Source organism: Orcinus orca, chromosome 8 (assembly GCF_937001465.1).
Source record: "Orcinus orca chromosome 8, mOrcOrc1.1, whole genome shotgun sequence".
Lineage (NCBI taxonomy): Eukaryota > Metazoa > Chordata > Mammalia > Artiodactyla > Delphinidae > Orcinus > Orcinus orca.
The window spans coordinates 95,206,277-95,316,599 of NC_064566.1; the positions used below are offsets into that span (position 1 = coordinate 95,206,277).

Here is a 110,323-nt window from a genome sequence, read left to right on the forward strand (position 1 = left end):
GTATGAGGGTTCTAATTTCTCCACATTCTCATCAACACTTATTATTACAGCCATCCTAGTGGGTATGAAGCAGGGTTTTGATTTGCAGTTCCCTAAGGATTAAAGATGTTGAGCATCTTTTTATGTGCTTATTATTCATTTGTATATCTTCTTTAGAGAATGGCTATTTTGGCCATTTTAAAATTGGATTTTTTGTCTTTCCATTGTTGAATTTTAAGAGTTCTTTATATATTCTGGCTACTAGTCCCTTATGAACAACAGTTATTTTGTATATCAAATAATAGAGTGGCTGTGAGAGCTTTATAAACTGCAAGAGACGTCGCAAATTAAACGAAGGCACTGACGAACAGGGAAAGTACAGAAGCCACCGGTTCCACGCTGGTGGTCGAGTCCGGTGGCCTGCCAGACACAGCCAGCATCTCAGCCTGCGCGCACAGTCTTCCCACCCCACGGCGCCCCGCCCCCCGCCCTTTGACCCGTGCCGTTTCCGGTTGGAGACGTGGCTCGAGGCCGCCATCTTGGCAAGAGGCGAAGCGCCCAGTGCTCCTGACAGGGGGGCAGTAGGTCCGGAGCGGCCGGTGCTCCCCTTCCCCCGACCCCAGCCCTAGCTGCAGTGGCGCCGGAGCTCGGGTGCGACCCACCACCGCCGTCGCCATGGTAAGACCCGGGCCGGGCCCAACTCCCGGGTCCCGGCCTTGCTCGACCGCTCTCCCTGCTGCCGGCCTGTGCTGGGGCCAGAGGAGCCCCGCCCCGAGGGCCCGGAGCTGGGCGCTTCCCCCGGGCTCTGGGAGCAGGGTGGCCTTCCGCACCCTGTGCTCGACCTCCCGGGAGATCCGAGGGACCTGACTCCAGTCCCTCTGTGGTCGCGCCCACACCCCTCCCCCGCAACCAGCTGGGCACCCTCCTCTGCCGGGACCTGGGCCCGAAAACGGGCCCAGGGTTGTTGCTCTGCAAGAACCTCTTAGTGATGTCCCTTGGACCCCACGCTGTGGACGTGGGCGCTAGTGCCCAGCAGGTTCCGTGGGCACCTAGGCGCAGCAAGCTGGGCCTCTCGAGGGTTCTCTTCCTTTTGTAAAAAGCTCACCTCTCATCCCCGGTGTTCCGTAGGCCGTTGAAGTTTGAAATCTAAACCCATTAGCGTTCAGGACTTTTTCTTTAGTTTGTTTGAAAAGGACAAATAGAGGAAAGTTCGAAAGGAGGCATAGAACAGGAAGGAATAACTTCTGACACTAATTTGTCCCTAATTTGTAGGACCCAAGTGTCCCAGAAACCTGCCACCTACTTCTGTAGATCTTAGGTGGGTCCATTTGTCAGTGTGATTGAGTGTACACTGTGTATAAGAGCATTGGGAAAATGTGAGCCGAGTTATCGATATCACAGGCTTTCTGCCTTCAGGGAGCTTGTCGTTCTGGTGAAGTGAAATGTGAATGTGGCATATTGTAATCAGATATCTCACAGGAGGGAGGAGGAGTTTATACTCTGGGACCTGTCACTTGCCTTCAGTTGCATTATCTTTGTGTTCTCAGCTATTAAAATTAACGTGGGTGCGAGATGGGACACAACAGTGCTCACTCCACTGCCTCTTTCTTTCTCACGTCGATTTGTGGATATTTATGAAGTAGGAGAAATTTTTTGGTTCCAAACAAGCTAGTAATTTTTTTAAGTGCACTTTATGCCCTTCAGTCTTTTGAAGGACAGTCTTTTTTTAATTCTATTTTTGTCAATAGATTATTAATTTGATTTAAAGCATCTTCCTACACACTTCAGAGATGACAGTATAATTTGGTGCCAATCATTAAGTTCTGTTCACGACCTTTTTAGATGAGAACTTGGTTGGTGGGGGGGGGATTCATGCTTGGGCTTTAAACCACTGAAAGGTTTTCTTCAGCTTCAGGCATATAAATTGCATCAGGTAGGTTTACCTCATAAAACTTTTATGTTGGACGTAAAATTTCCCAAAACTCCTTTCTTCGTTTCCACTAGGAGGCTTAGTATTTGGGTAGTGATTTTTAAACTACTTCCTTTATACATCCTGGATGTACCTATAGTGCATTTCAGAGTATATTGTAATATTAAAAGCAAAATTAAAGTCTTGTATTATATAAACGAAATATAGATTAATCTTTACAAAAACCTTGTTTGTTGAAAAGTTCTTGGAACCTCATACTATTTTTTTTCCTAGTATGATTTTTAATTCATAGATAACCAGAGGGATGGTAGAGCCCTAGATGTTGAGTGGTAAATATAAAAATATAAATTTTCCATGTTATTTGGACATGTGTGCATATACTTACAGTTGTGTCATGTTTAAATATGTATGTGTTTCTGAATTACTTGGGACTTGGCATGATCCAGATACCTACAGATTTGTGTACTCTGGATAACAACTTATCTCAGTACATTCTGTAAGACATTATTAAGTATTTTTCTGTGTAATGTTTTCGGGTTCTATTCCTTTACAAAGAGATCCCTGGACAAAGAAAGGTCCAAATAGGGTAACATTTTGTAAGATTTCTTGGATCTAAAAGTTGTATCCAAACTTCTGAAAGTTGATTTTTCCTCAACATTTTATTATAAAATTTTCAAACATGTAGGAAAGTTGAAAGAGCTTTACAGTGAACACCCCATGTAACCACCAGCTAGATTCTGTAATTAACATTTCACTATTCTTGCTTTATCACGCATCTAATGATCCATTCATCCCTGTAGCCATCTTTTTTTTAAAATGCGCTTTAGGGTAAGTTGTAGATATCAGTATGTAAAAGTTGATTTTTGAAAAATAAATTTCCTTTAGCTTTAGTTACTGAAGTTGGTGCAAAATGTCCTACACTACAAAGTCCTTCTAGAGAAATAAATGAACAAATGGAAAAACAAATGGCCTATGATGGCTTTGTTATAAAATGAAGTACAAAAAAAGCATCTTTTGATTTGATCTTTTTTTCCAGCTTTCTGCAAATTAATGAGAACATGTTCTTATTTTCTTAACACTTGTCAGATATCATTATAGTCAGTTCTTTTTCTTAGTAAACTTATATTTGAATGAACTTGATATTAAGTCTCATGGTAGCCCTAATCTGTAAAATCTTTACTTATCTACAGAGTGCTGTTCTCTTCTTATTTACTAAGTATAGGCAATGAGTAAATTTACTGTAGTGATCACATTAAATATAAATGATCACAATATGTTCAGTTTCCAAGAGTCATTAGTTATTAGAAAGCTAGATTTGGGTTTGTATGGCTGGTCTACACATGATGGGGGCGGGGGGAGACTGAAATCCTACACAGTAATAACAGTTCCCAGTTAGGGAGTTATTATTGTTTTGGTTTTTCTTTTTTCTTTTTCTTTTTCATATACAATACAGCAGCTGCACAGCTATTGTATTCTTTATGTATTTTTTTGATTGTTGTTTGAGAGGAGAGTGAAGAATGAAAATGATTTTCTTGAGTTTCTTTTGATTTACCATCTTATTTATTCTCCAAATAGAAGGTACACTGCAGAAACTGAGAACAATGTCCTTTTATTTATTTATTTAAAAAAAATTTTTTTTTTTTTTTGCGGTACGCGGGCCTCTCACTGTTGTGGCCTCTCCCGTTGCGGAGCACAGGCTCTGGACGCTCAGGCTCAGTGGCCATGGCTCATGGGCCTAGCCGCTCCGCGGCATGTGGGATCTTCCCGGACCGGGGCACGAACCCGTGTCCCCTGCATCGACAGGCGGACTCTCATCCACTGCGCCACCAGGGAAGCCCTGTCCTTTTATTTTTATAATCTACAGGTTTTTGTTTTAGAACAGAAACTTGTGATGAGCTTAAAACTCTCACTGAGTAACTTCAGGTTTTGGTTTTGTATGTACTCTGTATTTTATTGTAATCTTCCCCCGATTTGATTTTATCTGTAATCACTTCATGCATACAAGAAAGATGAAATGGTCCTCTATGACAGTTGTAGAAGCTGGCCTTAATATGATCATGAATTATATATATATCATCATTACAGTGAATTACGAGGAACAAAGTGACTGGCTAATTCTGGAAGTGAGGAATACTGAAGCATTTAGAGGTTCAAGGAAGTCCTTGACTTTTTTTCTTTAGGGAATTATGCATATTTATGCTGAATTACTACCTGTTATGCTTGGACCTCTATCACTAGTGAGGATGAAGGGATGATATGGCAGCTATCTGACACACATATACTATACACACACATGATTTGTTTTGGTTAGGCAGTTTGCCTTCTGGCAGCTTAATATTAATGTAAAGTATGGTTCCAAAGTATTGATAGTGGGACTTCCTTGGTGGTCCAGTGGTAAGAATCCGCCTTCCAATGCAGGGGACGTGGGTTTGATCCCTGGTCAGGGAGCTAAGATCCCACATGCCACGGGGCAACTAAGCCCATGTGCCACAACTACTGACCTCATGCGCCTCAACTAGAGAGTCTGCGTGCCACAAATTACAGAGCCCATGAGCCGTGGAACCCATGGGCCACAAGTACAGAGCCCAGGCACACTGGAGCCCGTGCCACAACTAGAGAGAGAAAACCCACATGCCACAACTAGAGAGAAGCCCGCGCACCAATAAAAAAACCAAAAAACCCAAAGTATTGATAGTTACCACTGGAGCAGTGGGTGTGAAATGGAGGTATTGCACATTTTCTGTTGCTGTAAAGTTTTCAGATGCTTACACTTATAGAATCTTAAAGGTGCAAAGGCACTTTCACATAAACTAACCTCTATTTTCACATAAACTAACCTCTTTTTTAATTTATTTTTGAAATTAATTTATTAATTTATTTTTGGCTGCCTTGGGTCTTCGTTGCAGCACGCAGGCTTTCTCTAGTTGTGGTAGGCAGGGGCTACTCTTCATTGCAGTGCACGGGCTTCTCATTGCGGTGGCTTCTCTTGTTCTGGAGCGCAGGCTTTCGGGCACGCAGGCTCAGTAGTTGTGTCTTGCGGGCTGTAGAGCACAGGCTCAGTAGTTGTGGCGCACAGGCTTAGTTGCTCCACGGCATGTGGGATCTTCCCGGACCAGGGCTTGAACCTCTGTCCCCTGCATTGGCAGGCAGATTCTTAACCGCTGCACCACCAGGGAAGTCCCTAACCTCTATTTTAGGGATATTTCAAGAAACAATTAAGTGACATCCAAGGTAACAATTAGTGGCAGAGGCAGAACAGAAACCTAATTCTCTAGGTTTCTTTACTCAAGGAACTTTCTGATCCATGTAGTTAAAGCTGGGTAGCAGAGTGTTGTTATTTAATACAAAAACAAATGACAATATATTCAAAGCATTTTAAGTATTAGAGAAAAGTTGTCTGACAAAGTGTAACCTAATGGGAAATTTTATTTTGTTTTTTTAAACAGTCCTGAAGAGGTCATCTGCATAACTTCTGGACCCTCAGTTTTTGTATCTATAAAGCGATCAAGGGCTCTTGAAAGTTTGTTTTAGGTCTAAATGCTCTTTTCCAAAAATGTAAAAAACAAGTATAATAACTGTATAGAGAATCATACTTATTCACTCTTCCCCAAAGAAAATCAGATCAAATTACAGTAGGAAAAATTAACCTACCTTTTAGTATATACTATTTTTTAATAATTGGTAAACACTTATGTGAAGGGAAGCTTAATTATTTATTTATTTTTATTTTTATTTTTTTATTTTATTTTTATTTTTTTTTTATTGTTTTAAACATCTTTATTGGAGTATAATTGCTTTACAATGGTATGTTAGTTTCAGCTTCACAACAAAATGAATCAGTTATATATACACATATGTTCCCATATCTCTTCCCGCTTGCGTCTCCCTCCCTCCCACCCTCCCTATCCCACCCCTCCAGGTGGTCACAAAGCCCCGAGCTGATCTCCCTGTGCTATGCGGCTGCTTCCCACTAGCTATCTACCTTACGTTTGGTAGTGTATATATGTCCATGCCTCTTTATCGCTTTGTCACCGTTTACCCTTCCCCCTCCCCATAGCCTCAAGTCCATTCTCTAGTAAGTCTGTGTCTTTATTCCTGTTTCACCCCTAGGTTTTTCATGACATTTTTTTTTTTCTTAAATTCCATATATATGTGTTAGCATACGGTATTTGTCTCTCTCTTTCTGACTTACTTCACTCTGTATGACAGACTCTAGGTCTATCCACCTCATTACAAATAGCTCAATTTCGTCTCTTTTTATGGCTGAGTAATATTCCATTGTATATATGTACCACATCTTCTTTATCCATTCATCCGATGATGGACACTTAGGTTGTTTCCATCTCTGGGCTGAAGCTTAATTATTTAAAGGCATTTAAGATGAATGTTAATTTAGGGTAGGTTAAATTTATCTTGTTTCGAGCTAACCATACCTTCCAGCCATGTTAATAACTGTGTTATTAACATGGATAACAGTGAATAGAAACCTTTGTCAGCTTTGTGGATCCTGCGATTGTGGTGTCTTGAGGTTTAGAGTTATGCTTAGTGTTGGGCACTTTGGTCCTACTTTGGGAGCCTTATTCTGCTTATATCTGTATAGTGGAATGTCTCAAAGAGAGTCCCAGAGTTCTGCTTGGTACCTACTATTTTACCCTACTGTTTCTTCATCTTTACATACTCAAATTCCCTGATTCATCAAAGCATAATTTAAATGCTCTTTCTTCCATCAAGTCATCAGTGATCTTGTGAGCTAGAAGTAATTTCTTCCTCTGAATTCCTATAGTGCATTACTTAACATATTCTGCCTAGTATTACAGTTATTTATGTTTGTGTCTTATCCCTATTAGCCTGCTGCTGCCTTTTTTTTTGAGTTATAATCGACATGTAGCATATTACTTTCACGTGTACAACAATATCAGTAATTTGATATTTGTATGTATTGTGAAATGATCACTAAAATAAGTCCAGTTAACATTCATCACTATACATAATTACAAAAAAATTTAGTTTTTGGGGGATGCGAACTTTTGAGATCTTACTAGATTTCTTAAGAGAAGAATGCCAGTCTTACTGATTTCCTCATAGTATTCCCAGAGGGCATCTAGTGTGTGTAGTAGGTGTCCAATAAATAATTATTTAGTTAATTCTTATAGTAATACTGCTAAAATGGAGATTGCCACTGCCTAACATTAGCCTTTGACCATGCCCAATCAATAAAGCAAAGTGGGTGAATTGCCCCTCTACATTGCATACATCTTTCTGGTTCCAGGTTGCCTTTAATTTCCCTTTCATGTTGCCTTGATGTTAATTTTTACCTAAACTCTGTATGGTATGGAGGTGTTTTAAATTCCAGCTGCCTAAGAACTACCCTGAAACATACAAACATTGTTTCTAACAGGCTTATTATTATTATTAGATATGTTAGACATGGGCTTTGTATTAAATCAGCATATTTATATAGGTCTGAAGGTTTGGTCTGAGCAGTCCTTTCTCTGAGTAGACTTTTTTTTTATTTTTGCGATACGCAGGCCTCTCACTGTTGTGGCCTCTCCCGTTGTGGAGCACAGACTCCGGGCGCGCAGGCTCAGCAGCCATGGCTCATGGGCCCAGCCGCTCCGCGGCACGTGGGACCCTCCCGGACTGGGGCACGAACCCGCATCCCCTGCATCGGCAGGCGGACTCTCAACCACTGCGCCACCAGGGAAGCCCCCTCTGAGTAGACTTTTGACTTCAAATGTTTAAATTGTGCTGTGCTTAGTATCTTTACTGTGGCTTATTCTGTTCCTTCAAAACCTCATAAAATTCTAAGGTGGGGTACCATACTTCTTAGGACTGTGGTTCTCGGCCTTTTTTTTTTTTTTTTTTTTTTTTTTTTTTTTTTTTTTTAGTGAGCGCTCTATAAGTATTAAATTTATGATGTGCTCCTATTTATTAGTAATATTTCTCACTGCATAAAGTGATTCTCCATGGGTCATTTGAGAATTACTACTCTAAAGGATCTATGAATTCTCTGACATTATATGTAAAATTTTGTGGGGAGTCCATTTGCATTATTTGAGTATTAAAATACTGCCAAACCCATAAAAGTAAAAGTCCATTGCCTTGAAGTGACAAATTTTTTAATGACATGCATTTCTTGGCAAGTTTATTATTAATAATGGTGCTGTTTTACATTGTGTGTGTCTTTTACGTTTACATATTTTGTGGCATAAGTTGTATAGCTTTGGCTTACATTTTTATTACACTCATTTGATCCTCATAATAGCTTGTGAGGTAGTCAGATGATGCTCCATATTCTCAGGGAGGAAACTGAGGCTAAGAGAGGTTGAAACGTAACTTAAGTCAGACAGATAGTAAATAGAAGAACAAAAAGTAGGATCCAAATTGTCTCACTTCCAGTCATTTAATTTTCCTGGTATATTAACTTAGTTCTTCACAAATTTAGAACACTATTTCTAATTCACATAGTCTAATTCACATAGAAGGAGAAACCAATGTGAGGTGATCCCAAATATAAGGGAATTCCTCATTTACCTGATGAGAATATTAAGAAGAAAAGCTTTTCAGAATATAAAACTTTTAGGACTATAGCACAAATAGTTAAATATGTTCTTAAAGTATTTAATAATTTACTTATACATATTGTTAAAGTTACATAAATAAGATTTTTAATTGAGAAATAATTCCTTTTTTCTGTTCTTATATTCATGAAACAGTTTATCCAAATTCTTCACAAGCATCATCATCACTAGGTCTTCTTTTTGAATTACCAGTTTTTTAGAACTTTTATACGTTGAGTTTTTTGATATTTGACACTTTTTGAATTCATATATTATATTGATACTTTTGGAAATTTTAACCCATTGGTATAACATTATGACAGTTGATTTTAAAAGAAATATTTTTGGGGAATTCCCTGGTGGTCCAGTGGTTAGGACTCCATGCTTTCATTGTCGAGGGCCTGGGTTCAATCCCTGGTTGATGAACTAAGATCCCGCAAACCTTACTTTATTTGGATGTACATGTCATACAAAGCTTTAGTGAACCAATACAGAGACATACTTGCTTATCATTCATAAGCTAAAGCAGCAACTACCTTTTTCTTTCTTTTTTTGCAGTGGTTGAAGCATGGTTTGGTTGAAACATGAACATCATATGATAAAAATTAATGTGAAATCAAATTTCTTGAGTATATTTGGTTTTAGTCTTCAAAGAAGTCTCTAAGTCTCTTGCCTGGTGATAATTTTAGGTCAATTTCTTCTTTTTCGAGATTAAGGTATTATCATTATGTGTGTACCAAAAATTACAGGAGTCCTTGCCCTTATTTGAAGAAATCTTTCTTTATCTCACACTATTAATTTAAAGACATGGATGGGGGACAGTGTGGGGCATATAGTCTATATATAATATCTTTATATGGTAACAGATGGTAACTAGATTATCATGGTGATCATTTTGAAATGTATAGAAATATCAAATAACTATGTTGTATAGCAGAACTAACATTGTGTTGTAGGTCAGTCATACTTTAAAAATAAACAAACAAACAAACAGAAAAGAGATCAGATTTGTGGTTACCAGAGGCGGGGGTGGGGGGAGGGAGAACTGGATGAAGGTAGTCAAAAAGTGCTAACTTCCAGTCATAAGATAAATAAGTACTAGGCATGCATTGAACAGTATGATAAATATAGCTAATACTGCTGTATCTTGTATATGAAAGTTGTTAAGAGAGTAACGTCACAAGTTCTCATCAGAAGGAAAAAAAATTTTTTTTCTATTTCTTTTTGGCTGCACCGTGCGGCTTGCGGGATCTTAGTTCCCTGACCAGCGATCGAACCCAGGCCCTTGGCAGTGAAAGTATGGAGTCCTCTAACCACTGGACCGCCAGAGAGCTCCCTTTTTTCTATTTCTTTAATGTTGTATCTATATGAGATGATGGATGTTCACCAAACTTATGTGGTAATAATTTCATGATGTATGTAAGTCAAATCATTATGCTATACATGTTAAACTTTTACAGGGCTGTATGTCAATTACATTTCAATAAAACCAGAAGAAAAAAATGAAATTAAAGACATGGAATCACTGGGACTTCCCTGGCGGTCCAGTGGTTAAGACTTTGCTTTCCAATGCAGAAGGCGTGGGTTCAGTCCCTGGTTGGGGAACTAAGATCCCATATGCCGTGGGGTGTGGCCAAAAACTTAAAAAAAAAAAAGACATGGAATCACCATGATGTACACTTAAAATATCTCACATTTTTATATGTTAATTTTACCTCAGTAAAGCTGAAATAAATAAAATTCTGTGGCCAACAACAACAAAATAGTAAAGTTAAAGACATGAGGTGGGAGATTTCCTTTGAAAAGAACGGGTCATAACCTTGTTGCATTTTTATTCTTTTTCTGGGATCCTTTACTCCCCTCAGTATATCTTCTTGCCTCATGCCTGGGTGGTAGCAGAAACCTCCCAAGCAGCTGGTGATGGTGAAAGATACATTTCTTAAGTACAAAACTGTTCATTTTTAAAAAAAAAAAACCAAACTATTTATTTAAAAAATTATAAATATTTTGGGGAAAGTGACTGTTTTGGGACTTTTAAGCTAGCTTGTTTGCCACTCTTGAAGTAACCAACTAATTTTATACTCTATACCTCTCTGTATGTCTGAAGTATTTTATCTTTTTAAAAGGATATAACTTACAAAACAAGATTCTTCCTTAGAGTATTTATTTATGATGTAGAACTACTTTCTATTTTTAAACTTTTTAATTCTATACAACGTAACTTTATGCTGGAATAATTAAGGTAAGTTTCAATATAGAGTTGATAGACTCAGGAACATAAAATTGTATAACTCCCTTAAATGAGCTTCTTTCTAAACTTGCAGTTGTTATTTGGGAAATAGAGCAGTTGATAGCATTATTCTTGAGATTTCACATGAGAAAATTTGCCTGATGTTCATTGGAAGCAATTCAATCAGTAAAAATACAAATCTGTTTGGTAGAGGGAAATTATTTGTGCAGGATATAGATCAAACACTTTTTCGATATAAATTGTTTTTACCTAGCTGCTTGGAAATAAGCGTGATGGTGATTACCTCCCAAATACCCTAATGACCTATCCTTGATGAATAAGGACATTGTGTTCTCCTATAATTATTATAAAACTGTTTTGCTGTTTTGAAACTATGAGAATATTTATTCAAATTGACTAACTTGTTTTTTCTTCAAGCTGCTCACCTGTAGAGGACAGGTTTCTGTAAAGCTGAGAAGCCTGACCAGTAGGATGTTGATATTTCAGAGGTTGTATCCCAGGATTGAGGCTTCCAAAATGTGTAAATAGTCTTTTTGTTCCTTGTCCTTGTGAACTTTTGGGTTCCTGTACTGAAGAGACTATTAACACTGCACTTAATATTCTTACTACTCTGCTAATGGCATTTGGTCTTCTCTTCTTTGATGCTTTATTCATTTTGTTTAATGAAATGCCAGACTCTGAAAAAAAGACTGTTAGTCTTGATCATTGCCCAGTGTCAAAACCTGTATGAAACATTGAGTCATTTAGTTTTTCATTTTACAGATTGTTTGCATGTCTGGAGGTAAGATAGTGTGGGATGGGAAGGTTAATCAAAGAGCAGAAGATAAATTTAGACTCACTAGATTGGTTCCATATTCTAGGTAAAAATGAAATGAAAGGTCAGGGGCCTTGTATAAATCTTCAGTCTGCCTGATCAGACCTCTCTTTTGGCTGTGGAGATCTCTATTCTCCCTAGAAAAAGTTTAAGCTCTTCTTTATGGGTCTGCCAAAGCAGAGAGCAACCCAGTTTTGAGTCACAGGGGATCCATTCATAATGTATTTGTAGACCTAGAAAAAATTATTTCTTTACTAAGTTTTTCTCTAGGTATGTTATTGAAAAACAGGAGTAATAGCTTCATTTTCCTCTACTTTAGCTTTGTTTTATGAATGACATACTATAATTAAAAGAGCAATGAAGTAGAGTTTGAAAGTCAGCATTCTAATAGTAGTCACATCACTAAATAACTGAGTGTACCATTCTACAGAAGATGTGAGGATGCTGAGAAAACACATGTAAAGAAATAATTAATTAGTACTTATTTATATGTTCCCGGCAGGTGCTGTTGGCAGCAGCAGTCTGCACAAAAGCAGGAAAGGCTATTGTTTCTCGACAGTTTGTAGAGATGACCCGAACTCGGATTGAGGGCTTGTTAGCAGCTTTTCCAAAGCTCATGAACACTGGAAAACAACACACATTTGTTGAAACAGAGAGTGTCAGATATGTTTACCAGCCTATGGAGAAACTATACATGGTACTGATCACTACCAAAAACAGCAACATCTTAGAAGATCTGGAGACCCTAAGGCTCTTCTCAAGAGTGGTAAGAGTCCTGTAATATTGGGTTACAGTTTTTGTTTTTAAATTTTTTGTGTAAAACTGTTTTTCCCCCAAAGCAGCTGATGCTTATCAGTTTGCATGTTCTATGCCCCCAGCCCTCATCCCAGCATCTTATTGCTACAGCTCCTATTCATTCAGCAGACACTTACTGGGTATCCTAGACTGTAAGTATTACAAAGGAGAATATGAGAACTGCCCTTTTGTTTACCATTTCTCTAGCAGTTACTCTAACCTGCCTTTGTGGTTCTGACACTTGTTTGGCCATATTTTTAGATAATATTCTTCAGGTAAGATTTGTTGATGTAGCCACACACATAAAAGACTTTATGCCACAGACTTGCTTAAAATACAGAGTAGCAGAAGGAGCTAATAAAGGGATTTAGGCTTATTGAAATTTGTGTATTTTAAAGGATGATAACTGGAAAACAAAACTGCTGATAAATTCTAAATCTTTCTTTTCCATTGCTCTCCATGATTAGATTCCTGAATATTGCCGAGCCTTAGAAGAGAATGAAATATCTGAGCACTGTTTTGATTTGATTTTTGCATTTGATGAAATTGTTGCCCTGGGATACCGGGAGAATGTTAACCTGGCACAGATCAGAACCTTCACAGAAATGGATTCTCATGAGGAGAAGGTGTTCAGAGCAGTCAGAGAGGTAAATAGGGTCTTCTCTGGGACAGCTGGTTTGTATATCTTTCTTTTAGGCTTCATTATCTGATTTTCCCTTTTTTATTTGCTAGTCTAGTCTGTACTCAAAGCTACATCCAAGTATGTATCTTCTTGTAGACTCAAGAACGTGAAGCCAAGGCTGAGATGCGGCGTAAAGCAAAAGAATTACAGCAGGCCCGAAGAGATGCAGAGAGACAGGGCAAAAAAGCACCAGGATTTGGGGGATTTGGAAGCTCCACAGTGTCTGGAGGTAGCACAGCTGCTATGATCACAGAGACCATCATTGAAACTGATAAACCAAAAGTGGCACCTGCACCAGCCAGGTATAATCCAGTGTATCACCCAGAATGCAATCCTAGAATGGCAGATGAAGGCTGTATGTGTGTATCTCAGAGTGATATCTGATTTTTAGGCAAACTGTAAATAACAAGTGACTTGATGAAGTAAGATATAATATTAAATTTGGCTGCATAATATGGGGATAAAGAAGAAATCTGAATGTGGTGTTTTTTCCTTTTGTGTAAAAGAGAGTTCTTTTACAAATTATAACATGATCTCAATTTCCTATGAGAGTTGCCTTATTTTGGGAGAAGAGGGGATATTTAACTGTTTAAGGAACATGTATTTTTAATCTAGTGTTCATGAATGGATTTAAGGGAGAATCTGAACTACCTGAAATTATGTGAAAAAGTTCGTTTGTACACAGGTATATTTATCTGGATAGAAGGTACAAAGTTTTCATCAGATCACACATGCTTATGAAAGTATATACCTGTGGTCTTTGGGTACTTGAAGCTTATATGGGTTTTTTTGTTTTGTTCTGGCCGTGCCCCTGTGGCATACATGATCTTAGTCCCCAACCAGGGATGAACCTGTGGCCCCTGCAGTGGAAGCACAGAGTCCTAACTACTGGACCACCAGGGAATTCCTGAAGCTTATATGCTAATTGTGACCCAGCTGTCAGTTCGAGCAGGGAATAGTCCACTAAACACTAGGAAGCTTGTGTTTTTTCCTTGAGGTATTCACATTCCTCTTAAAGAACAGCTTCAAGGAAAGCTTCAGTGATAGAGAATTATTAATTAGTTTTTCACTTTTTAAATCATGTGTGTATTTTTGTGTGTATGTGTGTGTTCTTCCACTTAGGCCTTCAGGCCCTAGCAAGGCTTTGAAACTGGGAGCCAAAGGAAAGGAAGTAGATAACTTTGTTGACAAATTGAAATCTGAAGGTGAAACTATCATGTCCTCCAGTATGGGCAAGCGTACCTCTGAAGCAACCAAAGTGCACGCTCCACCCATTAATATGGAGAGGTAAGTAGTAACTCTTTCAGTAAGAACAGACCACATAGTGTTAAAAAAAAATTATCTCAATGCACTGTAAATTCTTTTTGTGTCTTAATTTTTCCAGATTTAAAACACTTCCTACTGTATAGCACAGAGAACTATAGTCAATATCCTGTGATAAACCATAATGGAAAAGAATATGAAAAAGAATATATATATGTATAACTGAGTCACTTTGCTGTACAGCAGTTAAGCACAACATTGTAAATCAGCTATACTTAAATAAAATTTTTTTTAAGAAAGTACATTCTAGGTATTAACATGAGGTCTTCCCCCCTCCCCCCTTTAAACATGATTGGGGGCTCTCAGCCACCTGTTTTCTATTAAGTTTAGAACTTACCTTTCTATCAACTCTGTGGTGGCTAAATTAAACAAAAATAACTTTTCTTTGTGCCTAGTGTGTACTTTGTCTCTTAAAATGGAGCGGAATTAGAGGGCTAGAGTTATGATTAGCACTATACTATATTTTTGCATGTCTTTTTCTAATTAATTTTTTTAATTTTAATTTTTTTTAAAGTGGTTACTTTTTTTTTTAATTAATTAATTTATTTTTGCTGTGTTGCATCTTCGTTTCTGTGCGCGGGCTTTCTCTAGTTGTGGCAAGCGGGGGCCACTCTTCATTGCAGTGCGCGGGCCTCTGACTATCGCGGCCTCTCTTGTTGCGGAGCACAGGCTCCAGACGCGCAGGCTCAGCAGTTGTGGCTCACGGGCTCAGTTGCTCCACGGCATGTGGGATCCTCCCAGACCAGGGCTCGAACCCGTGTCCCCTGCATTAGCAGGCAGATTCTCAACCACTGCGCCACCAGGGAAGCCCTTAATTTTAATTAGTTTATTTTTGGTTGCATTGGGTCTTCATTGCTGCGCGTGGGCTTCCTCTAATTGCGTTGAGCGGGGGCTACTCTTCGTTTGTGTGCACGGGCTTCTCATTGCGGAGGCTTCTCTTGTTGTGGAGCGTGAGCTCTAGGCGCCTGGACTTCAGTATTTGTGGCACACAGGCTCAGTAGTTGTGGCTTGCAGACTCTAGATCGCAGGCTCAGTAGTTGTGGCACATGGGCTTAGTTGCTCCGTGGCATGTGGGATCTTCCCGGACTAGGGCTTGAACCCGTGTCCCCTGCATTGGCAGGCGGATTCTCAACCACTGCGCCACCAGGGAAGTCCTTCTAATTAAGTTTTAAGGAGGACAAAATTTATAAATATCTTTAGTAGCAAATAATGTATTATCTTTTGCCTTTTAAGTATTTGAACCCAGTATAGAACATTTTGATTTGTCTCTTATCTTAGGACTGTGGTACTGTTTGGTAACATTTTTAAGTGGTAGTTATCAAGTTCACATATTCATGACTCAGATTTCTTGTTTTGAAGCCCAGACCTTCTACTGTTACTGATGGTTTTGAGGTCAAGTGAAAGATGAGTCTGGGAGGATACCTCTATCAGGTGTGCATAAAAGAGGAGTATGTTGTATGTCTTATTCTGTATGAAATGAACAGGGTTACGTCGGGATAAGTCTCTGAAATCACTAAAGCTCCTGTGCTATTCCTAGTAGTTGCTTTGAGGGAGACAGAGGCTTGACACTATTTTAATAAGATGGTGGAGACTGTCATGTACTAGAGAGGACTTGAGACTCTTTTCTGAATGATGAAATACTTCTTGAGCATGGAGCAAAGGCTTGTGAAGGTAAATGAGACCCTGCATTGTCTTAAGATACATTCCTCTGTGGTCTTGAGTCTCATGCCTTTGTTTCTGGGAAGTCTTAGAGGTTAGAACAGAACAAAGTAGGATGCCAGAATAGTCTTTTTAAGCCTCTGCAGTTCACCCAGCTAAAAATAGTTTTAGTAAGGAATATGGGTAGATTGTACTTAATAATTGCCCGTAGCAGTAGCACCTTTTATTTTACTTATTTTGAAAACTAGATTATACATTCATATAGTTCAAAATTCAAAAGGTTCAAAGGGTATTGAACTAAAACTTCTTCCTCCCCCCAAGCCACGCAGGTTTCTCTTTTTGGAGGCAACTAGTATTAACTAGTTTTTTTTTTTTTTTTAATTTTTAAAAAATTTTTTAAAATTTAAAATTTTTTGGCCACGCCTCATGGCATGCAGGATCTCAGCTCCCCAACCAGGGATTGAACTCGTACACCTGCGGTGGAAGTGCGGAGTCTTAACCACTTGGATGCCAGGGAAATCTCAGTATTAACTAGTTTTTGTGTGAATCTTCCAAGAGGGATAGTCTATGTATAGATGAATAAAAACATGGTACAATTTCTGTATTTCTCCTTTTTATACATTAGTGGTGGCATACTAGACACATTTCCAATTGCTTTTTTCACTTATTTCGAAGACAAGAATTTCCTTATTTGAAGCTATAGAGAAATGCAGTACCTTACCCTAGACTGGATCTTGTACTACTATAAGGGGCATTATTAGGTCAACTGACAAAATTGGCATATGAATGGTAGATTAAAGTATTGTGTCAATGTAAATTTACGACGTTAATAACAGTACTGTGGTTATGTGAAAGAATATCCTGTTCTTACAAAATACACTCTGAAAATGTTTAGGGATAAAGGGCCATGATGTATATATATTCTGCCTGTAAATGGTTCAAGGAAAAAAGTAAAATATATTTATATAGAGAGAGTGTGCAAATGATAAAACAAATGGGATAAAATGTTAACAGTAGATAAAAAGGGTATAAATGTATTTCTGTTATAATTTTAGAAATTTTTTTCAAATAAAAAGCTTTTTCAATTGTTCCTCTTTTTTTTCCTAATTGCCCAGTATTCATTTTTGTGGATATACTTTTATGTATTTAAGTAGTCCCCCTATTGACGGACATTTGTCTCTAAACTTTTGCTATTACAAACAATTCTTCAGTGAATAACTTACTACATTGTTTTGCACAGGTGAGAATTTATCTGTAGGATGAGGATTTGCTGAACCAAAGGGTGTCATGCTTTTATTTTATTTTATTTTATTTTTTAGGGATAAAGGTTGTTTTCCTTTTTTTAATTGAAGTATAGTTGATTTATAATGTTATGCTAATTTCTGCTGTACAGCAAAGTGACTCAGTTATGCATAATATATATAATATATACACATTCTTTTTAATTTTTGTTTATTTTAAATTTTATTTGTTTATTTTTGGCTGCATTGGGTCTTCATTGCTGCGCGTGGGCTTTCTCTAGCTGTGGCGAGCAGGGGCTACTCTTCGTTGTGGTGTGCGGGCTTCTCATTGCAGTGGCTTCTCTTGTTGCAGAGCACGGCTCTAGGCATGCAGGCTTCAGTAGTTGTGGCATGCAGGCTCAGTAGTTGTGGCTTGCGGGCTCTAGAGTGCAGGCTCAGTAGTTGTGGTGCACGGGCTTAGTTGCTCTGCGGCATGTGGGATCTTCCCAGACCAGGGCTCGAACACGTATCCCCTGCGTTGGCAGGTGGATTCTTAACCACTGCGCCACCAGGGAAGTCCCCACATTATTTTTTAATATTCTTTTCCATTATGGTTTATCCCAGGAGATTGGATATAGTTTCTTGTGCTATACAGTAGGACCTTGTTGTTTATCCATTCTAAATGTGATAGTTTATATAGTTTATATAATGCTTTAAATTTTGATACATATGGCTGCAGCACCTTTAAATAAGTTGCTTATGGCTAATCACCATTAAACCCCGGAGAAAGAGAGTTCTGGTTTTTACCTGTCTGAGCAGATTTATCATTCTTTCTCTACAGTGTGCACATGAAGATTGAGGAAAAGATCACACTAACCTGTGGACGAGATGGAGGATTACAGAATATGGAGTTGCATGGCATGATCATGCTTAGGATCTCAGATGATAAATTTGGCCGAATTCGTCTTCATGTGGAAAATGAAGACAAGAAAGGGGTGCAGCTACAGGTGTGTAGAGGCTTTTGATAAGGGAGTATTAAGGCTTTTGTCTACCTAACACAGTCATTCTCAACTGGAGTTCCCTGTATGAACCATAGAACACAGAAGATTATTTAACTTATATAACTAGTGCCATTCTAGATGCATAGGAAAGAAGTTAATTTAAATACAGAAGATTATTTAACTTATATAACTAGTGCCATTCTAGATGCATAGGAGAGAAGTTAATTTATTACCTACAGTGGAAGCCTTGAATTGATAAATGCCTTCCCAAGCCAGTTGGGAATGACTGACAGCAGCTGTATTAGTATGGCCTTTTAATACTGGAATTGAGTGAAAGGTCATTTTGAAATCTAATAAATGACTTCATACTCACAAAGGTACAAAGAGATGCATATTTGTTACTATTATGCAAAGAGTAAATTCATTTAGGATATTGCTTGAAATATAATTTAAAAAACAAAGTTTTAAAACTTAATAGGGTGGTATTTTATTTTATTTTTAAATTTATTTATTTATTTTATTTTATTTTTGGCTGCGTTGAATCTTTGTTGCTGCACACAGGCTTTCTCTAGTTGCAGTGAGTGGGGCTATTCTTCGTTGTGGTGCACGGGGTTCTCATTGAGGTGGCTTCTCTTGTTGCAGAGCACAGGCTCTAGGTGCCTGAACTTCAGTAGTTGTGGCATGCGGGCTCAGTAGTTGTGGCTCACGGGATCTAGGGCGTAGGCTCAGTAGTTGTGGCGCACAGGCTTAGTTACTCCGCGGCATGTGGGATCTTCCTGGACCGGGGCTCATACCCGTGTCCCCTGCATTGGCAGGCGGATTCTTTTTTTTTTTTCTTGCGGTACGCGGGCGTCTCACTGTTGTGGCCTCTCCCATTGCGGAGCACAGGCTCCGGACGCGCAGGCTCAGCGGCCATGGCTCACGGGCCCAGCTGCTCCACGGCCTGTGGGATCTTCCCGGACCGGGGCTCGAACCTGTGTTCCCTGCATTGGCAGGCGGATTCCTATCTTCTGAGCCACCAGGGAGGTCCCGGCAGGCAGATTCTTAACCACTGCACCACCAGGGAAGCCCGGGAGGTATTTTATTAAAGCAGGTTATGACACTAAGCTTACTCATTCTGCTGCTATATAAACTGCCAGTGCTTGTTTTGTTAGCTGAAGGGCAGTATCTAATGGTATATTTGAAAAGTACGTAAAATCTTAAAATGAATATGTATGTTCCACCTACCTGGCTGTGTAAGAGACTTTCTTTATATTATTACAGTTCTTGTTAACAGTTTATTTAGATGGTTGATCCTACATCTCTTGTCACGAGAACAAAGCCTTTTCAGCGAAGAAAGTGGTTTTGTCTACGTTTTATTCCACTCATAACCAGCACACAGTTGTCTTTTGGAAGTAGTGCTTATATTAGTTGACAGTAGCTTTGCTGGCTCATAAAGTCTATGTAGTCTGCTATCCACAAGTTACTTCTTTTTCCTTTTTTCTCCTAATGTGACTTCTTTTAAAAAGATCAGTCCATCTTAGTTGGCCTGAGTTTGAACAACTTTTAGGCAAAATTGCAGCTAAACTTTCCACAGAGCTTTTCCCTCTTCTGTCTCTTTAGTATAAGGCCAGGACTGCTATGTGACCCAGCCAGCTGATCAACGTCTGACCCTAGTCTTCTATTTGGCAAGCTTGGCCTCACCATCAGGCTGCTCCCTATGAAGTATTTTTGTAAAGGACTTGGTTAATGGTCTTTTAACTTTTTCAGTTACAAAGTTACTAACTTGTTACTTACAAACAAAACGGCTTAGAGTTGAAATTACTTTATTACTATTTTTTAAATGTCTTAAATCTTTAAAAGTCTTTGAAGAAGGGAAATCTTTCTTCAAAATAAAAAACAATTGGAACTTTTTAGGCACCCTGTTTTAGATGTTTAGATTATGGGCCATGTAAGAACAAAAGAAATTTATTTCCTGTCTTATAATGTCTGAACCTCAGAAGTTTTCTTTCCCTTCTCATTTCAGACCCATCCAAATGTGGATAAAAAACTTTTCACTGCAGAATCTCTAATTGGCTTGAAGAATCCAGAGAAGTCATTTCCAGTCAGTAGTGACGTTGGGGTGCTGAAGTGGAGACTACAAACCACAGAGGAGTCTTTTATTCCACTGACAAGTAAGTGCCTCTGGCCAGTCCTACTAAGCTAGACTGCACTGAGAACTAGAAATAGCCTTGGCTTGTACCTTCTTCATTGCCACAATTCTTTTTCACAAAATGACCTTTCAGAATGGACTCAGTGCTATATTTAGTGTATTTTGGTAATAAGTAGCTTAAATTTTAAACACTTTTAATTTTGAAACCATTATTTTTAGTAGTTTACACTAGGATGTTTAAGGCCTGCAGTTGTCAGTTTTGATTTGCCATCTTAACTTTCCTCCATTCTTTTTCTAATGTTCTAATATACCTGCTTTGCTTTTCTCTTCAGTTAATTGCTGGCCCTCAGAAAGTGGAAATGGTTGTGATGTCAACATAGAATATGAGCTACAAGAAGATAATTTAGAACTGAATGATGTGGTTATCACCATCCCACTCCCGTAAGTACCCCACATAATCATTTTTTCTATAGCGAGCTTATAGAACTAGTCTTTTGGAACTCCTTTTGGAGGCAGCACTTAGCTGGCTATCCATTCTAAGATATTTGTTTCTCATAAAGGTCAATTGTGAAAGAAACCAGGTACAAAAGGCTGCATACTTACTATATGATGCCACTTATAAGACATTCTGAAAAGGTATTACTCTTGGAACAGAAATCAAGCATTTGATTGCAGAGGAGCACAAAGGAACTTTTGGAGATGATGGAAATGTTCTATGACTTGATAGTAATGGTGCTTACAGGCTACATTTGTCAATGCATTGAGCTGTACACTTTTAAAGGAGTGGATATTACTGATTTTAAAGCCAAACAAGCAAAGCTGGTTATAGTTCTAGGGCTCTGTTTTCAGATATTGGTCTTCAGATTGTTCATGTAGTAATGAAGGTTTCCAGAAGGAGGAGCCAATTCTCAGTCAGACTTTCTCTGCTTTGTTTTGCAACTCTTAAAGGAATTGAGTCTGACAGACTGAAGTTTTCTTTTTCACTTTCTTCTCTAAATTTTCAGCTAAAGATGAGATTATGTTTTCAAGGGTACTATTCTTGCTGAAACAAGATATCTACATTAGTTTCAGTAAATTTTCTAACAGCTTTATTGAGGTATAGTTGACGTGATAAACTACACGTATTTAAATTATAAAGTTTGATAAGTTTTGGCATGTATGCACCATCATCACAATTAAGATAACAAAAATATGCATCCCCCCCAGAAGTTTACTTTCTGTAAGTTTTTGATGTGTGCTTAAATGGCCTACTTTCTAGGATCATCTGGAAATACTCTCTACTTTATCTCCTCACTAGCATTTCTAGTGACTGAACTATTATTGCTTCACCGTTGAATCCCTGCTTCTCTGCTTTGCCTTTCAGCACCCCCATGATTAAGTACAGGGCTTAATTATGAATACCCAGTAAGTGAATTCTTAGTGTGTCTATACTATTAAATTGCTTGGTTATTATTACAGAGAAAATGGTTCTAATTTAATCTGTAGTTGTGTTCAAATTAATTTTAATTTAATTTGAATTAAAATTAAATCTAATTTATTTGTAGTTTGATTCAGGCCTTTACATGGCCAGGTCTGGTTTTAGTCATTCTTATTTCCATTTTTTAAAATATGCTTTATTACCAGTATCCCCTTTAATGGGCTAATCATCTTATTCTTCACAGCTTGGTTATTATTTCAGAACAATAGATGGCTGCCTTGAACCATTGTGAGACTTGGGCGTTGGTGACAGGTGTGGGTTTTATTTTGTCAAGATTTATTTTACTAGACTATTTTTAGGATGCCACAAGTTTTAGGCCTCTCCATCTACCCTATAATTGTGGTTATGGTGGTTTCCTGTGTCTTAGTTCAACTTTGCAATAGTCTCCAGAAGAGACCCTTAGACAGCATTTTACCCTATTGTCTAGAACTGATCAAATTAGAGGATCTCAGAATCAGAATTGGAACAAGGGCAAAGGGAAGAAACATACATACAACTGGGACCATAAAATTGATAGGGAAGAGTTAATTGTGTTATATCACCCTTAAAATTTTCTTTGTCTCCCTTATTTACCCTGCCTTTTATGCAAACATTGGATGTCACTGGTGAATTAAAAGATGGTAAATTTAGAGTGTGTAGGAGTAGCTGGCACTGCCTGTCAGCCGTGTGCGGGGATGCACAGTGCGTCCTGACTAGCCCTGGTTCTCTTGCAGACTAAGGACAACTGTGTAATATCTCTCTTTCCCATCACGTTCACATTTTGCCCAGGGGTAATTGTGCTTTCTCTTATCAAATAAAAGTTCAGTTACTGGATTACAAATCAAATAAACCCACTGGCATCAACTACAATAAGTTTTAAAACCTTCTAAAATCTTTTTTTTTTTTTTTTTGTGGTACGTGGGCCTCTCACTGTTGTGGCCTCTCCCGTTGCGGAGCACAGGCTCCGGACGCGCAGGCTCAGCGGCCATGGCTCACGGGCCCAGCCGCTCCGCGGCATGTGGGATCTTCCCGGACTGGAGCACGAACCCATGTCCCCTGCATCGGCAGGTGGACTCTCAACCACTGCGCCACCAGGGAAGCCCCTAAAATCTTTTAAAAACATCCTCTCAAAGGTCCAAATTCATCTCCATTCTAAATAACCACATAATGGTGTTTAAGTTCTCCCCCACTGTTACTATCAACCTGTTTTTCCCCTCATTGGCATCTATGAAGAGAGCTACACTATGTTAAACTTCCATCATGACAAGGCAGCAAACCATTAGTGCAGTATTTTTGGAAATACATCCCACTTTACACGTTTGTCAGTCTCAGTCCCCTGCCAGCTCCAGATCTAGTCCATAAGTTGGAGCAGCCCAGGACTATGTTTGCCCATTACTTATGGTTGCATATATCTGTACCTACAAAAGGAATTAATGAGACCCTTGGCCAAGGTTAAGGGTCCTTGAAGTTATCAGGGAGTCTAATTTTTTCTAGGACTATATAAAAGTGGGCAGAATTTGAGGAGCATAATCAAATTTGGGGCTGGTTTTCCTTGGCATAGTTCTTCTAGCTCTGGACAGCTAACTTGACACGGATGTTTCTTGTGACAGATCTGGTGTCGGCGCACCGGTGATTGGTGAGATTGATGGCGAATATCGACATGACAGTCGACGAAATACCTTGGAGTGGTGCCTGCCAGTGATTGATGCCAAAAATAAGAGTGGCAGCCTTGAGTTCAGCATTGCTGGGCAGCCCAATGATTTCTTCCCTGTTCAAGTCTCCTTCATCTCCAAAAAAAATTACTGTAACATACAGGTACCCCTGTTTAATAGAGAACTTATATGGGGAAAGTGGTAGGACGGATACCTGATAGGCAACATGACTTCATGGTCAGAGCAGAAATCAGAAAAGCTGATGTCCCCCGTGGATTCCTTTGCTGCCTCATTGTGTAATCTTGGTCAGTTCTTCACCTGCTTTGTCTCAGTTTTCCTCTCTAGATCAAAGTAAAGAAATTGAATATGACTACATATAAAAGTACTTATGGGTTGTGCAAGACTCATATCTCTTAGTTGCCTGCTTTTTTTAATAATCTCATGTATCTTAAAATCCATTTGCCAAAACACTCAACACATGACTTAGTAATGCCTTCTATATTGTCACTTGGTTTGATCCCAAGGAATGAAAGAAAGTTTATTTGGAAGACGAAATTACTGCCAAAAAAGGTGATTCTAATACAAATAGATACCGTTTTTGTGTTCTTTTATGTCACAGCTTCCCTTCATTAATACGGATAATCGTAAGCCAATTCTGTTGTAAACCTTGTCCTTAAGGTAGGCAGGCAAAGCAGGGGAAATCTGTGAACTGTTTATTTATTTATTTATTTATTTATTCATGCATTCATTCATTCATTCCGTGCCATGCACCTTGTGGGATCTTAGTTTCCTGACCAGGGATTGAACCCAGGCCCATGGCAGTGAAAGCACTGAGTGCTAACTACTGGACTGCCAGGGATTTCCCTGTGAACTGTCCTTCAGATCATTATTTTTAACTCTTTGTTCTTCCAGCGTTCAAGTTGCATTATAAGCACCGAGTTTATATTGTTATCTTCCCCTCGGACTTGTTGATTTGCTTGTCATTCTGGTTATCTTCCCAGATGTTCTCTGTCTCTCCTGAAAGTGCTTGGGAAGTTATAGTTTCATCTGTTGGATGATTCCAAAGAGCAGTTCTCCCTCCCTCCCTCCCTCCCTCCCTCCCTCCCTCTCTCCCCCTCTCCCCCTCTCCCCCTCTCCCCCTCTCCCCCTCTCCCCCTCTCCCCCTCTCCCCCTCTCCCCCTCTCCCCCTCTCCCCCTCTCCCCCTCTCCCCCTCTCCCCCTCTCCCCCTCTCCCTCCCTCCCCCCATCTCAGTTATTGGCTTAACCGCATCAGTATTGGGAGCACATTGTTGAACCCAAGACATTTTCCTGTTACTGACCATTTGAAGAACAGGACAGTATAATTGCTCTGTCAGAACCTCACTAGAAAATATGAATCAGTGGTTTAAGTTTTGTGTTGGTGCCATTACACGCACCATTGTTACAGGTAGTTCATTAAATTGGACATCTATTATTATTAATAAAGAGAAATCTCAGGACTTCCCTGGTGGTGCACTGGTTAGGACTCCGAACTCCCAACGCAGGGGGCCTGGGTTTGATCCCTGGTCGGGGAGCTATATCCCACACGCATGTCGCAACTAAGAGTTCGCATGCCACAACTAGGAGCCCGCCTGCCACAACTAAATACCCAGTGCAACCAAATAAATAAATACTAAAAAAAAAAAGTAGGTTTAAATAAAAAATAAATAAAAAGAAATCTCATGAGAAGGACCCAGCCATACCTAGAAAATGAATATGATAGAACAACTTAGTGAGACTGAGAGCAAATTAAATAATGTTGAATTGTTAGAATGTTGCATTTTGGATCAAAATGTTAATCGATCATCCTGATAGAATGTCTATGACTTTCATAGGTTTTATAGGGCAGGGCCTGGGCAGTGGCCACTCATTCTGGACCTTTTACTTAATATTAATACCACTCTACATGTCATCCCAACAGTTGTCTTTTCTGTCTAGAGAGCAGATTAATCATGTTGGTGGGAAGAGTGATGCTTTGAGCTGCAGTTGTGAATTGAACTTTTTTAGTATTTCTGAGTTACTTTTAATACTGCTTTAGGGGATTTGATCTGTACTGAGAATTTAGCCAGCACCTTAAAGACCCGCTGTCCTTCTGCTTTACCTTACTCTCTGTTTGTTTTCCTAGGTTACCAAAGTGACCCAGGTAGATGGAAACAGCCCTGTAAGGTTTTCCACAGAGACCACTTTCCTAGTGGATAAGTATGAAATTCTGTAATACCAAGAAGAGGGAACCGAAAAGGAAAATTCTCAAATTAATAAAGAAGAAGCCAACAGTGGCTGAAGAATTTTTTCCAAACCTGCAAGCCATTGGAGACCCTTTTTTTCAAATACAGTGCACGATTCTCTGAGCGCAAGGACCCTCAACTCACCCTCAGTGTTTCAGTGTCACAGAGACATTCTCTGGCAAGGAAATGACACAAACATAAAGGGAAAGGCTGCTGATTTCTTTGGCAGATTTTACTGGCCAGCAGGAAAGCAAGCTCTCCAGAGAATGCCCCCAGTTAAACACTTTGTCCCCCATCAGCTAAGTTGTTTTTTATTTTAATGCCTAAATATATTTCATACTTTGTTTTTAAAAAGTTTTCTCTGCAGAAGGTTTTAATCTTTCATACTCCTTTCCTTTACCTTCAGTTTTTTTTCTTTATATATATCCAATCCAGCACTGAGATCATCTGCATATAGGCACTGTATTTGGCACTCCAGGAACAGGTTGATCTAATCCATTCTTGATTTCTGGACTATGCAGGTGAACTGCTTGAGGGGTAGGGGGTCTAGAAGTTAAAAGATAAGGATGTCTTATCCTTTTCCTATATCTATTCATCCCTCCATTCCTTTGCCAGGCTGTTTTCCTTGCAGTCTTGTTGCTCTGGTTTAGAACACTAGTGTGAATCCCACTTGTGTCAATATTAAAGACAGCTGAGAAGCAGCTTTCAAATGGTATAGCCCCCACTTCAAGGTGTCTGGGAGGAGAATGGTCATGTCCAGTTAGGGATTTCACACCCACAGCTAATCATGTCTGCTGCTGGTGCTACCCAGCCTTCCATTCTCCATATTTTGGGTACTTCAGCTAAAACATGATAGCTAATGGTCTTTGTAATCCATTCACATTCCTGAGATTCACCACCTCCCTCTTTCTGAATGTTCTCTGTGTCATCAGTTTTTTCCTTTCTATCAGACATGAGGTTATGATTTTGGAGGCTGTAGGTTCAGTGAGTCTTTGTGCCAATCCCATTGGTCCTGAACTATCAAGGAGCCTCCCTTTTCACCACCAAGTTTTTAGCATTTCAAGATTCAGCTGATTATATTGCTGTGTAGGCATTGATATATTCCATTCTAGCCTGCCCAGCATTTTTTCAGCAGCCTTTCTGTTCCTGTGTCTGAAATCCTTCCTTTTTCTCCCCTAAGCCTTTTCTGTTTAGTGTCATCATGTAATGGTTGTTTCTCAGCCCTTGTTTCTCAGCCCCATCTCATCCATTACTTCTTCAATGGAGAAGACTACATCAGCCAGCCCAGCGTTGGCTTTTAACCCAGTATTGCACTGGGAGTTGGTGGAGTTGCTGCCAGGCTGCAGCCACAGACAGGGGGAAGAGACAGATGACAGTAGATGACTTCCTGCACTTTCAGCTGGTTGGAGAGTACGACTCCCACTCTGAACAACATCTGACCTTCCCTGCAAAGAGTGTACTGTAATTGAAGCAGAGCAGTCACACACGAATGGCCATGGATGGAATTGTTTGCCAAAGAAATTTCTGGCCTTTCCCTTTCCCTTAACTGCATCAGGGAAGAATCCTTATCTCTAGCTTGGTTTCCACATAAGGTTTTTTTGAGGAAGGGGACTGGAACAAAAAAATCTGTCATGTAGTTAAGTAGACAAGAAATCTTATTAATTCAGTTTTGTTTGAGAGTTGCTTGTCCATATGATTTTTTTAAAGTGAAGTTTAGTTTCACAAAAACTTTTTTTTCTAAAATTACTTTTGGGGTAATATTTAAAATGAGAGAAGTTTTGTAACCCTGTAAAATACATAGGGAATATAACATTCCATTGTACACAAAGAAGGCAAATTCTTTAATCAAATAAAAAGTATTATAAAATGAATGTTTTTTAGACTGTTGACTCTCATACTTTGGTGTCTTCTCTGGTGTCTTCAGAATGCTGTAACAGGATCTAAGATTAAAAATTAATGATATGTTTCTTTAAGAGGAAATAATCTCTATCTGAGAGTATTCATTGCCTTTTCTCCCTATTACAGGTATTGTGTCTTGTGTATTTTTCTACATTTGAGCATATACACATACACATGCACTCCTGACAGTGTAGCTTTTGAATTTGATGCCACTTATGGGCTTTTGATCTTAATTTTGTCAGAGCCAGTTGTAGAGTCAGAAAAATGAGGCTTCATCTTTAAAGAATAACCATAGTTGGTGATATCTTGGAGCATTCTCTTCCCCATTAGACAAACAGTGGTAAGAAGTAAGTGATGCAGGCATGAGTGATGAAGGCCTTCCTTGGAAGTTGATAACTCCCTCAGAAAAGGCTTCTTCCTTACTTTCTTTTTATTTAACTTGAAAAATTATTGAATGTCACCAAATTGTTTGGAAGGCAAATCTCTGATGAATAGTAAGTTTCTGGAATGAATAAGTTTTTATTTTAATGGTGAAAGCCAAGATTTTGAGAAATTGCAAGAGAAATTGCAAGTATCTTTAATGTTGCTGAAGTGTGGCTTGGATCTCTGAGGCTGTAACGTTAATCCAGTGAAATGAAGCACACCAAAACCACGCCACACCCTCTGACTGGCAGCTGATCCTTCCACAGCATCAAGGGGAGTTTTTGTTGGCCTCTTGTGAGGGAAACTAACAAAATAATTAGATCTGACTGGGCATTCTGTTTAATGTAGGAGGTCTGTGGTTCCTGCTCTGGGTTAATTAATTCCACACAGAGGAGGGAGGGAGGTAGGTGAGTTCCTTTTAAAAAAAAAAGGTCTGTCATTCATCTACTCACAGTATCAAACCCCAAATCTATCAACCCATGCATCTCTACAGGAAACTTTGCCCTCCAATTAATTTAACGTTCACACTGGGTAGGCTCTCAGAGATTTCCAGGGTTGATAGAGAATAGCTTTTCTTAAAAGTTTATGGGACTTCCCTGGAGGTCCAGTTGTTAAGACTGCGCTTCCACTGCAGGGAGTGCACGTTTGATCCCTGGTCAGGGAACTAAGATCCTGCATGCTGCGAGGCGGGGCCAAAAAAAAAGTTTACATCTGCAGGGCTCATTGGAGGAGGAGAGGAGGAAAATAGGAGGAGTCCCCATCCTCAGGAAGATTGAAGTCGAACTGGAAGCAACGGCTGTACCTCCTTACAAAGCTTTCTTGCTAAGGTAGGTCGGGGTCAACTGCAACTAGTGATACTCAACATGGGTCTCAATGAGGGTGAGGAATAGAGCTTTGGTCTGGTAGGTTTTAGAGGAATCTCTCAAAAGGAAGCAAAAACTCAGAATTGACTCCCTTGTACTATGCACATCTCTCACTGTAACCATCCTCTCCCTTCATTCCCTCTTTTTGCCCCATTTGGTAAATATATTTGCAGCTGTAGAGCTTCTTTGAAACTCCTAGAAGATCCACAAGTAGGTTGGTTGCTGTGTATTGCTCCTGACCCAAGAGCAGACAGCATGTCTACAAGAGTCAGTTTCACATCTCGCCCTGGGGAGTTAGTGACTGATGTGGAGGCAGGCCTTTAGGAAGTTTAGACTACTTTTCCAAACTGATCTGTTGCCGCCTCTCAAACACAAGAGTCAAGCAACCAGGCGGTTTTCAGAAGCTTGGGCCATTCCCCTACCTCTACCCTCAGTGGTCAAAAAGGAAAGTTTTTTGCCTTGCTGTTCATAGGGCAGGGGTTATGTGGTTATTTAAGGCTTAGTCCAATTCTGGGAAGTTCCCATAGATGTAAATCTGAGATCAGGTTAACGGGCTTTTTGAAAAAGAAGTGTTACCAATTCGAAGCAATGAGAGAAATGGAAATAGGTCTTGTTTCCCATTCTTTTGCCCGAATGAATGCTTGTTCTTTTCAGCTCATAGGAAGGTCCTGAGCCACGGAAGGTAAATAAGACCAGTCTTCTGTCCTACCCAAATTTCCCACTCAGCTTGGACGTACCTGTGGGTGGAAGTGTGAATTGTGCAGCTTCAAAGACAAACTGAGAAGACAGCTTCTGCTCTTTTGCAGCTAGTGAAGAAAGGTTTGAACTTTTTCTTCAAGTTGGATGCAGTGAGGAGTTACTTGGCATCATTGCTGCCACCACACCTACACTAATGATGCTGAGTTCAGGATCCAAAGAGGCCAGAAAGGTTAGCTTCCTGGGATAGGGTGTGCATCTACAGGGATTGCTTGCTGTAATGAGCAATAATCACTTCTTTCTGGGGCTGGAGGGTGTACAATTTCAGAGGACGGACAGAGCTGGGAAATGTGCCGTGGCAAAGGCAGGCTGGGTGTGGAAGTCCACTCCTGACGTTCATAGCCAAGTGCAGAAGGCCTTAAAAAATCCACTCTTCCTTCCACACCCAGCCTTTGCCCTCTCCCCCTGCTCCACTTCGGAAAGTCTGAAGCATGCTTGGAAAGCTGTTTTCTGCTTTCTTCTCTCTTCCTCCCCCTTTCTGAGCTCCCAGCTGCTCAACCTCTTGCGTAACTGTGAGAGAGCACTGAGTTTGTTGATGGGCTCCAGATGTGGAGCGGGGTGGGGATGGTAGGTCTGAAGTCCCCTGAGTGCTCTAACTGTGGGAACATAGGGCTCCGACACAGCAGGAGCGAGGACACATTGCACAGAACCTTTATCATGGGGTCAGCTGACCGCTGGGCTGGGAGGACAGAGAGCAGTTGGGTGATGTTTCAACCCCCTGCCTCAGCATCAGCCGCCTCCGTGGCAGCCTTGATTATTCCCTGAAATTCCTCCTGACCAAGACGGTAAGGAAGAGCTGGAATTGTGACACAGAGTTATGTGAAAAGTCTTTGCGGTACCCCAATCTGAGCCTCTTCCCTCAAACTCTGGGTCTTGGCACATAAGATACAACAAGTTTGGGGTTTGTTTCATTTTCTTTCTTTTCTTTTTTAAACAGAATAGCCTGAAAATTACTGTTGTGATCTGCCTCATAAAAAGGTGGTCAGAGTTAAAATACTTTTATGAGCCTCAAACAGTGTGAAGAAAGAAAGAATAAGAGGCTTCCACCCCCAACACTGCTCCTCCACCCCAGGCCAAATCCTGGGGCTTCCTGGTGCCCACAGCACATGCTGAAGCCTGATAGTTTGACCTCTATTAGCTAGAGCAGGTAGCTGCAGAGAGCGTCCCACCCCCTCCTGCTTCTAGTCCGGTCAGCTCCAGCCTCCAGACATGGGGGGTCCCCCTGCTAATGCTGGCCCTGTCAATGAGTGACCAAAGATTCCTGCAGTTCAACCTTCTGCTGTTCCTGGGTTAGGCAGGGAGGGTACATACTAAAGTCACTGAATCAGAGCAAGATTTGTCCATCCCAAAGAGGACAAATTATTTTCTGCTATCCTTCCCTCACTGGAATTTATGCCAGCCTTGGGGGATTTCTCCTTCCTCTCCTTCAGGGAGGAAGAGTCTCAGGGGTCCCTCCAGTACTGGTTAAAGAGGTCCAGTCTAGCTGCGTTCAGCTCCCTAGGGCCTCCCCTGTCAGTCTCCTGGGGCGAGAGCTGGCTTTGCAAGGTAAGGATCCTCTGTCAGCTTGGATTTCGGGTGGCGAGAATGACTTTCAACCAGGCTCAGTTTCTAGGCTTCACCTTGGGTTTTCGGTGCCCCCCTCTTCTTCCTTATTAACCCCTCGCTCGCTCCTACAGAGACCCAGACTGCTGTAGGATGGTGTGCTCAACAGTAAACCTACAGCTTGTCTCCCGAGTGTAATCCTGCAGGTTGTGGTGAGGGTGGAGCTACACGGGGTAAGACGATAATTCCATTCAGCTTTCCTGTGCTTTACAGTTTGCATGGCACTTTACCATGCCTCCGTATACCTATCCTTAGAAAAACCTGTGACACCCTATATGCAGAGTTATCCACCCCATTTACAGGTCGTCATGGTGGAGGGGCTTGGAGTAGGATGAGGAGAAGGGGCAACAGAGAGTAGACCTGGATACCCTCAGCAGATATTTGGAGGTGATGAGAATATGTTGTAGGGCTGCGACCATGAAGTTCATTGGGAGCTCATGGAGGATTCAGGCACCTAAAGTGAGAAAAAAAAAAAGGTGGGGGGGTTGTTTAGAGAAAAACTGTCAAAAACACCCTCTCAGAAGAGCCTTAAAGCCTAGGGGTGGAGGGTGGTCTAGGAGAGTCCGAAGGGGAGGGTGAGTGGGGATAGGGGTGTGTACGTGGTGGTGGTAGTGGAGAGCCCAGCTGCAGAGAGATGAACAAAGCGGGCGCTGTGCAGGCCGGGGGTGGGGGGGAGGTGCTGCTATGGGAAAGGGTGGGTGGGGGGATCTTGGGCTCCGGTCCCACAAGGGCGTCTCCTCCGGCTGGCCTGGCGGACGGGACGGGGGACGGGGGCGGGGACTAGCGGGGGGGTGGGGTAGGGAGGCGGGACCCGCTCGCTCTCCTCCTACTCAGCGGGCTCCCAGGGAAAAGCAAGAGTGTCCTTCTGAGCCTGGGGCCGCGGCGGCCGAGCCAGGCGAAGGAACCAGTGTCCCCCTTTCCCCCCGAGGTAAGAACGCTCTCCCCCACTACGCCTGCGGGTCCTGCTAGCTGCGCGGCTGGGACTGGATAAGAGGAAGTCCCAGGGACCTGGAGGGAGCCCTCAGATCAGCTCTGGGCTGGAAGAGCCCGGAAGAAACCGGTAGGGGAGGAGGGGGTCCACAGGTGAGTGCGTGGGGGCGCGAGAGGCTTTGTGCGGAGTGGGCTCCGCTGCTTTCCCGAGAGCTGCTTGCTCCTGCCCTCCCGAGCCGCCGCCCGCGCCGCCGCCAGAGGGGGCCCTTGCGCTCTCCCCCCGGGGGGAACGCGGATCCTTGTCCCAAGACCCTCCTTCGGGCACCCAGACATCTGGGCGACACTCGCGAGGTCTCGTCCGCCTGCTCCCCACACCTCCCCTCTCTCGCCGACAGAAGGACTGAGAGCCCTGCACCAGGACCGGAGGTGTCTCCCGGGGCATCTCAGCTCCAGTCCCGGGCCGGGCCGCCTTGGCGGACAGGAAAGGGCTGCGGAGTCCGGCTTGGAAGCAGTGGTGTCCGGGAGGGACTCTTGCGTGTGTTCAGGAGATGGGTGGCACATCTGAGGCTTCCCCGGCCCTCTCCAAGACCCCGCGTCTTTAGGGGTCTGGGAGGCCAGAGGGGGGAAGCTGGGGGCAGTGAGTCTCCGCTCTTGCCACGCCCGCACGGTCCATATTCGAATCCCTTGCGGAGTTCCCTGGTGCCGGGGCTGAGCCAGGTCCTCCGGGCTCCTCCGGGATACGGAAGCGCGGGCGCCCGGGGGCGGCGGGGGGCTGGGGCAGCTGGGTGGCCGAGGCGCCCGCGGACGCTTCCGCCGAGGCGGGCAAGAGGGGAGCCTTGGCCGGGAGACCGAGCGGTCCGACGGGGGACCCAGGGCGCCGGGGCGGGGCTGCATACTGGGCCCGTTAGCTCAGCCGTCCCGGAGTCTGACTCATCGAACCGGTCACACACAAAGCCAACCTCCCCACCACGTCAGGCATCCCACGCGCAGACACACTCGGCGCCCCACCCGGCATCACCCACGCACCCTTCCCACCGCACACGCCACGCGGACAGCTGCGTCTCCGCCGTGACAAGTGTGGGACCCAGCGTACACCTAGGACTCCACACACACGCCAAGCACCCGCAGCCCTCCCAGGAAGCCCACATTCACACCTGCGGCCCCTAGCGCTCACGCCCTTCCCCGGGCCCACGCACCCCGACACACGCGGCCCCGCCGTTCACACACACCCATCACGCACTCAGTCCTCACACAGGCCGACTGTTACACACTCACCCCCCCCCACACACACACAAATGCTGCACACGCGGCCCCCCTCCCGCCGCCGCCCGCGGGGAGCCGGCGGTGTCTGGGGGCCGCCCCTTTCGCCCGCCGGGCAAACAAGCGGCCCCTTCTCCCCGCCCGGCCAAAGAAAGGCCGCTTGTCCAGCGTCAGCGGCGGGCGGGGCGGCCCGGCAGGCGGCCCAACACTGCGGCCTTGTCCCACCTGGCGGCCCTGGGGAGGGCGGCGAGGGGCAGCAGGGAGCCCTCCGTGCGGAAACCCAACTCAGTCCCCCGGCCTCGGAGAGCCGCCCTTTTCCGGCACCCCACCTCCACCCCGCACACAAGTAAAATCACACCCCCGAACTACACTCTCGCCTTGTCCCGCCGCCTCCTCCAGCCCCGGCTGCCCGCCTACGGTCTCTCCCCACTCCTGGGTCCCCCGGCCTGCCCTCCGGCCCCCTCTTTTACTCCAGGGCCCCGCCTCCCACCACACCCCCGGTCTCCCCCTCCACGGCCCTGGGTACCTTCGACTGCTCCCCCGGTCCGTCACCCCCTTTCCTTGAGGACTTCTCTGTCCCCAGTCTCCCCCATCTCCTTCGTTCCCCAGTCCCTCTACCTTTCCGTCCCCGTCTCCCCCCACCTCTGCGTCCCCTGGACTCTATCCGGTTTCCCACCTCCTTCCCCTCCTCCCCATCCTCTGCCCTCAGTCTTCCCTCCCCAGCCCTCCTTTTCCCTCATCCCTCAGTCTCCCTCTTTATTTCCCTCCAAATCCCTTCGTCTTCCCACCCGCCCCGTCCCTCCGCAGACCCCTCGTTTTCCTTCTCCCGAAGTTCCCTTCGTCCCTGGCTTTCCCCCACGCCCTCCCCCGCCCTCGCCCGGCTCCGGCGCCCCGCCCGCTGGGCTCCCAGCCTCAGTTTCCTTCCCTTCCCGGCTCCTTCCTCCGCCGGCGGCCCTTCCTCGAGGGCGGATGTGCGCCGGACGGGCGAAGGCGGTGGCGGCGGGTCGAGAGGATCCCAGCTCTAACCCCGGAGGCCTCGGGCCACAGCCATGCGACGCCCAGGACGAGGCCTGGGCTGGCCGCCGGGGCCACAGGTGAGGCCGGAGCGGAAGCACCCGTGCGGGGACTCCGCCGGGACCGCTTTCGCTCCGGGGCCAGCCTCGGACCTTTCTTCTGGTGCCTAATTTGGAGTCTGGACTTCCTCCAGTGCCTGTCGGTTCCAGACCTTTCCGGCCGCTCCCTGGGCCCCCACCGCCCTGGCTAAGGTGCCGAGACCCCCGAAGCGGTGACTCTGGGCGCCCCACGAGGCGCAGAGAGCTGGGGACCGGGTAGGGCTGCTGATCCCCCGTGGCCTGGATGCCCGGGCGTTCGCGCTGGGCCGAGAGGCCGGAGGGGCCGGAGCGGGGTCACCTGCCGGAGCTCCGGCGTCGCCCCACAAGGGGCCCTCCAGACACCCAGGCCTCTGCCACCCTGAGCCCGAGGAGGAGCTTGGGCATCTCTGCTCGCGGCGCAGGAGGGCTACTGAGAGCCGAGGCAGACCGCGGCGCTTCCCCCAGTCCCTCCTTCCCGAGAGCTGGACTCGCACCGCAGGGGCCTTTTTTTGGCAGCGGGCGGGGCGGGGTTTCCCAAAGCGGCCGCGGAGGCCGGGCTGGGCGAGCGGGGTGGGTAATTACAGCCCCCGGGTAGTGGGCAGCCCGGTGGGACGGGAGCAGGTCGGCCGGTGGGAGGCGCCCCGGAGCAGCCCGCTTGGCACTCCCTGCCGGGGGTCGGGTGGGAGGAGAAGGCGCCCCCGCCCCGACCTGTCCCCCACGCCCCCCACCCCGTGGCTGCTCTCCCGGCCGCTGCGCAGCCCCTGGGTCAGAGCGCCGCCCGCGTGCTGGGACGCGCCGGTCTGGTGTACCTTTCCACTTCACCTGGATTAGGTTTCGGAGCTGTGGCCACGGCCCCGCGCCTCCCAATCTCTACATCTTTTCTTATCTTCTCTGTCTCTCCCTACACCTCTCTCCTTATCTCTCCTTCTTCTTTCACCTCCTTATTCCCTTCTCTCCTCCCCTCCAATCACTCTTGTTCCCCATCAACCTCATTCCTTTACAATCTTTATCTGCACTTGAAATCCTTGGTGTAAATAAAAGAGCACACCCACTGCCACCTCACAGAGTGATAATGACAACTTGACAGATGAAGAAACTGAAGCCCAGATAGGTGAAGTGACTTGTTCGAGATCATGAAGCTCATACTGATAACTGGCATGTTTATAGTGCTTTGCACTTCACAGTGTCATTTTATATAATACCTGAATCTCCAGACAATCATCTTTAAAAAAAAAAAAAGCCTAATAGTTTTATTGAGGTATGATGTTCATACCATAAAATTCACTTAATTTCAATGTACATTCAGTGATTTTTAGTATATTTACAGATCTGTGCAACCATCATCACAAGTAAGTTTTAGAACATTTCTATCACCCCCCTCAAATCTGCCCACTTATGGTCACTCCCTGTTTCACCCCTAGCCCCAGGCAAGTAGTGGGTGTTTTTTCTTTAAATCATTATTCCAGTTTTATAGAGAATGATCTGACACTCAGAGAAGTTAAGTAACTTGCCCAAGATCTCTCAGCTAATAAATAATAAAGTCAGGATTAAAATTTAGGCTCTAAAAAATAAAATAAAATAAAATAAAATTTAAAGCTCTTGTACCCCAGTCTAAAGCTCTTTCCACTAAGTGATGATGCCTTTCTTTCACCATTGTTTATCGTTTTGTTTTTCTTACTCCCTCTTTTATATAAACTCTCCATCCCCAACCCACTCTCTTGCCTCTCCTCCCTCAGAGAATGCTGAGGGATTTCCCTGAGTACAGCAGTCTCTGTCCCTGGAAATTCTTCCCCCTGGCCAGGTCTCCTGGGGAGGTGCCAGGCCACCTTGAGCTTTGGTGTAGGTTAATGGCCTTTGCCTTCCCTCTTCCCAGGCAGACTTGGGGCGGGCCCCAGGCCCTGTTCCAGCCTCTCTTCCGCCAGCTTGGGTGGAAATGGTGACGGAGACGATGCAGTCCAGGTCCGGAAGGGTGGAAGCTGGGAGGGTAAAATTAGTAACTATGGCTAAGGCCTTTGGGCCCCACTGCCAGGGTCAGACATTACTTGGAATGCTGGCTCCTCCCCCGACTTCTTCTCCAAGTCCCTTGGAAGATGGCTGGAAGAGAAAGTGGAGGGGCACCCTGCTTTCCTATGTCTCCCTCCCTACATTCAGTTACACTCTTTTCAACTTCCCCAGAAACATTGTTCAGCAGCAGATGAACCTTAGCAAGTTGGCCAAGGATGGGCATGTAGGTACATATTAGTACACAAAGGTCCTTCCTCAGAGTTTGCAGGTACCAAAACTGTGAGCCAGGGAGAAAGGGTTGAGTGAGGAAGAGTTCAGGTTCTGGCTCTGGAATCTATCAGTATTTTACCTCTGGTTCTAAGGACCTCAGCTTCCTACAGCACCAAATCAGGTGAAGATCCCCAGAGTCCTATATTCCCAGTGCTAGTCACCATGGAGGGTTTCTATTTTTTTGCTGACTGTTTGGGGGTAAGATTGCTTTCTGGGGAAGAGAGGGTGCAGGAATTGAGACAAAGAGATGGCAGGAATAGTTGTTTTTCCCGTGTATCTCCTTTAAGAAAACATCCTTCTGAGACCCCTGGGAAAAGAGACAAAGGGAGAAGGAGAGGGAAAGGCTGTGGGAGGGAGCTCCTGCTCAGCCCTGCCACCCACCTGGGGCCCCCTGTCTACCAGTGTCCCTGGAGGGGCTTCCTTGGACTTGCTTCTCCCGCTAAGGTAGATTTCCCCCACCCTGCTTACGGCTCCAGTTGTGTGAGGGTCCTCAGCTGTCAAGGCCTGAGCCCTGGGTGTCAGAGGCAAGAAAGTACAGCAGTACAGGTTGGGCCCTATAGGACTTTTTGGGCTTCCTGTGTGTGGCAAGGGCCAGGACCGGTGTGGTGTGGTATCCACGCCACAGCTGAAGATGTGGCATCGCCTTCCCCCAGGAAGCTCCTGAGCTGCCTCGACTTCTCCCTCAGCAGGAGCATGCTGGAAACCACGGTGACACGGGCCTGCGCCTTCCCTGAGAACCTTGCTACAGAGCCTACTCCTTGCCCTTTTCTACCCTGGCCTCCCCACCTCACCTGTTTTCTGCTGTGTCCGCAGGAGCTCTGGAGCCCCAGGACAATGGACACGATCAATAGGAACCAAGTGGGCCCTGGAAGCAAGACCCCAGCTATGGTGCAGGTGAGTGTGGTTGGGGGCGGGGCAAGCGGGCTGTTGGTGAGGATGAGCTGACTCCTCTACCTACCTGTGGTCCCAGCCCAAGGATGACAGTGGTACTACCTCTGCTCTTCCCCAGGTCCCAAGCCTATTAACAGCTAAGTCTTTAGCTGAATTAGGTTAATTGGTTCACCCAGAAAATACCCTTTGAAAGTCAGGAAGTGTTTTACAGATTGACCCTGAGCTGTATCTCTCTCCTCGATCCAGGCCCTGCCCTCTCTTGTAATTTAGTTTAACAGGGGTAAACAATGGCCAAGTGGATTGCCACGGACAGGTCTACAGGGACAAGTCTTGATCGGTCCCCTCTACCAGTACCCCCTCCTCTTACCAAGCACTTCCCCACTCCCCTTTCTCCTGTTTCTGTCCTAACAGACAAAAGGGCAGTTAAACCAAGACTTGAGATAAATCCAGTGGGACGAGTTAGTGGCCTAGATTCAGATCTAATTACAATTTAGTGGAATACTGCTCTGTGCAAGATTTTGCACTACACCCTCAGAGCCCTTTGGAGAGCGCAGGTGCTGGAGAGAGTGCTGGTGTGAGGACGGGGACTAGGGTGGTAAGGTGCCGGCCAGGAGTCTCAGGATGCTCCTCCCCCACCTCCACTACCTGCAGAAAGGACCCTTGGACCTGATCGAAACAGGCAAAGGGCTGAAAGTGCAAACGGACAAACCCCATCTGGTGAGCCTGGGCAGTGGGCGGCTCAGCACGGCCATCACTCTTCTGCCGCTGGAGGAAGGTGAGTCTGGGGGGCATCTGACCTGCCACCCCTCCATCCCCGTAGACATTCCTGCCCTGGGATCCTGGCATGTGCTGGGGCCCTCTTGACACCTGCTGGCAGTGTTCACCTCCCCCAGATGGGAGGCTGTGCCACCTACCCCACCAGTTTGCTTCCCTTGTCTCTGCCTGCCCAGACTAATCTGGCTCCGTGACTGGGATTAAAGGTCAGCTTAGAAATCAGGAGGAGGGCACTGAAACAGGAGAGCACATGGCCCTTGGCAACCGCTGTGGCCAAGAAGAAAGGGGGCCCCCTCCAGGGCAGTGCCTGACATGGGAGAAGGTGCTGGTGGAGATGGAGAGATGGCAGTGGGGGCAGACCTCCTAGTTAGGCCCTGGCACAGCCCCTTCCACCTTGCGGCTTCTGCCCTTCCTCTCTGCTCTCGAGGTTGCACTTGTTGCCTGGGTGATACTACATTCCCCACATTCTCCAAATACCGGTCCCAGGGGCTCTGCCAGGGGGAGGGGCTGTGTCTGCGGAAGCCCGGGGAGAGTTGAACTGAAGAGAGGGGAGTGAGGGAGGGCAAGGGTTGCAGGTGGCAGAAGGGAGGGAGAGAAGAAGGAGGCTGAGAGAGTTTGAGGAAAAGATGGGGGAGAATGGGGAAGGAGAAAAAGGTCTTAGGGAGGGAGGACTGGGTGGACAAAGGGAAGGTCTGCAGAAAAGTCCCCCTTCCCTACTCTATCTGTGGATCCACTGTGCCCTTCGGGCCTTCATCTCTGGGTCTGAGAAGAGCTTCTACCCCTTACTGTCTCGACCAGGCTCAGGGGTCCCAAAGATGTGGCCCGTGATTCTCCCTGGAGTAGGAGGTGGCAGTAGATTTCCAGTGTGGCCCTCCTTGCCCCTCTCTGCCAGCTCAGCCTGGACTACCCCTCTGACTCAGTTTGCCTCCTGTCTTCAGGGAGGACAGTGATTGGCTCTGCAGCCAGGGACATCTCACTGCAGGGTCCAGGCCTGGCTCCAGAGCACTGCTACATCGAGAACCTGCGGGGCACCCTCACCCTCTACCCCTGCGGCAATGCCTGCACTATTGATGGGCTCCTGGTCCGGCAGCCCACCCGACTCACTCAGGGTAAGTTCTGACAGCCCGGAACCTAGGGAGCTGTTTAAAAGCTTGTGCATGACAGGTGCAGGGGAAGCCTGCTGTGTTGGTTGCCATGGTAACCGCCTGAGTGGCCAAGTTGGGGGTGGGGTGCTCAGGTGCATCTGGATCGGGTGCATTTCGAAACCCCTCCAGCATCCAGACTTGTCTTCAACCTGCTTTTCTCTGGTCACCCCCACCCTGCCACCGTGGGGAGAGAAGAGGGCCTGCTTCCTGCTCTCAGAGGGCACGGGGAGTGGTGCAGTGGTCACTCGTGGTCGTTAGGGGAGAGCAGTTGGAGCAGCAGCGAGGGGAAAGTGGCACATGGCTCCATGGTGCCAGGAGGGAGTTGTTCTGAAAGGCTGTTGAGGCTGGGGAGCTGCTGAGGACAATGGCGATGGGACAAGGGCAAAATCTGATGGCAGAATCTGAGGACACGCTCACTCCTGTTAAAACACTGTTGACAGTAGCTTTTGGGTCATGAATATGGTTACCACCCTGTTTCCCAAAGCAACAGGCCATTCCGTTGTGTAAGGGAGCTCTAAAAACTGGGCCTCCGGTTACTATGGTGACCAGGCAGGTAAGGGGTTGGCCAGGTAGCACTCTGATAAACCAGGTGTGTTTGCCCTGGACATCAATGTATACAGTGAAGCACCGTATTAGGGGGATGACAAAAGTGGATTTGGGTGGGGGGTAGAGGATGGAGCTTTGGACTAAGCCTGGCTCTAAGTAGGAGGACCCGTGTCCTGGCAGTGTTTTCTTGGGACTCTTACCTCCTACTGGCTGGAAGCTCCTTTGTAGTGGAAATCCCACCCACTCCACTGTTTCCCTCTCTCCTTCTCTTCACACCTCTTGGGGTCTCTCCCTTCAGGGCTGACCCAGGAGACCCAACCTTCCTGCCTTTGGGAGTGTCAGGGGGACAACTGACTCCAGGGAGACAGGTCTGCCAGGAGCAGCAGCAGACAGGCCCTCATCTCCTCCAGGGCTTCTCTGACTCCAGATAGAGGAGGAACCCCCATAAATTGAGGCTTTGGCTGTGATGCCATCTGGCTCCTGACCGTACTCTTCCATCTCAAAGAGAGCATCTTCCCCAAGATTTGGGTACGTGGAAGTGAGATAGTAGAACAGCAAGGAGAGGCAGAGGCAGAGTTCAAAGAAGGCTGGAGAAAGAGCCCAGCCCCAAATCCCTCACGTTCATGAGCAAGAATTTTCTTCCCCTGTGCGTTGTGAGCAGGGTGGAGGAACCGATGCTCTGTAGGCCTCTCTTGCCTGGTCTTCCCAGGGCAGCATTTAGCTCCCTGAGAAGAGGGAGGGCCTGGGCCAAGATGGAATTCTTAGGCATTTCCTGTGGCCCAAGTGACCCCCAACTCTTGCCCAGGCAAAAGCCCACCCTGCCAACTATGTACCCTCCCACTCTCTCCTGACCCTAAACCCCCTTCCCTTTCGCTCCCTTCCACCCCCATAGCTGCCTTGTCTAGGCTCGCCTGTCTCAGAAGCTTGGCAGCCTGGGGAGGGGTAGGCAGAGGCACAAAGGAACGGGTGTTCTTCTCCCCAGCACTACCCCTCCCCTGGGCTCCAGGAGCTGAGGGTTTCCTTGTCTCATCTCTGGAGCAAGGCACCAAGCCCAGCCCTGCCTGGCCCCACTCCGGACATTCTTGGGAGCGCGTTTCCCTGGAAACTGGGTGGCTCGGGGGTGCATGTGCTATCTCTATGTGTCTGTGTAACTGGAGTGTGTTTATGTATCTCCGGATGTGTTTGTGCCTCTGGGCTTGTGTATCTTTGTGTTTGTGTCTTTCCTTGTGTTTATGGATCAGAGTGTTCAAGTTGGGGGCAGGGGTGAACTCAGGGCTGATGGTAACGAAGTCCGTGTGTGCGCCTGTGAGGATATGAGAACTCACTGGCCACGTGCCTATCTGTGGGCGTATATGCAAGAGGATCATTTTCCCTGTCTTGTTTCCCCGATCCAGCCTTGTAGGGGGGACCCCCCTCTTTGAAAAACAGAGGGCTACCCTAGAAATAACAAGGAGCCCTCTCTGGCTGGGCCGGGCTTTGGATGCATCATTCTGGGCACTGGGCCCAGCCATAGGCAATTGGAGAGGCACACGTCATCACGAGCAGGGTGGCAGTGACAGGCTCTTCCAGCAGGAATATGCCTGGCCAGGGGGTGGGGGGAAGCAGGCAGAAAACAGATGCCAACCTTTAGCTAGAGCTATGGACATGGGGGCCAGGAAGATCCTGCTTTCAGTCCTATCCCCGGGTATCCCGGGACATCCCACGCTGCCCTCTCTCTACAGAACAAGAGGTGGAGCTAGGAAGAGGACCAAGGAAATGAGGAGGAATATCATATCTGGGTCTAGGCTGTCCCGCCCCGAGACCACATCGCCAGACCACATGAAAGATCTGGGAGGGGACCAAGTAGGGAAGGGCCCGGAAAGCCATGAAGCTCAGGGACCAGGCTGTCTAGACAGAAGGTCCTCATCCTCTCCCAGCATTCACTGCCAGCCCTTCGTTGGAGTCTCCTTCACTCCCCAGGCGCCTCCTTGGTGGGCAGGGGCTTCTCTGAGGGCCAGCAGGGAGGCTCCCTGGAATGTGGCTGGTGAGCCAGGATTCCTGAGTTATCCAGCTGCCTCCCTCTGGGATCCAGGACACTGAGCCTCTTCCTCTTCCACACAGCTGTCAGTTATTCCTTCTGTAAAATGGGAGTGACGCCTCCAACTGTCCTCTGTTATAAGACTGATAAAGATCTTGACTAATAAAGCTCAAAGGAAGGAGAGAAAAAGCAAATGCTCCTAGCTCCCCACTTCTTTGTGTCTGCCTCCTGCCCCATTTCTCCCTGGCGGTATCCTCTGTGTCCGTCTGGGTCTGTCCAGCTGGCCGTCACAGTTTCCAGACTGATGAATCACATTTCCTGAGGAGATTTTTTTTTTTTAAACCCTCCCCCTATTTTGCATTTGACCCTATATGGTTTTCCTTTTTCCTTCAGCAGGGGAGTAAGCTGTATGTGAGTATATGAGTGCGCGGGGGCGTGCGCGCGTGCGCGCGTGCGTGCGTGCGTGCGTGCGTGTGTGTGTGTAGTATGGCTGGGTGGGTAGGAGTTCAGTGAGGGTGGAAAAATTGTTTGACTGTTTCTCTAAGGAGGCTGACTTTTGACTTCAGAGTCTCTCTGGGGACTGAGTGAAAGGTTATCTGTGCCTGAGTGAGGGTATAACCAAGAGAGGGGCTGGTGCCTGAGGGGTGGTATGTTTGAGAATAAATGTGTGTGGGAGACAGGACGTGTTTAACTGGGGTGTCTGTGTGATTTAGAGTATGCACGGCCGAGTGGTGTCTGTGTGACTGAGCAGGTGTTGGTGTGTACCTGGGAGAAAGTGTGTGGGGCTACGTGAGCACTGAGCATACAGAAGACGTCTGAGAGAACACAGTGTGTCCCTTAAGGTTCTGGTGTCCAGAGGCCAGTCCCTGGAATGAGAGGAACTTTCTGGGACCCAGGCTGGGTGGTAGGTACTTGGCTGGCCCAGAACCTCAGCCAGGTCCTGGGGGCTCCAGAGGCGGCTGGCACTGTTTGCAGATGGGAAGGGTACCTCCTTGGGGTGAAAGAGCTCTTTACGGGGCTAGCACGACCGGTGGTTGTGGTTGGAAGGAGGTGGGTTGGCTTCTGGAGCCCCAGGGAAGTGGGCTGGCTTGGAAGAGGCAGGGCCTTGGTCCAGTGTGGGTCATGGGGCGAGGTGAACTGCTGGGAGGGTGGGGGTAAGGGGGGCAAAGGAGGAGGTGTTTAGGGTGGAGACAGGGGCCGGGCTCAGTGCTGCGCACACTGCACACAGCACTGCCTTGGCCTGCACTTGTCATGGTGGCAGACTGAGGGCCAGAGCTGGACCCAGTGACTTAGCTGGATTCCCAGGAGTTTCACTCTTCTAATATATGGAGCCATGGACTGTCAGAGCTTAACCTCTGCTGTCATCAAGCCAGCCTCCTCACTCTGTTGATAAGGAACCCGAGGCCAGAGGGTGTGACTGGCCCAGAGTGACCAGCCAGGGGCTGGGCCGGCCCCCTCCTAGGCCTCTGGTGGCTTCTGGCCACAGAGGGGTCTCAGTGAGACCCCAATTCCCCTTACTTCTGCCTCCTGGCTCTTCACCCTCTGGCCTTTGTATCTACCTCTCACCTGTCCTTCTCTCTGTCATCTCCCTGGAACCTTTCCTCCTTGCCCCACTTCTACTCCTGACCCGGGCTCAGGACTTCTGAGCTGGCTCCCTCCCCGCATCTCCCCCGCCCCGCCCCGCCCCGCCCTCTCCATCCCGCTCCCCTCTCCTCTCCTCTCCTCCATCACTTCCTCTTCCCCTCCTCCTCTCCTTTGTCCCTCCCTCCCGGGCTCCCTTCCCCCGCCGCCAGTGGCCGGCCCGCCCCTCCCCGGGCATTGGTGGCTGCTCGCTGCCTCGCCGCTCGCTGCTCCGAGCCCGGAGCCGGCGGCGCGGGAGGTCGGCCCGCCTCTCCAAAGGCCCGGGGCGGGCCGGGGACCTGGAAGGCTCGAGCTAGCAGGGGCGAGCGGTCCGGAGGTCCGGATTCGGTGGTGAGTCCTCAGCCCCCGGCGGCCGCAGCCCCGGCAGCAGGGCGCGGAGCAGCTCGGGCTGGGAGGGGCGTGGAGGGGGTGGGGAAGCGTGCGAGGAGGGGGATCGGGTCCCTGGCCCCGCTTGGGAGCTTGAGGCCGTGAGGCTCGATCGTGTGTGTGAGCCCTGAACATATCTAAGTGGGGCGCCTGGGCTGGGGCCACTCCTCAGCGGGGCAGACTTCATTTTCCCCAGCACTAGGCGGTCCCCTCCGTGGGACCTGCCTCTCTACGGGGTTGAGGGGTCCTGGTTAGGATGAGCGGAGCCTGTGTTACGGCTCAGAGGGGTCTCGGATGGAAGGAGCCAAGGCCCCTCCTCCCATCTTCCCTTCGCCCCAGCCTCCTTTTGGCCAGTTCATTCTATTTGTGTGGCCAGCAGGGCAGTGACTGTCGCTCTGAGTGTGAGGCTGTCTGCCTATATCTGTGTGTCTGTGTGTTTCTGAGTGTGTATGTGTGTGAGCCGGGATGAGAGTGTGTTTGTGTGTAGTGTTTCCCCCCTGCATCTCTCAGAGATAGGATCCACCCTCTCTTTTGCCCCGTTTGTTTTTTTCCCTCCAGATGTGCACCCACCTGCACACAGCTCGGCCCTGAGCCCCTTTGGGGAGGAGGGGCACAGACACAACTTTGCCTGGATGAGAAGGGGTTCTTGGGTTTCGTGAGTGGGCTGACCTTTGGAGGTGTGGGGCAGGAGTGGGCAGAGAGGAGGTTTCTTCCCAGAAACAGGCTTGCCAGGCCCCTGGGGGCATGGGACCAGAGTTGGGGCCATGCCTGGGGCCCCTGAGTGCAAATAGAAAGTTAATTTGGGCAGGAGCTGAGCTGCAGTCAGTCCCGCTGCCCTCCTGCCCGCTCTATTAATACAGATCCAGCTCTGCTGCCTGGCATCACCTATTTATAGCCCCAGAGGCAGCATAGCCACACCCCTTGTATAGAGGAGGGTGAGGGGCAGGGAACTCACAGCTATAGGGGCCAGGGCCGGGGTCGGGGTCCGTAGGTGCCCACAGCCTCCTTGAGTGGGCCTGGCACTGATGGGCTGGAATCCACCCAGACTCCCCACCTCCTTCCCAGTCTGGACTATGTGGTCAGGCTCCTGATCTGCCCCGCCCCCCCTCCCTGCCCCCCGTCAACCTAGGGTTGAGTGGGTCTGTCTAGACCCTGCAAACTCATCATTAATTAGCTTGTTAAATGGCTGAAAGGAGGGGGCGGGGAATGCAGGGTTCTTTCTGAAACAGCTGTGGCTGTAATTAGGTGGACAGTGTGGCTGGCTCTTATTTATTCCGGTTATGATTACTCTGTGATCAGCGCCTCTGATTGGTGGCTTGGCAGGGAAGGCTCCCTCCTTTCCTAACCACCCATCAGCCTTTAGAATTGTTGGTGCCTGCCTGGGAGGGCCCGTGGGTTTGCCAGAGAAGTGGGTGGTTTTGTCTACTATGTTGTCTGCTATGGGCTTCTCAGCTTGCTAGCCCCCCTCCGTGGCAATGCCCAGGGCCCCCCAACAGGCTCCTGAGCGCCTCAGTGGGCGGCCAAGGTACCCACGTGGTCTGGGATGCCCCATGCCCTTGTGGCCTGCCTGAGCTGAACTGTCTCAGCGTCCAGGAATGTAGACTTCCCTGCCAGTCTTAGCTCAGACTGGCATGAAGCTTGGGGTGCCAAGTGGCACCAGATAGGGTAGAGAGGAGCCTGGGGCCAGGGGCCAAGGACATGGACAAATTGGAAGAGTGGGTGGTAGAGACCACCAGGTCTCTGGCTTCTCCCAACAGAGCATCTTGTGCAGAAGCCCTCTAGCACCTGGTGTGGCCGGGAGGAGGAGTTCTGCCAGACAGGCTTAGGCGCGGTGCGCACACCTGTCACCGTGCACACTCCCGGTGCCCCTGGCTACATTTTCTGGCTCCCACCTGCCCTCCCCCCTCCATGCACTCACACTTCCTGGGCAGGACTGGGCTTGTGTCTACTGCCTGGGAATGTGCTTGGTTGAGGCTGGGCCCACTGGCCTAGGCTTGGCTGCCTTCCAGGGGAGACCAAGGAGCAGGACGATGTCGGGCCAGAGAGCGCTTTGACAGAGAGAAGGAGGGTAGCGGTCGCTCCTGGCTGTCAGAAAGGGGGGCAGCTCTCTTAAGGAAGCGAATTCTGGTCCCCGAAGGGGCATCTGACCGATCCATGGTGTCTCCCTGTCCCCTGTCTCAGAGCTTTTTTGTGATCCTGGAAGTTGCTGCCTCTCAAACTGACCCTTCCACCCAGGTGGCAGATAGGTGGATCTTGATGGGAGGCACATGGGTGTCTGTTCTCTGGAGAGCCTTCTCTGCTTACAGAGCACTGGCATGCACTGTCTTTCTAACTCTGCAAGGTCAGTGGTTTTGTCCTCATTTTTCTGATGAGAGAACTAGACTCAAGGAGGTGAAGTGACTTTACCTGAAGACCTCACAGGTAGTATGAAGGAAATGTAGGACTAGGACTTACAAACCAGAGCTCTTTCCCCTCGGCCCTGTGCTGTGGAGCTGGGCTGGGGCCTCCGGCACGGGGGGAGTCGGGTGTGGAGCCAGTGGATGCCGCTGCGTGCAGGTGGGGATGACTCTTCGGAGCCTGGGCTGAGCCCGCTGGTGCTGCGGGGTGAGGGCTGCCTCAGCTCTGCCTGCCCTTCCGAGCGTTTGGTTTCTCTGCAGGCTGCATGTTGTGCCTGGGTCAGTCCACCTTCCTCCGCTTTAACCACCCGGCTGAAGCCAAGTGGATGAAGAGCATGATTCCGGCAGGGGGCCGGGCCCCTGGACCCCCCTACAGTCCTGGCCCGGGTAGGTACCCACTTGGGGCACGTGGCTAGTTTGGCGGCACCCCGTGGACAGTCCTCCTCCTTGCCCACTCCAGCCGCACTTGCAGTGTCAGGGCAGGACAACACCCATGATCTGGGCTTGCTGCCACCTGCCATGGGCCACTGGTGGAGAGTGCCAGGCAGTCTGACCACTGGAAGAGATCCAAGAAGTGCTGCTTAGCTGGAATTGGGGAATCATGTGCCTGAGGGATGGGGGGCTGTGCCGGCCTGTGTCCCACTGCCCTGGAAGGTGCCACCTTGGTGTCTGGGACCCTGACCCTCTTATGTCACTACCAGGGAGCCTCACCCTTGAGGGTGGCCTGTGGGGGCAGAAGGAAGCATCCAATTGAGCTGCTGTAAGCTCTGGGGCGGGGAGGGGGGGTCCCACCTGCTTGTGATCATGTCTTTGGGCCCTGCCCCACCCCCAGGCCAGGCCATGCCAGCTGATGTCTCAGTGGAGCAGCTGCAGTTTGTGTGTGAATTATTGATCCCCAGAGGAGAGTTGGGTGATTGTCCCAGGGAGCCAGCACAGCCCCCCTCAGCCCAGCTGCCTAGGGGGCTGGGTGCAGATCAGGAGGCTGCCTATAGGCCTGCCACCCCAGACTTTGCACGGGTATTCAGATGGCTGTAGGATGACAGGTGTCAGCGTGCTACTGGGACAGGTGGACATGTGTGTCAGGTGCACCTAGCAGGGTGGCATCAGTGGCTTCAATGGATCACTTGGGGATTTGAGGAAAGATGGGTGGTCCCTGGGATCACCAGTATCCACGGCAACCCCTCTGCCTTTGGTCCCACACAGTCCCCATAATTTTGGACCCAGACTCAGTCTTGCAAAGCCTTTTTCTTCTCCTTTCTAGGCCCTTGGAGGCTCAGAAGCTTGGGTTCCCAGTCCACTCCCTGGATAGCTTTACCCTGCTCCCACCCTGGCCTTGTCACGCCACTCCCTCAGCTGTTTGGGGCAGTGGTTTCAGAGACTCCTGGTTGGTTGACAAGGGCTGGGGCAGGGCAAAGGCAGGCTCTTGCTGGCATGGTTTAACGGGCTAATTGGAGGCACTGAGCTGCACCTAGCTGCTGCCCAGCCTGGCTTCCAGGAACTGGCCTTTAGGGCCAGGCCCCTCCCTTGCCTCTGACTGGATAAAGTGGTGCTGCACACACCCCTCGCCCAGCCCTGGAGGATCTGTGTATGTGTTTTCCTGGGTCTCGGCTGCTGTGTTGGGAGGCCCTGATGTCCTATTGGACTGGGACCACCTCCTCCCCGGAACTTCTGGCCCGCTCCCCAGCGTGCCCCATGCCCTTTGCAGAAGGTCCACCTGCCCTTCCTGAAGTGGAGCTTGAGGAGGTTGAGGAAACCAAGGCAGGGAGGAACCTAGTCTTAGGGTGAGTGCCTGGCCGTGTTGCCGACTCTGTCCTAAGTCATAAAATGTCAGAGCCAGGAGAGCCCTCTTCCTTCACAGACGGCAAAACCAAGGGCAAGTGACTTGGGGAAGTTGCACAGCAGGTTAGTGGCGGAGCTGGCGCTGGGACCCAGATCTCCTGGCTGCTTCTCCAGAGCCTTTCTAGCCCTGTTCTGCTGGCAGGACGTGGGAGTGCTCGCTCTTGTGCATATGCAGCTCCCTAGGGCCTAGGAGATGCCGACCAGGTCCTGAGGCCTCTTTGCGTTTTCCTTCAGCAGAATCACAAAGCTTGGTGAACGGGAACCACACCCCACAGCCTGCAACCCAGGGACCCTCAGCCTGTGGCAGCCACAGTTCCCTGGTGAGCTCTATTGAGAAGGACCTGCAGGAGATCATGGACTCACTGGTGCTCGAGGAGCCTGGAGCTGCTGGCAAGAAGCCTGCCGCCACTTCCCCACTGTCACCGATGGCCAATGGTGGCCGCTACCTGCTGTCCCCCCCGACCAGCCCTGGCGCCATGTCCGTGGGCTCCAGCTATGAGAACACCTCTCCAGCCTTCTCTCCGCTCTCCTCACCAGCCAGCAGTGGGAGCTGTGCCAGCCACTCCCCCAGTGGGCAGGAGCCAGCCCCTTCCATGCCCCCCCTGGTGCCTGCCCGGTCCTCTAGCTACCATTTGGCCCTGCAGCCCTCACAGTCCCGACCCAGTGGTGCTCGCCCCTCTGAGAGCCCCCGGCTGGGCAGGAAGGGGGGTCACGAGAGGCCGCCCAGCCCTGGCCTCCGAGGTCTGCGGACAGACAGCCCTGCAGCCACTGTCTTGGCAGTGGCCTGCAGAGCCACCGAGAGCCCCCGGGCGGGGGGGCAGTTGCCCCTGGTGGCGATTGGCCTGAGTGAATACCAGGCTTCCGGTGCCCGTGGCCAACCCACCAGCATTCCTGGCAGCCCCAAGTTCCAGCCACCAGTCCCTGCTCCTCGAAACAAGATTGGCACGCTCCAGGACCGCCCTCCCAGCCCTTTCCGGGAGCTGCCGGGCACTGAGCGGGTGTTGACAACCAGCCCCTCACGCCAGCTGGTGGGCCGAACATTTTCCGATGGGTCCGCTACCCGCACCCTGCAACCTCCCGAGAGCCCCCGCCTAGGCCGGCGGGGCCTGGACAGTATGAGAGAACTGCCTCCCTTGAGCCCATCTCTGTCCCGAAGGGCTCTCTCCCCCATGCCCGCCCGGACCACCCCAGATCCCAAACTAACCAGGGAAGTGGCAGAGAGTCCCCGACCCCGGCGCTGGGCAGCCCATGGGGCTTCACCAGAGGACTTCTCTGTGACGCTGGGGGCGCGGGGCCGTAGGACACGGAGCCCCTCACCCACACTAGGGGAGTCCCTGGCACCCCGCAAGGGCAGCTTCAGTGGCAGGCTGAGCCCGGCTTATAGTCTGGGCTCGTTGACTGGGGCTTCACCCCACCAGAGCCCCCGTGCCCAGAGGAAGCTCTCCAGCGGGGACTTGCGGTTGCCTGTCACTCGGGAGCGGAAAAATAGCATCACAGAGATCAGTGACAACGAGGATGACCTCCTGGAGTACCACCGGCGGCAGCGCCAAGAGCGGCTTCGGGAGCAGGAGATGGAGAGGCTGGTGAGCGGATGCCAGGGAGGCTGCTGGCATCCATGACAGGGGCTCTGCCAGGGTGTGGGCGGGCCAGCTGGCAGGGAGGGAGGGGCCCGTGGACAGGGCCTGGGCTTCCCAAGCTTCTCCACTTCCGGGATACACCGTAGTGACCAGTATCTCAAGGCTCTGGTGCCCTGAACAAGAACTTTCTTTGACGTCTCTAAGGCCTTATTTCAAATTCATGCTCACTTTGCATTTATTCCATAACACAGTGTTTGTTTTCATGTATAAAAGAAGTTTCACATTATGTAGCTGAACACAGTGAAGCTCTAGGAAAACATACCACGTTTATGATGAAGCTTTGTACGTCTCAGTTTGAGAAGCAGGTCTCAATGATTAGAAGGCTGAAGCCCAGAGAGGGGAATGGGTTTGTGCAAGGTCACACAGCAAGTTCTGGCAGAGCTGGAATTGGAACCCACGTCTCCTGTCTCTCCAAGGCTTATTCTTTAGAAAAGCCTCTGGTCCTTCTTTCTTGCTTCTCTTTGGCCTCTATAAATGGGTGGGGGCTGCTCATCCTGGCCCATGCTGGATCATCTGGAAATGGGGGTGGCAGGGGGAGAAGAAGAGAACAGGATGGGCAGCCCCTGGCTGATCCAGGTCAGTCTGTGTGATAGTAATTATGTGTGCTGGTGTGTGTGTGTGCGTGTGTGTGTGTGTGTGTGTGCATGTGCACACATGTGGGTGCCTTTGGGGGCTGGGTGTGGTTCTGGGCAGCTGTCCTGGAGATGGCATCTGAGCTGGGTGGGGGCTGGGATTCCCCAGATAGAGCAGGGAGCTTGAGGGGCGCTGGCTGGTGTGTCCACGCTGTAGCACGTGCACAGGAAAATAGATTCTGCCCTCTTTCCCTTGCGAGCAGAAGAAAGGGGTTCCTGGGGGCCCAGGGACACTGAGATTGGTTTGAGGAGGAGAATCGGAACTGAGGAGGTTTGCCTGGAGCCCTTTCAGAAGAGGTTGGGACAGCTTTGGGTGAGGTGAGGGTGTGGGACCTTGTGTCTGTGTTGGGTCCGGGAGGGATGAGGCAGGACCCCCAGTCTTCTAAGTTACTATATCTTCTGTTTTTGCCTGGCCTGGACAAGAGTGCTTGCCCCCCGCTGGGGTCTCATCCTGGAGAGGGGGCAGTGAACCTGGCACAGGCAGAGTGGTGGGGCCAGCCTCCCTCAACTCCATTCAGCCTTCCCGCCCCCTCCCCTGCCCCGCGCCACGTGCCTCCCCAGCCCTTACCTGCCCCACCTGTCACTTTAAATCTTGGAGGCTGCCTGCCCTGCCCCTCCCACCTCCACCGGGCTGGCTGCTTATCTTGGTCCTGGGGCAGGGGCGGGGCACTGGCCCAGCCTCCTGGGTGCTGAGACTCTGTTCCTGGTTTTCTTGCTATGGAACTGGGTAAGCAGCAGGAGGGAAGCTGGGTAAGTGTCTGGGGGGTCCTGGCCAAACTGGTGAGAGACACCAGAGGTTGAGGGACCACAGAGAGAGTCTGGGGGAAGCCCCAAGTCTGGAGTACTATCCCTCCTTCACCTTCTTAGGCCCCTGGGAGGTATCTGGGTGGGCTGTGTGGGAAGGGGGCGGATGCAGCAGCCGGGCCACAGAGCACTGACACCTGGGCCCAGGCATTCAAGTGCTGGCAGCTGCGCGGCCTGCTGGGAAGGAGCCAGGGGCTGCCAGAGGGTGACTGGAGCTGAGATGGGCATGAGGAGGGCTGTGGCCCAGGCCTCTCGGGCAGGGTGTATACATGCTAAGCACATCTTTGTGTAAACCTGTGTCAGGTCCCTGTGGGCCCCTGGGTCTGTGTTCCGGCCCTGCCTGTGTGGGTCGGTGCCCACCTGTCTGTGTGCTAGACTGTGTTTATCCGTGTGTGTGCCAGTGTGCGTTTGTGCATGTCAGGACTGGTGTGTTTGTGCGTAGCTGCCTGTTAATACAGGCCCGGGGTACGTGTTGTGTCTTTGTGTGTCAGTGCTGATATGCGGCGGTGTCTCTGTGGGCCCAGGTGTCTTTGGATCTACGTGTATCCATGTCAGCATGAACACCTGCGTGTTTATCTGTGTCTCATTGTGTTCTTTACCTGCCTACCAGCATGTGTTTCTGGGTGCGTCTGGGTGTGTCCCTGTGTGTTCACGAGGAAGCCCACCCTGGGACAGAATGAGAAGGGAGAGGAAGCAGGAAGACGGGAGGGGCTGGCCGCGTGGGCAGGTGGCACGACAGCCCGGTTCCTCGTGCCCGCCTCTGGGGCACCCACCCTCCTTCCCTCTGCCTCCCCAGACCTTGGGCTCTGGGCTCTCCTGACTTGATTCTGACCCCGAGCCCCTAGTGTCCTAGTCCTCTCTCCTGACGGGACACCATGCCTGGCTCTAGCCCTCCTGGGACCCAGCCTCCTCCCCTTACACCCTGCTCTGTCCACCCTCCCCAGGAACGACAGCGCCTGGAGACCATCCTGAATTTATGCGCCGAGTACAGCCGGGCCGACGGGGGACCTGAGGCCGGGGAGCTGCCCAGCATCGGGGAGGCCGCCGCAGCCTTGGCTCTGGCCGGCCGGAGGCCCTCACGAGGCCTTGTGGGGGGCACTGGGGCCTCTGCGCGGAGCAACGAGGAGCCTGGAGGTGCCACCCAATGCCTGTGGGAGACTGTGGAGCGCTCGGATGAGGAGAATCTCAAGGAGGAGTGCAGTAGCACGGAGAGCACCCAGCAGGAGGTGGGACCCAGCAGGAGGTGGGACCCAGCAGGAGGTGGGACGCGGGGTGGCCTGCCGCAGGCCGAGGAGGCACGCGTGTGTGGTGGATGCCAAGGCCCAGCGAGGGGGAAGTATATGAAGTTTGGGCCGACATCAGGGTGTAGAAATGAGGAGGCGGGACTCCCCTGGCAGTCCACTGGTTAAGACTCCGCGCAGGGCGTGTGGGTTCCACGATCTCTGCTCCGGAAACTAAGGTCCCTTGTATCCAGTAGCAGGGCCAAAAAAAAAAAGAGGAGGCAAGGAAGAGGGGGAGGTGTTGATGAGTTTCCCAAGCTATAAATATGCTTTACGACCTGGCTTTCCTTGGCGCCCCACCCGGGCCTGGCACCCGGTGGTGAGTCTGTTACTTTCAGCCAAGCTGTACTGCTCCCTGTGCGGGGAGGGGAGCTTCCTCCTATCTCAGTCCAGCTGCCCCTTCCAAGCACCCTGAGAAATGGGGATCCGTTTCCGTAGTCTCATCCTGGAAGACTCTAGAGGCTCCCCTAGCTGATGGCTCCCCTCCCCTCCAGCACGAAGATGCACCTAGTGCCAAGCTCCAGGGAGAGGTGCTGGCCCTGGAAGAGGAGCGGGCTCAGGTGCTGGGGCGAGTGGGGCAGCTGAAAGTCCGGGTGAAGGAGCTGGAGCAGCAGCTGCAGGAGTCGGCCCGAGAGGTGAGAGCGAGGGCCCTGGCTGGGCTCCTCCCCGGGCACAGTGATGGCCCCAGAGTGGCCCGAGTCCAGCTGCCTTGAGTGGCCTTGACGTGGACCCTGCTGTTGCCTCCAGGCTGAAATGGAGCAGGCACTGCTGCAGGGGGAGAGGGAAGCAGAGCGCGCGCTGCTGCAGAAGGAGCAGAAGGCGCTGGACCAGCTGCAGGAGAAGCTGGTGACCTTGGAGACGGGCATCCAAAAGGAGAGGGACAAGGTAACCCACCCCAGGCCTGGCTCAGTGCCGGGCACCTGTGGCCTGGGAGAAGAGGAGAGATGCCTTCTCTGGGGCCCCTAACCTCTTACCTCATTGTTCATCCTGCAGCCCGGCTGGTCTCTGGGCCCCTCCAGGGGCAGGGGGCCTTATTCTCCATGGAAAGTACCAGCTTGGAGGGCGCTGCCAGGGTCTGGGCTGGTGTCTGGGGTCTCCTCTGCCTGGGTCTCTGTTCTACATCTGGGTGCCTGGGTGCCTGCCATTCTAGGCCCTTCGTGCCCCTTCTAGGAAGTGCCGAAGCCCCTTCTTGGGCGGTGAGCACGGCCCAAGGCACTGGTGCTGGGGAGTGATTCAGGTCTGGGTGTCTGCATCTGGAGGACATCCGCCTCCAAGCGTGGCTCCGGTGCTCAGGATGTGGTCTTTGGGAGATGGCCCTCAGGTCTCTGTTTCCCTTGAGCCTTCAGGATCTGCAGCCTCCCATCCCAGATGGTCCCAGCTCCTGCCCCTGGCCCTTTCAGATTTCGTGCCAGCCTGCTGGGGCCGCTCCATCCCACAGGGGCCGTGTCAGCCACGCCCAAGATGTCCAACAACGTGCCAAAAGCTCCGAAGTGGAGAGGGGCCACCTATGTCTGGACTTGACAGTATTTTTCCAAGAATTAATTCTCCTCCTGGATTTTTTGAGAGTGTCTTCCTCCGGCCCCTCAGTTTTGAAGCTCTTAACAGTTCTGTGACCCTCCCACCCTGTTTTTTGGAGCTTTGGCTCTGGACCCCAAAACCACACTCCCAAATTCTGTGCCAAATTAACTCCATGCTTACCAACCAGGCCTGCACTAACGCCCCCTCTAATCACTGTCCTGGGCTCTCTGCATGTCCCTAACTGCCAGTGCCACCCAGGCAGGGCTGAGCCGTGCCTGCTTTTGCACTAACTCCACGGGCACCCCTGTGCCCTTGGCCCCTCCCCTCTAATGTTGCCTCCTTCCGTTCTTGGTGTGGGACCCCAGGGTTTTGATCAGAAAGGAATGGGCAGGGGGCACAGCTCCACTTTGCTCAGTGGGGCATTGGCAGGAGGGGTACAAAATTGGGGGAAATGCTTGGCCGAGGAGCCTCTCGGTCCAAAGAGCTCCTCTCATTTGGAAAAGCCAGGGTGCGGCCTCCACAGACTGTTTGCAGTTTCCTGCACAGAGGAGAGGCGGGCTGTCGTCACCTGTCTTCCCTCCTGAGTGGAGGGACGAGGAGGTCCAGTGGTGGTGGCATGGCCTGGGGAGGGCACGGACAGGGGCTCTCTGCCACACAGTGGCTACCCTTCCTAGCTTTCCTCTGGGGCTTCCCAATTTCAGATACTCCAACTAGAGGGTGGGAAGGGGTAGGTCTCTCCCCACTCCCACCCCTGATCCATTCAGAACATAGGGTATTGCAAAGGCTGAGTCCAAGCATGGGGAAGTGCTTGGACCTCAGAAACTGGACTGATCAGGTCCTCCTCTCCTGGATGAGGATGGGGGCGTGGGGTGGAGGGGGGACAGAGGCAGGGTTCAGCACAGGGACTCCAGGGTGAAGCTCAGCATTTCAGCAGGAACCTGTCTAACCTCATTTCTCATTGACCTGGCATTGCCTGGAGGCATGGACTTTGCCTTCTCTCTGGGCCCAGTTATTTGAGGTGGAGGTGGTGATGGTGGTGGCCACGGTGGTGGTGGCAGTGGGGAAGGTTCCCTCAGCTTCCCTCCCCAGCGCCCAGCCCATGGCCCCATTCTGGCTTTGAGATCAGTAATCACAGTTTCTCCTCTGCCTGTCCTTCGGAGGGGTGACTCACCAGCTCCTCCCTGCATCCCCCCTTCCCACCCTCAGAGGTGTCATCTCGCCCCAGACAGAGCCATCCACCTCCTCTCTGTACCCACTCCTGGGGCTCCTATTACCATGGCAACGGGCCGAACTAATTGCAACCCTCATCCTACTGAAGTTCAGCCTGCAGTGCCAGCACCCCACCCCCACCCTGGGCAGGAGGTGGGGAGGCCAAGGGGGTTGGGTTGGGGTCCCCTCCACTGCACGGCTGTAGCTTTAACATCCTCGGCTCCCAATTCACACCCAACCCCTGGATTTAATCCCCACCAACTCTACCCTTTTCCCAGGGTTAAATTTTGGTCTCTGGGAAGCGGAAGAGGGGGAGGAACAGCAGCTAGAGGCTCCGTGTTTGTGATGTGGAACCAGCTTTGTCTTTGACTGGTTTGGAGAGAAAACAGAGGGCCTCTTCCTAGGACTTGCCCAAACCTTTCTAGTTCAAGGGACTCCAAGAGACCAACATTTCTGCCTGGGACCCACACCCCTGCCTGTGACACCATCGCCTGCACCTCCAGTCCTGTCTCACACCCCAGCTCTTTGCCTTTCCCACCCTGCACCTCTTCCTCCTTATTTCCCTTTCTCCTGTTTGCTCTCTCCTCTCCTGGTTAAACTCCTTTCATTCCCCGCCTTCTTTCTCTTTTCCCCGCACCCCACCCCCCTTCCCTGCGCCCCGCCCCGCGCCGCCGCTGCCCCGGGCCGGAGTTGAGGAGTGTGTGTTCTGTTTCTCCCCTGTGCCCGCCCCCTCCCCCTCCGGCGACCAGGAGAGGGCGGAGCTGGCCGCGGGACGGAGGCACCTGGAGGCCCGCCAGGCGCTCTACGCCGAGCTCCAGACGCAGCTCGATAACTGCCCCGAGTCAGTGCGGGAACAGTTACAGGAGCAGCTGAGAAGGGTCAGTTTCACCAGCCCCCGCCCCCTCCCCGCCCCCGAGGGCCGCCCGCCCGGAAGAGAGGAGCGGTGGGCCGGGACCGCCTGGGCCCTGCAGTACCTGCCGGACGACAGGGTCCGTGTTGTGGCTTGGAGGGGACAGGGAAGGGTTGGGGTGGGGGTGGAGGTTCTCCTTTCTGCTACTGCAGGCAGCGCTGCCCGGCAAAGGGGCAGAGCCAAGCGGAGGAAAGGGGGCGGGGTGGGGGCAGGTCCCTTCCTCCGTTTCCCCGGGTCCAGCCCCCAGAAGTCTCACCTCTGTGAACTGGCCTTCCAGGCGCAGAGTGGTATCGTGAGCACCACCCGATCCCCTTTGTCACTGTCGTTCAAGGAGGCAGAAGCCCTGGAGACTGAGACAAAGCTCTTTGAAGACTTGGAGTTCCAGCAGCTGGAGCGGGAGAGCCGCGTGGAGGAGGAGCGCGAGCTGGCTGGCCAAGGGCTGCTCCGGAGCAAGGCCGAGCTGCTCCGGAGCATCGCCAAGAGGAAGGTGCGCCCCCCCGGCCCCCACCCCTGCCGCGAGGCTCGCAGTGCCGGCTTGACTTCACCTTGCTGAGCCTCGGTTTCCTCATCTGTAAAACAAGAACAATAACAGGCTGTTGTGAGCGATAAAGGAGATGATGTGTGTGAAGACAGCATAGGACATGATCATAGTAAGCACCCGGTGAACAATAACTATTGTTATTAAGCTCTGACTCCCCCCAGTCCTCCCTTGGAAAGTGGATTGGGCTCACATTCAGAGCTGGGCCCTGGCTGGGCAGGGCAGGGAGAAACGGAGATGGAGGAGGGCGCTGAAGAGGAGACTTGCTCCTGCCCTTGTAGAGCTCTCTGATGGAAGTGCTGGGACACATACAAAGACCAGAGATCTGGATATTAGAGCCTGCCACGGGTACTAGAAAGGCATCACCTGGGTTCCAGCCTTGGCCCAGCCCTGGCTCAGCTGAGCCGTAAAACAAGGGGATTTGGTATCGCATCCTGGCTGGTTCTGGAGCTCCAGATGCTCTGATGTCTCCTGATCTCAGCCAGACCAGGACAGGGTATTGGGGCGGGGATGTAAAGTTGGGAGGAGGCTTGTGTTAAGCAAGGGTTAGGAAGGTGTGGGTGAGGAGAAGGGGGAGGAGCCAGGCGGCCCACACACCTGTGGCTGAGAGTTGAGTGTCCGTGCACACATATGCATGCATGTGCACTTTGCCAGGCTGGAGTGAGTGGGTGGGAGGTGAGGGCAGTGAGCTTGGGGAGGGGTGTCAAAAAGTGGGGCTAGTTTGGTGGTAAGTGGGGAGCCACTGGACTTCCCCCTGAGTCCAGATCCCTTGCTTCTCTCCCTGAGCTGCTCTGCCTTACAAATGCATCTGCCTATCAGTGAAATGGGCATAAAGGCATCTGCCTCGTAAGAGAGTTAAGTGAGGTAACACGTGCAAAGCATTTAGCAGAGTTCTTGGGTCCTGACAGGTTCTCAGTAGATTGCAGATCTTGTTGTGAGGATTACCACCTGGTCTGCTTCAGTCTGCTTGGGCTGACCCCAGATTTAGTACAGCTCCCTTCTTCCCTCCCTTCTCTCCTATGTCTTGCTCTTCATGGTGATAGTTTAAGGCCTCCTCTTTCAGGAAGCCCTCCTTGGATAAACCCAGCCCATTTTCCCGGAGCCCCTCTCCTTCTCTCTCACTTATTATCTTTTCGTTTCCTTTTAGCACATGATTGTTGAGCCAGGCATTGCGCTAAGCCCTACTGGGGATATGGAGACAAAAAAGAAACTGGCCCGGCCCTTGGATCGGACAGCTTGGGCGGGGTGGTGGTGATGGAGACATATATTCACAAGTAACAGCAATACAAGGCAAATGGTGATATGGAATAATTTGAGCACAGAGCAAGGAGCAAAGGAATTGAGTGGTGATCAAGGAAGATGTTGGAGAGAAGATAGCATTGGGTCTGGTCTTGGAGGATAAATAAGCTCTTGATGGGTGGAGAAGACAGGGCAGCATTCCTGGCAAGGAGAACCGTATAAGAAAGGCCTGGGAGTGTACACCTGCACCGCTGACATTACAATAGGGCCGAGCTGAGTGCACGCCGCCGAGGGCTCAGGGTAGGAGGGAGGGTGGAAAGTGGAGGCCCAGTTCCAGGAGCCCTTGAGTGCTGGCTGAGGGATTTGTGCTTTATCCTGTGGATAATGAGGAGTTGCTGAGAAGAGGACTGATGACCCTTACTCGTGGATTAAAAAAAAAATTATTCAAGTAATATACATTCTAAAAAGATGAGAAAATTCAAACAAGCAAGCAAACGAAAACAAACCTCAAAGTCCATTTTAGGAAGCTATCTGTGGCCGTGTAGGGGTGGATCAGAAAGTTGAGAGAGTGGAAGCAGGAGGCTGGTGAAGAAGTCCAGGCCAGGAAACAGAGGGCCTGGGTTGGGGTGGTGGCAGTGGGATGGAAGCACGGGGGCAGGTGGAGAACGTTTCAGCATGTCTGGGATTCCGGACACGTTGACTGGGGCGGGCGGGGAGAGAGATTTGGGAACTTGAGTTCTGGCTGGTGTGCCTGGTGGCATGGGGTCACTGGTCGAGGGAGGGGTGAGGGAGCCGACCACAGCAGCCTGCGTTTTCCTTGGGTGAGATGAGGCCGAACAGAAGGGCTAGTTGATTCCCTTCACCCAAGCCCAGGGTCTCTGGGCAGCAGAGATGGCCAAGCCTCACCTTGGGCTCAGCCCTGTCTCTCCAGGGTCTGACCCACTACCCCCATCTCCTCCAGGAGCGCCTGGCGGTCCTGGACAGTCAGGCTGGGCAGATCCGGTCCCAGGCTGTGCAAGAGTCAGAACGCCTAGCCCGGGATAAGAATGCCTCCCTGCAGCTGCTGCAGAAGGTAGCCCCAGTCAGGTTGGGCGGGGGATGAGGGCTGGCGAGGGGCTGGGGGAGTGGGAGGTGAGTGCAGAAGGGCTGGGGTGGAGACTGGCCAGCCAGGTGGGATCCCCCTTTACTTGGGGCCCCTTGCCCCACTCCCACCCCTTTCTGATTCTGCCGCTTTGGGCTTGCAGGAGAAGGAGAAACTGGCTATGTTGGAAAGAAGATACCACTCTCTCACAGGGGGCAGGGCTTTCCCGAAGACCACGTCGACCCTCAAAGAGGTAACATGGTTGGTTTGGGCCCCAGCCTCAGGCCCAAGGGGTCTCCTGGGAGGCTCTGGAGCAACACATGGGGCCTTCACCCCAACAGCTGAGGTTGAATATGGGGGCATTTTCCTGAACCGGAGAAATTTGAGTAGGGATGGCTCTGAGGTCTGGGATTGGATGCTCTATGGCTACCAGCTGCTTCTTTTCAGCTGCCTTTCTGGGCCCCAGGAGCCCACCGATCTTACCATTTCGGGTGACTGAATACATCTGGGGGATTCAGGAGGCATGGGTGGGGAGGATGGCAGCTCAGAGGTTTGGTAAGGGCTAGGGCTGGGTGGACTCAGCTCAAGGGGCAGCATAAGGATCTAGGGGTCCTGATCTTGGAGCTCCCTGGGCTTCTGTCTGCAACTAGGCTACAGGCTCAGAAGTGGGCATTGGGGCTCGTTCTTTCCTGAGTCTCTGCCTGCCTGGTGTGTGAGGTCCAACCAGGACGTGCCAAGTTTCCTGCCTCATTGTGCAAACAATTTGGGCCTGGGGTGGGGTGGCTGGGCTGAGTGTGAGGGGTGAGGCCCCTCACACGTACCCTCTCTGTAGGCTGAACTGCTCATCTCCGAGTCCTCAGAGGTGGGGCCGGGGATGGCGGCTCTGAGTCCCTTCCCAGGGTCTTCTCAGGCTGGGGCCTCCTCTGGTCCCTTAACCCCACCTGCTTCCACTCAGCTCTGCCCCAAAGCACAAGAGGTAATCGCAGCTAACTGCCTGCTCTGCTGTACTCACTGCCTGTCTGCCTGCTTGCTGAGCTGTGCTCAGCTCCTCCCAATGGCCCAGCTGAAGGGCACGTGGCAGTAATCCTTTGTCTGGCCAGAGTTTGTTCCATAGGTGCCTGGGCAGTCCATGCAAAATCAGAGCATTAATTTGCATATAAATTTGCATATATTCTGCATGCCATCCATCCGTCCTCACGACACACTGGACCTGCTAGCTCATTTTCCTTTTCTGTGACCCCTGAGGAGGGTCCCCCTCTGGAGCTAGGTCAGGGTGGGCTCCCCTGGATAGGGCAGGCTTAGGATCCTGTACTTTGATTCTGCATGCATTTTGGATGCCTACCATGTCCCCAGCACCTAGATAAGCTCAGAATTCTAAGGATTTGCTCAGAGAATACAACAGTCCCTGTCTTCCCAACCCACAATCTGGCGTGTGAGCATCTTTCCAAGTCCTAACCTTCGGGCAGTGGGCTGGTTTTTCTATCTGGGCTTTTGGCCACTCCCTGCTAAGGCTTCTTTCTCAGGGCCTGTGTTGCTCAGGCCCTAGTGGTGCCTCCGGTTCCTGTTCCTTCCGGCTCCGGCTCCAGCAGATGGGGTGTGAGGGGACCCGTGGGAATGCTGTGACTGGCGCTTGGTGATACCTGTGTGTGCCTCACTGGGGAGGCCCAAGGTGTTGGAGACAGAAAGGCTCTCTGGGAGGTGGGTCCTGGTCCCTGGTGGACTCTTGGAAGACCTTCCTCGGGCTCCTTCACCTGCCCCTAGCCCAGGGCAAACCCAGGAATGGGCTTTCAGGGTCTGCCCGTGGCAGGGCCCGGATGCCAAGGCAACCTCAAGAGTGATGGTTAAGAAGAGCCTTCAGACAGTCAGTTCTGCCGGCCCTTTTCTGCCCCCCACCCCACTGCCCGGCAGCCAGCTGAGGCCACCGTGGGCAGCTGAGCTCCCCACGCACCCCTGCTGTGGATTTTGTATTGAATGGAGTGATGGCCCTTTGGCATGGAGTGTGGATGTCAGGTACCTGGTTGAATCCTGTTAACCTGTTCTCTGCCCACCCTTCCCCCTCCCACCGGGCACCCTAGGAGTATGTGAGCCTGGCAGAGGTTCTCCAGCTGTGCTCTTGCTTGGACCCCTATGCTTCTGCCACCTCCCCCAGCGCGCTCGCCCAGCCCCTGCCTGACAGTGAGGTACCAGCCACCGAGTGAGCCCACCTATGCCCAAGGGCCTCCTCATGGATGCCCTCGATTGCCCCTCAGGCCTGGGTTGGGGGGGCAGCAGGGTCTGTCTTCAGCAGTGAGGGAGAAGGGCAGCTGGCGTCACGGGGCTTGGGAGTGGTTCCCTCTCTTGCCTGGGGCTTCGGGATCTTCCTTCAGCTCCTGATGGCTCAAGGAGGGAAGGCCTTCTGCTCCAGCGTGAGGGCAGCCTGTGGAGAGGACCCTGGCTTTCCCGGGCTCTACAAGCCTACTCTGCTCTCTGTGTCCTCCTCTTACCCTCCCCTTGCCCGTGGGCAGGGCCATCTCTTGGGTTCCCGTCCCATTAACCTCTTGTATTCCCTCCTGTGTCTGGCCTTCCCCCAAGTACGTGACGCTTGAGCAGCTAAAGGCCATGTGGGGCACCTCGCCTGTGCCCGCAGCACCCGCGCCAGGCCTGCCTCCCTGGGCCCCTGCCTCCCAGGACCTGGTTCCCACCACCTGCCTTCTTCCCGCGCTGCCCTCTTCCTCCTCCTTCGCTTCTATCCCGCCTTCAGCCCAGGTTGGTGGTCTGTGTGTTCCTGCCACCCGCAGCCCACTAGTGGCGTGGCTCTGTCTGTGTGTGCTTTGCCCGTGCGCAGTGGCGTCTCAGCCCTCAGCCGGCCCCCAGGGGGGAGCGCTGCCTGCCGGGGGGGCGGTGCTCCGGCTGGCCGGCATCGTGGTTGGCGCAGCACGTGTCTGTGGTCTGGGAGTTGTGCCCTGTTTCTCTTTGCCCTTAGCACGTTCGCGGCAACTGTTTTCTCACTGTGTTTTCTTCTCTTTACGCTCTCCTTTCTCCCTTCCTTCGTTCCTGTTTTCCCTTCCTGTCTGTTTCCCTGATAATGGTCTTCCTTTACCCTTCCTCCAACCTTCCCCTTTCTTTGCCCTTTTCTTCCTTTTTCCTCCCCTTTCCTTTCCTTTCCCCTCACTCCTTGACCTTTCCTCTCCATCCTTCCCCTCCTATCCCCTGTCCTCCTCCCCGTGCCCCCTCCAGATGGAGAAGCTGCTGCTCCCCGCTGTAGACTTAGAGCAGTGGTACCAGGAGCTGATGGCCGGGCTGGGGACCGGCCCCGCTGCAGCCTCCCCTCGTTCCTCCCCCCCGCCTCTGCCCGCCAAAGCTTCCCGTCAGCTGCAGGTAACCCCTCCTTGCCGATCCATCAACCCCACAGTGCTGCCTTAGGTGGTGGGGGGTTAATCCAGCTGGGGCAACAGGGGCCTCTGGACCCTGAGAGGGGAGTGAGGGTCTCCTCTTGGGCAGCCATCCTGGCACTCCGGGCGTGGAGGGCCAGCCTCCTGAGTCCGGGGCTTGATGTGCTTGGCTGTCCAACGCAAGGAGGCTCTGGAGCGGCGGTGCCTCATGCTGTCCTCGGTGCCCCTCACCCCCAGAGCTTCTCACTCGGTCTTGTCCTGACGCACTCTTGAGCCTGTTGTCTCTGGAACTTGTGTGTCCTAGGAGAGTTGCCAGTATTTTGTTCTCCTGGTCTCCCCAGGGGTGACACTTGGAGGCAGGACAGAATGGGACAAAGGCTCTGAAGTGATAGCCCTGAGGACATGCCCAAGACTCCTCCTAGTTGCCATTGGGGGCGTGGCCGTGCTCGAGCCTGTGGCAAGCTGCTGCCCTCGGGGTGGGGGAAGAGTATTCGGGCAGCCTTCTGCCCCAAGTGTTGCTCCACTGACCGGCTGGAGGGCCTGAACCCCCCAACCCCCCAACGCCCCATTCAAGATTCATTCTTTGAGTGAAGACATTGCATCTCTAAGACTGTGATCTCAGCTAAAATTCCGTGTTTCCTTTGGGAGTAGTTTGTGTGACATTTCTATATTGTGCCCAGCTGGTTTGAGATTTTTACATGTTTTGATTCATTTAATCACTACCACAGGCCTTTGAGGTAGATAACGATAACTCTCGTTTTACAGATCAAACACTGCGCCCCCCCCCCCCCCCCCCCCGCCCCGAGAAGATAAGTAATCTCTCCGAGGTCACACAACTAGGAAGTAGCAGAGGCTACACTGAGGGCCAGGGTTCTTGACTCCAAAGACCATATTCACCGAACATTAGTGCTGTGAGGGAGCTTGGCGATTATTTCATCTAGCCCTACCCCCTCCTTTTGCAGATAAGGAAGCCAAGGCCCAGAGTGGGGAGGTACATGGCCCAAGGTCACAGCCCCTTAGCAGCAGAGCTGGGACCAGAGGGAGCCCCGGCCTCCAGTCAGTCTCCCGTACAGCTCTGCCCGTTGGTGTTAACTCCTCACATGGGTTGATTTACAAGGTCCCTTCTAAGATGCAGGGTTGGACCAGGGATTGGCCCAAGGAGGAGCGGCCTGGAAAGGAGGCTTGGCGGCCGCCAATAGCATCTGTCCGTTGGGCTGGCCCAGGAGGCTCAGTGCTGATGTCAGCTAGAGACAGAGGCCTCGGGAGCTGGGGCAGCACCTTGGATCACAGCCACCTAGATGCCATGGGGATGGTGGCCAGTGGGGGAGCTGGGGATACCAGACAGTGTCTCTTCCCTCCAGGTTTACCGCTCCAAGATGGATGGTGAGGCCACTAGCCCCTTGCCCCGGACCCGCAGCGGCCCCCTCCCCTCTTCCTCTGGCTCTTCCTCCTCCTCCTCCCAGCTCAGCGTGGCTACCTTGGGCCGTAGCCCCTCCCCAAAGGTCTGAGGACAGTGGGAGGGCTGTGTGCGTGGCAGGGTGGTGATGGTGGGGGATGGAGACAGCCACACTGGAGAGAGGTCACAGCCTCCCATGAGGGCCTTGAGGGTGGGAGGAGGTGCCTTGTGAGCCTCGGGTCCCAATGCTCCGTTTCCCTCCGCAGAGCACTCTACTCGCCCAGAATGGCACAAGCAGCCTTCCTCGCAACCTGGCAGCCACGCTGCAGGACATTGAGACCAAGCGCCAGCTGGCCCTCCAGCAGAAGGGTGAGTGGCTGCAACGCCAGCCCACCTGCTCTCCTGGGGGCCCTGGACATCTGCCACGCACTCCCCACCACTACCTCATCCATGCCCACGCCTTTCCCAGGATGTTTTTCCTTTAATTGGGATCTAGGCAAGAGCAAAAAGGATTTGGATTAGATACCTAAAGAAGAGATTCCTGGCTATTTATCAAAAGACTAAGGGCAGGGGACTAAGGGTCGGCAGGGCGGGGTGGGGGGGGCGGTGGGGGGGTGGGGGGTTGGTGGCTGTGAGATCTTTCCTAGAGACCGCAGCAAATAAGGGAAATGCTTGTTGACCTGAGTAGAGATAGATGTTATCCTGTCTGGAGGCAGGGGGTTGGACTTGATGACCTCCACAAATGCTTCCCTAAGATATTGTCTCTAGGGACCCAGGAGTCCTGGTTGCTCGTGTGCGTTTTGTTTGTTTTGAAAGTCCAAGTCCTTGCCTTTCTCCCCTCTCATCCCCTCTGTGTCTCTACCCGGGGCCCCCCTACCAGTCGAGTCGCTTCCTGCCGAGCCCCTCCCAACTGACGACCCAGCAGGTAGAGCGTTGGTCATTGAGGGCATTGCTTTGGCCAGGCAGCCCCTGCCCAGGCATCCGCATGATGTATTCTGCCCAGGCCCCCACTGCCCGCAGGCAGACTCCCAGGCTGAGTTGGGTTGGGGTGTTGGGCTGGCCTCACCCCGCCAGCTGAGCTCTCTCCTGCCTCAGCTGTGCTCCGCCTCATCTCCCCTTCCTCCTTTCCTGCCACTGGCACTCCTGCTTCTGCATCGCCGCGGGGTCTGCATTGATGTGGGTGCTCATGGGGCTCCCAGCATCTCTTGCATCACCCTTCCCCAGCAGCAGGGTGGGTGCATGTGCCCTGCCCACCTATTCAGGCCATGGTTGTGAGCTGGAGCCACCTGGCCGTCGTGCTGCCGGGGCCCCACCTGGGCAGGTTCGGTGCCGCGTGTGGGCTCAGGACACAGTGGGAGCGCTGAAGTCAGGCTGCATGGCTGTGACCAGTTGTGCAGGTGACAAAGCGTTGCCAGGGCAGCCGGACCTGGAGCTGCGGGGGCTTCAGGGAAGCTGGTGGGGGGCAAGGGGGCTGCCCCGTGTTCCCTTCTCCCTGCTCGCCTCCTCCCTCTGTCTGTGATACAGCCGGCATCATCCCTGGGGAGGTGGGGTGCCCCCCGTGACTCCCGCCTGTCGCTCCTGCAGGGCAGCAGGTGATTGAGGAGCAGCGGCGGCGGTTGGCTGAGCTGAAGCAGAAGGCGGCGGCCGAGGCGCAGTGCCAGTGGGACGCCCTGCACGGGGCCGCGCCCTTCCCGGCCGGGCCCTCGGGCTTCCCGCAGCTCCTGCATCACTCCATCCTGCACCACCTGCCGGTGTCCAGGGAGCGAGGGGAGGAGGGCGAGCATGCCTACGACACACTGAGCCTGGAGAGCTCAGACAGCATGGAGACCAGCATCTCTACGGGGGGCAACTCGGCCTGCTCCCCCGACACCATGTCCAGGTACCCGCGCCCCGGCCGCCACCCGACGGCCCGCCGCCGTCCTGCCCACACCAGGGCCGCCGCCTCCACCGCGTGCCTCCTCCCCTTGCCTCCCCAGTGCCAGCGGCCTGGATGTGGGGAAGACGGAAGAAATGGAGAAGGTGCTGAAAGAAGCCCATGCGGAGAAGAGCCGGCTCATGGAGTCGAGGGTGAGGCAGATCTGGGCCATGGGAGGTGGGAGGAGGTGCGAGGCCCCGGGGCTGCCCTCCGCCCGCCAAGGGCCTCCGCTCCTCCCCAGGCCCCTTCACCCACATTGTCCTCGCAGCAGTCCCTTGAGGAAGAGTGTTTTCAAAGCCTGTGTTCCTCAAGTGGGGGATGCGGAGGCTTGGCGAGATGACCAGTTTCACAGCTCTTAGGAAAAGGGGAGGCAGCACCCAGTGTCCAACGGTGAACTTCCCGTATGGGAGCTTCCAGTCTTTGTGTGTTCACCTCTTTGGACGTTTGGCCACCACAGAAATTTTGATTCCTGTCTACCTGAGTGCCAGGTCACTCCTCTTGGGGATGGCTAGGACCTGGGGTTGAAGGATGGGGACAGAGAGAAGGCAGATGTCCAAGCCAGAGCAGAGGTGTTGGCTGCGGGGGCCTCACGTTGCCTACCGATGGGCCTGGGACACAGCAGAGGGGCCAGGGGTTCATCGTGGGCACAGCCAGGCTGAGGAAACTGTGCCTGGGGAGGAGGTGAAATAGAGAGTCTGCAGAAGCTCGTCTGTCTCTATCATCCGGGCATTCTGCATGTCTGGAGTTAAGAGTGGAACCCGGGGAGCAGGAGATCAACCAGAAAAGAAGGCCTCTTAGTCTTATTTACTTCAGAGGAGGGCCGATTTACAAACATCTCTTGACAAAAGGAGAAAAAGGAGGTTCTGCTGAGTGTTGAGCTGGGAAGAAATGACGGATGGGAGTTAATAATATGAAGGTTGTTATCATTGATGAAGACATATAAAACATCACCCACATGCTGTGTATTTAATGATTTGTTTTAATGACTGAAAATCTTTTGATAATGGCTTTCATAAGTTCATTTTTTTCCCATAAAATCTGAAGTTCAACCATAAATGTTTCTCATTTGGAGTTTCAGAGGGCCTTCACTTATCGATTAGGTTGTTTAGACAATCCATGTCCTAGGAATTCAGATAAAATTATAAAAGCCCCATTTTTTTATTGAGTGCTTCCTTCCTGCCAGAGTTAGTGACGGGCATTTACTCACATGATCTCATTTAATTTTCGCTACAATCCCAGGAGTAGGCACTCTTGGTCCCATTTTACAGATTAGGCAACTGAGGCTTAGGGAGTTTGTCAGGGTCCAGAGCTCAGAGTGGTGGTAGAGCCAGGATTTGAAGCCAGGTTGGTCTCACTTTAAGGCATTTACCCTTGTCAGCCAGGTCCTTAGAGAGGGTGGGCTTGGAGGATGATGGCCCCTCATGCCAGGCTGCCCTCTGAAGTGGGTGCCTCCTGTGGCTCTGCCCCGGCCTGAGGAGGGGTGGCAGGGACTTGGGGGGGAAGAGGGCAGTGGTGGGCACTGAGCCTTGGCTTTGGGGACAGGAGCGGGAGATGGAGCTGAGGCGGCAGGCCCTGGAGGAGGAGCGGAGGCGGCGGGAGCAGGTGGAACGGAGGCTGCAGGGCGAGAGCACCCGGAGGCATCAGCTCGTGGAGAAGGAGGTCAAGATGCGGGAGAAGCAGTTCTCGCAGGTGAGTGGGTGGTGGGCTTAAGGGTAGGGCTGACGAGGGGTCGGGATATCCCAGGGTACTACCCCTGCTGGGCTGTAGAGCCTGTTCTCTCCAGAAAGGATTGCACAAGCAGAATTCTACCTGGGACTTGTTTGGCCCCAAGGAACAGGGACCCGCTCTGTGTGTGTGTGTGTGTGTGTGTGTGTGTGTGTGTTGATTGGGTTGTGGGGTTGCGGCAGGCCACCTTTTAGAGAAGAGGGTCTGGACAGGCCTTCCAGTGATGGGAGCTGAGTCAGAATCAGGGTGGCTACCCTTGGCCTCTCGCAGGGGCCTCACGAGTCTGCACTGCACCTCATTCCCGGTCCCTGATGCCCTCCTGCTTCTGGTGCTTTGTGGCTGTCCTAGCCTCACTCCACCAGACCTTTTGGCTCTAGGCCCCACCACCAGCAGCTGGCCTCACTCTGACTTTCGGTTTCCATCTCCAAAAGAGAATGTACTAGTTTCTCCTTGGGACAAGAATCCATCCTTACACAAAAGCCAACCCTGGGCTTTTTCCTTCTACAGGAGACTTGAGCAGAGCAGTTGAAGGGAGAGGGAGAAATTAGGTTGGGCAGGGAAATCGACTCATGTGTCTGGTCCCAGACCCTGGGCCCCTGGGAGAACCTGTGAGATTCAGACAGGTTGTCCCTTCCTCTGGGGGTTTCCATAGGCCTCCCCAGCGTGGAGGTCCTACCCAGCAGTGACTGGCGATCATAGCTCCATGATTTCCTGATGTTGCTGCAACATGAATTCTAAGGGGTAGGTTGGCTCGGGAATTTAGAAATAATTGAGAAACCCTGTGTGTGAGTTTTATCTCTGTGCTTGGAATCTTTGGCTAAATGCCTAGTTCCCCTTTCCTGTCTCTGTCAGTGGTCTCTTTGGGACTCTCTTCTCTAGCCCCCTGCGCCGGGGCTCAGGAATGGCTGCAGGGGCCACCAGCTTTGAGGAGGTGGATGGCGTCAGCTCATCTTTGGGGCACCTCTGGGAAGCTGAGCGTTTTGTTTCTTCTTCTTTTTTAAATAAATTTATTTTTATTTGTTTATTTTTGGCTGCATTGGGTCTTCGTTGCTGTGTGCGGGCTTTCTCTAGTTGTGGCGAGCGGGAGTTGCTCAGCAGTTGTGGCGCAGGGGCTTAGCTCCTCCGCAGCATGTGGGATCCTCCCGGGCCAGGGCTCGAACCCGTGTCCCCCGCATTGGCAGGCAGATTCCTAACCACTGCGCCACCAGGGAAGTCCCTGTTTCTTCTTTAAATAATTTGTAATGTTTCCTTTTCATGTCATTCTAACATTCTTCCTCGAAATAAAGAGGAGAAAAAAATTCCAGTTGACAGAGAATTCTAGTTAAGTATCAGAAATTTTGAGGTGGAACAGACCTTAGAGATTCTCTAGTTCAAAGCCCTTGTTTACATATAAGGAGACGGAGGCCCAGAGAGGGACTGTGACCCAAACAAGGCCCCACAGGAAGTTAGAGACCAGGCTTCTTTTTTTTTTGCGGTACGTGGGCCTCTCACTGTTGTGGCCTCTCCCATTGCGGAGCACAGGCTCCGGACGCGCAGGCTCGGCGGCCACGGCTCACGGGCCCAGCCGCTCCGTGGCATGTGGGATCTTCCCGGGCCGGGGCACGAACCCGTGTCCCCTGCATCGGCAGGCGGACTCTCAACCACTGCGCCACCAGGGAAGCCCCCAAGACCAGGCTTCTTATTGGGCTTTTCTTCCAAGAGCATGTTCACATCTGGTCCTTTGCTTTGTTCCATTCAGCCCAGGAGGGAGAGGAGGGGCAGGAACAGGACAAGGACAGCTGTGTCTGGGAAACTGAGGCGTAGAGCCGTTCAGCAGTTTGCCCAGACCTGGGTGGAGTCAGCACAGGCGTGCCAGGTCCCTGCTTTGGCCAAAGCCCCATGAAACCAGAGTGACAGCCAGGAGGGTGGGGAGGGAGTGATGGCAGGCTTTCGGGGGTTCGGGACTGAAGCCAAGGGGCCCGGGCAAGGGAATGACAGGGGAAGAGAGGGGCCCCTACTGATCCTACCCTCTGCTCCCAGGCACGACCCCTGACCCGCTACCTGCCGATCCGGAAGGAGGACTTTGACCTGAAGACCCACATTGAGTCCTCAGGCCACGGTGTGGATACCTGCCTGCATGTGGTGCTCAGCAGCAAGGTACAGGCACGCATGGCCCCGGGGCACGGGATGGGTGTCGTGGCGGGGACCCCACGTTCAGAGGCACCTCCTGGGTCCTCGGAATAGTGGCCTTAGTTCCTGCCCTAACACCAGCGGTCTCTGTCCCAGGACCAGGTGTGCTGGCCTGAAGAGATGTTGGGGACAGCCCCCCGACAAATACAGGCACAGGTGATGGCACTGACATTGCTGCTCAGGGAATAAAGGTTTAGGGGCTGCACGTTTGGGTCTTTCCTCACCCCTGCGTTCCACCAGGTCTGCCGTGGCTACTTGGTCAAGATGGGTGGCAAGATTAAATCATGGAAGAAGCGCTGGTTTGTCTTCGATCGACTCAAGCGCACCCTTTCCTATTATGTGGGTGAGTTCCCCCAAGACTGCCCCAGAGCCAGGACCCCTGAGCTCTGTCACCCAGGACAGCGGGTCTTCTGGAAGCTTCCAAGTGGGGTCCAGGGGCTTGGGCTGGGTCTTGTCCTCCCCTCTCTGAAAATGTACAGAGTATACCTGGTTCACCTCCATTGATTTGTTCACTCATTCATTTTTTCAGCAGTATTACTGAGCATCTAATAAGTTACAGGCACTATTCTCGGCTCTGGTGATAAGCAAGGTGGCCACAGCTCTCTCTCCCTTGGAGCCTTTTGTCAGGGAGGCAGATAGTGAGCAAAGAATGATGGGAGTGCTGTAGGGGGCCCCAGATGCTGTGGGCGCGTGGAGTCCTGTAGATTCCCCCTCGGGCAAGTTCCTGCAAAGGCACCAGCACGAGCAGCCAGCGGTGCCCGGGACGCTCAGGGCAGCCCTGAGGACAGCACCCTGGCCCATCCTGCTCCCTCCGCCCTCTGCACCCAGCCTCCAGCTTAGTTTCCCATCCCTGCAACTCCCTCTGGACAGCTCCTACGTGGAGCACGGGATGCTGTATCGTATCCTGGTCAGGATAGGCTAGGCTGCGCCACGGAAGCGACCTGTCCTAAGATCCCAGTGGCTCAAAACCCGCGTTTCCCTACTTACTCCTGGTACGTGTCCATGTACGTCGTGGGTTGGCGGGGGCTCTGCTCTGCGTCAGCGTTCTCTTTGCTTCAGAGCATGCCTTTCTAGAACGTTGCTGGCTGCAGCGGCAGAGGGTAAAGAAAAGCCTGATTGGGTTGGCACTGGCGTTAAATGCCCCAGCTGTGGTCTGTTCAGCCAGTCACCCGGCCCCACCCAACCACAAAGCCGGGAGGAGCGGTCCTGCTGGGAGCCTGGAAGGAGAGGGCCGGAGGGTTTGGTGCTGGAGTCGCTCAGGCCTGGAGCACCCTGCTTCCCCGCTGACCTGGTCCCCAGCCAAGTGCCATCCCTTCCAAGAAGCCCTCCCTGGCCACCTGGGCCCTGGGAACGGGGAGGCAGAGACACACGTGTCCCCATGTTTCCACCTAGGCTGGGAAGGGACTTTGTCAGGATTGAGAGGAACAGGCCCGGGAGGACAGCTCCATCTTAGGCACGTTGAGGTTGAAGTGCCCCTGGGGCATCTAGGGTTACGAGAAAGGTCAGGGTTAGAGGCAGAGTGAAAGTTGAAGCTGTTGGAATGATAATAATAACGATAATACTAATGATAGCAGATCATACTTACTGAACACTTGTATGAGCCAGATGCCGTGCTGAGCACTCTACGTGCCTCATCTCATTTAATCTTCACAGTGATCTTGTGAGGGAAGCACTGTTTTTACACTCATTTTACAGATGAGGAAAAGCAGGCACAGAGAGGTTAAGTAACTTGCCCAAGGTCTCTCAGCTGCTAAGTGGCAGAGCTAAGACTGATCTTGGGCAATTAGACGTTAGAGCAGAGAAGAGGGAGAAACAGAGCTGCACTCTGGGGCAGGTCCACCCTTGTGAGGAAGGAGGCACCAGCAAAGCGAAAGGGGCAGGAGGCGGGAAGCCACATGCCAGGTGCTGGGCTGGTGCTTGGCACGTGTGACCTTCCTTAATGTCTGTGAAACAAAAGGAGACCCAATCAGACAGGGGAGGGGGAGGGCAGGGCGGAAATGGAGAAGGAAGCCAGCCAAGGGAGCAGACATGTGCAGGCAGGGGGTGTCACCAGCGATGATGGAGGCTGCAGAAAGGCCAAGAGTAGTGGGGACCCAGAGGCCATTTGATTCGGGGTTGGGTCTTGACGAGAGGATGGTTTCCACCGCGTACCGGGGTGGGAGCCAGATTGCACGCGATCTATCAAGGGTAGGCGGGAGGTAAGGCAGTAGAGGCAGGAATGTGGCACTATTTCCAGTAAAGGAAGAGATGGGAGAGAACAGAGGCTGGAGGGAAGGCCAGGCCCAGGGGCCAGGATGGGGCTGGGTCCCTGTTCCGAGGAGGAGGTGCCAGGTGGAGGCGGGCCTGTGGCTGGATCAGGGCCCTGGGTGTGCCTGGCCTGCTCCTCGAAGCTGACATCCTCCCTGCCCTTGTCTGGACCCTCCTCCCACCTACTCCATGAAACCCCTCCATTCTACAGGGTCCGGATCAGAAGCCACCTCTGGGGAAGCCTTTCCTGGTCCCGCCTCACTGGGAGCGGTTCCTGCCCTCCGCTGTTAACTCCTGTGTTATACAGGGTCCCTCTGCCATGTGGCACCAGCCCTGGGGCGCAATGATGTCATGACAGATGCCACGTGCATTGTGCCAGACGCTGTGCTGAACAGTCGGAGTGTGTCCTCTCACTCAGCACTCGTGACTGCCAGTGACCTGTAGGCGTTCTCTTGGAGTCCTAACCGTGCCCAGGTCACACAGCTGATAAGCGGCTGTGTGTCTGCTTTCCTTTCCCCCGAATTGTGGGCTCCTCAGAGAAGGGTCTCTGACTTCTTTGGATCCCAGTGCCTCGGGCTCATTTATTCAACATTGATTGAGCACCTGCCGTGTGCTAGGATATAGCAGTCAGTGTTGGAGAGCTAGACCTACGAACAGATAAAGGAGGGTTCAGATTCAGCACCGTGAGATCTGTACAGAGGACCATCCGTGCTGTAGGGGCATGGGAGAGCACAACCGTGCACGCCAGGGGTGACAATTGCAATGGGTCTTGAAGATGACATAGGAGTTTGCCAAGGGAATGGGCTGGAGACCATTCCAGTGTCGGCAGAGCGTACTGTCAGGGGACCGTGAGAAGCTCAATCTGGCCGGAGAGAACTTGCAGTTGGTGCAGGGGAGGGATGTGAGGCAAGGCCAGAGGGGCGCGTTGGCACCGGCCTGTCAGGGACCTTTGCCCAGCCAATGAGGCAGCAACGTCCAGTGAGGCAGCAGGATTCGATTTGCTTCCGGAAGCTCCCACCTCGGCATCAGGGCCAGTGAGTTGAGGGGCAGGGGGCGGGGCAGGGGCACATTAGGAGGCTGTAGCAATGATCTGGGATCGATACCTGGGCCTGAAACAACACTGGGGGTGGGGGAAGGTGCCAGCCATCGCAGTCTGAGTTCAGTGATCTTGTGGCCTTTCCTTTGTGACTTGGGCTCAGTGCCCAGGACGTCAGTGGAGGTGCCTGCTCGGTGTCTGCCCCAAGACGGGATGGCCCGGGCCCTGTGCTTTCTCGTGCCAGCGCCCTGTCCTTGCCACCCGAGCAGTCATCTGCTCTGCGGGTTTGCCCACCTCCTTCCTGCCACCCCTGCCTCCAGATGCTGTATGCTTCCTTCCAGTTTTTACTGTTGGAGTTAAATAGATAAATGCATTCATATAGTTCAAAACTCAAGACACATAAAAAGGTTTAAATTGAGCATTACGCCCCCTCTCACTACAGGTAACCACCTTTAAATCTCTTGTGTATCCTTCTAGAGTATCTTTAGGGGAATATAAACAAATGCAAACATATATTCTTACCCCTTTTCTTACACAAAAGGTAGCACCCAATACATTCCTTGTTTTCCTGCTAATGTATCTTAGAGATCTTTCTATCTCAAATATATCTATATCTAGATATTGATATCTGGGAATATTTTATAGATTTCTTTTTTTTTTAATTAATTATTTTTGGCTGCATTGGGTCTTCGTTGCTGTACGCGGCTCTAGTTGCATCGAGTGGGGGCTACTCTTTCTTGCGGTGCGCGGGCTTCTCTTGTTGCGGAGCACGGGCTGTAGGTGCGTGGGCTTCAGTAGTTGTGGCTCGCAGGCTCTAGAGCGCAGGCTCAGTAGTTGTGGCGCATGGGCTTAGTTGCTCCGCGGCATGTGGGATCTTCCTGGACCAGAGACCAGGGCTCGAACCCGTGTCCCCTGCATTGGCAGGCGGATACTTTTTTTTTCTTAAATTTTTTTACTTTTATTTATTTTTTGGCTGCGTTGGGTCTTTGTTGCTGTGAGTGGGCTTTCTCTTGTGGTGAGCAGGGACTACTCTTCGTTGCGGTGCGCGGGCTTCTTATTGTGGTGGCTTGTCTCGTTGCAAAGCACGGGCTCCAGCTGCGTGGGTTTCAGTAGTTGCAGCACGTGGGCTCAGTAGTTGTGGCACACGGGCCCTAGAGTGCAGGCTCAGTAGTTGTGGCTCACGGGCTTAGTTGCTTCGTGGCACGTGGGATCTTCCCGGACCACTGTGCCACCAGGGAAGTCCTTAGATTTATTTCTGAATCTGTATCTATATCAGATATTTCTCTGTCATTCTGTTAAACAGCTGGATGTATTCCCTCACGTGGCACACTCTAATTTGCTTAGCCGTCTCCACTTGATGGATTCCTGGCTTGTTTCTAATCTTTCATGACTGTAGGTACTGCTACGGTGAAGCTTGTAAATTTGTTATTTTGTACATGTGTAAGATAAATTTTTGTGAAGTGTAAAAATTGGCTTGAGGGGCAAACACCTTTCTAACTTTGGTCGATGCAGCCAAACCATTCCTAAGGGTTTACCAGTTCCCACCTGTCAGATTTATTACACCGCCTGTTTCTCCACAGACTTACCAAAAGTGTGCTGTGTATTTGGGGTGTATTTTTGCCGTTCCGATAGGTTAGAAGTGGTATCTCGGTGGAGTCCTAATTTGCATCCTCCATAATTCTGAGTGAGGCTGAACACTGACCATGTCTTCCGGGCTCCCTGCTGGGCTCTGTTTTGGAGTCCTGGGAATCACTCCATTTCCCGCGTGAGGATGCTCCACGTCCACGAGCCTGGCCCTTATTCCTTTGCAGACAAGCATGAGACGAAGCTGAAAGGGGTCATCTATTTCCAGGCCATCGAGGAAGTGTACTATGACCACCTGCGCAGTGCAGCCAAGGTGAGGGGCAGAGGGACAGCCCTGGGGAAGGGGTGGGCCCAGCAGGGCCCTGTGAGCAAAGGCCTCCAGCCTGCCCTCTTCAGAGGCTCGGACCCATCTCTTGTTCTCTTTCTAAACTTTCTCTTCCTCTCTCCCTCTCCCTTTCCCAGAAGAGGTTTCTCAGCTTCACTATGGTGTCTGAGGTACCCCTCCCCATATGCCTGTAACCAGAACTACTGCATATTAATGCCTCCTGTACCCTTCTCGCCCCTGACCCTTGACTCTCCCCTAAGTACCCCCCCTTCCCCCAGGCCTGAGGGGGGAGCCAGGTGGGTTGCAGAGAGCAGGAAGCCCCTGTGGGCGTGAGTACGCTTGCTTGCCTCCCAATCCTGAGATGACGGTAGGATGTGTCCCTCCGTGGGGGTGGGCAGTGCAGAAGGGATGGCTACAAGGGGAGTAGGGGGCCCTCAGAGGCTAGATCTGGTCAAGAGGATTGGTAAACAGGAGACGTTTGAGGCTGGGACCATCTGCCTTCATGCAGGTCAGCCTCCCTCCCGCCAAGCCTCAGATGCCCACTCTATCCCTGATCTTCTGCCCTTCTGGGGTCCTGGGGCCCAGCATCCCACTTGTAGCTTTTTCCATCTGTTCCTCTTTTGCTGAGAAGAGACTCTGGTCCTCACTGGAGCAGCCCTTTGAGACTGAGTCTTTCCCTTTTGTGCCTGCGGGTACCAAGGAGCAGGGCCCCCGCCTGGCAGCGTCTGTCCCTGCCAGGGTCCAAGGACTGCCCAGCTGAGAGGAGGGGACTGTCTCAGCTTGGGGCCCACCTGGTGGTGGGGATTGGGCTCTGGGCCTATTTAGGACTCAGCCTCGAGCTCCAGGGCATCCTGGAGCCAGAGAGAGGAAGGGCAGACAGCGAGGCAGATGCAAGATGCTCCTGGCCTTTGGGGGTGGGCCCTGGCTTAGACCTTCCTCCCTCGCTCGGCAGAGCCCAAACCCGGCCCTCACCTTCTGTGTGAAGACCCACGACCGGCTGTACTACATGGTGGCCCCGTCCGCAGAGGCCATGCGCATCTGGATGGATGTCATCGTCACCGGGGCGGAGGGCTACACCCAGTTCATGAACTGACCGAATGGGCCTCGTGGACCCTCAGGCCGGCCCAGGACCCAGGCCCAACTGCCTGCTGCTCCACTCGCCCCTGGAGACAGTCACGCCCTGGGCCTCAGGCCTCACACAAGTGCTCCCAGAGGCCCTGGAGGGCGGAGCATGACTGGGGTTTTGTACAAGAAGTGACTTTGTAATGTTCTGTAAGGAGCTCGTCCTGTGAGTTTCTGAGCTCCGGCCCCCTAAAGAACCAGCCAGGAGATAAAAGTTGGGGAGGGGGCTTTGCTGCCTCCTGGGAGCCCAGAACTTGCAATAACCCTTCAGGGTCCTGCCCCAGGCCCAGCCAGGCTGAGGAGCTGTCACAGAGGGGCCCCTCCGCTCTGACCTGGCACCTGTGCTCCCCAGCCTGTGTTCTCTTTTGTAAAGGACTAATTATGGTACCAGAAGCTGCCAAAGATCCCCTCTTGCCTCAGCCCCCTTTGCAGGGGCCTTGGGGGCTGAGCAGAGCCACATTCAGAGTGGGGTAACAGCTCAGGCGGTGTACTTCTCAAACCCCGCTCTACCCCATTGTTGTCCTGCGTTTATATTTTTTATTACTTTGCTGAAGGGCCAGAGACCGGAAGTGTCATCCTTGAGGTCCCAGCTCTATCACCTTTTTACAGACCCATCACCATGGTCACCACAGTGACGGCTTCATCGCCATGGTTACATACTAATTGCCGTGGCTCCGTGGCTCAGCCCACTGCTTCGGCGGTGGGCCCGTCTGAGGGTATGTGCCATGTTCTCTCCAGCCCAGGCCCTTGGGCATCTCCTGCTGGGGGGAAGGGACTGAACACCTTCTCCCTGCCCCCTGCCTGCGTCTCCAGGCCCTGATACACAGCCTGCTGGCTCCCCTGTCCAGCCCTCCGCCTTCCACTCGTGCCTTGCTGAGAGCCAGAAGGGGTGAAGCTGGGAACTACAGACCAGAGGAGGAGCCATTGGATGGGAGAAGAAGCTAGAAGGCTGTCTTTGGGGTTCTGTTATAGGGCTGAGTTTCTGACACAGGGTTGTTCAGATTCTCCCTGATGGAAGTCCTGAGCAGGAGAGGAAGCAGCAGAGGGGGGTGCCCTGAGGTCTGGTTGCCCTCCCTGCAGCCTCAGAAGGGGGATGAAATGGAGAGCAGAGGACCAGGCCTCCAGCTGTCTGTGCTCAGCCCTTTCCGCCTTAACACTAAGCCCACCTCCCTGTCCCCCTTCCCAGCCCTGGGCCATGGTTGCTGGGTCCAGGCTGGATGTTTTTCAGTATTTGTAAGCATCTCAGCAGAACAATAAAGCATTTGGACTATGTCTTTGGGAGGCCTGGTGGTGGGGGACATGGGGTTGGGATACCTGGGTTAGGAAAGCTAGGTCTCTCCACAATGCAGCATTTCCACCTTATTAGATGTTCCAGGGACCCAGGGCCCAACCGTGACCTCCAGGTCCCTACCCTGCCTCCACTCCACTGTGACCAAGGACCGGCCTGGGGGTGGGGGGTGGGCTCTCCAGGGATAAAGGATCGAGAGGCAGGAGAATGCAGGGACTCATGTGGAGGTTTAATTGGCAGGAGCTGGAGCCAGAGGAGGGAGTGAAGGCCCATCCCTGAGGCAGGAGGCTAAGCAGAAGGGCAGCTGCAAGGCAGTGGGGCTCTAGGAGAGATGTGTGGGTCCCCGAGCTCAGCCGGTCACCATAGTGGTCCAGCCAAACCCCTCCTGGAGAGAGGTAAGGTCAGTGGGGCAAGATCTCTGGGGAAGGCCCCCACGTCCTTTTATGGGGTATGTGGGTCCCCACCTAGAGGCTTTGGCCCTGCATAGCCACAGGGGTACCAGGGAGCACCAGTCAGGCCCTTCCCTGGGACCCACCTCCATGGAAAAAACAGGTCCAGAGAGGGGAGGTCATGGTCAGTTGCAGGGACGGCAACCCGAAGTTCCCTGGAGGCTGTGGCCCACTCACCTGAACTTCATACTCCCCTCCACCACCTGGTTGTCCACCGTTGCTGACATCATACTGGGGACAAGAGTACGGGCTCTAAGGTCAGGCCCTACCCCAACCCCGCAACGCCAGGCCTCTAGGGAAGCCAGAAATGGGAGCCCCTTAGGGAGAAGCTGCTCTGGCCAGCAGCTCTGACCCCTGCAGTGCCCAAGAATGGCCACCAGGTGCCGCCACTGTCCCCAGCTGTGTGGGCCTGGGCTTTGCACAGCCTGACCATTCCTCCATCTCACCGTGGGGAGGAGGACCTCGAGGGACTGGGCTCAGGGGCAGCTCACCTTCTCATACATGGCTGACTTTTTGGAGTAGATGTCACAGTTGGTTCGGATGCAATTCTGGGCCAGCTGGAAAGCTACTTCCTGGGCTCTGGCTGAAGGAGACTTGGCCAGACCTGGACCCCACCCCAGGTAGGACACTGAATCTCCAGAGCCCCCATCCCAGGGGGAGCAGAGGCCTGAGCCTTATTCTCCTCAAGGAGGGAAAGAGGCCCCGGGCGCTAAGGCCTCCCTCCTGGAGCCGGGGGCCAACCTGCTCCCATCCAGGCCTGGGTGTGGAGAGAGGAGGGCCGATTACCCTGACAGGTGGAGGTAGGTGTAAGTGTTTGCTGAGTGAGAGGCGGAGAGAGCAGAGGAGCCAAAGAAGGGCCTCTGCCTCATTTGTTCACGCCTCCCCAGAACCAGGCAGGCGGACCCTCTACCTATCCGTGGGCTGAGGCCCTGGGAGAGGCCCCATCCCTGCCTCCTCACCTCTGATGAGCAGGTCCTGCAGGGGGCCCAGGCATTGGAGAAGTCCCACTGCTGGCCTGTCTTCTGGTAGGTGAGGATCTGGCTGTCCTAGAAGGTTCCAGACGTTACCATGAGTGTAGGTGGGGGCTGGACAGGGAACCAAGAGGCTGGGCCCTCCCGAAGCCAGATGTCCCCTTTGGGGGCCTTCTCTCCTTGGCTCACAGCTGCCCCCTGGTGGCAGAAGTGGGACCCTCAGGCTAAGGCCCTGGGTGGAGTGGGGTGTGGCTGCCACTTGCCAGAGGTCACAGGTCAGAGTCAGGGAGTGACGGGTGGCCCTGTCCCCAGTGTAGCAGCCCGCCCTGCTGCCCCCTCGCCTCCAGGTATTTCAGAGCCTTGTCCACGTTGCCCGGGTCACGGCCCCAAGAGGAGTGTGGTAAATGGGGTGAACTTCCAGATCTTTTATGCTGAAGGCCATACTTGACCAGCCACCTTCCTCCTTGTCTCACAGGCCAGCCTTCAGCGTGGCCTAGCTTGGTTTCTGCAAATTTTAGTACCTCACAGCTTGGGAGTCATTCTCCCAGGGGGCACTGGGTTTAGGAGTAACCAGAACCCCTACTCGGGCCCTACAGGACTCTCTAGAAAGAACTGAGGGGGAGGTCGGAAACATCTACTTCTAACTCCTCACCTTCTGCCCTCCCCAGCCTCCCCCAGGCAAACCGAGCCTGTCCTCCACCCCCAGGCTGCCTCGTCCTGCCCTTTACACCACATGGTGACTGTTCACTCCCCTGCGGGACTCCCTGGTCCCTGAGCTCCTCTGGTGAGGCCTCTGCTCAGGAATGATAATTGCTACTGCTGATCCTGGCCCAGCCCTGTGCTCAGCACACTATCGCGCACTTTCTCTCCTTTGTCTGAGGCTCAGAGAGGGCAGCAGTTTGCCCTTAGCTGCACAGCACCTGTCCTCCAGCCTGACCCCAGGGCCCTGGCACCCACTGGCACAGGGCAGTGCTCCAGGGTCATGTGCCAGCTTGGCCCACTTCCTCACCAGCCCCTCACCCAGTGGGAGCAAACCCAAGCCCCTTCCGCTCCTCCCCGCCAAATCCCTGACGGGCTGACTCTCTCCCACTAAAGCCACCTCACGGGTGTAGAACTGGGAGAGGATGGACAGAGAAAACACCTGATGTGGACACAGCAAACCCCACTCTGGTCCTACTGTGCTCTCCCTTGGCCATGTCCGTCCACATCCGCCTCACTGGGAAAAGGTACTGGGGTTTCATCCACACCTGGGCCAGAATTGGGGGGCCCTGATCCTCTGGGCCTGGCTTCACAGTGGCAACCGAGATTCGGGGGGCACTGGGCTGAGCGGTCCAGGCTCCTGCACACCGTCATGCTCTTGCTGGGATGCCAGAGGCCAGCATGTGGGGACCAGCAGACCAGACTCCCCACGGCCCAGACCTTGACCAAGGCCACACGGCTGAGCAGCCCCAGAGCCAGAACCCAAGCCCGGGCTGCCTGGCTCCAAAGCCCACGGCTGCCAGGGCCTCCAGCTTCCCAGCCTCCTCCAGCCCCCACTCCACGTGGGTCCCAGGCTCCCTGTGCCCTCTCCCCTGACTCCAGGTGAGGCCAGAGGTCCTCAGCCACCCTGAGCATTTCTCTCTGATCTACTCAAGACACCCCTTCGTTGTGACCGGTGGGCGCTTTGTTGAGTTCTACTACTGGGGAGCGGCCGGGGGCTTCGGGGCAGGGAGCAGGGCATGCGCGGGGGGAGCCCGGGGCCCGCGGGGCGTCCTGCGTGGGGTGGTGTGATGCCTGAGCTGTCCTTCTCCCAGGGACTCCTACTGGCTGATGGAGGGTCTGTTCCTCTCTGAGATGCCCCAGATGCTGAAGGGCACGCTGCAGAACCACCTTCCTACGGTGGGCACCCCTCCCCGTGCTGCCCTGCATCCCCGTTCCTGAGACCTCCCAGGACGGGGCTTGGGAAGGGTGCCTGCGCGGGAGGTGGTGCTTGGCTCCACCCCGGGGACAACATTGAGACCCTGGCCTTGGAGTTGGACTTTTGGACTAAGAACAGGAACATCTCTGTGAGCTCCAGGGGAAAGAGCTACGTCCTGCATTGATATATCCTTTACAGGGGACCCAGGTGAGGGCGTGCCCGGCCAGCCTCTCAATCTCTTGTGTGTTTGCTCTGATGGGGAGTGTCAGGACTCCCCTGGGCAGGAGGGTCCCACCTCTCAGTTAGTGATCTGATAGCTCTGGGCAGTCCAGCGCTGTGGGCCCCAGGGCAGCTGAGCCAGCATGGCTCCGCCTCCTGCTTGGTCACGGCAGGCCTCGAGCCTCTCAGTGCCAGGCCCCCTCTCGTCCTCTTGCCAAGAGTGCCAGTGACGTAGCCCCACCTCTCAGATGGTGATCCTGAGGGCATGGGGGCCTGTGTTCCCAGGACAGGGGTGCCAATCTGTGCTCCGGGGGCTGTGTCATATCGGCCAGGGTGCCCCGTCATGCACCTGCCTCTCCTACTGGTCCAGGCCCTGTTTTGGGCCATCCCTGGGGCAGGAGACACCCCAGAGGGCCAAGGGAACAGGCAGAACACCACTGAGGTTGGGGATGGGGGCTGCTATGAGGGGAGATGTGGGGAGCTCTGTCCCGGCAGCAGGAGAGGAGGGACCCGCAGCGGGAGGGCAGACCCTGTAGCACTTGCTCCTTTGCAGCTTGGCCACCAGCCTGCGCACCACAGCACTGTCCCTTCCTCCCAGACAGGCCCAGCTCCCTGGCCAGGCCTGGAGCAAGACAAGAGAGCCTCAAGTCCCCTCCCGCCACCCTGCTCAAACCACAGCCACCTGGAGATCAAAAACACCTCTTTTTTAAAATCCTCAGTTCCCTGAAAGATGTACATGGCTGGGCCTGGGGCTGAGACTCGAGGACTGCCTGCACACACATGGTGGGGGGACTTCTGAGCACCCACTCTCAGACTTTGCACATTTCTGCACATGACAGCAGTTTTTGCAGAAAGGGCGTAGAGGATGCATCTGGGCCAGGCACCAGCCTGCGGCAGCTACCTGTAGCCACATCTGCCCACCCAGGATGCCCAACCTCTTGTTCTCACCTCACCCACTGTGGTGGCTTCCTCTCCCCGTGAGAACATGGGTTTCCACCACACCCAGGAGACTGGGCATCTCCCTGCCCGGCCAGGAGTTCCAGGGCCACAGCCCAGGATCAGCAAAAGTCACAGGCTCCCAGGTGACCTCAACTCAAGTCACACACCCTTTCTCCCATCCAGACCCTGTAATTAATGGCGTTAGCAATGTTTGTAAATCTCCATGAGAGAGGATTTCAATCAGAACTGGGTCCCAGGAGCCACTGATGGAGGCCATTAGAGGCCGTGGGCTCCTGGGCAGCTCCCCCTGCCATTCCAGGTAATCTGTCTATCAATTGAAGGCTTTGCAGGCTGTTAGGGGTTGCAAACTCAAATTCCAGGACGCAACTGAGGGACGTAGTTGAGAATAAGGAAACTAACCATGCAAGGGGGAAGATGCTTGGTGGGATCTGGGGTGACCGGGAAGCACATTCTTGTGGAACTGGGGTCTCTGCTGCAGAAGCTGGCTGATGTAAAGGAATGTGGGGTCCTTGTTTGCTAGATCTTCCAACTTTTCAACGTAGGCAGAGATCCATATTTTTACGTGAAGTATCCTAATTGTTAAGTGTCTCAATGTCCCAAATTCTGAATGTACATCTAGGAGTGATGCCTGTGTATGAGTGGGGAGTGGGGAGGAGGAGACCTGACCCCACTGCAGAGCCCCCTTCTCCCCACAGTGTCCAGCGCCCCACCCTTGAATGAGCCCTCAGCCTGGGTGCTGACTCCTAGCCACATGGTGCCCTTTACAGTGAGATACTCTGTACATATTGAGATCCTTAATATGTAAAGATCTCTTACAAATCAAAAAGGAAAAATCATATTGTCATGCTTGGGAAAACTCTACAGGCTAACTATGGATGGTCGATAGATATAATGCTCTGTTTGTTCTTCTTCTGGATCTGGATTGGGCCTCAGCCCACAAGGACACAGCTCCCCCTGCCTCAGGATGTCTGTGCCCCGACTTTCTTAGATGTTCTCACCCAAGTCTCACCACTTAGCTTGTCTGCCTAGTCTTTCTTAGCACATTTACAAGCAGATGTGTCACTGGTGGGAAAAATATTCAATAATACTTTAAAATATTTATTCAGCTTTGGTTTCGTGGTGAAGCTGTGAAATCAGCTCTGTGGGGGAAGGACTGAGAGGGGGACCCCGAGAGGCAGCCCAGCCTTCTCTTAGTCCTCAGTAAGTCAGCTCTAGCCCTCACTTACACCCTCGGTAAAAGACCTGCTGGATCCCCCATCCTTAGAAGGTAGCTGGCGGGGATGGGGCTGAGTGGGAGGAGGAGGGGTCTCCTTGCCTTGACCCAAAGTATTTCTTTGAGGAAGAACTACTGGTTTCCTTCTCAGTGTCTATTCTCAGGGTAGCAATGTGACCAGCTTTTTTATTTTTAATTTTTATTTATTTATTTATTTATTTTGCAGTACCCGGGCCTCTCACTGTTGTGGCCTCTCCCGTTGCGGAGCACAGGCTCCGGACGCGCAGGCTCAGCGGCCATGGCTCACGGGCCCAGCCGCTCCGCGGCATGTGGGATCTTCCCGGACCGGGGCACGAACCCGTGTCCCCTGCATCGGCAGGCGGACTCTCAACCACTGCGCCACCAGGGAAGCCCATGACCAGCTTTTTTAAAAGGTTGATTTTCCAGGCTCCCCTGCAGTCAGGGTTAGCTGGGGACCCAGTTCTGACACCTATAAGTGAAAGCCACTGGAAGAGGCTCCTGGGAAAACTCCTTAGGAGGGGGAGGATTCAGCCGGCTTTGCTCTTGGCCCTTTGCCTTTCCCCCTCCTTCTTGCCTTGAGCACAGATGAAGTGCTTGGATCTGCAGAAGCCACCTTGCAACCACAAAGCAATGAACCCAAGGCTGAAAACCACAGGCTTAAGATGGCAGAGCAGAAAGAGAGACTGGCCCCTCGATGGTACCGTGAGTCACACAGCCCTGGGCTCCCCTTTTATGAGAAAAACAAACCCCTTAGTTGTTTAAGCCACTGGTGTTCAGATTTCTGTCCCTTTTGGGTGAACGGAGTCTCTGGCAGGTCCTTCTTCCACAGTGTCCTAATGTCCCAGCAATGTTGCAGTGATCCTGGCCTAACCTCAGTCCGGCTCTGGGTGTCAGAGGCAGATCGACCCATCTATCTGGATCAGGTGCCTGGCCCACCTTCCTCACAGCTTTGGAAACCAACTCCAGAGCCCCAGAGTCCCCATCAGCACTTGTGCCAACAGCTCCTGGCATCCTCACGGGCAGTGAAGCCAGGATGGTGAGTGACTGTAGATGGAAGGTGACATTTGCAGCTCCTGGGGTGCTGGTGATGTTCTATTGCATGATCCATTACAAGGTGTTTGCTCTACAATGATCTGTTCAACTGTCATACATATTTTATGGACGTTCCTGTGTTGCACCCTCGTTCATTATAAAATCATCTGAAGTTTCCGGAGTCCATCAGCCTGCTTGGTTTGGCTCATTTGGACAGGAGGGGAGGCCAGACGGCCGCAGCAGCCTGACGAGCCAGAGCATGATGGCACCTGCGACGGGCAGGGCGGGGGGGGCAGGCCCCGTGCCGTCCGTGGACTCTAACACGAGCCATTCATTCTCTTAGAATAGCTGCACACCTGCAGATCAGCAGTTTCTATTGTGGTGAGAAGTTAAAAAAACAAATGAAAGGGCAGGCAAGGAGCACGCTCTCCTCTAACATGCTGCACTGAGTCGCCTGCCACTGTGTGTCACGGCCCACACACCTTCCTCAGTCAGTACTGCTCATACGTGTGGGGCCTCGGGGCTCGGGCCCGAGCACCGAGCCTGTGACTTGCAGCCCCGCTCAGCTCCCAGGCCCGCGGGTCCATGCCTGCCTCTGGGGGCAGTCTCGGTCGTACACGGTCTCCACGAGTACAGGCAAGTCAGGCGATCACTTTGAGCCCCAGTGTCCTCACTTGTGAAGTTGGGGCTATTATCTCTCCTGGAGGCTTGTTGTAAGAAATTAGACGTGGTGTGTTTCAAGGTACACAGAGAGTCAGCTAAGGGCAGCGGCTGCTTTGCTAGTGGGTAGAGACGTGCTGGTTGAGTCCATTCCAGCAGCTGAGGGGCTGGAGCAGGACGGTTCCCTCCGCCTCACGCCACTTGGATGACAGCGTCCCCGAGGTCTTGGTTAAGGTACCGTCGGGCCTCCCTGGGAGGACCTCCTTGTCAGCCACTCACCACGAGGCTGTCCTTCCAGACCCTCCTGCTCTGAGATTTGTGTCTTGTATGACACAAATCTGCAGCTGGAGGGAGGGTAGCAGACGCCCAGCTGAGCCTTATTCCAAGAATAACTGGTGGTCTGACAAGCAAAGACTGGCCTCCAGGCAACAGAAGAGGACTGTCCTGGGGGCCTCGCCACAGTCTGGGTGGAGTGAAGCGGGGCGAGAGAGGCTGCTGAGAGCCAGCCACCCACAGCGGCCTGCAGCTCAGCACGGGGCAGTGGAGACCCGGGACTGGAAAGCTTCCAGATTCCCTACAGAAGGCCGCCTGCAACACCCACAGTCCAGGTGCATGGCTTGTTAATAGCTCCATTCCTCAGACCATCTCTCTGCCCCTCCACTCCTAGGGTTTTCTGCAAGAAGGACGTGGTTTGGTCAGCCTGGAGAGGATGGGCCTGGAAGGATCTTCTGACGTCGAAGTTTCCAGGCTCTACCAAAGAAGACATACAGATGGCCAGTAGGCACATGAAAAGATGCTCAACATCACTAATTATTAGAGAAATGCAAATCAAAACTACAGTGAGGTACCACCTCACACCGGTCAGAATGGCCGGTCAAAAAGTCTACAAATAACAAATGCTGGAGAGGGTGTGGAGAAAGGGGAACCCTCCTGCACTGTTGGTGGCAATGTAAGTGGGTGCAACCACTATGGAAGACAGTATGGAGGTTCCTCAGAAAACTAAAAATAGAATTACCATATGACCCAGCAATCCCACCCACTCCTGGGCATCCCAGACAAAACTATAATTCAAAAAGATACATGCACTCCTATATTCATAGCAGCACTATTCACAATAGCCAAAACAAGGAAACAAGCTAAATGTTCACTGAGAGATGAATGGATAAAGAAGATGTGGTACATATATATACAATGGAACACTACTCAGCCATAAAAAAGAACAAAATAATGCCATTTGTAGCAACATGCATGCAACTAGAGATTATCATACTAAGTGAAGAAAGTCAGAGAAAGACAAATACCAGATGATATCACTTATATGTGGAAGCTAAAATATGGAAGAAAGGAAACTCTACAAAACAGAAACAGACTCACAGACGTAGAGATCAGACTTGTGGTTACCAAGGGGGAGGGAGGGAGGGAGAGGGATGAACTGGGAATTTGGGGTTGCTAGATGCAAACTATCACATTTAGCATGGGTAAACAACAAGGTCCTACTGTACAGCACAGGGAACTATATCCAATCTCCTGGGATAAACCATAATGGAAAAGAATATTTAGAAAAGAATGTATATAAGTCTATAAGTCACTTTGCAACACAGCAGAGATTGGCACAGCATTGTAAATCAACTATACTTCAATTAAAAAAGAAAGTTCTAGGCTCTGCTCCACACTTGGCAAATCAGTGGAGGCTGCTCTGGACACGAGGAGGGAGGAGCCTATTCTTAGGGTTGAGTCTCCGAAGAGGGGATGGGGCTGCGTCACGACTCCTCCTTAGCAGGCGTTCCTGGTACCTAGTCCTTCAGATTACGGGAAACTCAAAGCGTGTTGAAAAGCTTAGAGTGTAATGGTAAGAAGCATGCATATGCCTACGACCTGACTTTGTCCTATTTTCTTCAGATTTTGTTTTTAGTACTGAAACATAACAGATCCCCGCTTGTATTCCTGACCCTCAGAGGCGTAGCTGCTCTCCTGAATTTGCAGTTTCCTACTCTCATGTGCGCCTTCACTTTTGCTGTATATATCTACAAACTACGTGTAGTATTGCTTTGCATGCTCTTTTTTATTGTGGTAAAACACACATAACATAAAATTTCCCATTTAACGTTTTCACCATTTTTTATTGTACTGTTCAGGGGCACTGAGTACATTCACCTTGTTGCGTAACCATCACCACTGCCAATCTCTAGAAACGTTTAATCTTCCAAAACTGAAACTCTGTGCTCATTAGTCAATAATTTCCCTAGTCCATCCTACCCCACAACTCCTGGAAACCACCATTGTACTTTCTATCTCTCTGAATTTATGGTTCTTTGTGTAAATAGAGTCATAGAATATTTGTCCTTTTGTGTCTGATTTATCTCACTTAGCATAGTATCTTCAAGGTTCCTTGAATTGGCTTAACAACATATTTCCTCAATGTTGTTGTCAGAATTTCTTTCCTTTTAAAGGCTGAATAATATTCCATTACATATGTACGCCACGTTTCCCTTATTCATTCATCTGTTGATGGACATTTGGGTTCTTTCCACCTTTTGGCTTTTGTGAATGATGCTGCAGTGAACGTGGGTGTGTAAGTACGCGTTCAAGTATGTGCTTTCAGTTCTTTTGGGGATGTACACAAAAGTGGAATTGCTGGATCATATTGTGCATATGGGAATTCTATGTTTAATTGTTTCAGGAACCCCTGTACTGCTCTGAATGTTTTAAAATCTTATGTACTGTATATGGGGAGTATTTGTATTGTATCATTTGGCAATTTGATGCTTTTTTTTTTTTTTGTGGTGCTAGTATGTTTCTGAGATTCCACCATGTTAGTACATAGATCTAATCTGAGAATCTGTATCTTTTAACTTACAAGTTTAAGTGTTATCATTATTTGAACCTATTTTTACCATCTTATTCTGTGCTCCTTAATTTCCTCATGGTTTTTTCTTTTTACTTTTTCTTTTGTTTCCTATATTTATCAAATTTAGTGAGCCTCTTTTATTTATTTATTTATTTATTTATTTAGCCATGCTGCGTGACATGTGGGATCTCAGTTCCCCGACCAGGGATTGAACCCATGCCCCCTGCAGTGGAAGCACGGAGTCTTAAGCACTGGACCACCAGGGAAGTCCGAGCCTCTTTTATTATTTTTTCTACTTGTATTCATTCCTTCCTTCATTCATTTGTTTTCTTGTAAATTATAGATTTCATTCCTATTCTTAAGGGCTTCTCTCCCCTTCTTTTCACATGTACACCAACTCTAAAATTAATCAGAAATCTGATTATCCCCTGACGGAGGCAGGGCCTTTGGAATACTTTAACTCCGATTACCTCCACCTTCCATAATCCCATCCAGCATTGCGGGTCTGCCTTAGTTTCTACACCTCCAATTCATCACCATCACTGTTGCAGTTTTCCTCAGTTGGTGCTTATATCCATTTACCCACAGGTTTCCAGTGTGTTTGCTCTTCATTGCTTTTTTTAAAAATTGAAGTATAGTTAATTTATAATGTTGTGTTAGTTTTAAGTGTACACCAGAGTGATTCAGATACACACACACACACACACACACACACACACACACATCTCACACTGTCTGAGTTCAATTTCCTTTCTCTTAAAATAGATGTGTTAACAGCTGTAACGCCAGTGATGTTATGGTGAGCTCTTTTCAGTTTTCATCTGAAATGGTCTTTATTTCACTTTCACTTGTTGTGTTGGATTGTCAGCAAAGGTGGCCACCAACAGTTCTGTCCATCCCTGTGAGGCACATGTCACTCCTCCCATAGAGATGGAGTTTATTTTCCCTTCCCTTAAATGCGGGCTGGCCTCGTGACTTGCTTTGATCTGTAGAATGTGGAAGTGACCCTGTGCCAGGTCCAGCCTTAGGTCTTAAGAAGCCTGACTGATTCCACTTTCACCCAGTTGGGTCCAGCCACCGTGAAACTAAGTTCAGTTGCCCACTGGACAGAGGAAGAGGGGGCCTGGAGGATGAAAGATGACCAAGGGCAAGAGAGGCCCACCAGCCACCTGCCATTCCCGTCCTTTCTGCTGAGGATCACGCATGTGAGTGAAGCTACCTTGTTTCCTCCAGTCCCAGATGAGCCATCCCAGCCAACACCACACAGAACGTAAATGAGCTGTCCCCACTCAGCCCCGCCAAATTACAGAACTGTGAGCAAATATACGGTGGTGGTTGCTTTAAGCCACTACATTTTGGAGAGGTTTGTTACGCAGCAATAGGTAACTGGAGCCCTCCTGAGTGGTATTTTATGGGAGTTTGAACTCTAGGGTGAGTTAGTTTTTTGTCAGCACTTTGAATGTAGAATGCCTCTAACTTCTTTCTTCTGTGGCTGCTGGTGAGAAGTCAGCTACGAATTGTTTTCCTCTGTAGGTAATCTGTCAGGTAACTTTTAAGATAATCTGTTTGTCTTTACTGTTCTGCAGTTTCTCTAAAACATATCTGGTATAGGTTCCTTTTTCTTTTTCCTGCTCAGAAATTGTGCTGATACTACTTCTGCCTTCTCCTCCTTTTCACTCCTACAAATATTTTTTGAGTGCCTCTTATGTGCTAAATACTATTCTAAGGGTCGGGGACTAAACAGTGAACAAAAAAGAGACTCTATCCTCACGGGGAGGCTATGTCCCCCTTTTAAGTGAGGGACAGAGCGTGAGAATGAAGCTAGCATACAGAAAAGCAGAGATGAGCTTCGGGAAAAGCAGATCCTGAATGCATGGCTGAAACCTGCATCATGCCCCACCTAAAAGCAACCCTACTCGTTATATTTTCAGTAATGTTAGCAATGATTGCTCCTTGTTTCTTAAGACAGTTTTAAATGGATTTTTATGTCATTTACAAGTGAAATGGTACCAACTGATATGTATCCCAGCCCAGCCTGACATAGATGTCTGTGAAACTTTACATTCATACCTTCATTTAGTTTATTTTAAAATTAATTCATTTAATTTTTTGTTTCTATTTGATCTTGTTCCAAAAAAGATTTAAGACCATTTACAAAGATGGATAAAACACAAAGTAACATAATTTAGAAGTGTTACTGTGCTTTAAACCTGAAGAGGCATATCTTTCATTAATTTTGAAAAATTCTCAACCGTTATCTCTCAATAGTGCCTCAGCCATTCTCTCTTCTGAAATTGCTGTTAGACAAATGGTGGATCTTCTCATCTTATTCTTTGTGTCACTTAACCTGTTTTTTGTAATTTCTATTTCTTCTTTCTCTGGGTAATTTTCTTAGATCAGTGTTCCAGTTCACTATTTCTCTCTTCATTTGTGTTGAATCTGCTGTTTAGCCTTTTTTTTTTTTGAACTTTACATTTCAGTTACCAGTTTTTCATTTTTAGAAGTTCTGTTTGGTTCTTTTTCACATGTCTTTTTCACATGTCACACATGTCTATTCATAGTATTTTATTCTTTTCTTATGCTTTCAGTGCCTTACATGCATCCAGGCATTTTTTTTTTTTTTTTTTTTTTTTTGCGGTACGCAGGCCTCTCACTGTTGTGGCCTCTCCCGTTGCGGAGCACAGGCTCCGGACGCGCAGGCTCAGCGGCCATGGCTCACGGGCCCAGCCGCTCCGCGGCACGTGGGATCTTCCCGGACCGGGGCACGAACCGGTGTCCCCTGCATCGGCAGGCGGACTCTCAACCACTGCGCCACCAGGGAAGCCCCCATCCAGGCATTTTAATCATATCTATTCTACAATATCTTTAGAGTCTTCATATAACATCTGAAGTTCTTGGGAGGGAGTCTAATTTTGAGGTTAAGTTTGCTAACTCTTGCTCATAATGATGGCTTATTTCCTCCTTCCTTCCTTCCTTCCTCCCTCCTTTTCTTTCTTTCTGTCTGTCTTTTCTTTTCTTTCTTTCTTTCTCTTTCTTTCTTTCTTTCTTTCTTTCTCTCTCTCTCTCCCTCCCTCCCTCCTTCTTTTCTTCCTTCCTTTCTTTCTCTCTTTTCCTCCCTCCCTCTTCTTTTCTTTCTATCTTTCTATCTTTCTTTCTTTCTTTCTTTCTTTCTTTCTTTCTTTCTTTCTTTCTTTCTTCCTTCCTTCCTTCCTTCCTCCCTCCCTCCCTCCCTTCTTCCTTCCTTCCTTCCTTCCTTTCTTCCTTTCTTTCTTTCTTTCTTTCTTTCTTTCTTTCTTTCTTTCTTTCTTTCTTTCTTTCTTTCTTTCTTTCTTTCTTTCTTTCTTTTCTTTCTTTCCTCCCTTTCTCCTTTTCTTTATTTTTTTGTAACTATGGATGGCAAGCTTATGTTCAGTAGGGCTTTATCCTTTGGAATCCCATGTGATCTGGGTTGAGAGCATGATATTCCAAAGTTATTTTGTGATTGCTTCTTTCAAGGACCCCAACAGTATCACACACTATGAAAAGTTTTTTTATGTTATTCCCTTGCTGCTGGATCCCATTTAAATAACGATGATAGTAGTGTAAATTCAAGTCCCAAACATGAAGCACAGAACTGTGTTTAGAAATTCTAAAAGGGAGAATTTCGTTTTCTACCCAGAGCCCAAGCTGAGACATACTTCTTTGCAATTTTCCTGGGCTAGGGAAAAGATGCTTCCCTAGATCACCTTTTCACTGAGGCTGTAACTCTCTGAGGATTCTGGATCTAGGTGAGGACTCACCTCCACCTTTCTACTTCACAGCCCTTGGGTAGTATTGATTACTACCCTGCAGGATAATTTTGTTTCTGTCCCTTGGTGAATCCTCCTTTCTCATGAGATCGGGTATATATTTAAAAGGATCTTTGCATTTATATGTGGAATCTAAAAACAAAAACAAAAACCTCACTGTGAGATCATGGAAAATTTATATATTGATCTCTGCCCCAGTTCTTGGCACATGGCTCCTAAAACCTTTGTAATTTCCTAAGTGCTAACAGCACTAGAAGCATCTTTTGTTCTATTGAAATGCCTCTGGATGGGTTCCTGGAAGCTCCTGGATGGGGGTTGGTCATCAGAAAGACCAATCAATGATTAGAAGCTTGGAATTTTCAGCCCCACCATCATCCTCCAGAAAGGAGACAGGGGCTGGAAATGAAGTTAATAGTTGATCATTCCTACATGAGTATTCCTCCATAAAATCCCAATAGTAGGGGGCTTGGAGAGCTTCCAGTTGGTGAACACACTGGGAGGTTCTTTAGCAAATTAATTAAACCCAAGGGGGGTGGTCATTGGAACCTCATATCTATAGCCAGTTGGTTGGAAGCACTTGCCTCTGAAGTGTGTGTGTGGGGGGGGGGGCGGGTAGGGGCAGTCTTGTGGGATGGAACCCTTAACCTGTGGGATCTGATGAGGGGCACTGGGCAGAATCAGTGAAAGGGATAAAAAAGTACGAACTGGGGGCTTCCCTGGTGGCGCAGTGGTTGAGAGTCCGCCTGCCGATGCAGGGGACACGGGTTCGTGACCCAGTCCGGGAGGATCCCACATGCCACGGAGCGGCTCTGCCCATGAGCCATGGCTGCTGAGCCTGCGCGTCCGGAGCCTGTGCTGCGCAACGGGAGAGGCCACAACAGTGAGAGGCCCGCGTACTGCAAAAAAAAAAAAAAAAAGTACGAACTTCCAGTTATAAAATAAATAAGTCATGGGGATGTAATGTATAGCACAGTGACTATAGTTAATAATACTGTATATCTAAAAGTTGCTAAGAGTGTAGATCTTAAAAGTTCTCACCACAAGAGGAAAAAAGAAAAGGATCCTTGTTACATTTTATCCAAAGCTTTAGGCAATTGTTGTGGGAGTGTTTTTTTTTTTTTTTTGCGGTACACGGGCCTCTCACTGTTGTGGCCTCTCCCGTTGCGGAGCACAGGCTCCGGACGCGCAGGCTCAGCGGCCATGGCTCACAGGCCCAGCCGCTCCGCGGCATGTGGGATCTTCCCGGACCGGGGCACGAACCCGTGTCCCCTGCATCGGCAGGCAGACTCTCAACCACTGCGCCACCAGGGAAGCCCTGTGGGAGTGTTTTTGATATTTTCAGAAACAGAAGTCTAGATTGTTTTTTACTCCATTGTCTATCATTCCATTTTTAAAAAGTAATGAAAAATATTAATTTCATTTACTGATATTCTTCTTCTCTTTAAAAATAACTCCTTACATGTTCATTGTAGGAAATTTAGAAACATTTAAATAAACAAAATGAAAATATGCTATAATAATACTTCTATCTTGAGGCAATGTTTTGTTATTTGTTCTTTCAGGCTTTTTTCTAAGCAGATATCAAGATCTCATTATTTTATAATCTGCTTTTTTTTTCATGTAACAACACGTGACGTGTGTTAGTTTTCTACTGCTGTGTAATAAAGCACCACAAAGTTCGTGGCTTAAAACAACACACATTATCTCATAGTTTCTGTAAGTCATAAGTTTGGACACAGCTTACCCGGGTTCTCTGTTTCAGGTGTTGGCTGGGGCTGTGGTCCCATCAGAGGCTCAACTGGAGAAACATTCCCTTCTAAGCTCCCTCAGGTTGTTGGCTGATGGTTGTAGGGTCCCCATTTTTTGCTGGTTGTCAGCCAGGTGGCACTCAGCTCCTCGAGAGTCCTGGTAGTCCTTGCCACATGGCCCTTTCACAACATGGAAGCTTCAAAACCAGCACTAGAGAGAGAGTCTCCAACCCTGAGATGGCCTAGACCCTCTTTCGAAGGCTTTCAACTGGTTTGGTCAGGCCCATCCATCCACGATAACTTCCCTTTGGACTACTTCAAAACCAACTGATTTGGGACCTTAATTACATCTGCAAAATCCCTTCACCTTTGTCACATTCTATTGGCTACAAGCAAGTCACAGGACCTAGTCAAGGGGAGTGGATTACACAGGGTGCGAACATCAGGGGGTAGGAATCATGAGGCCCACCCTAGGGTCTGTCCACCACAATGTGTTTATCTTTCCATGTCATTATGTATTCTACTTCCAAGTTATGTTAACAGCCCCGCCACATTCTATTATATGGATGTACCATAACTTATTTAACCAATGCTTTATCACCAGACACTTAATAAACATAAACATTTAAATTCATTCTTTTTTTTTTAAATAACAAACAATGCTAGAGAGAGCACCTTTGTACTGATATCCTTATAAACAGTAGTATTCTTTCCTCAGAATAAATTCCTCAACGTGGAATCGGAGGGTCAAAGAATTCACAAAAGGTTAGGCTTTTGATACCAATGAACTCACCTTCTGTATAGCAGAGGACAATTCCCATGCTGTAAAGTGAAGCAGCAGTGGTTAGTGGTGGTAATGGCCTGGGTGAGGTACTCGTTCTCACTTGAAAGTCAAATAATGCCCACGCTCTGGAAAGTGTGTGCTTGTGGTTGCACGACCTGCCTCATAGAAGCTGGGGAAGGGTTTGTGTCTACGGTCTCACACATTCACATGTCTTGATTGTGGGCGAAGCTGAGACTGAGAGCTCTTGGTGGCAACAGCTGCAGCTGCGCCACTGTCCCCAGCACACTTCACATCTGCCCGAGGCCCCTGGTTTGTCTATATTCACCCAGAATGCATGTGACTTCCAGTGGTGCAAGCTGACCTGGAAGGTGCCCCAAAGAGCATTCCACCTGTCCCAGAGAGGAGCCCAAATGTAATAACTTCCCAGCAGGCTGGGTCCCCAGATTTTGTGGGGCCTGAAGCTTAAACAATTTGGAGTCCTTCTTTAAGAAAAAAAATCAAATTATGAATACAAAGCTAGGTGCAGAGCTGTTGAGGGGCCCTGGGGTAACATGTCATTGACTTGGCAGGAAATCTACTGCTGCTGACCACGACTACGTTTGCCCTGCCTGGAGTCCAGTTTTGTTTATTTCCAAACATCTTAAATGAGACATGTTTCTTTCTTGCCTTTTGTAGGTGTATTAAAATTTAAGAATTGAGCAGGACTTCAATAAAATAGTCATTGGGGGCAAAATTTCTCTAGTTTAACCCTTCTCTGCTCAAATCACTCACATGCATGGCAGGAGCACAAAAGTTTTTCAAACCCCACTAGCCTTGTTTGCAGTGCAGAGTCTGGTGTGATGGGGAGGGTGAAGGGGCAGTGGGAGGGGAGAGGGGTTCTTCTAGCATTTATTGAGCCTGTACCAATCACTGTTCTAGGTGATTACATTGTCTTATTTCACCCTTTTGCCTGCCATGGTGCAGACACTCCTAGGGGGCTCAGAGCAGCTCCTATTTAAAGGGAAAAGATGCCAGGACACCACAAGTTGAAGTTCAACCATGAAACTGTTAGCAGAGAAATTTTGGCATAAAACCCACTGCACCAGTCAGTCTCCCAACAGGAAACAGATGGCACATTCAAAATAGGATAATTTGAGGAGGGTTTATTTACAAAAAAAAGACATGGGTGTTGGGGAACCACAAGGATAGGGCAGTAACCCAAGTTTAGCGGCAGCCAAGTATTGCCATCGAGACTGGAAGGGAGGTTGGGGGGGAATAGCTGCTGGCGTCCACAGGGAGAGAGCTGTGCCTCAGGGCCCCGGGGAGAGGAGACGTGGTCATTGGTTGCGGAACACAGCCAGCTCACAGAGAGGAAATAAATAACCTGACCTCAGCTCCTCTCTCTTTCTCTCTGATCTCCTGTGGGCCTCCACCAGGACACTCAAGACACAGGATGTGGACCACACAGGTCAGCCTCCTGGGCCAGAGGCAATGTCAGGGGGTGGGTAGGGGGTTCTGGATGAGCAAACAAAAGGTAAATGTCACAGTCCACCCTTTTGGCCCTTAGCATCCACTCTAGACCTTCGTTCATGGGAAAGGCTTGTCTCTCCAACACAAGGGACTCATAAAGTCCCACCAGCTACTGTATCATCATGGGATGACGCCAGCTAGTCATGCTGTAGCTGAAATCACTGGTGTTCTTCAGATAAGGTAAGAAAAAGAAACAATTGAGGTTCATCAAATGTCCTGCTACCTCCCTATCTCTATAGCTGACCCCAAGGCCAAGGTAATCTTAGCTACGTTCTTACACCTTCCATTCTCTGTTTTCCTTAACCTCTGCTGGCACCTTTCTTGACAGGGTTCTTTACCTGATGTGATGACCGAAATCTTCATTCTTGCAGATTCTGAGTCCCTGGCTACCTTATTTTGGGGGTTGCCACAGTTTTCCATTGACTAGGACTATTGGATGAAGGGGTCCTTCAGTGGTGCCTCTCATTCCAGACACTGTCCTCCCTGCCCCGATTCAGTAGCAGCCACTCCATTTCACCCCAGTAGCCAGGATCAATCACTCCACCCAGTACTGTGACCCCTTTCTTGCCTGTTGGTTCAGTGGCATGTGGAGCCCCAGATGAGATGGGGTGGTTTCAGTCTCTGATTCATCAGAATCATGACAGTGTTCCCTGGTAATGGCTTTTCTTCTCTGGGTACCAGGCTCACCAATCTCAAGGTTGTGGGGAGACAGGAAGCAAACATTTTTCTAGTGGGTTATTAGGAATAATAGTGAAAGGGAAAAAAGAAGGGGGGAATTCCCTGGCAGTCCAGTGGTTGAGACTCCATGCTCCCAATGCAGGGGCACGGGTTCGACCCCTGGTAGGGGAACTAAGATCCCGCATGCCACACAGTGAAGCCCAAAAAAATAATAGTGGAAGGGGCCGTTCTCACATCCACCCTTGGTTCTTAGACCCACGCATCTTGCCTACAGGGAAATGGCCCCATATATTGGCCACAAGTTTAAGGCATATACTGTATCTTGCAGGATGGCATCCTACTCTTGGAGGATGCTGTCTCTCAGCAGATAATTCCACCATCTTATCAAGGCAGACTCTTCCAGGGTGCTCAATGAGACCAGGTGCAAATCATGAATCTCACTGTAATCAATAAACAAGGCTGGCAGTCAGTGCAAACCTTCCTGAAAGTCATCAGAACCATGGTCATAAAGCAACACAATTAATCATGTCAAGGAAGAAAAATGCACAACCCAAAAGTTGCAAGATATGTTTTATTCGGGGACCTTATTGAGGGCTATAGCCTTTCAGATAGCTTGGAGGAGCTGCTCCGAAGAGATGAGGGAGATATAGGCATTTTTGCTGAAAAGACAACAACAACAGCATGTAGTTGAATATAAAAATATTACTGTTGGGCTTCCCTGGTGGCGCAGTGGTTGAGAGTCCGCCTGCTGATGCAGGAGACACGGGTTCGTGCCCCGGTCTGGGAAGATCCCACATGCCGCGGAGTGGCTGGGCCCGCGAGCCATGGCCGCTGAGCCTGCGCGTCCGGAGCCTGTGCTCCGCAATGGGAGAGGCCACAACAGTGAGAGGCCTGAGTACCGCAAAAAACAAAACAAAACAAAACAAAACCCCCAAAATATTACTGTTAATCACAGAAAACAGCCATCTCAATGATTTTAGTGCTTTTCTCTATACGGGAAGATGCAAGAGTCTGGACTCATGGAAATTATTCCTTACTTATGCATCTTAACTATCTAAGGTCATGTAGGGTCAGGCCATTCATGTATGGCTCTTCTCTTGCTCGCTGTACATCTCCTGCTCGACCAGTCCCTGCTTCACTCACATGACTATCCAATCCTATTAATTAAGGGCTTAATCAGTAAGTATCTACATGCTTGCCCCCTGCCCCAGCCTCTGGTTTCCCTGGTAACTGACGAGCCAATCTTACATCAATTCCCCTTATAAATGGTAGCCTCCTTCTCCCCCGAGTGTTGAGGATTACAGCTATGGCCTGCCTCCTGCCTGCCTCCTGCCTGCCTCCTGCCTGCCTCCTGCCTGCCTCCTGCCTGCCTGCCATACACGGTAGGGTGTCACTCCAGGACTTTTGCTTCAAACGTGTAAGATCTCTTATCCAATAAACCATTGATGTCTCTGTCGCTGTCTCCGGGTTCTTTCTTCGGTCTCCAGGCTGGGCGACTACAAGGCTTGCAAGCCTGCAGTGTGGAGCCCAACAATTGGCAAGTCACCCTGGAGGCCGAGGAAACTCCCTTGAGCCCTGAGATGTCAGGAAATAGGGACGGGAACGGAAAGTTGCAGGGACAATCCCATCCACTAGTACATGGTGCCCTGTGGCAGCTGACTACCATGGGAGATGTCTTTCTCTTCCATTATATTGATGATATCCTGTTAAGCTCAGAGTCTAGTTTTAAAGTAGCAGCCGCATGCTGCTGGTTCATCTGACTGCATGTGGATGGCTGGCAAGGACCCGGATTATCTACAAAATACAAGCATACTCCCAACCCACCACCCCTAAACAATTACAGACACAGGCTTTAGTGATATTAGCTCAGGTACGGGTTTGTAAGTTGGACATGGCCAGTTACCCAGAAGGGTTTGGCTGGGGCCTGTTGCAATGGCAAAATAATAAGAGTACCCTTGGGCTTCTGGTCCCAGCTATGGAAGGGGGCAGAGCAATGATACAGTGTAATGGGACAACAGCTATGGCCGTCTACAATGCAGCACAACAGGTAGAAGATCTTACAAAGGGCTACTCGAGTTGTCGAGCAATGCAGAAAACCACTATTCTGCTCTAGAATGGCTGTGTGCGACATACAGGACCCCCATGGACATCAGTCGCGACAAAGGAATCCACTTTACTGGCCAAGAGGTTCAGGAATGGGCTGATATAAATGCCGAACACTGGCTTTTCCACCTGCCCTACAACCCCACTGTTGCCGGGCTAATTGAAAGGACGAATGGACTACTTAGTCAACCACTGAGATGGATACTCTCAACATGTGGACCAGAGGCTAACTCAAGCCCTACAGACTACAACTGGACATCCCAGTGCTTACTCTATGTTAACCTGGAGGCAACTAGTCAGCACAGCCCAGGTTCAGCTGCTGACCACCGAAGGGCTGCTGTCAAACATGCATCAGGACAATCACTCCCTTTTGTCCTTGCTACAGGATCCACCCCCAGGAGAACACATTACAAAATGACCCTGGAACTGGCAGGTAAGTCTCTAGGAGTTTGGACTTGCTGCGCTATGGGGACTAGGGTTAGAAAGACACTTACACCTGTCTTCTTCCTGGCCCCACCTAAGGCTACGAAGGTAATTAACCTGGGCCCCCTAAGGGAGAAAGACACCATTACAGTAAGCCTGGGGTCTGTTGTTATAGCACCTCTCCACTTGGCACTGGCCGTGGGGACTGAGGGCGGACAGGCGGTGTGGTACTGCAGGCCAGGACGAAAACCACAGGCAGGGATGGTGTTATCTCAGGGTGCTGTTACTGCTTGGATTTTGCTTAATGGTCATGATCGTCCCTGTATTGTGCCTGTTAAACATCTTACATTGTGTCCCTCGTCTGAGCAGAGGGAATCTGTTCATGGACTGGGTGACAGTGGCTTCACTGAGAAATGAGTTCGGTTGCTGGGTCTACAACAAGATGCCATTGTCATCTGCTTTTGGACTTCCATGAAAAACTAACCCAATAAGTGCCTGGCTTCCTCTTTGTACTCTTTAGCTGCTGGTGTCTGTACTGCCTTTGTGGTATCTGGTTGCAGTGCCCCCTACATACCTGACCCCAGGAATATCGCAGGAGAGGGGGAACCAAGATCGTAAGGGTCAGCCAGCGTGTGTAGGGGTGGAATGTACGGTCAGGCCATTCAGGATGGCTGTTCTCTTGCTCTCTGTACATCCCCTGCTCAACCAGGCCCTGCTTCACTCAGGTGACTATCCAATTCTCTTAATCATAGGGCTTAATCAGTAACAACTATCTACATGCTTGCCGCCTGCCCCAGGTGCTGGTTTCCCTAGTAACTGACGAGCCGACATTACGTCAATTCCCCTTATAAATGGTAGCCTCTTTTCCGCCCTCTGCCTGCCGTTTGTTCGCAGTGGAGTGTTGCTCAAGGACCTTTTGCTTCAGACGTGTAAGAGCCCCCATCCCATAAACCACTGATGTCTCTGTCATTGTCTCCAGGTTCTTTCTTTGGTCTCGAGGCTGGGCAACTACAAGGCTTGCAGGCCTGTGGGGTGCAGCCCAGCAGGCCAGTATCCTGTCTTTCTCCACCCTGAATTCCCTTCAGGGCACATGGTCAGGCCAGCTACAGTGGCTGATGGCTTGTGGGTGGGCAATGTTCATTGTTTACTGAAATGGCAGGCAAAATATTTTTGTCTGCAGTCATTGTTCCATGGTTTGACCAAGGATCAGTGCCATGCAAAGGACACTAAACACCTCAGGCCGATTCCAGGCCTATTGGAATTGACCTTTACGACACAGGCACAGTCCTCCATTACCAGGTCATGAGGAACTCCCTGAGGCCATAGGTCTATGTAGGCAGCACTTTAAAAGGTTGCAGTAACTTAGTAGAGACCCTGTGATCATCTAGCTGTGGCCCCAGAGCCACATGGTTCAAAACACTGGATGAAAACAAACAAACAAACAAACAAAAAAACACTGGATGATTTTTTAGGCTCTGTGGTAACTGCACTTACCTGTCTCTGAAGGTTAAACACCTGTCCTTTGCCACTCAGTCTCCATTATTTCCACTGAATTTAGGGACCCCAATTCCAACACCCCCACTGTCTTCTCCAGCAGCTGTGATGGAGTTCAAGGATGCTCGTCTCATCTCACCAATTCATTTCTTAATACCTTAGTGAAAGGCGCGTCTTTTAGCCTTCACAGGTGGTACAGGTAGGGAAGGCTGAGCAGGTTGCATCTAACAGATCCATTCTAATTCATTCATTTCCTGGATCCTTCGGATTCCTTTATTGATGACCTTATGCCCGGGGAAGACCTGGCATTTCGACCTCATTAATTGTAGGCAGGTGGTTCTCACAATCAACTGAAGGTTTTGTAAAACACAAATTGCTGGGCCCTTGCCCCCTTAGTTTCTGATTCAGGAGGTCTGAGTTGGGGTTTGAGAATCTGCAATTCTAAGAACTTCCAGGGAAGTTCTTAAGAACCCCTGCTGTAGGTCACCAATAAGTCCAGGCTTTAATTAGGCAATTTAACAAACGATCAGTGCTACTCGAGTTTGTTTCAGCCAAAATATTAGGTGACCGCACCCATGTGGTGGAGTTTGACTCAATCAAGCCTTCTATTCCATCCCTTCTAGTCCTACGTGTTGGTAATTCACTCCCATGTGTATCCCCCTAGGTTCTTGCTAATATAGATTAGCAAGATCTTGTAACTCTTTGATGTATATAGGGCTGTTCCTCTCTGAGTGGGTTACCTTAGGGTCTCATCTTGGGCCTGGAGGCGAAGAGAGGTGGTGCCTGAAGAGACAGCTTGTGAGACAATCAGCTATTGCGGATACAGCCATCTTACAGACTTTACACAGAGAAAAGTTTCCTCCTTGGTAGGGGGGATTGAGCAGGGTTGGGAAAGTTGGAGGTGATGTATTGAGGGGAATTTGGAGCCTCAGAGGTTTACTTCAGACACGAAGAAACTTTATTCACCCTACAACATTAGAATCTGCAAATGTCCCCAGCCCAACCTAATTCCAAGAGAGACATTAGTTTCAATAAATGAAACTAATGTTTTTACCATTCTATAATTTTATTGGACAATCAGCAATTAGTTCTCATCCACATTAACTGTAGATTTTTGAAAGTGGTGACAGGTACATAGGTACCAATGTATAGCGCTTGTTTGAATCTTCATTACATTTTCTCGACAACCGCACACGGGTAAGGTATGGGACATTCCTTATTCCTTTGGTCCAGACAGCTTTGAGCCTGACGTCAATGCGTACATGTGGAGTTCCCATCGCCTTCCAGATTTCTTTGAGTGCCGGAGGGGCATCCTTCTTGAAACCCACTCCGTGGACGTGCTTGTGAACGTTGATAGTGTATTCTCTGGTTACCACCTTGTTGATGGCGGACCGGCCCTTCTTCTTCTTGGCACCCTTCTTTGCAGGAGCCATCCTGCCGGGCCATAAAACAAACTTTTTACTTTAGAATAGATGTAGTTAGTTCTTTACCTATGCTGCACGGCATGCAGGATCTTAGTTCCCAGACCAGAGATCGAACCCAGGCCCTCTGCAGTGGAAGCGTGGAGTCCTAACCACTGGACTGCCAGGGAATTCCCTAGAATAGTTTTAGATTTACAGAAAAGTTGCAAAGGTAGTACAAAGAGTTTTCATGCACCCCACACCCAGTTTCCCCTATAATTAATAGCTTATTGTGTTGGCCAAAAAGTTCATTTGGGTTTTTCCCTTGCAGAAAAACCCAATCGAACTTTTTGGCCAACCCAATACATTTGTAACTGATGAACCAACATTGATCATTATTAGTAACTGAAGTCCACCCTTTAGTTACTAAAAGATTTCCTCAGTTTTTCACTTATGCCCTTCTTTGTTCCACGAGCCCACATTGCATTTAGTTGTAACACCTCCTTAGGCTCCTCTTGGCTGTGACAGTTTCTCAGACTTTTCTTGTTTTTGAGGCCCTTGGTAGTTTTGAGGCGTATTGGCCAGACATTTTTAGAATGTCCCTCAATTTGGGGTGTCTGATGTTCTTCTCATGGTTATATTGGAGTTGTGGATTTGGAGGAGGAAGACCACAGAGGTAAAGTGCTGTTCTCATTACATCGTATCAAGGACACATATGTCATCATGGCTTTTTACTGTTGATCCCGACCAGGATCACCCGGCTGAGTCATGTTTGTCAGGTTTCCCTGCCATCAAGCGATTCTTTTCCTCTCCCCTTTCCATAACGTCCTCTTTGGAAAGAATTCACTATGTACAGCCCACACGTAGAAGAGTGGAGAAGGTTCAAGGTTTCTAGCCTGGTTTATGTATGCCCAAATGCCCCATCCCATATCTCAGGGGCTCCTCCCTCCCTACCAGTTTTCTGTAACGTGAGAGACCTGGTAGGTTGTGCATTCCAACTGGTGCTGTGGCTCTATAATCCTTACCGTCAGACCCAGGTCTTGGTCTTCAGCTGTTTGTGCCCTATGTCTACATATGACTCCTTCAAAGCTTCCCTTAAGGCCTTCTGGTTCTCTCTGCATGCTCTATTTTTTCTTAAGAGCTTTACTTAGGTATAACTGACCTACAATAAATTGCACATATTTAGGGTGCTTAATTTAATATTTTAACATGTATACACCTGTGAAACCATCATCACAATCAAGATAATGAACACATCTATCACTCCCAGAAGTTTCCTCATGTAACTTTATAACCTTCCCCTCCTTCCCACCTCTTCCCCAATAGGCAACCACTGACCTGCTTCTTGTCCCTGTAAGAGTGCATTTTCCAGAATTTTATTGTTTATTTTATTATTTTTTAAAAATTAAAATATAGTTGATGTACAATATTGTTAGTCTCATGTATACTACATGATTATCTGACAATTGCATACATTAGGAAATGATCACCATTGGAAGTCTAGTAACCATCTGTCCCCATACAATGTAATTACAATATTATTGACCATATTCCTTATGCTGTATATTCCATCCCATGGCTTATTTATTTTATAAGTAAAGATTGGTATCACTTACTTCCCTTCACCTATTTCACCCTTACCACCTTCCCCTCTGGCAACCACCAGTTTGTTCTCTGTACCTATGAGTCTGTTTCCATTTTGTTTTGTTTTGTTTTTTAGATTCCACATATAAGTGAGATCATACAGTATTTGTCTTTCTCTGTCTGACTTATTTCAGTTAGCATAATATCCTCCAGATCCATCCATGTTGTTACAAATGGCAAGATGTTTTTCTGGTTGAGGAATATCCCATTCACCACATGTTTATCCATTCTTCTACTGACGGACACTTAAGTTGCTTCCGTATCTTGGTTATTGTAAATAATGTGGCAATGAACATTGGTGTGCATATATTGTTTTGAATTAGTGTTTTTGTTTTCTTTGGGTAAATTACCCAGAAGTGAAATTGCTGGATCATGTGGTGGTTCTAGTTTTAAAATTTGCGGGGAAACCCCATACTGTTTTCCACAGAGGCTGCACCAATTTAAAATCCCACCAACAGTGCACAAAAGTTCCCTTTTCTCCACATCCTCGCCAACAATTGTTATTCGTTGTCTTTTTGATGATAGCCATTCTGGCAGGTGTGAGGTGGTGTCTTATTGTGGTTTTGATTTGCATTTCCCTGGTGATTAGTGATGTTGAGCATCTTTTTGGGTGTCTGTTCTGGCCATCTGTGTCTTCTTTGGAGAAGTGTCTATTCAGGTCCTCTGCTCATTTAAAAATTTAAAAAAATTTTTTATTTTTGGCTGCATGGGGTCTTAGTTGCGGCACGTGGGATCTTCACTGAGGTGTGAGGGATGTTTTGTTGCAGCGCGTGGGCTCTTCATGGTGGCGCACGGGGTTCTCTCTAGTTGTGGCGTGCGGGTTTTCTCTCTAGTTGTGGTGTGCAAAGTGCGAGGGCTCTAGTTTGCGGCATGCAGGCTCTCTAGTTGAGGCGCGCAAGATCAGTAGTGGTGGCGTGTGGGCTTAGCTGCCCTGTGGCATGTGGGATCTTAGTTCCCTGACCAGGGATCGAACCCACACCCCTTGCATTGTAAGGTGGATTCTTTACCACTGGACCACCAGGGAAGTCCATGCCTTTTTTTTTTTTTTGCGGTATGCGGGCCTCTCACTGTTGTGGCCTCTCCCGTTGCGGAGCACAGGCTCCGGACGTGCAGGCTCAGTGGCCATGGCTCACGGGCCCAGCCGCTCTGCGGCATGTGGGATCTTCCCGGACCGGGGCACGAACCCGTGTCCCCTGCATCGGCAGGCGGACTCTCAACCACTGCACCACCAGGGAAGCCCCATGCCCATTTTTTAATCAGGTTGTTTGCTTTTTGATGTTGTCTGAGTTCTTTGTATGGTTTGGATATTAACCCCTTATTAGATATATTATTTGCAAATATCTTCTCCCATTCAGTAGGCGACCTTTTCATTTTGTTGATAGTTTCCTTTGCTATGCAAAACCCTAGTTTGATGTAGTGTCATTTGCTTATTTTTGTTTTTGTTTCCCTTGCCTGAGGAGACAGATCCAAAAAAATGTTAAGACCTACATCAAAAAGCATACTACCTGTGTTTCCTTCTAGGATTTTTATGCTTTCAGATCTTACATTTAAGTCTTTAATCCATTTTGAGTTTATTTTTGTATATGGCTTAAGAAAGTAGTCCAGTTTGATTCTTTTGCATATAGCTGTCCAGTTTTCCCAACACCATTGATTAAAGAGGCTTTTTCCCCACTCTATATTCTTACCTCCTTTGTCATAGATTGACCATATAATCGTGGGTTTATTTCCAGGCTCTCTATTCTGTTCCATTGATCTGCTTTTGTGCCAGTACCGTACTGTTTTGATTACTGTAGCTTTGTAGTATAGTTTGAAATCAGAGATATAATACCTCTAGCTTTGTTATTCTTTCTCAAGATTAATTTGGATATTAGGGATCTTTTGTGTTTCCATACAAATTTTAGAATTATTCTAGTTCTGTGAAAAATGTCTTTGGTAATTTGATAGGGATTGCATTGAATCTGTAGATTGCCTTGTGTAGTATGATCATTTTAACAGTATTAAATCTTCCAATCCACGAGCACAGTATATTTTTCCCTCTGTTTGTATCCTCTTCACTTTCTTTCATCAACATCTTATAGTTTTCAGAGTTAGATTTATTCCTAGGTACTTCATTCTTTATGATGCAACTATAAATGGGGCTGTTTTTTTAATTTCTCTTCCTTCTTTCTTTTTTTTTTGGCCGCACTGGGTCTTCATTGTGGCGTGCAGTCTTCTCTCTAGTTGCAGTACGAGGGCTGCTCTCTAGTTGTGGTGCATGGGCTTCTCTAGTTGTGGCCTGTGGGCTTCTCATTGCAGTGCATGGACTTAATATCCCACATGCTGTGGGGCAACTAGTTCCCCCACTAGGGATTGAACCTGCAACCCCTGCATTGGAAGGAGAATTCTTAACCACTGGACCACGGGGGAAGTCCCTTAATTTCTCTTTCTGATAGTACATTATTAGTGTATAGAACTACAACAGCTTTCTGAATAATTTTGTATCCTGCAACTTTACCGAATTCATTTTTGTTCTAATAGTTTTTTGATAGCATCTTGAGGAATTTCTATGTCTTGTCACCTGCAAACAGTGACAGTTTTACTTCTTCCTTTCTGACTTGGATTCCTTTTATTTCTTGTGTGATTGCTGTGGCTATGACTTCCAATACCATGTTGAATAAAATTGGCGAGAGTGGGCATCTTTGTCTTGTTACTGATTTTAGAGGAAATTACCATTAAGTATGATGTTGGATGTGGGTTTGTCATATATGGAATTTATTATGTTGAGATGTATTCCTTCTATACCCACTTTGTTGAGGGTTTTTATCATAAATAGATGTTGAATTTTGTCAAAAGCTTTTTCTGCCCTATTGAGATGATCATATGATTTTTATTCTTCAGTTTCTTAATGTGGTGTATCACATGGATTGATTTGCAGATTTTGGGTTTTTTTAACTGAAGTATAGTTGATTTACAATGTTGCATTAGTTTCGGGTGTTCAGCAAAGTGATTCAATTATACATATATATGTATGTCTATCCTTTTTCAGATTCTTTTCTCTTATGGGTTATTACAAAATATTGAGTATAGTTCCCTGTGCTATACAGTAGGACCTTGTTGGTTATCTATTTTATGTATAATAGTGTGTATATGTTAATCTCAAACTCCTAATTTATCCCTCCCCCCGATTTGCAGATTTTGAACCATGCTTGCATCCTGGGATAAATCCCACTTGATCATGGTGTTTGATCCTTTTAATGTATTGTTGAATTTGATTTGCTAATATTTTGTGGAGAATTTTTGAATCTATGTTCATCAGTGATATTGGCCTGTAATTTTCTTTATTGTGGTATCTTCAGAATTTTATTTTTTGTATGGATGATACAGTATGTACTCTTTTTGTCTAGCTACTTTTACTCATCACTGCTATTTTGAGATTTGTTCAGGTTGTTTTGTGTATCAATAATTCATTTTTATTGCTGAAAAGTATTCCATTGTTTGGGTATATCACAATTTGTTTATCTATTTACCCATCGATGAATAGTTAGGTTGTTCCCACTTTTTGGCTATTACCAATAAAGCTGCTGTGAACATTCATATACAAGACTTCATATGGACAAACACTTTTGTTTTCCTTGTGTAAACATGTAAGAGTAAAATGGCTGGATCATATGGTAGGTGTATGTTTAACTATTTTTGAAAACAGACTGACAATTTCTTAAATAGTTGTACAACTATACATTCCCACAAGCAACTGTCTTTTAGATATTAACTGTCTTTTAGATATTAATATTAGTCATTCTAATAGATGTGTAGTAGTAACACATTTAATGTGATCAATGAAAATGTTAGGTTTACACCTGTCATTTTGCTACATATTTTCTATTGTTCCATCTGTACTTTTGTACATTTAAAAAATTTTCAGCCTTCTTTTGAATGAACTGAGTCTTATTTATGATTCCATTTTATTTCTTTTTTTGGCCTATTAGCTATAACTCTTTGGTTATTTTAGTGGCTGCTTTAGTGTTTACAGCATGCATCATTAAAATGATCACAGTCTACTTTCAAGTGATATTATACCACTGTAAGTATTGAATAAGAATCTTACAATAGTATGCCTCCATTCCTTCTGTTCTGACTTTCTGCTATCATTAGCATATATTTTCCTTTTACATGTGTTATAAATCCCACACTACATTTTTATTATCTTTGTTTAACAATTACCTTTTAAAAGTATTAAAATACAAATTAAAATATCTTATGTTTACCCATGTAATTACCCTTTTCAGTGCTTTTTATTTCCTTTGTGTAGATCCATGTTTCCACATGATATCATTTCATTTTGGCTTTTCCCTTTAACATTTCCTACAATGTGGGTCTGATGGTGATGAATTCTTTCAGTTTTTTATGTATGAAAATTTCTTAAGCCTTTATTTTTGAAATGTATTTTAATGAGTATAGAATTCTAGATTGACAGTTTTTTTTCTTTCAGTGCTTTAAAGGTGTTGCCCTATTGTCTTCTGTTAACAATTCTTTCTACTAAGAAACCTACATCATTTTTATCTTTGTTCCCCTGTACATAATGTGTCGTTTTTTCTGGTTGCTTTTAAGATTTTCTATTTATCATCGGTTTTGAGCAACTTGATTATGATATACCCTGTAGTTTTCTTCATATTTCTTGTGCTCAGAGTTCATTAAGCTTCTTGAATCTGTGGGTTTATAGTTTTAATAAAATTAAAGATTTGGGGACCATTATTTCTTCAAAAAATTTTTCCATCCCTCCCTCCTCATCTCCTTTGGAGACACCTGCTACACAGATATTAGGTCACTTGAAATTGTCCTAGAGCTCACTGAAACTCTGTTCATTAAAATATTTTTGCATTTTGGATAGTTTCTATTGCTATATCTTCAAGTTCATTAATCTTTCAAATCTGCCATCAATCCCCTCCAGTATGTTTTTCATCTCAGTCATTGTAGTTTTCATCTCTAGAAGTTTAATTTGATTTTTAAAAAATGTTCTTGTCTAGCTAATTCTAATATCTGGGTCAGTTCTGACTTATTGATTATTCTCTATATTATGGGTCCTATTTTTCCTGCTTCTTTGCATGCTTTCTTGTTATTAATAAGCTGCCAGACATGAATTTTACTTTGGGTGCTGGATTTTATATATATGTGTGTGTGTGTGTGTGTGTGTGTGTGTGTGTGTGTGTGGTACACGGCCCTCTCACTGTTGTGGCCTCTCCCGTTGCGGAGCACAGGCTCCGGACGCGCAGGCTCAGCGGCCATGGCTCACGGTCCCAGCCACTCCACGGCATGTGGGATCTTCCCGGACCGGGGCACGAGCCCGCGTCCCCTGCTTCGGCAGGCGGACTCTCAACCACTGTGCCACCAGGGAAGCCCAAATTTTTATAAATATTATTGAACTTTTTTTCTGGGAAGCAGTTATTTGGAAAGAGTTTGATCCTTTTGGGTCTTGTTTTTTAAGGTGTGTTAGGTGGGAGCATATCAGTACTATTTCTAAGTCTAATTATTACCCATTACTGAGGCAAGACCTTTCTGAGTACTCTACCCAATACCTCATGAATCATGAGGTATTCCAGTCTGCCTGGTGGGCACAGGCAGTATTCCCAACCCTGTGTGAGCTCTGGACACTGTTCCCACTAATCCTTTTGGGTGGTTCTTTCCCTGGTCTCAAGTAGTTCCTGCACATGCTTGGGCAAATCAATACTCAGCTAAATACTCGAGGGGGACCCTCTGCACATCTCTGGAGTTCTCTTTCTGTGCAGCTCTCTCCTCTCTGGCACTCTGTCCTGTGGTCTCCATCCTCTTGCTCTTCTCAGAATCTCAGCTCTGTTTCCTCAACTCAGGTAGTTTGCTGGGCTCCACTTGGGTTCCCTTCCCTGCATCGTGGCTGGAAAACTCTCTCAAGGCAGCAAGTTGGGTGATCGTAATCATAGGGCTCATCTTGTCTTTCTCATTTTCAGGTTTCACTGTCTTTCATTGCCTGGTGTCTAGTGTCTTAAACTGTTGCTTCATATATTGTCCATTGTTGGCTGCTTTAGGAAAGGGAGTAGATTTGGCCACCATTACTCTGTCTTGGCAGGAAGTGAAAGGCAGAAGTCCTCTTCTCCCACCCCCACTGGCAAGTTCCTAATTGCATGTTTATAGCTTTTAATTTTTCTTCCCCTATATGGTCTATGGCCCTATATTAGCCAGAGTTCAATCAAGGAAGCAGAACTACAATGGATATTACAGAATGAGGAATTATTAGAGGAATTAGGCTTTACTCCAGTGGTTCCCAGTGTATGCTCCCTGGACCAACTGCATCAAGCATCAGCATTACCTGGGGATCTGTTAGAAATGCAAATATCTAGGCCCCACCACAGACCTAGAAGCTCTGGGGGTAAGACTCAGAAAGTTGGTTTCAGTAAACCCTCTAGGTAATCGAGATGCCTGTTGAAGTTTGAGAGCCACTGCTTAACATAATTGGAGGGGAGACTGGGGAAGTAATGGTCCAAATGAGGGTGTTAAAAAACCAGGGGAAAAATCACTAATTGGGCTTTCTTAATCACTAGTTTGGGTGAACTAGTTAGTGCTTTCAGGGAAGTCTGGAAGTGAGACACATCAGCTGCTTGAACGGGATCACACAGGGAACTGGGATAGAAGACCATGGAAGGCTGTTGTCTCTTCATAGCTACGCTCTGTGCATTCACAGCCAAGTGGTCTGGCAATAGGTCTGGGCTGCTATTGGTCAGCAGAGCTAGCAATAAAGAAAAAGAGCTGGACATAGAGCAAGAACAAGGATGTGCAGCAAAAAAAAGAGCAAGGGAAAACTGGAACTTTCTGGCATCTCTCTGTCTCTCCTCACCTCTGACCATGATGACCTTCAGATTGTAATGCCTGCTGCTTCAGTTTCACCTCCCAAATCTTGTGCAAATTTTCTTTTGGCCAACTCTGATCCTGAGCCAAACAGGGAAGGGGATTGTGGGAAATTTAATTTTAGCTTAGTCAAGTTAATACACTACAAATCTACCAAAGTCAACTTAACAAGACAGGAGGTTCTAGGAAATG

General features: G+C 49.7%; 2 protein-coding genes, 1 long non-coding RNA gene and 1 pseudogene across 28 annotated transcripts; 2 read left to right on the forward strand and 2 right to left on the reverse strand.

Moving 5' to 3' along the window:
- The first annotated feature begins 494 nt into the window (after nt 1-494).
- On the forward strand, nt 495-27,567 carry ARCN1 (archain 1). 3 transcript variants are annotated; one of them, XM_004273332.4, is made up of 10 exons: nt 496-657; nt 12,037-12,300; nt 12,797-12,976; nt 13,108-13,313; nt 14,134-14,298; nt 18,055-18,220; nt 20,220-20,367; nt 20,678-20,786; nt 23,412-23,616; nt 25,597-27,567. In XM_004273332.4, the coding sequence occupies exons 1-10, from the start codon at nt 655-657 to the stop codon at nt 25,684-25,686; spliced, it is 1,536 nt and encodes a 511-aa protein (XP_004273380.1). In that variant the 5' UTR covers nt 496-654; the 3' UTR covers nt 25,687-27,567. The 3 variants fall into 3 exon arrangements, with proteins under 3 accessions (XP_033290374.1, XP_004273380.1, XP_049568974.1); XM_033434483.2 differs by lacking the exons at nt 23,412-23,616; nt 25,597-27,567 and adding an exon at nt 22,007-23,405 and having other exon boundaries at nt 495-657; XM_049713017.1 differs by lacking the exon at nt 12,037-12,300.
- A 2,107-nt stretch (nt 27,568-29,674) lies between these two features.
- LOC125965107 (uncharacterized) lies at nt 29,675-33,286 on the reverse strand. Its single transcript, XR_007478624.1, has 3 exons — nt 33,196-33,286; nt 31,608-31,693; nt 29,675-29,770 (listed from the first exon to the last, which is right to left on the reverse strand). It is a non-coding gene; the product is annotated as an uncharacterized LOC125965107 (long non-coding RNA).
- PHLDB1 (pleckstrin homology like domain family B member 1) lies at nt 29,696-77,419 on the forward strand. 24 transcript variants are annotated; one of them, XM_049713000.1, is made up of 29 exons: nt 29,696-29,809; nt 31,068-31,412; nt 32,168-32,322; nt 32,565-34,523; nt 37,608-37,688; nt 38,337-38,460; nt 39,398-39,568; nt 46,832-46,957; nt 48,644-49,992; nt 52,427-52,708; nt 53,257-53,397; nt 53,510-53,647; nt 56,239-56,478; nt 56,731-56,886; nt 59,138-59,248; nt 59,421-59,510; nt 61,829-62,002; nt 62,474-62,614; nt 63,990-64,130; nt 64,291-64,393; nt 64,905-64,949; nt 65,609-65,903; nt 66,001-66,091; nt 67,482-67,628; nt 69,684-69,800; nt 70,074-70,176; nt 74,928-75,013; nt 75,163-75,195; nt 75,978-77,419. In XM_049713000.1, exons 4-29 carry the CDS (start codon nt 34,479-34,481, stop codon nt 76,116-76,118), a joined length of 4,671 nt encoding a protein of 1,556 aa, XP_049568957.1. In that variant the 5' UTR covers nt 29,696-29,809; nt 31,068-31,412; nt 32,168-32,322; nt 32,565-34,478; the 3' UTR covers nt 76,119-77,419. The 24 variants fall into 24 exon arrangements, with proteins under 24 accessions (XP_049568957.1, XP_049568962.1, XP_049568958.1 ...); XM_049713001.1 differs by lacking the exons at nt 29,696-29,809; nt 31,068-31,412 and having other exon boundaries at nt 32,067-32,322; nt 48,647-49,992; XM_033434469.2 differs by lacking the exons at nt 29,696-29,809; nt 31,068-31,412 and having other exon boundaries at nt 32,069-32,322; nt 56,239-56,367.
- A 23,890-nt stretch (nt 77,420-101,309) lies between these two features.
- LOC101284412 (60S ribosomal protein L31-like) lies at nt 101,310-101,665 on the reverse strand (annotated as a pseudogene).
- Between the last annotated feature and the right edge of the window lie 8,658 nt (nt 101,666-110,323).

What these genes read in the sequence shown, in the direction of transcription:
- PHLDB1 (XM_049713000.1), top strand. Translation starts at nt 34,479, where the DNA reads ATGCGACGCCCAGGACGAGGCCTGGGCTGGCCGCCGGGGCCACAG. An exon ending in CTATCCCGCCTTCAGCCCAG is followed by an intron (nt 62,003 to 62,473) that starts GTTGGTGGTCTG and finishes TGCCCCCTCCAG; the next exon opens with ATGGAGAAGCTGCTGCTCCC. An exon ending in AAGCTTCCCGTCAGCTGCAG is followed by an intron (nt 62,615 to 63,989) that starts GTAACCCCTCCT and finishes TCTTCCCTCCAG; the next exon opens with GTTTACCGCTCCAAGATGGA.
- ARCN1 (XM_004273332.4), top strand. An exon ending in GTTATCACCATCCCACTCCC is followed by an intron (nt 20,787 to 23,411) that starts GTAAGTACCCCA and finishes TTCTTGTGACAG; the next exon opens with ATCTGGTGTCGGCGCACCGG. An exon ending in AAAATTACTGTAACATACAG is followed by an intron (nt 23,617 to 25,596) that starts GTACCCCTGTTT and finishes TTGTTTTCCTAG; the next exon opens with GTTACCAAAGTGACCCAGGT.